Source organism: Odontesthes bonariensis, chromosome 9, assembly GCF_027942865.1.
Source record: "Odontesthes bonariensis isolate fOdoBon6 chromosome 9, fOdoBon6.hap1, whole genome shotgun sequence".
NCBI classification, from domain to species: domain Eukaryota; kingdom Metazoa; phylum Chordata; class Actinopteri; order Atheriniformes; family Atherinopsidae; genus Odontesthes; species Odontesthes bonariensis.
The window spans coordinates 8,720,486-8,832,487 of NC_134514.1; the positions used below are offsets into that span (position 1 = coordinate 8,720,486).

The window sequence follows — 112,002 nt, forward strand, 5'->3', positions numbered from 1 at the left end:
GAGGTCAATAAAAAATGTTTAAATGAAGTATTTAACAACACATGCATTGCTACGAGTTACAGTGTACATGTCCGGGTTGTTCCATTACTGTTGATGAGAAATCATTGATTACTAGCATCTGCTGCTAACTTACAGCTACTCTGCTAAACTTTTTCCTTCCCTGTTCAATAGAGAAAATATCTATTGATTTATTCTAAGATCTACTGGAGGAATAGCTTCATTATGTCTGTGTTTACTGCATTAAAGAACACAACTGATACCCAGTTTTTGATGACAGATAAGGTACGTAAACGCATCGTAACTCTCCACAGCCAGCATGACAGTGTGCCAAACATTCAGAAACTAACCCTTCACTGACGTCCCGTCTCTGCCTTGATGGTTGAACCTCTTCAGTAGCTCTTATGTCTCCGGTTCAAACTGATATAAATCCACGGTGCTGCTGTCAGAGACGATCTGGGAAACTCTCTTCATGCTGCTTTCTTTGTGAGGATGAGCAGAGTCGGGCAGATACATTCGCTCAGTCTCCACCCTGCAAACAGTGTGCTGAAACCAACAGGTGTGTTGACCAAAGCCTGTCTCATACGTCTCAATAAGACAGTTTAAACTGTTAAAAGGGACATAATATGTCACCTTCAAGTGAGACACGAGAGCATGAGCATCATTTCATCACAACCAACCACAACAGCAGATCAGATTGACATAAACAGGAAAAAGTAATTAAAAATGTGGGACTGTGTGCTGAGTATATCTGTATGTTGACAGTGTGGCAGCTCTGCAAACCAAAAACCACTGCTCGGTATAAATAACTTCAAGTAAATTTAACTGTAGCAGTTGTGAGGTTTACAGATAGTTAAATTGAGTAAAAGTTACAAACTGTGCAACTAAAGTTCATACAAAAAGGCTTTCTTTAGTTTTTAACTGTTTTTAAGCTCAGTCGCTGAACACCTCGTACTTAAAAATACAAAATGGAAACAAAGCTTTTCTTTGATGTTTTAATACCAGATGACAGCAGCATTTATAATCAGAAAACTTACAGTAAAAAATAAAACAAAGTGCTTCTATAAAATAAAAAAAAAGGCCTTTCGTTACAGCACAGGATGTAAAATGTTACACAGGTTTGAATGGACGGAGTATAACTGCATCATTGGGTCATTTTCCTCTTAGCAACAAGCACTGAAGCTCATTATTTACACTTTTCCAATTCAGAAATTTGACTTAAAGAGGAGCTGTTTTACCTTCAATGCATCCAAGTCACAAGCTGAGAAAGACAATGCCTCAGTAAGGAAATCAACAACATGAAGAGGGCGACAGTGTCAAGTCTGGGTCCTTCCAGCATAAGACCACGAGCCCTGAAACGCATCACTGACAGAGCCAACTTCTTCTAGTTCAAACACATTAAAAGCTCCATTTAAGACTTTAAATATTTCTTGTTAAAAAAATACCAACTACAGTTCACTCTGGCAAACAATCCAGAGAACAAAGCAGACATGTTATACTGTTGAAAACTGGATCACAAAAATAGAAAGTCGAGGCTTTTCTCTTAGAATTTGCTAAAAACAGAAAAATCTTCTCATGCATCAAATAATTTAGCTCGTCAGTCCTGAGTGAAGGCGGCTGAAACCAAACGATGAGCAGCGGTTTATTCTCCACTGAGACAGCAGATCTGGTGTCATCAACGCTTTTTCACCAGTAATTTATTTCCCCCTTCAATTCATTATATTATGGTTTAAATGCACTCATTTAGGTTTTGTTAAATAACATGCAGAACAGCATGCAATGGTGGCTTGCATGTAAAAACATGTCATACAACAAAGAACTACCGAATATTCGCCTCTCGTTGGCCCGCTGGATTCTGACAGATCATCTCATGCTCAGCATTGGCCAAATATTACTAAAACACATCACCTATGTTTTACTGGGCTTAACCTCCTATTCAGTCGGATTCATTGGAGAAGTGTACGGCTACGTGTTTGAAGACATTTTTGGTTTTCACTGAATTTCAGCCGAGTGCTCTGCAGCCTGGTATCAGAACTGGCAGCTGTTTGCAGCTGGTTTCATTTGACTCCTGGAGTGAAAAGACTGAAAAATCAGGACTCAGGAAACTGAAACGTCTGGACAAAAAGGTGACGCTCCTTTAGCAAAGCAATCAACTTGTGTGTTCTTGTTTCTGGTTTTATTTACAATCAAAAAGGATTCTCTGGCGAATCTGTTATGACATTTTGATCAGAGCATATGCCCCCATATTGTTTTCAACAAACAACCTCTCACATAAGCAGTGGCTAAAACTATCACCTTAAGAAAGCATATATATATATATATACACATATATATATACATATATATATACATATATATATATAAAAACTAAAGTTGGATAAATCCAACACATGCAAGGCTCAAAATGCAAAGCATTAATGCAGGAAAAACCAATGCAGTGCTGCATTGTCACCAGACTCGCTCACTAAAAATGAACGGTCTTAAGGTGGGAAACATCATATTCAATAGAATAAATATGGCTGTGATAACTGCAGCTAAAATGCTTAGCCTACCAAACAGATCAGCTACGATATTCTCAACAGGAACACATACACAGCAAGACTAAGTCATTACCACAAATTCATAACAATACATAACGTTGCATTAGCAGGGCTGCATTTCTTAGACGGTCGTAATTCTGACTTAACTTATAATTTCGTTAAAATTCTCTCTCCAAGATCTGATTTAAGAGTAAATAAATAATCCGACTTCAGATTTGTTTCAACACCACCTCAGTTACGGTCCAAAACCTGGCCTGAAGTGTCCCAAAAACAGGAGACGGGGCGACCTCACTGAACAGAACTTATTATGTGCCTCCAAGGAGAATTAGCCAGAAACCATTGTTATATTTTCTAAATTAATTCCTCAACATTTACAATCATGGGTGAATAAAGGGATTTTGATACTTATCAGTGAAAACAAATCCACAGTTTTATTTTATTGGCACTTACTGCAGCGCGTCCGGCTTCATCTCCAACACCGTGCCGCAAACTGGCGCCGACGCTCTGAGTTTCAGATCTAATAAGATGAGGTTAGTACAGAAAGGATGGTTTCTTTTAAACTTTACAGTTTGGCACAAATTTGAAGAAGCCAAACTAAAAAGCACCCCCAGCCAAAACACATTTCACTTTAATTCAAACAAATACAGACTAATAAAACCGTCTCAAGCCCCGAGTTTACATTCATCCTGTCAGTTCAACAGTTCTTTACCTTAGATCACACACGCTGATACAAAGTTAAAGGAGACCTATGACGCTCACTTCCAGCTCAATATGTTCATTCTGAGGCTCCATTAGAGCAAGTCTGCAAAATTCACAGATGGAATAATTAAATAAAGTAAAAGTTATCCTGCGTCTGGCTGAAAAACTCCCATCTTACAGGCTTCATCCTCCTGACTCGGCCGGCTTTATGTAAAATAATTTTTAATTTATGATCAAAAAAGGAAACTAATTGAATCAAACTGAGCATGTTTGATTCTACAGATGTTGACAGTAGACTGCAAGAACATCAGCAACAACACAGATTACAGAAGGGCAGAATAATGCTCATTATCTCCTTCGTGTTTCACAAAACAGTGGAGTATATTTTCAGTCACAATATGCCCCTAATGATAGATGTAAATATGGAAAATATGCAACAATGTGGTCTGAAGTGGAATTCCACTCGCAGCGTGGATTATTTGTATAATAGAGACCGATGTTTGCATCTATTCCCATAAAAACCAAACTAGGGAAGCTGCCCGACAGTCAAAAAGCTCAGTTTTCTCTTCCTGGCAACAAACTAAACCAACTTCATTCATTAAATCAACATTTCTGCTGGTCATAAAACTGTAACTGTTGTATGTGAATCAGCCTTATGGTTGAAGTTTAGAGAGATGGGGCACATGCTCCGGTTAATCTGATGTTTAGATGTTGACTCCACCCACTCTGCAGCTGCGTCCCGGTGCCATGACGGTGCGGACTGACTCGTCGGTATGATCATGTTTTCCAGGATAATAATATATACTAGAGTATCGGCGACATACAGCCCAGAACATTTTATATAAAAACAAATCAACTTTCAGGCTTTAAATGCATTGAGGTTGAAGCTGTGGACACACTTAAAGAGAAGCTGTACCCGAGTAGATGAACAAACAAAGAAATCTGTAATGAGCCGATGTTAGCTTGTTGCTAAAATAACAACAGGAGCAGTCTGAAGTCTGGGATGACTTCACTTCAGTCTACAGAAACAGGAACAAGCATAATACGTCTCCTTTAAGTCACGGTTTGAAAGTTTTGTCTACGGCATCTGAAAAGCTGACGATGAAAGCTTGTGCATAAAATATGAGTCAGTTTTATCACCGTCCAGATGTCTCCTGCTTCCATAACCACGAGCTTCCACTGCTCCTCCTCTCACAAACTTTTGGTTTTCATTAACTACAATGAAGAGACAGAAAGAGTCAAAGAGAGTAAAGTTGTTTCTTCTTTTCTTCGTGAGGTTCACTTTCTCGGCTGGTGGTGTAGAATGATCAGATGAAATGTTCCTGAACATGGTTCACTGTCCCAACTTCTCAGGCGTTTAATGGCACCTATGAGATTATAGAACTGAAATGGATGGCGAGGCTCGGGATCTGATGCCCAGAGTCTCTCTGCTCGGTCTCTGATCGCAGATCAGTGAAGGTTCGACGGTTCAGTTTTGCAGGAGAGAGGATGAGAGAGGAAGTGGGGAGAAAAATTAAAAGTTTGTTCTCTCTTACTTACCTAAAGATTTCCCGCTGTTCTGTTTCTAGTTGCTTAGTCTTGACACCCCCAAAATGCTCCCCACCCCCTTTTTTAATAATCCTTTCCCCCCATCGGGACAGATAAAGCATTGTTTAATTAAAAGTTCGTCCATTTTTGGGTGTTAAACTCTTGATGGTTAATAGTTCTGTTTATTTAGTCATCATCTCCCCTTTTCTGTGGGTGTGTTTTTCCCCCTTTCCGTCTCTCTGCCCCCCCCCTCTCTCTCAGTCACTCCTCTGTGATGGTGGGCAGGTGAGGAGTAGTGGGTGAACTGGGCGAGCTCAGTAGGTCAGGCCGGACATTGACGCTGGAGATGGACCACACATCGCTCAACTCTGCAGGGGGAGAAAAATGTCAGACGGTTTAGAGTTCACGCCTCACATGTGAAGAGGCATCGTGGGTATCACAGAGGCCAGACTGGGAGGGAGGAAGGAGGAGTTAAGGAGAAACTCAGCTGGGATGGTTGAATACAAACAGATAATTGAGCACAGGTGATATATAAAGAGGTGTAAGAAGAAAATATAAATGGACAGAAAAGACACGAAGGGGACACAGAGTACATCATTCATCCTGTTTCACAATCTTAAAGACAGCGATCTGGATCTACTCCAGAATTAAACGGGTTTTCTTTTACTTTTGTGGCTTGATGAAGCATGATGGAAGTTCACATGTAGCACAATGAATGCTAATTCACAGGTTTCATACACCCTTCTTCTCTTTATACATAGTTTGCAGCTTTTTATGTACAGTTGGGCCTTTTCAACTAAATCACAAGGAGTGGGGAAAACTCTCCCCTAAAGCATCTCCTTCTCTCAGCCAGAAACTAGATATATTGTTTTTGTACAGAGGTAAATGGGATTGTGTCAGACACAAACATCAATTTCTTGTCTTGTAGCTGCATAAATTAAAGGGATAATCCGGAGTAAAATGCACTTTAGATCAATTTACGGGATGTTGGGAGTACATACGTTGAGTTGACATCAAAATCATGTCATTCGGATGTGTTTTGAGAATTTTGATTTGACCGTTTTTAGCCAAAAGTGGTTAGCCTGGAAGTGATGAGGGCATATCGTATCGCCGCTACAAAATGCTATTTTTATACCTCTTCTACAGCTCCAAACAACATAACGTGGTAGTGAGTAGAGGGTCCCTAAAGCCAAAGCGAAGTGTCCCGAGGTCTTCATGTGGTCGGATAGAGAGTCCAGAATGAATTTAATCAAGCCAGTACCTTTCCGGAAATGTTGCTAGTGCAGCTGCCGCTAAAGACAGTGGTGAAGTTGGTTTGATATTGGATATTCGGATATTCGACAGATATTCACAATAAGAAAATAAAGTGTCTTTTTTTTCCAATACCTCCCAAGTCTTGTGACCTAGTGACTCCAAACCAATGCAGAATAGTTCTACTATGTAGTACCAACCACACACAACTTTTTTTTACATCAATTGTATGCAACATCCCGTAAATTGATCTAAAGTGCATTTTACTCCGGATTATCCCTTTAAGCTTGGACCACAAACTGGTTATACGGTGGAGTTTAATTCAATTTTTCTACGAGAAACAGAGAAAATTCTGCAGAGCAAAAAGGGAACACGGATCATACAAGGTTACTGAAGGGCTGACATGGCATGCAAGGTGTCATGGGTTGAAGACCAAGGGGAGGGAGACGAGTGCTCCAGCAGGGGGTTCAGAGTGGAGGGGATTCCAGCGAACACAGATGGCCTCTGAAGAGTCTGACACACACACACCCACAAAAACAACAGAGACACAAACAATACAAGGAAATCACTGCATGCAAAGATGTTTAGCATTAAATAATAACATTTCTCTGCTGATCCGGCACAGCTTAGCAGAGAATCCTTAATTCAAACCTGCTGCTCTGTTGAACCTAACTGGACTGACTGTATTGATCAGCAGGGGAGGAGCTGGTATCGGTGTTGATGAGTAGGACGGGAAGGCGTCGGTGTTGCTCTAACAACCTGGATATTTATTGTTAAATACAGGAACTGCGTATCACTTACAGCTGCTGATTATGGACAAAAGAATCATTCGCTTAGAGGTCCTGAAAAAGATGGAAACTGACTAAATATTTCTTATAAAAGCTGTTTTGTTTTGTTTTTTTTAATCAGGATAGATTCAGGCTACATTTATGTAGTAATGAACGTTTCAGATGCCCAAATATATTTGGTCAAAATAAAGAACATCAAAGAACGATAAAAGATTGTTTCAAATAAAGTTTTTACGTTCACTCAAGGTGCATTTTGCCTTTTTCAGAGAGGAGAGAACTTTTTTTCCTAAATAAGTTGTAAGATGACCAACTGACACTAGCTAAATATATATATATATATATATATATTTTCTTTTTCTCACAGAGATGACTGCAAAGATGACCGTTTTTGGCTTTTTATTTCTACTAAAACTTTGCTCTTTTTATTACAGCGATGCGTAACTGAACTTGTTGTGCCGCACTCTGACAACACAACACAGCCTGGTTTATTCGTGCAAATCCTATATTTTTATTCTATTTTTCCACATCAGTAATGGTCTTGTTTGAATTTACCCGACAATGGAAACGCAGCTTATAATGCAGCTACAAGAGTAAAAGGAAAACATACTCGTACCTGTTCTGAACTTGCTGTACGGTCCGTTCTCGTGAGTCTGACGGCTGCCGGACCAGAAGGGCAGGCCTCTTTCTCTCCACCTGCGACACACAGCAGATGCACAGATCAGAGGAGCGGGGCACAGCCGGGTGTTTCTGTGCCTATCAAAGGGCTTCGAGCCTGCCGTATGTGGCGATGTAAGTGCTTTGATGTGCGTGTGAGGGGTCCAGGTGAGTGATGACCAAAGCCCATAAAAATAAAAGGGACAGAAGAGGGGCTGATGATGAAAGAGAGGATGCAAAAATAACAAATGTTAAAAAAAACAAAGAGGAGGCATCCCCTTGTGTTAAAGAGCTGGCAGGAAGACTTACAGCTGTTCTGAACACATCTTTGTACATTATGCTGTATTAATGTTGTGTAAAACTAAATATTATATAAATAATTAATAAATAAATAAATAAAAGTAGTTATATAAATAATATATAACTACTTTTTCTGGGGAAAAAAACTGTTATAAATCTGAATGATATAATGAGAGTTTTTTTCATCTTTTCCCTCTTTAATGAGACTAAATCCAGCCCAAAGCTACCCAGTGAACTTTCTCTGGAATAAATTAAATTATAATTATTATTTTGGTGTTTTAGGCCTCCACCAACCAATAAATGTCCAGTTTATATCCAAGTCTGTCCAGATAAGTATAAGAAAGTTAACGAAGACATTCACTAAGCTTGTTTACATGATACTAGAAAAAAAAAACTAAATTATCTTTTAAAATGCAACTAAACATGTTTTTCTTGCATGTAAAAAGTTCCACAAAATTACACATTTTAAACCAACAGAAGACACTTTGACAGCTCATTTTCTCTGTAATGCCTCCAGACTTTTCTTCCTGGACTTGCCAACATCACCATGAAATACATCAAATGACACCTGCTTCACAATCTACCATTTTTGACCAAAGGGATGACAAATCATGGTCTTTCTGGCCTCATGAAAGAAAGACCTCCACCTTTAAGGTGAAGAAACGGAGCGTTAGAAGATGATTTGTGAACAATAATGCATGAAAACCTATCCTCAAATCATAAATGTGCCAATGAGCATTCTATGAGTACTTTAATAGTTGGACAGCAAAGATTAGCTTGAACAGAAGGTATCTGACACGATGTGAAAACAATCTACATCTTTGTTTCTGACTTATGAAAGAATAATGGCTGTTAATGCAAAAAACTATGACGTGAATACTGTTGTGTCGCAGTGAAGCTGAGCTTTGTGACGCGTCATTAATTTGTTGTTATGAGCTATTTTAAGACATTTTAGGGAAAATCTTAAAATGAGAAGCACAAAGATTCTTGAGTTATGCCCAAAACTCACCCAGAGTCCATGTGAATCAACCTCCAGGGACCCCCTATTGGGTCCTTTTTGCCTCTTTTACATTTTTAAGAGTAAATATTTTTTGCCTGTGTCAATGCTAATGGCATCAGATTTTTGTATATAGTCTAATTTACCCGTCACATACGGTGATACGTGTGTCTACCCTTTCAATCTGAGCCTTTGGGTTCAAAATGTAATCTTTTGACATTTTTCATGAAATTACATATTTAACCACTAGTTGGCAGCAGAGCTAATGTAGGAGCCCCTCTGGGTTTAAAAAAAAAAACTGTCTGGATGAGTTGATAATGAGTTAAAGGAGTGCTGTGAATGTGCTAGAGAAACTATTTTGTGTGTATGTGTGAGTTTTTGTGTTAATATCTCACAGAAATCCACCACCACCTGCCTCTTTTCTTGTCAAAAATAACGGGTGCTGTTATGACACAAATGGCATAAAAAGTGTAAATAATATTTAAAAAGTGAATAAAGACTTCATAGTTCTGATTAGGGCTGATGGTGATTCCTATTTTTTTTCCACACTTTCAAAGCTTAAATCTTTTAATCTATACAATTATAGAGGGAGTGTTAAAGGTACAAGTCAGTATAACCACACAGGGTTGGATTAGAGGCAGAATTTAACTCACAGATTTACATTTCTGAGTAAAAACCTACTCCAATGACATCGCTTTCTTTGTGGGAGTCTTTTTAACCAAAAAAGGCCCGTTATTAATGATAAAGCTGGATTTTCTGACTTTAAAAGCAAAGAGGTTGAGAGCAGGAGAATACAGAGACCCACACTTTTCACTCTCACTCTTAACTAAAGGACACATCTGCCTTCACTTTCCCCACATTATCAGGCTACAGTTACATCTAAGATTACATATCAGTCAGAAAAGCTCACAGATTATCAGTACGACTCAGCCCTGAAGAGCCTCACCCAGCCAGACGTTTCAAAGAACTGAGGAAGGTAATTACGTCTGTGTGCATGCATGTCTCACCAGTGGAATATGAAAATTGCAAAGATAAGGAAGGCAGACACCACATCAGTAAGAATCCACATCAGACTGTATTCTTCTGGAGTCTAGAAGGAGACAAAGACAGGGTTGATTTTATGAGCTGAAACCAAGGATGCTGAGATTCATCGAGACATGAATAACATTATTTCCCTTGGCTGACAAAAAGGACTCTCCTATGAAACTCTTAATCAGAGTAGGTGTGTAGGTGGCGATAGAGTGTGTGATGAAACTGTATATTCTTAACACACCCACAATACTTGACAACAGTAAATTATCAGTCTGATAAAGAACAATCAAACCTCCCACATGGACAAAGTCCAAAGACAAGATGTCCAGATGACAATGTCCTCACTGGAATAACACTAAGACATTTAAAAACCAAAGTGCATCACAGATCTCTGTCTGTATCTTTAAAAACTCGGGTAAATAAGGTGCAGCCTGTCCGTGGAGACATTTAAAAGTAAATAACAAGATTTTAAAATCAATGCTCTGATGAAAACAGGGAGCAACAGCACGATGATCTGGTCTTTTTTTTTACTTTCCAGTTAGAAGATGAGCGGCAGCATTCTGGATTAAAGAGTCTTCTGAACAAACTGCATCTGGACAGACGTACGATGAGTTACAGTAATCGAGCCGAGACGATATGAAGGCATGGATCAGCCCCTCCGAATCTTTATGGGGGGGATCGGGCTTCACTTCTGCTGTGGTTCTTAACTGATAGAAACTACACCTGACAACTGAAGAGATCTGTTTATCAAACTTAAAAGCTCTGTCAGAATAAATAACAAGGTTTTTTTTTTTGTTTTGTTTTTTTTAACAGTTAATGGACCTAAAATAATCATATCTGGAGTTTCAAAATGTGCGAATACGATCATTTCAGTTAACGGCCACAACAAACTCCTTTTTGAGGATTTTAAGGGTAAATAAACTTGGAAATCGTCGGCGAAACAGCAAAAGGAAGTGCGTTTCTCAAAGATTGAAGCAAGCAGCAGCAGATATAAAGAACTAAATACTGCCGGGTGTCTTCAATGAGACAAACTCCTGTAAAGAAGCATGAAAAATTCATGGTAGAAATGGTTCTAACTGGTAACTACGTAACGAAATTCTCACATCTTCTATAACAAAAAGTTTGAAACACAAAATAAGATGATAACTTTTGCCTTTTTCCCTTTAACTAACCAAAGAAACACCAGTAATGGTTCCCTTAGATCTAACACTTCTTTGTCCAGTGAAACAGAAGAACACAGTAACGATGTATTTAAAATATAATGTGAACTTCAGGACAGCAGCTATCATGATATGTGTAGAACGTGCTCACCATGAGGAAGAGTGGCTTGTTGATGCTGGACAGGATGTTGATGGAGTTGGTGGTTACGGACTGTGCTCCAGCACACCAGGCCAGAGTGTAGAGCCACGGCTGGCTGATCACATACAGGTTGGTACTGATGTTCACCGACTGGTATTTACTGTACAAACAGAGGGGAAAGAGTCAAAGAGTCTCCTGAGACTTAAAAAAAGTGACCACATCCTGACCTGTGAAACAGTGATTTTATTCTGTTATTCAGATATTCAGTTCCCTCTACGTATATACTCCTGTTTTCAGTTGGTCACCGTCAGATCATTTCTTGTAGTAAATTATCTGTATTTCTACGGTGAGTTCTTAGTTTGTTTCTGCCCCGTTGAATAGTGATTAAAGCCTTAAAGATCATCTGCTGGCTTCGCCTCACTCTTCTCTCATTAGCCGCATAGGGACTGATGAGACGCAACCGTCTGCGACAGTGATGTGTTACTTTAGCCGCCACATTCAACAACAAAACAAAACAAAACAAAACAAAACAAAACAAAACAAAACAAAACAAAACAAAACAAAACCCGGTAAAAGTAAGGAGAGAAGAAAAAAACAGGAGGCCACCGTGTTCATGGTCTGCATGATGGTGATATTAATCATGGACGATCACATCGGGCGTCTAACATGGAGGCTGGCAGAGCTCACAGAGAGAGTCAGGAGACGCAGGATGGAGCGCAGGCCGTAGTTCTTGGTTTCATGAAGGAAGGAGAGCAGAGCGCCGCAGACAAAGGAGACCACGTGGAGGTTTAACTTATTAAACACGCCAAGGTTGAGTCCGTGTCGTATGAGGAAACATTTCAGCCTGACAACATGACAAGGGGCGGAGCTACCGACCACCAAACACCTCTGTCAGATGTGTTCCTATGGAAACCAGAACAGACCCAGCTGAGGAGAAGGAGCTAAAATGGTTATAGGAACTGAGGGCGATGGAACCGAGTTCCTGTATGTGCGAATGAGGGGAAAAACGGCCCCGTTCCTGAAAAGGTTATAGGAACTGCAGAAGGTTCCTACAGAGGGACGCGCCTAAAGTCCCCTCCTCCACAATCCCCAACAGTTAATATTTGTACAAATATTACATATACATATATCTAAAAGCCAATATTCAATGTGATTTAAAAAAAGACAGATAATCAACTAGTATCAATGTGACAGTATGTTCTTCATGTAGTTCATTAAAGAGGGAAAAGTATTATTTTTCCTTTATTTAGTTACTATGAAGATGCACAGTTTAAAAAAAAACACTTCTTTTTAACATAATCTGCAGGTAATTATTATCATACAAGCATCCAGCAAATAAGGTGCCATCCAAGTTGAAATGTTTATGTTTGATAAGTTCTTAAAGTTTAGATGAATCAACGATAATAAGAAAAAACGAAGTCAGTGGATTGTGTCTCATTAAAATCTGTCACTTTGTGTGAGTCATTCAACCAGGTTCTTCCTCCCAGAGCTTCTGTTTATGCTCGACCTCCCACTCGTTTCTCAGATCCTTTTCTTGTCGTCTCCCGTGGCTCGTCTCTACCTCCTCCACTGCTTCTCCAAAGTTGTCTCTTTCCTGTCTTTTCTCCCTCGACTAATTTTCCTTTCCTCCACTTGCCTAATTTTGTCCACTAAGCATCTCCCACTTGCTCTTTACTTCCAATCTTTTCACTCCGCTCACTTCCAGTGAGTTACAAACGTAATGCAGACACACAGAGAAGGTAGAAATTGCTCTTTTTTTTAAAGGATGTATATAAATGACCACATAATGGAGTGCTTCAGGGTACTGTGTGTGGGCATTTGTGTTTTTTATCCACTCATACATTTAGTTTTACAAAGCAACTTTTGCAGTGTGAACATAACCGTTTCGTCATTTCTGATTTCAGTTTTTATTGTGATCTTTTTTTTTTTTTTTTACCATAAATGTGTTTTCTGTAGATTTTTTTTTACAAATTGTTACAAGTGAAGCAATCACAACTCTTTAGGCTCAAAACTGCCTGATATATCATAATACTTCATGACTTATTGCATTCCAGTGACTGTTTACCGGATCTGCTGTTGAGACATGGTGCTGTAGTGAAGGTTAAGTCTGATGATGTGGTTGTCTGTCAGCTCCTGAATAGAGGCCTTTTCTCCAGAGGTCTGCTGCAGCTCTGGGTCAACAGCGTGGACCAGCTCCCTGTCTTCAGACGGCAGCCACAGCACCTGTACACACAAAAATCATCAGAAAATCATTCAACCACACAGACACAAGGAACTCAATTAATTAAACACTCAACTATGAAACTAGGAGTGGATAAAACTCAATAAAAGCTGTGATTGTGTTTGTAGAATGATGCTAAACTGCATCACTGAATCTCATCAAAGTCCACAAAAGTCAATAAACAATATTACTTTCTGCACACATCCACCTTGAACAGTACCTGTGAGGAGTTGATGTGGGCCTGTACGACCTGCAGAGTGGTATTGATGTATGAGTGACTGTAAGGATGTCCATGTGGGGGCCTGCGCAGATCAAACAGCACTATTCTGCTGCTGCGGGACGCTACCTCCAGGAACTGGACCAGGGAGGGAACAGACTGGTTTTGGGCCTGGGAGCGATCCATCTCAGACAGGGATGATGCAGTTCCAAACGGATCCCCCTGTAATAAACAAGTGGGTGGAAAGCAGTGATGAAAAAAGGTAAAGGAATTATCAATAAATAGTTTTTTCAGCGAGTTAACTATATTCAAATTTAAAGTTCTAAACATAGAGGGCCTTAAATATTGAATTTTCATAATTTTACACAAACCAAGACAGTACTTTAATCTGTTTTAGCAAAATAAATAACTCAACAATTCAATGTTTGGCCTCCAATCTTCATAAAACTGAAAGTAAGGCAAGTCTGACTGGCTGCTGTGAAGAAGATTTGGGGAATGTTGTGTTGAGTGTGCACGTGTTTGCTGATCGCACCGATAAGAACCAGTCGCCAGCATTCAGCTGCTGCAACTCGGCCCACGTAAACATGGAGGCATCGAGGTGCGATCGATTTGGGAAAACCTCAGCAACATTTGTGGTCCTCCTCAGAGTGGAGTCGTGCATCAGGAAGGGAACGCCATCGTAACTAAAGACAGAGGTGAAAATATTCAGTGAGTGTCAGCGTGAGGATTCAAATTGTGAGGAAAACAATGAGTGATGACAATAAAATGTGAATTAAGTCTGACTGTCATAAGATATTTAACTAATTCATGAACACACAACAAGAAATCTGGGAAACTATCTGCACATTTAATCATATAAGTGATGTATACACAGCTAAATTACACAAGATCTGCCATGTAGCCACAATCATTTATGCAGGACACAAGCACACACTTGATTTTTACACACATGAAAGAACCACTAACCTCACCTGGGTCACAAACAGCATCAGATTAAGCTAACCCGCTAATGCTGGGTCATACCATGCTGCTAATCCCCCTGTGTTCAGGCTGTAAAATAGTGTGATAAAACAAAAGCTATGGGCTAATGGCAGGGCTAAAGGCTAACTGGATTGGCCTGGCAGTAATCACCTTAGCACAGAGAGTCGCACAAAGCCTCTGATCTTTATAATTAACATAAAGACACAGACTTAGCCGCAGTTCACTGGAAATTTACAACTCTTGTTGATAACTTTAGCAGCAAGCAAACAAGTTTAACTACAATTCGAATATAATTAACTTATATATTCAATTCAAGGCCATCACTAATCATAAGTTTGGCTAATGCAGGGTTGCCAACTCAAAGTTATGACACGAAAAACCCCTCTGAGGCTCAGATTCATGCCGTCCACACAAATCTGCCAGCAAATACATCTAATCATGTTATAGCGTGTTTGGATATGTGACCATGGGGTGGGTGTAGACCCTCTATACACACTCTGTTACAGTGAATAATAGAATAACAATATATGAAAAGTTAATACCTGATGGTGACGTCAGTCTCCAGTCCATCTCCTCCGGCTTCCACCGCCTTTTCAAATGACATCACAGTATTTTCTGGAGCAAGCTACAGATACATGCAACAAAAACAGAATCACAAAGAATACACATTCAGCTTATAGTTACAATGTGCACTCCTTCAGAGGACAGAGGTTGATGTCTGAAATATCATTATTAAAATTAGAAGAAGAAACAGACTTTAACCCTCAAAGGTGCTCACGTCAATACCTCTAAATAAAAAAATGTAATCATGGTTTAAATGCTTTGCCACACAGTAACTTAAGTTCTGCGGCTGTATTACAGCTGGAACCTCAACAGGAAGCTTTGGGAAGGTTATATTCAAGAACTGTATGAACAAAACACACAAGTTATTCCTACAATATCTGATCTGACGCTATGTGGCGTCAAAACTTTATTCCAGGAAGGGAAACTATACTGTTGCAGTATATTTTACAACAGATAGTCAGCGTAGAGTTATAATGAAAGGCTGTTGTAGTGGGTTTGCTCAGTCTGCTCCGTCTCTTCTCGTTCTTGTTGCCTTTGTGTTGTGTTTTCAGTTCAGTCCGTCTTCCAGGGGTTTCTGATCTGCAGGTACCAACCCCACCAACCTGCCCAGTGTTCATTTAGTGTCTTAGCTGATTCTTTCTTAACAAGTGGAGAGGGACATGAAAGCGGGATGGCACGCAGTGTGGGACACGTTTCAGGACTTGAACCTCGGCCTGCTGCACCTATGTACATGGAGTGCCCACTAAACCAGTTGAACACCCCTCATTCTTCTCCTGATGTGCCCTCACCATAACTAGTCAAGGCATATTCACACCTTCCCAGAGTCTGATTCTGCTGGAGCATTCTTGTTGTTAAGGTTTTCTTTTCTTCCAATGAAGCTAAGTCAAAGGTCCTGGTCAAAGGAAACTGGTTTGTTTTTGTTCTTCTGTAAAATTCCCTGAGATGGCTTTTTGTTATGAATTAGCAGAATAGTGTATACATATAACAGATTTCACAGTTAGGATTCTCACCATTGGAGCTCCTTTGTGTCCAATGAGAGTTGGGGCAGATCCCAGTGTTCCTGCCTCTTTAATGCACGGTGAGTACATTCCCAGAGGAACCAGGAAGAGCGAGAACAGCACAGACAGGTAGAGACCCAGGACAGCAACCTGACGCACTGAGAAACACAAGAAAAGAAAGAAAGAAATCTACATTGAACACATCTTAAACATGAGTTATAAAGTGTAACAGAAGTTTACTGATGTAAGAATTACGACTTGATAAGGATAATGAACTGTAAATCTTCTCTGAGAGGATCAAAGTGGTGGTCTGCTGCTGAAACCCCAAAAAATATGAGCAGCAGGCAAACAGATGCCCGACTGTGTCGTAGTCAAATCCAAACTCTGGTATTTATTGCAAATATTCCACAAATTTATTGGAATTATAGAGAAAACTGTTCAAGCATAAAATTCAAATCACTTTACCATTTATAAACATGAATAACAATAAATAATAAAGTGGATTTTAAAGTTGGTTTATCACAGGAAAGAGTAGATGACTCAAGGAAGAAGATCATTGATCAAATTCCCTTTGTTTTAGAAAGTTTAAAGCATATTTCACAACAAACCATGAATGTCATTTGTCCTGGGATACACTTTTACATCACAAGAGTAAGTTGTTACAAAGTTAAAGCTCCAGAATTGGATTGTCTTTTATTGGACTGGTTTAAGTTATCTGTAAAATGCTTTGAAAAGACTTTGGTTGTAAATTTGCACAATATAAATAAACTGAATAAAACTGAGAGTTCAGCTAAATTAAGGTAGTATTAAAGAAAATATTTTAAACCGTTTCAGGTAAACTTAATCTCCTTCAACTTCCAGGTGAGAAAATCTGTGAAAAACTTAACTCTCTTACATGGTTATTCAGACATACGTGCTGCTTATTCTGTACGACTGAAACACAGAGTGAAAGAAGTACTGATGAATAAAGTAAATCAGTAAAAGCCCTTTAATCAAGATACATTGGTGTTATTTTCCTCAATATATGCACTAAAAAAAAGAAAATAGGTGCTGCTCTGGTGGAAATGTCAACATGTGCTCTTTGTCATACTCCATAATGTTTCCTCTCACTGAGAATTTCAGCATGACTCAACACAGCCACACCAACGACCAGCATGCACACACACACGCACACAAACCCTCGACCAGCTGTCTTAACAATTTGTGATGGAGTCACTTCAGATGACTCGTGTGTTTTTCTATGTATTCTTTCCTGCTGTATGTGGGTGCTTAGCTTCATACAGTGAAACAGAGCCAAGCTACATCCCAGCACTCTGGTAAACGTTTCTCTCCTGTCAGCCTTTTACAGGAGACCCCTGATATGACTCAGCATCACTGTAGCTGCTGAATCACCACGGCAACAAGGAACAGTACCCATGGAGACTAGATGAGAGGAGAAAGGAGAGGCAGATACTTGGTGGTCAAAGCCATTCGGAGGAGAGTGAAAAAAATCAGAAAGAAACAATGAATTCTGGAAATAAACCCAAACATAACCGAAGGAAACGGCAGCGAAAGGGACGGAGCAACAAGAGAGGTGATCAGAATGACCCAAGAGATGAAAAGGCAAACATTTGACATTTTCCCTTAAGTGGATAGACAAAGAAAAAGAAAACATAGTAGAGCAATAGAGTAATATACAGCTGTATAGTTCATCTAAGAATAAAATGCGTCACATTGTGATGGATCAGTCTGATTCAAATGGGCACAACTCTGTTCTACTCCAACTGAAACTTTAATAGAAAAACCTTCAGCCAGCAGGTAATATAACAATCTAATCTGTCCTCCCAGTACGAGCAATGACAGTCTGCTTGTCATTAATCTCTTTTGTTCTCTCTCCCATCGTTTATTACAGACTTCTAAACTATCCTGAGGAGCCAGGATAAACAGTTTGAGGGTCTAAATTGAGACGACTCAAACAGATCAAATTAAATAACTTTACAGGCATGAAAATTTTAAACAAGTTATAGATTTACACTGGATATCCTGTACATGTTGTAATAATTAAACAAGGACAATAGGATACACGTTGCATGAAGGTGTAATGACTTTTTACAGGATGTGTGTGTATTACATACAAATCCAAATCTTCACCATCATTACCTAGCTCATTATGTAAATAAGTTAAAGGAGTGTATTTCTCGAGTCCTGCTAGTTTTCCTCAGGGCAGTATTTGCAGGTTATGTCTAATCTAATCTATAGAAATGCTGTGACTGGGCAGCTCTAATTACAGTCAAAGTCCCACCACAATCTCAATGTTGCATCAAGCATGACAAAGATAACACTCATCAGCTTGCTTACCTTTCTTGTTCATGCGGAAGAAGTGCAATGCGACAGGCCAGGAGAGAATTGCCATTAGTGAGACAGCACCCAAATGGAGGAAAGGTGCAGTCACCTGAAGATAATGAAACAGAAATGTCAGTCAAAACATGAAACACAACAAAAGAAAGAAAGAAATCTACATTGAACACAAACAAATACATTTGGAAGCTTCTTAAACATGAGTTATAAAGTGTAACAGAAGTTTACTGATGTAAGAATTATGACTTGATAAGGATAATGAACTGTAAATCTTCTCTGAGAGGATCAAAGTGGTGGTCTGCTGCTGAAACCCCAAACATATGAGCGGCAGGCCAACTGATGCCCAACTGGGTCGAAATACACAAGATGCAATGTTTTTCAAATCATAAAAAGGGTAATAAAAGATCTCCTTTGATTGGTTGGTGTGCCAGTTTTAGCTAACCTGCAGGGAGAGGAGGAGAGTCTTCCATTCCTTGCTCCACAGGTCAGACAGGATGGCAGTGGCGGTGACGGAAAATGCCAACGTCACTATGATGCCGGTCTGGAAAGAAATCAAAAACTTCTATAAGGAGGAACAGAAAAACATAAAGCTTCTTTATTCTTTCTTTATATCTGCGAGCGTCTACCTTGTGGCTCCAGTGCAGGTACAGCCTCTGACCCTCAGTCAGCAGACACACCGCCAGGACCTGAAAAAGACGTTAGATACAGTTGGGTCAAGAAATACGTCCGAGCTTATTAGAATATAAATCTAAAATAAAACATATGTTGACATCAAAATGTTCATGAACTGTAATCATAAGAAATATTCTTTAATAAGCCAAACAATATGTATCTTTTAAACTTCACTGTTTACGTGTTTTCTTTAACTTTGGCCTTTTTAAAACTGCATATCACAATAAAATAATTTACTTTTTCAATAAATCTCTCAAATCCTCATGAATTCTGTGACTCAGCAGAGTTAAGAAAACAATATTGTTAAACTTGAAATGTGCTTCATGAGTCTTATTGACTTAATATTTGTCTATTTTGTGTTATTTGATAAGTTTTACGTAACATTTGACAGAAAAGCACACAAGCTTCAACAGTAAATGTCATGCAAAGTGCTGGGATGCCCAATGGATAATCTGTGCTGTGCCCAGTGAAACACACTGGTTCAAGCTCTCTGGTATAGTGAGAAAAATTAAATATAATGACCTAAAAATCTGTTACAACAACACAAAGGTATTCTTAGCACCTCTTGGTTTAAACTAAGAACAAAGAAACAAAAGTATCATCAATTCTCTGAATTTACTAGAGATATGTTTTCATTTTGCTTCTGGATCACATTTTACATTTCCAGGGATCAGATATGTTGATACTTTATCAGCATGTGTACCAATAACAGGGCGATGTATGTGAAGAGAGAAGCAGCAACGGCTAGCAGGACTAGGGACCAGGGGAACCAGAAACCAAGAGTCCCAAAATTGAACCTGGGGACATATGAACAAAACACAAAAACAAAGAAAAAGATATCACATTCAGTTTGCATGATTAAAAGTTTTTTTTTCCTTCATATATTCATTTGTTTATTCTAAATTCCCTTTAAAAGCAAAACAGGAGCATCATGCACAGTGAGAGCTACTGGAGCAATGTTTCCTCTACAATTGTATGAACCTGGCAGCCTGATAGATGAAGGAAAGACCCGCGAGCCAGCCAGCTTGGAATATATTAAGAATAGATTAACTTAGAATAATATCAGGAAAATCCATTAGGAGATGGGAGGATATGATGCATTCAGCATGCATGACTTTAGGCACAGAAAAGAAGAAATAGATGCAGCACAATGTTTATTTAATACTGCCGTTAGCTAGATTTGTTTGGAGAAGGAGAATTCATGTTTAAATCCTAATTTTGTAAATTATTCTGGGTTAGAATCAGTTCCTGATGCCTACTTGGAGCTTTGATCAATTATTACAGACAATGTTAATAAAACTGGAATATATAAACATCATGTGTTTTCCTTTTATGTGTCTCAAAGTCACTATTGGCTGATACATTTTATAAAATGGAGGTTTCGAGAGTTGGATCGTTTTAATAATCTGTAGGATGATCAGATTCACTTATAGTTTCATCACCTTTATAATACACAACAAATCCAGTATGATGACATAAAACAACAATAAAATGTATAATAAACCTACAACATCGATGAACTAACTGAGAATGTGTGCGTGTGCTTGTCAGCATGTGACTGTGAAACACCCACCAGTCAAAGTCATTGTAGTCATTCTGGGCTTCGCTCCAGAAATAGAGAAAAACAAAACTCAGGAAGAAGGTGAGGATCAGGAGGCCAAAGCTGCCACACTCCACCTGAAACACAGACAGTTTTCTTTTTGGTTTCTCTTCTTTAATTGGTCCCTAACAACTCGAGTCTTTTTAGTGTGCTTCTGTAAATGTACTGTAAATTATATGTACACTGAAAGATGCTTTAGAGGCATGTCTAAACTGTTTGGATGCAACACCGTCTGGCAGATTCAGAGGAAGTCAATCATATTACCTTGTGCATATGGAAGTGGTTATTTCTAAAAGCTGACAACGTATATACACATTTATATATATATATATAGATATATATCTATATATATATAGATATATATATATATATATGGAGAGAGAGAGAGAGAGATATGAACATGCTGACACTTTTTCGTAGAAAAGTTGTGACTAACTGTTGGAGTCAGCAGGCTGAACTGAGGAAAACTAGCTGGGGAATCAATACTGTCTGCACAATCAGCAAACCAACCAAATTTGACACTGTTTATAGATGGTGCTGTGTCCGTATGTTTACCTTGCTGCAGCAGCACTCTCCCGGCTGCGCCCGGGCTCTTTGGTATCGTCTCCATTGGCAGCCGTAGAGGCCAGCCAGGCAGGAGACAAAGGGCTGGTGTTCATACCTGTTACAGGCATTATGAGGCAAGCATCAGTCAACAGAGTTCATACTCATACATTTATATTTTCTAGAGGGTATGCACCTACGTCACTGCTCAACCTAGATGACATAGACACGGTCCTTAATATCACCTTAAAGTAAAGATTGTTGGTCTCAATAAGGATGATTGCGACCTTCTAAAGAATTTGTGGACCGTGGACATTATTAACTGGCCAGAAATCTGTTCTCCTGACATTTATACGTAGCTCTTTTGTCAAATTAAAAATCACAAAGCACACCTTGAAAGACTGAAAGTCTGGCCTAGTCGTACCTCACAGCAACATTTGTCAGCAAAATCTAGGTGTCGAGGACCTCAATCAAAATTTTGGTTGTCCACGGGCAGGTTTGTGCTGACCATTTTTATTTTATTCAAACTTGTATTATAGCATGTACTAAATTATAGTGTAGAATCAACTGTGTAGCACATGTTAAATGTGAACAGCTCAGATACCTCATGGCAGTGCTTCCCAACCCTGGTCCTTAAGGTTTAAAGCTGTGCATGTTTTCCACACGATTCAAATGAATGGGTCAGTTCTTCAGCTCTGTTCGGGCTGATGGGAGACCCATTCATTTGAATCTGGTGTCCTGAGCACAGAAACATGGAAAACATGCAGGGCGGTGCGCCTTGAGGACCAGGGTTGGGAGACACTGCTTTAGGGGAACACTTTTAGCCTCTATCCTGTTTTTTAATCATATCTTTTCTCAATTATTCCCTTGATTTATTATTTTTGGAAAGCATTTGACCCATAAACCTGATGATCAGTGTTAAAAAGGCACATTAGAAGTGTGGTTTAATCAGCTTTAATATCATCTGTTAATGTTACTGTAAACCTTTTCCACAATGCAGACACAAAGCATCACTGTTTTTTCCATTAAGTGCAAAAACATTGTAGTTACAAAGAACTCAAATGGAGGATGAAAACTCAAAAATCTAGGTTTGTCTAAATATTGAAGCCTATAAAAATGACTCTCAATAAAAATCGAACATACTGGACACCAAAGGGCTCACTCACTGACTTTTTGTAAATTTGATTAAAGAAAACCTCAACATTTTTCTGAATCTGTTGGTACGATCGACTGCACAACAGCTCTTTCTCATTTTCAATGTGTCTTCTGTGTTTTTTTCCACTCAAAGTAACAGAGTACACTCATGTCCGATGACATCATGTGCATTCCCTTTATAAACACAGCTGACAAATAAATGGGGATAAAAAACACTGAACCATCAAATGCCACCTGTGGTTTCAGCGAATCTTGGTAAGCAATCCGCCCATTTGGTGTTTTCGCCATTAGATAATGAGAGCCCGTTCTAATATGTTGGTCCAAATTTTCCAACGGGTGTTTAACATGATTGACATATGATGATTTCTATCATTTCGATCCTCAAACATTAGATATTTAGAATGTTTAGATGTTAAGGATGAATGCACTTTAGTGGACGAGACGCCATGTTATGCCAATATGATACAACATAACAGAGCTACCAGCTCCCCACACTGTAGGGGGGGAAGGGTCCCAAATCATGATTTAAGATGTGGTAGCAGCCAGACGCAGCCTCCCTGAGTCTATCTTTCAACTTGTGCTGAAAGAGCGAACTTCAAACCATCTATCAGTTTTTAAATTGTGTTGATAGGCCAAGTAAAACCAGACTTAGGATAAATAATCAATGCCATGCTTTTTCCTGAAGAATGCCATCACGTTTGGAGCAGGAAGAAACTGTGAGAACAGGCTATTCTATGTAAAGTGCTCGCTGTGGTTTTCACAGTATAAAAAATAACTTTTTCCTCTTCGGATTTGCTGTTTTTTGTGTGATTTTAGGTCTAAAGTGTTAAATCAGCATGTCAAAATGAGAAGATAACTATAAAGCCACACATGTGAGGTTGTGATGAAAGAAATTACACCAAGCAAGGCAAAGTTTTTAGTTTTTAAAGTGAAATATAAAGGTAAAATCCAAAGTAAAGGCCTATTATACACGTTTTGGAAGGATCTCTTGAAAGCCATTAACAGAAACAGCTTTACAAGGTCAACAAAAGTTCTAAACATCTCAACTCAAACTGTGAGGTTTAGTTATTCTTAACCCTTCATGTAAATATGAGACTTAGAACAGATTTTAATACAGCACTCACATCTAATAAGCTATGAAGCTGAATCCGGATTTAATCAAATGCTATAAAATAAGGGTTTCATAGAAAGATAGCAGTTATGCTCACTGTTCACAAACATATAAAAAATATAGCACTTTAAATGATGCAGTCAGATTTTGAGAGTGTGACTCATCATTATGTTCAGACAGAGTGTAGGCTGGTGGAGCACCGAACTAACAGTTTTCCATAAGTGCTGCTTCCAAAAAAAAAGTAAAGGTCATCCAGAGTACTGAGGACATTTTGTTAAAGTAGATTTAGCTGCTGAGTACTTTGGTTTTCTTTGAAATAGTCTTATGATGCTTTAAAACAAAGAAAATCATATTAAGCCACAGCGTATTACCAACACCAATGTAAACTATCTTTAAGCTCGTGTAAAAATAGCCTCTCTATACATTTCTAAAGGGTATTTAAAATAACAGCGACTTACTGCAGCATTCATTTATAAAGAAAGCTATTAGAATGAGTTTAAAGGTTGTAAATTCACCCTGTAAGTGATGAAAAGGTCAGTTTCATCACTTACGGGCGCCGATGGTGGTGTGTTTTTCTGTACCTTTGCAGCAGCTGCCGCCGCACCACCTTTAACTTCCCCAGCTTCGGTCTGGTCACGGGCGTTCACTCACCCACGGCCCGGCATCACAGAGACAGAGAGAGGGGGAGACGGAGGAAAAGGGGGGAGGAGGGAGGTTGAGGATGGAAGATAACGAGGCTCCACCCTATCTTCACCTAGCAGGGAAGAAGAAAGTTTGAATCACTTTAAAGATGTTTGCAGGAAAATTAAACCCAGCAGGTCAGTGTGAGTCCTGGTTTTATTCCTGTGCCCTGCTTGAAATAACCCGGGAGATAAAAATGCTCTCACAGAAATATGCGCTGACCCATATTTGACGGTCTTTGCTGAAGATGTGTTACTCATAAGAACTACCACCACAAAAACGAACAAATCTGTAATTTACTGACGCTGTTTGCCAGTTAAATTAAATTAAATTAAATTATACTAACAGGCCATAAAGGGAGTCAGTCAGTCAGCTAGTGTGTCTTTCCAATCAACAACAACATCTTGATACTATCCAAACAATCTCCTTTCGCCGCTTGAAACAACCTGAACAGAGCATTATGTGTTGTTGTGTTGAGAGATTTAGAAGAGGTTTTAACATTTTACAAAACAAGACCTTGATCTTGTATGCCTCAAATGATTTGTCACGCTGTACTTAATACTTTGTGAATAAAACCTTTTAATAAAAGACATTGAGCATATTCAGATTTGCAGATATAAGGTGATTCTAATGACAAATACCTGCTTAATCCAATTTGGGGTACTTGTGTGAAATATATTGTATGTATTCTTGATTTATAGCCAAACTAATCAGTGTAGCCTCGAGTCCAATCCTTGATATTTAATGTTCACAAGAAAGAATCAGACCACCTGGAAACATCACATCTGGGACCATAGCTGTCACTAGCACAGAGGTATAAAGCAGATTCATGTTGTTTACTTAAAGCTTTCTGTTTAACAACAAGAGCAGCAGTGTAGTCTGATAATCATTGTTATGCAACAGCTCCAGTAATCCACTTAACCTAACACCACAGTAATTAACCAATCAGCCAACCAGTGAAGCCAGTGATCTGTCACTCGATTAGTCAACAGGTCAAAAGCTTCAGGGTAATAAGCATTCCCTTCCCTTACATCTGAGACAAAAATAAAGATATTCTGTAACAACCTCAGCGATCTCCATAAACCTTTATTTATGTAAAAATTAAATCAATCGCTAATAGTCATTACAGAGTTATCACTTGTGCTCGATAAGGTAATGTTCTTAAATTTAACTTTGACCCGGATCGCAGAGGAAACCCAGAGAAACAGAGCTCCGTTTGATCCTAATGAATTTCAGACCCAGATGAGTGGCCTGAATATACTTGATGTGGGTCAAACAACAGCTTTGAACAGCGAGCCTGAGTTAACCCATTTAGGCCTAAAACGCCTGGAAAAGAATGCCTGTAAAACCTATGGCCGATTTCAGAAAGACCCCCTAAAACCTGAAGTTTTTCTGGAAATTCAGCAATAGTGTCAACACCTACTAAATGATTGATTTCTCAGACTCTGTAGCAAATAGAAACAAAATTCAAAAAGTATTTGAGAGCTTACACCCGTGGCTTTCTTTGGAAATTGAGTTTATTTACATACACCTTCACGAAAATAGAAAATGTAAAAAGTAAAGTGCAGGAACAGCACTATTTTTAATTAAAAAAAACAGTAATAAAATAAAGTAAAAAGTAAAGTGCAGGAACAGCACTATTTTCAAATCAAATAAAATTTAATTTTATATTTAAATTATTTATTTATCTATTTATTTAATCGCCAGTAATCTCTTCGTACTGGCAGCACAAGGGGCCCATACACATTCCAATAAACGTTTCCATCTCCGGCACAGTTACGTGTGACCACCTTGCCATCTTTGCTCGAGCTGGAGTCTGAAGTACCTGGTCACTGTATCTATTCGTCTCGGAAACGAGATGCGCCCAAAGCTCCTCAGTAAAAATATGATTAAATGCCTGCAACGGTGTGGCATCTGCAGGAAAATCGACTTTCACCCCTGGTGTGCGGTTGAAATCTCTCCGTCGATTACGGTGGTAATTGTCACTCTTCCACTCACATTCAAACCCTTCAAAATCATCCTCGTCGTTATCGTCATCTTTAAACATATGTGCTAGCCATAAATCTCCATCAATTGGGTCAGCACGTTCATCAGCATCATCAAAGCGAAGAAACTCTTCACAATCGCTACCGTCTGAACTGTCTTCCCACTGAAAGTCCTCCATGCTTGTTCGATGTAACTTAACTTCAAAACAATGTCACGAGGAACATGACGACACTCTCACGTGTCTGTTATAATGCATTTCATTGGCGCAGAGGTCAATAATTGGTTCAAAACAACCCTTATACAGGAAAAAAAAGACGTGTACGCTTTCCCGGGCCTTAATGGTAGAATAACGCAACAGCGCCCCCGGCTTTTAAAGGTAGAAATGCGGCAACGCTTTCCCGGCCTAAATGGGTTAAGCATGAAAAGGTCAGCTAAATTACTCAAAATGGTTTCCATTACAAAAACTTTATTGACCAGTGAATGAACTGGTTTTGTCATAAATTTTGTGATATAGAGCATTGGTAATCGTTAACCCAACGTGAGGTCATCATTTGCACCGTTGTATAGATGTTAAGGTGGTAGATTGTTAGCACAGTGGTAATGTTAGTCCTAAACACACCATTGTTACATTAATGCATTATGTTGATGTCTGAATGTGCATGTTGTTTGACTCTTAAATAATCAAAAAGTTACAAAAAATTAGTTTTTCTGTAATCACAGTACACTGCTCCACTAAAAAAAACATTCATTTGTAGTTCTTGAAGTTTCAACCATCAACAGTTTATCTGAAGACTGATTAAATCTCCTGACAGCAGCACTGCAACCTCACACCAAACACAAAAACTACATTATAGATTAGTTTGTCTATTCTACACTTTTAAACAAATATCAGTAATCCTATTTTACCCGCCGAGTTAATAAAAAACTTTTATTTTGCTACGTAAAATAAAAAATTTTGTTGAAAAACATTCCAACTAATCAGATTTTATTACATGATCATCTTCTTCAGTTAATTTCTGTTCAGTGTGTCTCTCTTTCTGTCGTTCTCTCTGTAATAGCAAATAGCAACATTTTGTTTTCTAATTTTCTTAAAGGAATTCTTTATGAATTCCCTCATTGCACCTTCTTTTTCTGCAACCTTTTAAAGGTACTTGCCCAGAAAGAGTGAGCATCAGCAGCTGTTAATGTGGACACAGCAGCTGCTTCCACACCAGAGGCTTACACAAAATATAGCCTACCTTTGAATAGAAACTCTCCAGAAATATGTGCTTCACTACTGTGCTGAATCAAAGATGTTTAAAGGGCTTAAAGCGATATGTTTTAGAAGCCAACACACAAACAATCAAATTTGCTCTATCAAGCAAAACAGGTTAAAGGTGCCTTTCACAGTCTCCTTTTCGTGCTCATTAACTCCTAAAGACTCACAGGCCTAAGAGGATTAAGGCTTTAAATTAAGACGTGTAGACGTTCAAAAAACAATATCAGATGGCACACCTCTCTGACTTCCAGTGCGTACTGTTCCCGTTGTGTTCAGGGATTAAGGTCAGATTCTTTCTATAGAAAAATGTAACAGATGCATTGTGTTTTTGTACCAAATTAAAGTCATCCAACTCATTATCTGTTTCTTTTTTCTGTGCCAATGTAAGTGTAGCTTGTATTTACTGTTTTCTGTGACCTGGATTTAAAGTGGGTCAGATGTAGGACAGGTGGTGACATGAAAAGATAAATTACATTCTTTTTTTTCCCTCAGAGCAACTAATAAGCAAGTACGTCTCAAATTTAGGATGAGACAGCTGTGTTCCAAGCAAGCAAATTGGCAAAGATGAAAAAAACAAAACAGATGTTCCTTAACCACTGCATTTCCCCTGTCAGTCTATCATCTTTGTTTCTTAAAACATTTTTTTTCTCTTTGTCTTTTAACATTTACCTGGTGGTAACCGCTGACTCTGCCCACACACATTTCTATTTATACATCTATATATTCAGCACCTCTTTCCTCAAATTCAGTAGCACCTCTTCAACCTTAGCCTGAATAAGGAGAAAGTTCCAGTCCTGTGGAAGACTAAAAAAATCTAATGCAGAGTCTATTGTCAGAGTCGCACCTTTCAGGACCCACTACAGTTTGCTTATCGTCCTATCGTCTTCAGCGAGACCCCTCTCATGTGGACAAAGCCGGCAGCACGGTGAGGATCATGTTCTCTGATTTCTCCAGTGCTTTTTAAATACAATACATCCTGCACTGTTATGTAAGAAGCTGGGGAATACACCTGGTTAAATACACCTGTCTGCATCAAATTTTTCAAACAAACGATGGCGGGACACCTTGAGAACTCATTTTTGCAATTGTATATGCAGTTCATGGAGATGTTACTTAACGGTGCGTCTTGCTGCGTGGGAAACCGAGCTCTCCCATCTTTCTCGCCAGCCCTTCCAGCAGATGTCCATCTTTCACCGTCCCCGACATGTGGCGGTAAATAACGTCCTCTGCTCGGGGGCTGAGGAGCTCGCGGACCTCCTTGTCTCCCCAGTTGGCCATATTAAAAAATGTCTCGAACTTGATGTAGGCTAAAACAGTGTAAAACTTGTCCTCACCTGTCGCTGTTGTTCTGAATCAGCTGTCCATTCTGTCTTTTAAACTCCTCACGTCACGCCCACGTCCGACCCGCGTCGATTGTGTTCACATCAAACTCGGCTCGGCAAAAAGACTAGGGTCCGACGCGGGTCGAAAGGCGAGTCGAGTTGACGCGGCAGCCCGGGTCGGCAGTGTGAACGCAACAGCGGACACGCTAAATTCGCGAATTAAACGCGGGTTATTCGGCAGTGTGAAAGGGGCTACTGTCTCCATCCAGGGTGAAGAGGTGGTTGAGGAATACAGATACTAGGGGTGTGCAAAATAATCGTTATGACGATGCATCACGATTCTAATTTTCGCGATCTACTGCATCGATTCTTGACGCCAAGAATCTTTTTTTTTTTTATTATTATTTATTTATTTATTTATTTTTTATTTTTTGGGGGGGGCTTTTTATGCCTTTAATGATAGGACACATGCAATTGATGCATTTCGCTGCAATGGATATTTGCAATATTTATTTAATTTTTTTATAGTTTTATAAATCCTATGCACTTTTTGTGATGAGTGTGTCCAGTAATAGTAATATTTGTGTCCAGTAATTTTTGTTTTAATGGCAATACCTCCAAAAGTTGTTTCAATAAATACAGTTATGAATTGATTTGCTTTGAGTTATGTATCAATTGAAGACACTATCCAGATCATACACAGCAGTCAGCCACTGGTAATGGCTGTATTTTTTTTTTAGTATGTTCAGTGAAAATATCGCAATGCATCACGATGCATCGCAATAATTCAAGTATCGTGATGCATCGTGATGGTATCGCATCGTGGCATGTGAATCGTGATTCGAATCGAATCGTGACTTCTTTGCCAATACCCACCCCTAACCGATACCTGAGGGTTCACCACCACCGCAGACTGGACTGGAGATGCAACACTGAGAATGTCTACAAGATGGGACTCAACAGACGGTACTTCTTGAGAAAGCCAAGGTTAATTCTCTACAAGTCTGTGGTGGAGAAAACAGTCTGCTCTGCAGCATCAGGGACAGCGTCTCATGGTATAATGAGCTCTGCAGTGTACAGGAGAAGTTATCGTGTCATAAAAGACTACAAGTTTCTCACCTATGTAGCACCACAGTTTGAGGGGTCGTGCAAACCCAAAGCAAACACAGAGAACAGAAGATATAACAGATATAGTACTCTGGGCACCTTACAGTATGAACCAGCTGTGGGAACATTGCCATATGTGTCGCTCTCTGAGGAAGTCTCAGTACCTCCAAACAAGAGTGCACACGGTATGAGTAAGTACAGAAGCTCTTTAAGTAAATACACAAATTCAGGGCACCTGAAAATCATTGACAGAGTAATAAACAACATGGTTGTTGTTATGGTGGCACGTTTTTATATTATATTATATTTACATTCTCATGTTTGAACACAGATAATCATCTAATCAGCAAAATATTCTAGTTATTAACACAAAAGAGAATAATTTGGCTTTCGTTTGCAGAAAACTTGCTTAGAACATTTTTAATCATTTTCTGACATTTTTGCAAAAGAGAATTAATCTTCATTAATTAAGAAAATCATAATTTCATTGATTTCTAGAGGTCTAAAAACAATATTCATTTTACTGTTAATCCAATCAAACTGAAACAATTTTCCCCCCTAATCATGATGTTTAAAATAATCCATCAAAAAAAGCCAACTTTGAAGTTATTTACAGAGAAAAGACTACGAATATAAAACAAGATTAAATCCTATTTAGTCTACAGGGAGAGTCGATGTGCAGTGGAAGCAGAAATATATCTATTAACAACTCTGGATAATTATAAAAAATCTGCTTACTCTAAGCATAGGGACCTGTAATGAGCCAGGAGATCATGAAATGTATGTTTTTCACAACTGTTCCAGTTTCTAAAAGTCTTGTTCTACTTTCCAAAAGGACAGATTGTTGAGAAAGTGTTCAGAGAGAAAAGTCTACTTTGTGAGTGCTGTACTAATTAAACAGTAACTGACTGACTTACTGTTTTATATGGGAAAAACAATACAATGTATGATTAGCTTAAAATGTACTGTGGAGAGTTGAACGAGTTGATTCAAAAGTCTTAAGTTTCCTTTGTCCTAAAACTTGTCTCATCCTTAAAAATAATGGAAGACGTGCCCTCTGTGTTACCGAGCAGAGAATCATGTTTCTCTATTGGTGCTCTGGCTCTAACCAGCATTACACCTGGCCATATAAACGTGAACAGGGAAACCCAAAACCCACACAAAACAGTCAGTAGTGTCATTGTTAGGTATTTTTTTTTGCTGTTTTGTCTGAGTAGTTGAAAGATGATCCGAATGCAAGCTTCCTCTTTTTATATTACAAGCATCTTTCTGGCTTCAAACATCCCACTCAGCAGTTAAAAGCTGCGATGCATCAACCGCAGACCAGACTAACCAGGTTCAGGTTCATAGGAACACTAACTGTCCAGATATTTTATCTTTATGTGATGTAGGACACTGAGGGAGTTGGTAGAGAAAAGGTTGGCAGTCTGTCACGTTTCACTTGGCTGCTCAGCTCCATTACATCTGACAGGATCGCTGACTGCTGCGTATCCCTGCCAAGAATAAAATTATAACCCAACAGCATGCAGTATAACAGGAAATGTGGCACCTATTCACAGGGACCATTCTCTTATTGCATCCTGGGAGCCTGGAGGCTACTGCAGGGCAAGTCTATTGTCAGAGTCGTTCATCGTTGATTACACAGTAAGTAGGGACAGTTGGCAAGAAATCTGGCATTACAATTAAAAACGAACAAATCTATTTTTTTTTTTTTTTATGTATATCATGTCATAAACCAAGGCTTAAATCTATCTTAATTGACATGAATTCATTTAATTAATCACACTGCATCATTTACAACCAAAAATCAGAATAAGTTTGGAGGGTATAAAAAAACTAAAAATGTTTTGATGCCTAAACGTAACCTAATGAGTAGAAGAAGCACATCTAAAAGTGCATCAAAACTGCAATCGAAGCCTGGCTGTTGGTTATGGATCCTCACCGACTTCTCATTGATCTCCTGCTCACCTGCTAACTACTTCAAAATTGGTTTAAGCGATCATGGATGGCTGCTCAATCTGCCAATTTCCCTCGGATAGGAGCCATTTGTCTGTGACCTCTGAAATATGTCGACTACAAGATAAAAGGGATTTAAATCTTGTTGTAGTTTGAGTAAAATGTGGTTAGATTTAAAAAGGGTGGTGGCATTTCTGCATCTTGATATTATGTTTGTTTCTCTGAATAACAGAGCTTTAAGTCTTATTTGTGGATAAGATGATGTATTGGGCTCACGAACAGCGGTCTTCAGAAGTTTGAGGTCATAGAGCAGTATATGTAATATTACATTTGCTGCTGTATTAAGGTTTAAAACATTAAATATTAAACCTTGAATCTTTAAAAATGTTTCCAAGTGACAAACTCAAAAACTGTCAGATTCACTGCCTGTATGCTCAATTTAAATAGCTCTTTGGCAACTTTTGTTTAATCTGCTAAACAAAATAGTAGCAGTAAGACAGATTTGAATCTATAGGGAGTTTATGAAGTGCTCTTTAAATCAGTCAATTAAAGCCTGATGTTCCTGAGCAGCTGCACAGCTGTGGTTTTAAAATGTGAATGAATGTGCACAAGATCAGATTAAACTTTAATGGCCCCTTTAGGGAAATGGAGTATTAGATGTAATGTAAGACGGGTCAGTGCTGAGAATTATGTAAAATAAAACAGCCAGTAGCCCAACTGTTGCAGAAAATAGACACAAAGACTTCCACTCATGCATGGGAAATTACAAAAGGGAAATGTAAATAAAGAACTGAGTTATCGCAGTCTCAAAGTGCAGCTCTTTTTGGTTTAGATTGACAGATCCTGGAGCTAAATGCAATTTGTCCCAGACTTTCAAGGTGAAAAAAGGAACTAAAAACACAGCTGAACGTCAGACGCAAAGTTCTGGAGGCAGCTTTTACGGTTTAAGTTCATCCCATCTTTCAGTGATGCAGCAAAATCCACACAAGAATGAAAAGAAATACTGCAACTGAATGAGGTTAAAGATGTATGTTGTTTATCTCTGATACAGAGAGCCTGTTATCACTGATATGCAGATGATATTCAGTTATATATTTCTTTTAATTTAAACCCAATGATGTTCTTAAGGTACAGACCTTGCTCAGGTGCTTGTTTTGTCAACATCTAGTGTTTAGTCAACTATTGTAGGACGTCCACAGCCAGAAAGTAGTCAAAATACTTAGTATCAATGTTCTGCATGTATAATTTCTGCATCTAAGTTGATAGATTTGTTCAAATAAAATTTTTTGCACAGTTCAGCAGAGCTGGTGTCAGATCGGTCAACGGTCCCAGTGCTCATTTTCTCACAATCACAAACCATAACTTCATATAATTGATGTTCTTTAATATTATTCCTTGGCTCTGTGATAAATAATACATTTGGTCTCTGATGTGACATACTGAGAACAGATTCCTACAGATTATTTCAGGAATCTTATAAGTTTAGTGCAAGCCACACAGTGTGTGACATGGACCACATTATTATTATCATTATTATGTTTGATGTAGGTAAACTGTAGAACAAAGTCAATCAAAATAATGCCTTCTGTATCGTTGCCTATGATGCAGGACTGACTAATCCTGAATTTGACTATTTGGTTTAAAAAACTTTTTAAAAAAGCCATCTTTGCCCCTGCAATATAAGCCTACCATTTTAGATTTTATAGTAAAATTAAGCATTTAGTTACAGCTCGTGTGTGTTAGGCCAAGATGCCTGTTTGCTTACATCCAAACCCCCCTCTCACTGTATCAGGAGCTATGGCGACAGCTCGCCTTGTCCTACTTACAAACTGCCTGAAACCATGGTAACCAAGGCTAGGTCTCAGGACAGTATAAAACTTATTGCCCCTCTTATTTCTCTGGCCTTTCCTCCTTGTCGATCCTTAATGAGGTTGAAGGCTTTTTTCCTTTTTTAAGGTCTGGTTTGAATAAGTGTCGGGTTTCCAGTGTCACCTTCTTATTTAAACTGAAGGTGTTTTTAGTTTTCACCACAATCTCGGCGTCAGAATCTAGATTCCTCAATTCTAACTTTCTCTCTGGGTGGTTAATTAATATGTAATTGTGACATTTGTGGATGGCGATTTGGCCCTTAAAAAAAAAAAAAGATACTTTCTGCATCATGATTAGTTTTGCTGTCCTGATATGTGTATAATGATCTAAATGTTTCAGTCAAGAGTAAAATTAACATAAAATCAACATAATGGCTGAGCATTTCCAACTGCACTGCACCAATAACAGTCTCCAAATCAATTACTCAGAGATTCATATTTCATCAGTAAATAACACACACAGTCTGTTACAAAGATTCATTTCTATATTCACTGATCCTTGAACATACACGAGGCAAAAGTGTGCAGTTAAATCTTTACTTCTTTGAAGGATAAACTGATTATTTTAATGGAAAAAGAACATCTGAAAAGGTAATATTGATCCACAGCGATCAATGCCCAGATCATCAGAATGGGTACACTGCAACACGATGATGCTGATTAACGGAGAAACTGAAAGTAATAATATAAAATAATCATGAAATAAAGAAACCCTCAAAACTAACCGGACGCCAACAACACAAATATGCAACATAACCATCTTGGGAGCCACTGTGTGCATGAATATTTGTGAGTAGATACCACAGACCAACAGAAGAGTGATACTTTAGACATACAGATGGAGAGACTGTACGCATAAAACAATACAGGCCTCTGTATCCACACCAGTCAGCTCACTGCTGCTCACTCATTGTCCAAACACATCACACCATAGTACTCAACAACACATCAACACCAACACTAACAACAGGCGTGAGCTTTTGGCAAAGTTTAAAACAACACTCATTCTTCGTGGAACAAATGAAAACAAAACTAATTCTCAATTCTGGCTATGAAGACTAAAAGAGCATGAAGCACTTCTGACTTTCAGTAACCACCTCATTATAAGCTGCCATGAGTCCGTTTGCCTGATATGGACAACAAAAATACAGTAGTAAGACGATCTAGACTTCTTCTCACAGTAGATCAACATCTTTCCATCAAACTGCTCTTAATGTGTTGTCATCATCACAGACATGAAACAGCCTCAATGAAAAGGAAATTACAGATGATGTTTTAATTACTTTTACTGCTCCAGTGGGAGATAACCCTGCGGGAATATTCATTCCTTGTGATAAAACCAATTTAATTAAGCTGTAAAGAAAATTAGAATAACACATTAACCATCACATAACCATATCAAAACAATAAAGAGATGAATTCAGATTCCGAAACCTGATAAATGATGCATGTCTCATTTTGTTTACTATTCTTTACTGTGTCCTGGGGGAAAAAAACTACAGTCAAAACCATAAAAACTACAACTATAAACTTAGTACATCTATCTATTTGAGATGTTAGACACAAGGATGGGTTCAGAAGGGGTCTGATTTTTATTTCCCTGACAGAATGTAAATGAGATGCCTTCTGGCGAGTCACTCGATTCAACCTACTGTGCTGCAGACATTAGACACAGAAAGACAACTGAAGCTAATCTTGTTATCTTGTGTTGTAGGCATTATTCTTTGAATATTAAATTTCCCCCCAAACCAATACACTCCCAAATCATCCATAAGAAACCACCCTAACAGACTGTTCCACTATCGTTAGAGGCTGAAAGCAGGAAAATGTTCAAAGTCAACATGACCGGACGACCATCTCAATCCTTGTTACCGTCACAAATAAATGTAAAAAAAATGTATTACCATAATAAAACTAATGCTGTCTAAACTGTGTCTAAATGTGCTGCCATTGAACAAAAAAACAATCACAACAAAGTGATGTTTGCTACAGGTGTGGGTGAAAGGTGCGGCTATGTGTATATTCATACGGTTCGAACATACGATACAACTTTAACTTTATTTTTATAGCACATTTAAAAACAACAACTTTTGACCAAAGTGCTTCAGAGGCTCGGCAGGTGATAAAAACTATTTCAAAATTACAATAAATACATGGACAAGCCAAGATGTCTGGGCTCAACTGAAATGAAAGCCAAAGAGAAAAGGTGGATCTTGAGCAAAGACTTTTAAGTAACAACGTTCTGGCCAGGAACCAAAAAAGCTTGGCCACCCTTATTTCTGTGCCTGGATCTGGGAACATCTACAAACATCTGGTTTGATGACCTCAGGGCTCTAACTGGGGCGTGGATATGTAAAAGCTCAGATAAACTAACAGGGTCCACCCCATTTAAAGCCTTAAAAGGAAGCAATAAAATCTATTCTGAAAGGGACGAGGAGCCAGTGAAGTGAAGCTAAAACAGGAGTGATGTGTTCACGCTTTTATGTCCCAAGGAGTCGAGCAGCCATATTCTGGATTAACTGTAACCACCGAACAGCTGTTTGGATTAAGCCCGCACACAAAGAACACAAACAGTCCAACCAAGTCGTCACAAAAGCGCTTTCTCAAAATATGGTTTGACTTTAGTCGGCTGTCTAAACTGATAAAAATTTGTCTTAATCTGCCTGTCAAACTTAAAAGCACGATCAAGAATAGTTGTTTATCTGATCAGGATGACCAAAAACCACCACCTCAGTCTAACTTTCATTGAGACAGAGAAAATTAAGATTCCAGCAGGTTTTGTACAGATTTGTCATCTTTTTTCATTGTTATTAAACATGAATTGCTGTATGTGTCTTGTGGAGGAAAATAATATAAATTATAATGTAAAAGGGAGCGCCCAAACCCTTCAAACAGCAGAATCATGAGCCAGATTACACTGCAAATCCTAAACAAATAATTTCACAAAAACTACGAGACACCTGGATCCTGGTATACAGGAAACTCTTTATATAAAACACTTATAACCACTTAAGCCTGCCTTTTCGCTAGTTTTATTCTATGTGCAATCATTGTAAATAAAGACAAAACATCTTCATTACATGTAGGATATGACACGTAAAGTTCTGTCAGCACCATTCACAACAAAAATAACATGGTGTATTTATTTGTTCAATCTGAGAGCCAGCTTATAGGGCGTGAAACTAATTCAAAAGTAAATGTGGGACCTTATATGTGAGATGTGTAAGATGTGGTGTAACTTCACTCGAATAGCAGTTATCTTAGTAAAGCAGTGACATGTTAGTAAGAATTACACGTTGGTAGTAGAATGTATGAAAGACTACATGATTTGAGTAGCAGTGGTACATCAGTGATGTAACACTCAAAAGCAGCTGTGGAGGGGGGCGTGGTGCATCAGGTGCAGAGGAGAGGTGGAGAGGTGGGAAGAGCTCAGAGGACAGTGGGAGGGGAGATGATTGGCACACCTGTACATCGTCGGCTAATCATTCTCCCCTTTATCAGTAGCGTGCTGGTCCAGGCGGGAGGAGGATGACAGGATCGAGAACGAGAGCCAGAGACGGAGTGACGTACAAACCAAGCACACGGAGGAGCTGGAGTTCACCTGCTGCCGTTCTGGCTAGTAACCTCGATCATTACATAATAAAAACAAGTCTAAGTAAACACGGTCTCTGCTCATGTGTTGGGTGAACCCACAGTGACACGGGAATTGTTACAGCAGCATAATGACAATAATAAAAAAACGACAAGTGGCGTGCCAACGACCATACCAGACAGATCAAACAGGCCAATTCTTTCTAAATTCCACAAAAGCTGAAGATATAAAGATCAGATGACATAATTGCTTCGTATAGCCCTCTGTAACACCTTTCTGATCAATGTCCTCCATATCATAATGCTTTTCACGGCACATTTGTCACTTCGAGCTGGAGAAATTTGTCTGCTTACCTGCCACAGAAAGCAAGATTTTAAATGCCAAACTAAGACAGGATGACATCAGATAACTAAATGTCAGTCGGTAATGTCTGTGAAACTATCCTCCATAGATGCAAAAATGCAGTTATACTATAAGTAATTATCAACATATAAAAGCTGGAGCCTTCAGACACTTTTTAATTACTCTCCTAATTGATGATAAAAACTATCGTATAGGTAATCAAACCTCTTTAGTTTCTATATGTAAGAAATAAAGATTTATAAACTGACCTTAACTGGGTGATAAATCCATAAATATACAGAATGTATCTAATGCACCTCCATTAGAGCTGATCCAATAACAGGACTTTTGAGTAGCCTGTAATCTTGAAATAATTTACTGATATGAAGAGTCCTATAAGTAAACTTCCAGAGGTTAAATTCCCCATATAGCAGGGAACACCATCAATCCTAATGTGCGCAATATTATATAAACCAGATTAAAAGTGAAAGAAATTTAAGCCCAACACTTTGAGAGAGATTGACATTATATGGCAACATTTCAGCTGCTGACACAACTGTCTCTATCCAATTAGATTTTTTCAAAAAGCAGCTAAAATCCTTATAAAATGCAAACTGATTAAATCCATCACATCAACAAACAAGGAAGACTAAAGAACAATTTTACTCATATGTTAGGTTTCATTTTAATTCGTTATATCCAACTTATAACGGCCTAATAGTATTTTGAAAAGAGCTTAATGGAGTCTTTTATTAAACTAGGGTTTACTAGTGGGAACAGCTAAACAAATTGAGCAGTATGCGCCGCAGTGATGTTGTTCAGTATAAAAAAGCTGAGCCACCGGGACGCTATGTATGTCCTGCAGCGACTGAATTTACCTTTAAACGTGCCTTTTAGTTCAGTACGTTCAGTACGTTCAAGCCCGATATTTAGTTTCTAACGTACCTGACGAAAAATAGGCTAAACACAACGTAAAAGACACGAAAATGCCCTACCAAAAGGAAGTTTGTTCTCTGGTCGACTGCCCGTCCACACCGTCAATTTTCTTTCGTCGGTTTATGACGGTTAGTTTTTAAAAACGTTCTGAGTCACGAGCCGTGTCCCGCAGTGGTCTCGTGCAGCAGAGCAACCTCCCAGCTCCGACTGTGTGATGACACTGAGCCGGCTGCGGAGAGGGGGGCGCATGCACGAGGAGTCCGCTAGAGGCTCCAATCAACCTGTTGCCTACGTCACCGCAGCGAGTTCTATTGGTAAAATAACGTTGTTCCTGTAATGTTTACGTAGCACCATCCATTTTCTTTACCTACTTAATCCAATTTAGAGAGGGGGGGTATACCAGCTGTCATTGGGCGAGAGGCGGGGTACACCCTGGACGGGTCGCACAGACAAGCGAGACACACAAACATGCACACTCACGCTCACTCCTATGGAGTATCCGGAAAGAACCCACCCACGCATACACGGGGAGAACATGCAAACTCCACACAGAAGTGCCCCAGCTGGGAATCGAACCTGTGTGCTAACCACCACACCACATGTGGCACACATTCATGTAAATCGCTTACTTTTTCCACCTAAATCCTGATCTCTATTTATGTTAATCACATAGAAAGATAGCAATTTATAGGAGTTATTTTATAATGTTAAAGATAGATGAGTCATGAATATATATATATAAAAATTATAATATTCTGACACACATCACGTCAGGGTATGAACTAAGGACTGTACATTTGATCCTTTGATGAAGCAAAAATGGGACTTATTTCCATTTAAGTATTTCACATAATGTCAAATTAAATAAGAATGGCTATTAGAATCCAAATGTCTATAAATACTTCACTGTGATCACAAATTCTGCTTAATTCTGTTATTTTTTCAGCAGCTGAACAAATAATGCTGATGGAGCTGTATGAGGATTTTAAAAGTGTCATCACCAGAAAAGGTAATAAAGCTGCGATCAATAAAGCGAGAGAAACGGCATGGCTAACAACTGCAGACAGACTAAATGCGTAAGTTATGAAAGTTTCATGCCATTGTCAATTGTTACACATTTATTTTTACTGTCCTCATGTGTTTATGCTCTCCTCTTTGTGTTATAATGCGTTTACATAAAGCATGCTGAATTGTCTCTGTATGAGATGTACAGCACACATATACTGGCCCTGCTCACTTTATTAATAACCCAATAATCAACACATATCATCATACTTTGTGACTATATTATCGTGAGTGTGTGACCCAGATATTATTTTTTCACTGTTACATCTCAACAGGAGCAATCTTAACAGCCAAAAGCGTACCTGGCAGCAAGTGAAGGTAAATAGCCTTTGAAGAAATGTGTTTGTCCAATAAAGAGAGCACCAAACTAGATATGGAATACAAGAAACTGAAAATAAAAAAGATCACGCCAGAGATTATGAAACTGGAGAGGGATGTTAGTATGAATTCAGATAAAGGAGAATTTTGTGTTGTGAACTGTATTTAATTCTGTTTTTTTTCCACAGCTTGAGAAACATGTAATAATAATTAAACAATTCAACACAACTTGAACTCAAACTTGTCATTATTGTACGGTTCATGCAAAGTGTTAGAAATGTGTTTTTACATTTATATTCAGTGGGATGCCATGACCTAACGTGTGGAAAGTTATAAATCATCTCTGTCCATTTAGCCTTCTTACACTTGCTCTGACTTAAACCGCTTCTGTGTCAATGCTAAATTATGAAAAGAGGTCACAACAATAAGGATCAATGGAAATTTGTGACTTCTAAACTCTTCATAGTCACATCCTGCACAACACACCCTAACTCCTGAACATTATCACCTGCTCCAGACCATTACCATCTACAAGCATGTTTTGAATTGAATTGAATTGAATCCCCACCACTGTTTTGATTATGAATTGATTAAAAAAAAGGAGCAGGAGTTTCTTTAGAAACCAGATTAGCCAGAACTATCGAGAAAAGCCTGGCTTTCCGCTAATCCAGCTTCGTGGAACACCCCTCTGGTGTGATCGCACATTAAGGCAGGTTTTATTTTTTTATTTATTTTATTTTTTAATTTAAAAAAAATAAAATTGGGGGGGCTTTTGTGCCTTTAATGGATAGGAAAGTTAAAAAAACAGGAAGCAGGGGGCAGAGAGAGGGGGAACGACACGCAGCACAGAGCCGTCCGATGTGGGACTCAAACCAGGGCCAGCTGCAGCGAGGACTATAGCCTCTGATCATGCTGATGTTAAAAGTGTGTTTGCACAACAAATGTTATGGCAATTTCATTCAAATGGCAGCACATTTAAAATAAAACCAATAAAGGCTATACACTACTTTTGAATTACTTTTTGGATTTTGCGTACAAATACGATTAATCGTGATTAATCAGGGAAATCATGTGATTAATTAGATTAAAATTTTTAATCGTTGCCCAGCCCTAGAATAAACTAAACCGCAGGTATGTTCTTAAAACACTGATCAGCATGTAGAGTCTTTAGATGAAATTCTGCTCATACTTTATCAGCGTCCTGGATAATATCATGTAGACAAAAACTAAAGTTTCTGTACAGATTACAGTGTCGGTGTGTATGTGGGTGTAATTTCCACCCCGGTTCTGTTATGTAACGGTCAAACGCTGCACGATTCAGCGCGAAAACAGAGGCAGAAAACAACATTAAACACATTGTTTTAGATTAGTGGAAGTTCTGCGCTGTGATTGACACGAGTGATCATTCCCCACCGTCACCAGAGAAGAAGACATTTACAGACACGAGGAAACGTCAGGCTACAGCTGGCTTTGCATAACCACTGCCAGGACTGTTCTGATCCCAGTTTCACTTCCACAAACTCATCGGCAGCACAAAGTCTTTGTTTAAAGGCACATTTAAAAAACAATGCAGAGCACAGACACAAGTGTCCAAAAAGAATAAAGATATAAGAGATGAGCACTGCAACAGTTAAGAGGCAGCATATCTGAACACAGAGATCGGTGGAGCCTTTGTTTATAATGCTGTTTGATGCATCAAAACTTCAGTATAAAGCAACACTTTTTATTTCCACTGTCTGTTAATAAGAGGCTTCAACAGAATCATTGTAGAAACAGACAAAGGCAACGCAGAAAAGGTGTAAAAGACTAGAAAATAATCAGATGAACTCTTGGTTTGGTCTAAATCCAACAATTAAAGTACTTCAAAGAAGAAGAAGAAGAAGAAGAAGTTCAGTTAGGAAACATGTTCATAAAGTGAAGAAGAAGAAAAACAGCAGTGCTTCTGGTGCACTTAGAGGAGAAAAGACTCCTAAAATAGTAAAGAATTGAATTAAAGAAGTACTGGGCTAAGTTTATCATCAATGTCTGGAGGTAATTAATTTGTAGTTAAACAAGGAAGTAACTCCTTTTTAAAGCATCTCCTTTGCTTCTGTACAACATCAAACACACGAGGGGAAACTTTTCCTTTTTAAGGTTTAATTTCAGTCTGATACCAGAAACTTTTAACCTTCCTGAAGACATGATTTTGCTCTCTAATCCTGACCAGATTTAAGTCCCACTGTAGTTTGAAGACAAAGGTTTTATTCAGCAGAGACATGTGGAGGCTCTGATGCAAACTCAGGTAAATCCATTCATTCATCTATTTTCTATACCAGCTTAACCCAATTCAGGGTTGTGGGGTAAAGTTACACAAGTCGGCTTATTTCATTCAAAACTCCTGACCTGCACTGAAAGGTGAAAGGTCAGGTTGGGGTTCATTCTACTCGAATTTTGAACCAAATCTTAGTCCAGAAAGAAAATAAGCCAAACTACATTGCTGTCAAAGCCGTTTCCACAGCTAAGAATTCATTTAAATAACAGGTATGAAGGCGCCGTGGCAGAGACGAATGCTACATGCACACACAGAGAAAGCATCAGACTAACTTCTAAAAGGACCTCGAGATAAAAATGTTTTGTCAGCTGCTGTTTCCAAGGTGAAGAGGAGGAAACCTTGAACAAGAGACGGAGCTGCTCCGAGCTGGGTGTGACTGGTCAGAGTATGAATGTAAAGAAAAGAAAAGAAACAGACAGATAAAAGGTTAGAGTGACGGACAGAAAGCACAGATCCATCCAGACTTCGCTCAGATATCAGAGCCGCAGTGGTCGTCCTCTCAACTCTGCTTATGCAACTCCTACGCAGAGCGTTGCCAAGGAGACGCGGCGCCCCGTGAAACACAATGCATTAAATCTGGTGAATAAGGTAAGGGTCGCCAAGGTAACACTACAGCGGCAACCTGTGCAGCAGATGCTTAGTTACCACACTATATGAGTGAGGACAGCCAGAAACTGACATCTGCTCACTCAGTAATCGACACACACACACAGAAAAACCGGAGCATCCCTCACTTCCTGCATCGTTTCATCCCAACCTGTGATCTCCAAACACCTCAGTCACTGCCAGAAATATCACACACAGATTTTTATTGGATAGCTTTTCCAATATTTATACAGGATGTCATTTGATTTCAGGAAGCTGAGCAAAAAAACAGCTCCTAACTTTAACACTTCTGAGCGAAGGAAAGGTTATTCTGTGATGCATGAAGGGAAAATAGAGGTTCACAATTAATCATTTATTGGATTTTAAACCTATAAAGGTACAATCTAAAGGGCCTGCACACTCATCTACTTAATTTTTGGTTCTTTCACCTGCTCCGTATTAGTTAAGTAGAGTAAAAAAGATCTGCTCAGTTGTGTAATTAACAATGTGACACCTGTCCAACAGATTCGATTTGAATCACTTCAGGACTCCAGAGAGCTTCAGCCTGTGTATTTCTAATACAGAAAGACTCAAACTTATCCTGGGCTGAGTCAGAGCGGTGTTGGGGACAAAAGAAAGATACTGGTTTGTGATCGTCTGTCATCTGTGCATCGACAAGCTGACCGTGAAGTCCTGCACAAGATATTCAGCAAAAAGGATCCGTCCATTTTTCTTTTCATCAATGATCTGTCACAGTTCATCTTTCCCGTCTCCCCTCCTATCACTCTGCCAGTAATTTTCCACTCACCTGCCAGCCACTCCCACATAATCAGCCCAGCTACTCTCACCTTTGCCGGATTGTTCTACTGCATCCATCCAAGACTTTCCAGCGTTCATGACCTGCCTGATCTCTTGTTGCCGACCTTGCCTGCCTCCCAGTGAACTTACGAGTGCTCTGCCTCAGCATCTCTTCTCCTGGCCCCGGCTCCTCTGCCTGGCCCCGGATCCTCTGCCTGGCCCCGGCTCCTCTGCCTGGCCCCGGCTCCTCTGCCTGGCTCCGGCTCCTCTGCATCTTCGGCTGGCTCTTCTGGCTCTGGACACCTGGCCTCCCATAAGCCCCTTCCCTTTACTAGGGGCTGCTAAAGAACCGTTTGCCAATTTTCCTCATCTGCTCAAGTTCCTGTTTTGCTGGTATGAAAATAAAAGTCATTACCAACTTTTCCTGGTTTCCAGAGTGCCGTTTTTGGGTCCCAAACACACCCGTTACATTATCTAGTTAACCAGGACAGACTACTATAAGCAACACCACTACTCACCTTATCACCGTAAAAAAAAAAAAAAAACTCTTTCTGCCTTTTACAGCCCATCTAAACAAACACTACTGTAACACCAATGCCATAACAGCTAATCTGCGTGTGAGCCCTGCACACGCACAGCCAAACACCTGAATTTGTTTTCATGTTGAAGACGCCATCAAAAGTCCATGAAAATGTCAAGCAACTCTAACGTAAAACAGTGTGGACATCGAAGTCTAGAACCACTACATCTCAGCCTGCAGCGAGTGGAAACTGAGATCTAAATGTGAGATACACAACATTCCTGCAGCTCTTTGCTCCTCAGCACACCGATCTGTAAACATTTGCTCGTAACTCACAAAAATTAAGGAAAAGAAAATGCATATTTATAAAGAAGCACAATGAACATTTATTAATGTCATCCAAAGAGCCGTTGTCCTGCCTCTGGACGTTTTGACATTCAGCTGAAGCTCCAGTTCTCAGTCGATTACAGAGTCAGCATGTAGTAAACTTTATATCATGCTGCATTAAATGCATCCAATACAGACAACTCTTCCTCTCTCCATCCCTCGTCACTCCTCTGTTTCTTTGCTTTTCAGGTTAAAAAAAAAGGAAAATCCCAACGTTAATAACTCTCTGCACCTCCCTCCATCAATGTCATGCAGAGTGTTAGAGGAGCCCATCAGGATCCCTGCTGGCCACACGAGCATTTAACCCAAACATAAAAGGCTGAATTAAGTTCTGCTTCCACACTGCGGTGTTCATTGTAATATGATGTGAGGCCCAGTTTTTTCGCATTAAACGTCATTAACAGCAAAGTCACAGGTGCAGTTTATTATACGGCCACAAAACAGTGTATTGTGTCCTCATTTTTCACTTCAGACACTCAATGAAGCAGCTAAACCTTTATATTTGTTCGTATTCACAGTTAAAAACATGCATTTGGACTCCGATCAGATGCTCTATTGAGACCAACCGAGTCCAAATACTGTGATTATTTGTACACAGTGTAATAAGCTAGTTAAATCAGTGAAATATATTTTATGAAGAATGATCCCTGGGAGTCAAGGCGAGGAGGGGGTTGAATGATTCATACACTGCAGTAGAGAGTAAATGAAATAGTTTTAAAGGACCAGCACTCAGAGAAGAGCTCAGACTGTATTTAAGCAGAAAGAAACTGGAGGTCGAGACATTGAGGAATCAGGACAGAAACCTGGACGACATATTTATCTACTCATTAAAAGTAACGTCCTCCACTTTCACACTTCGTTTACTGCGTTTCTTGTCTTTCACAGTTAAAAAGGACGTGTTATGGGGGGAAAAAACCCACTTTTTTCTGTTTTTGGGAGCATAAGTTAGTGTTTACTGCTGGCCTGCTGTCAGCAGAGCTGTTTCAGTCGGGCCGCCGTGCCTGAACCAACAGGTGATTTGACCAAAGCTTCTTATACATCTCAGTAAAACCTCAGAAAATGATATCAAATTATTAAAAAAGGAGAACAAAAAGTTATGTCACCTTTAAACTTTCATCAGCACAGAAAAGGTGCTAACTCATGTGTTCATTTCATTCAGTTTTTATTTAACAGACACAAGAACAGTGGACATTATTTTGAGTATCTTCACTCATCAGCTTCGGCATATTTAGAAAATATAAACTAATAGAGAATTTGATGCCAGAAACACATTAAAAAACAAGTAGACTTGGAGTCATGTTTATCGTTGTGCTACATCAGACAGTTTTTCAGAGGAATCTGAGTCCATTCTCGCTGAATCCAAGATTTCCGCAGCTCCGCAGGTTGTTGTCATCTGATTCTCCTCCCCATGATGCTCCGTACATTTTCAATAGGAGACAGATGTGGACAGATGTGGACTGCAGATCAGTCAAACACACTCTGTGTCTGTCTAGCATTGTGTTGCTGAAATAACCACAGACAGCTCAGAAAATAAAGGTAGCAAATGTCTCCTCAAAAATCCAACATCCACCTCTGCATCACACACATGAGGTCGTTCATGTCATGGACACTGATGCACCGCCTTTTGCACCTTTTGTTTTTGGTGATGTAACATAACAGTGAACGTGCCTCTCTCCTGATTATTCATTCATTCAATTATGAATCTATTTTCAGTGTTACTGAAAAGCTTGTTAATATCTTCTACTTGTACTAACACTGGTCAGAGAAGACTCTGAAAATTATTTCCTCTATTCGCTAAATAAAGGTTTAAATGATTGAACCAATTCCAGATTGAAGCTTCTGTTTCCCATCTTTTATAGCAGAGGGTTTTGCATTTTCACTGCCTTTAATTACCATAAAGATGTATAAATTTGTTATCAGACCTTCCTTGTTAACGCAGAGATTTCTGTTGTATGCCTAAATAATAAAACTGATTCTGTTTGCTGTACTAATATAATAAAATACTATAGAACATTAAGTGAATTAACTGTTATCTTCAGACCTATTGACAGAGTTTGATAGTGAAAGAGCTGGAATGAGCTTCCCATTTCAAGATCACAGCATCAAATGAAGAAATTCTGTGAACATATACGGGTTTTAAATGCTTCCCTCTGCATTAATGTGCATAAGTCTGCAGCAACATTACTGAAGCTGTGATATAAACATGTTTACAGCCACACTGTTGATGGATGCTTTCCTTCAGGGGACATAAAGTGAGCTCATATCTCATCACTGACTGTATAATGTTGGGTAACTCCTCAGAAAACTCATGTAAACAAATGTGAGGTGATGGGTGTGTGTGTGTTTGAGAGAATCAGGAGTTTTCTGCAGTACTCTTCCTCTGCAGTGGAGACTGTTATGCAACTCTGAGGAATAAAGAGGAGGGAGGGAGGGGGGCGACTGCTGCACCACAACCAGCACAGACACACACAGAGTGCACTGCATGACAACACTGAAGAATCCATATCCTCACACACTCAAACATAAGGAATTTAAGGAGTCGGAAAACTGAGATCTTGCTGCTTCTTTTAGAGGCCAACACACTCAATCAGGTCGGCAGATTCACACACACACACGCGCACACACACACGCGCACACACACACACACACACACACACACACAGGGGAGGACATAGTAATCAATCACAGCAGAGAGTTGTGGCTCACCTTTGTTGCCTCTCCCTCTTTACAAAAACCACATTCTCCCCCCGAGGACGCTGAGTGAAGCCACAACGTTGAAGCTACGACTATAAGAAATCAAAATGCAAATCATTTAGATTTTCACTTCGTAACTAAAAGCTGATTTCACTCTATGGGATGGTTGGATATTTGGTCAAAATGCTTCTGGTTTGACCCCCTCGGCTACAGCAGAAAATGTATCCATTTTAACCAAGTTAGAGAACTTTTTTTGGTCCAATATTCCTGCAGATTGTTTTATATTTATTTTCATCCATCTGAGTTTAGCTCCATTTTCACTTTGAACATCAAAAAGGTGAACGTAAACGCGTTTAATGTTGCTATTTTCATCGACTTCGGCCCCGTCCGACAACCCTAAACCTGCATTTTGTGGCTGAATGAGAAGAAGTCCTTCCAAGCAAATGATAAAATCTGATGAAAGAGAAGGTCTGAGGAAGCTAAATGTCCAGTAACATAATCACATGATGAATAATCATGTTTGCATTGTAGCTGAAATGTACTGACATTGTTTTTTAGCTTCAAACATCGTTTGTTGTAGCTTCTTAGTCTTGATTTTGAATGCGAGGCTATGAAGTATTTTGCCAGTTTTGACAGAATTGCATCTTTCCTCCCACCTCCATTGGTGCCTTTACTATTTCTGTTTTTTCATCTTTCCATTAAAACCCTTTTACACGTTTTTTGAAGACCTTTTTTTTCCCCATTCAGCCTTTTCTGAATCCTCCAGACTTGCTCCTCGTCCTCATATTTCTTGTTCTCATTTCACTTCACTTCTTTCACCTTCTGTGTTGTTCGTCCTTGTCACTGATGCGTCACACTACGTCACGCCTCCTCCCTCTGCCACCTCAGCGGAAACCAGCCTCATTATTCTCCACGCTGCACCAGCAGAGCTAAACACATGACTGCATGCATCTGTGGAACAAGAAGACCGACTCCTTTTGTATTTGGGGAACCAGAGAAATCTTGTGTCATCGTTTCTGTTAGAGTTGGTTAGAACAGAATTAAACTTACTCAGCTTTAACACGCGTTTGATGACTGATTCTGACTGATTAGAAGCATTAGGATATTAATTAACCCTTTAAAGGCAGAGCTCTAGCAGCAAGTTGATTATCATAAACATATAAATCCAAATCTTGTTCAAAGTCACTAAACAAAAGTTTGAACAAATGTAAAGACTGTAAGACTCATATCAGCATTTTATCATGCATCGTCAGTGAATAACAAACACTCAACTGAATATACAAAAGAAATACAGGAAAAAGAACTTAATATTTAAATGTCCTAAGATTGGCAACACATGTGCAAGAACAATCACACAACCAGTAAAAGCTTCAGCCAGATGTTTCCCCACGTTGGAGAAGCTGTGGACTGATTAATGTCAAACATAGTCCAAAAATCCTGGGTTATAATTTGCTGTTGAATGTCTTTTTCTAAAGGTTTCTAAGGTACAAAACAAAGACAGAGTGGCTCTGAAAAGTGTTAATTATCAACAGAGAGCTGTTTGCGTATCTATCTCAGTTAAAACATCATGCAGATTTAAAGACGTAACGATAAATTATAGAATTTTTCTGCATTATACATCACCTCCTTGGTCCCAGCCATCTGCCGTCTGCTCACATGGTCTCTCGTGTCACCGATATTCAGATGACGCCCAACTGTAAAGGTCATTCTCACCAGATGACCCCACAAATCTCAGCCCAACTAAACCCTCTTTAAGACCGAGCTACGGATCATCCCATCTAGTTATTACATTTAACACAATATCAACATAAAAATATCCTCTTTGAAATCTCCTCCTCTGCGTTTGGTTCTCAATCATGTCCCTTTGGGCTTTGAAACATAAGAAAAAACAGGTTGAATTTTGCTCACTATGCCACCAACTGTTGGTCACACCACAGTCATCCCTCCTCAGCACATTTAAACCCCCTACAGATGGTCCAGAACGGAGCACTGCGTCATTACTCACTGGTGCTGCCTCCATCTAAACTCAGCCACACAGGGGTTGTGCTCCTTCTCAAATACTTACAATTATAAAGGAAATGAGTCTCCTGAACTGATAACTGCTCAGGATTAATTAAAAAAATATTACAAAGAGTTAAACACAATCAATAAAGCTGGCATTAATGATCACTTTAAACAGAAATAAATGTGAACATGTGGAACAAAAAGGTCCTCACGTGTAAAGACACGGGGAAGAATCTGATCAGACGCTTTCTGGTGTTTGTGTCTCTGCCAATCTGCTGATCTGAACTGAACTGTTCAGGGCCAGCAGGCCTGAGTTCACTCAGCTGAAACATTAATGAAAGTTTAACATTATGCAACAACCTGGACTGACTCCACCGCATGACCACTGGGAGCTCAGCACCGCTTCACACGTGGCGATGCAGCCTCACTTCCAGCAGAAGCTCTTTCTCTTCAAGAGTGAGGATGAAAGGGGGGGGGGGGGCTCAGGAAGCTGGCGAACAGTAATTACTGCGTTTAATCAAGGACAAAGAAAAAAAAGCAAAGAGGTTGGATATAAATTCGCAGCCAGACGGATTAAAGCTAATTTCTTGCCCTGAGTCGGACAAAGAGCATTCCGTTTACATAACTGACTTAGAGGAAGGATTTAGAGTAAAAATTGTGTTATAAATAATACAAAAATCCTCATTAAACAGTGAGAATCACTGTTCCCGGCTCCATCCCTGCTTTGGGAGTGGAATTATGTTGTTACATTTTTACATGACTTATTGGTATCTCAGCTGTACCGTATTATTCACACTGAGAGGGTGTGTGAGGATATGTGTGGTATTTTCTCCTGTTATGGCTGTGCAGATTACAGCATGTTTTCTTTCCTCTGGATTAGGAAGGATCGAGGCCTGTTTGGTTCAGTCTACGCAGCAGTTTCCAGAGAAAAACGCACACCAAGTTTCCAGTTTTTGTACAGTTTTATTTGTTCGTTCTTCAGTTGTTTCAAAAATCAAAATGACTTATATAAACAGATAAATTATGGCTCTGATACACTAAAGAGCGAAGACTTCATTTGACCTTCTGATTCTGGACTCTAAAGTCTGGATCCCCCGTTGCTATGAGAACAGTGTCATGACGACTTGGTCACTTCATACAGTAAAATAATTCATTGTGAGGAACTGATTCTGACATCAAGCAGGATTTGTAACACATCATCAGGTCGGTACTGGTCTCCAGAAGAGGCTGAATTATCATGGCTGAATGCTAACAGTCGTTGGCCATCTGAAAATGTGACTGCAGGGGGCGCTGTTTGAGCTGGTTGTTCCTACTAATGTTATTTGGTCTGTAAACCAGCTGGAAAAAAGGCCAAAAGAGCTGACAGTATTAAAAACGCTGTAGTTTTGTTCAGTTTCCAGTTACAGGATCATCATTTCCGGTTAAATTTTAATGAGCTGATGCAGCTAGTGATTTTTTCAGGTACCTTTTTCTCATTTTTTAAAAGACTGAACAATTACACAACCTATGAAAGCACACTAGCTGGGGACAACACAAAATACGGGCATTTAAATCTCATTTAAGTGTCTCATAACTGAGCTCAAATGGATGTTTTAGAGCTTACATACCTTACAAAAATGACAATTCACCCACAAGGTGATTGTGCAACACGTAGGAAAAATGTCTTTGTCAGATTTATGAGACCATGAGATTACCATTAAATGTTAAAAGTGATATTTGATGCTGGTTTAAAGGATATTTTAAAGTACTATTCATGCGCTTTCCATTCACAGACAGCTCTTACATCTGATTGTTTAGTGTTCCTTTCTCGTTCGATGCGTGTTAATCACAACCATAAAACCACATTCAGAGCAGCGCAATCTGAGAGAAAAATCAAATGGAAAACTACAGAATAGCCCTTTAAGTCCAGTCCAGCTCAGTGCTGAGGATTCAGACCAGGACACGCAAACACACAGCTGCAACATTTCCAGGCAGTTTCTATCAGTTTCTGCAGCTTTTAACGCTCTGTATATTTATCTATTAATGAAACCAACCATTCTCTGGTTTTCATCATGATACACCGATTACTTTTGGGTTTAATTTTGTACCTTTTGCAAACTTATGCCGTAAAAATCGTCAGTTGTGCCCCTAAAAACAACCCAATAATAACCTTCTGCTGTCTGAAAACGCTGCAGAGTGTCGTTGGCATCAGACTGGTGCAAAAGTAGTCTTGCGTCTTTGAAACAGTTTAAGGCCAGAGGTACAAAAACACTACGTCAAAACCATTTAAAAAAAGAGGAAGAAGAGAGAACTAAGAGCAGAAAACAAGTGACAGCTTTGAGTGGATGTTCCGGAAATGTTTGGTGGGTATTTACATGACAGGTCTTTGTTCATCTGCGGCACAGCGAACATCTGCGGCTCCAAAACAAACACTCAAATCTTTACATCCAAACTAAAAACATGTGCTGAACTCGTTTCCTGGCATTAATCAGTTGCAATAAAAGGAAAAGTCTGTAAACAAAGGCTTAAACAGGGTATTCTGTTTTATCAATGCGTTTTTTTCCTCCTTTTTGCACGTAAAATATATACCCTATGTTCACGGGGCTCCTCGGGATCGCACGGTCCTTCAGGAGGAAAAACAACATTGTACCATCATAGCATTTATTTGTCTCATTCATCTGGAAATAGGACTAAGATATCATCTCTCCTATCGTACACAACCGTCCTTCATTAAGCATCACTACACGATTCAGCATTTCCACAAGTCATCTATTATTTTTTTGTTTCCATCTTAAAACGTACCGTATAAAAAAAAAGAGTAATCATGCACATTCTCTCCCTCAAAGTGTCCCGACGAGCCCGCAGACACAGAAGTCCCAGAGCCACCGATGGGGCGAGTTTGGCGGCATGAAACCGACTTATTTCACGGAGTATTCGTCCGGTCGCAGAACAGTTCTCCGGGTGTTTATTGTTACTCTGCATTCAGATTTTCTTGTGCAAACTATGCTGACATTTTGAACTTTAAAGGCTACTCTGAGTGTTGCTTTGAAGCTAAAACTCACAAACCGCTGCTCACGTCAACGACTTCATTTCCTTTTGTGGCGCTCCAGAGTTTGAACACTTCGTGTCCGATGTGAAAGATTAAACTCTGAATGGTGAAATAAGAAGAAACGGTCGGGTTTGACCTGATCTGTTGGGATTAACCTGAACACTGGAGAGTTGATGTGAGCTAAACCAACAAGCCTGAACCTCTGATCTGACAGCCAAGTTGCATTGTGGGTAACATAGGCATCAGATTTCAACCTCAAAGACAAATGAAGAACTTTGGCTCTGCTGCATCTATTCCCGCCTTTTTAGCCACCCTGGAGCAGCGTGTGTGTGGTGAGACGTACAGGAAGTGTCAGAACATTCGGCTCTGATCAGAAACGTTTAACCAATATCAGTGCAAAAAGAAACAGTAGTGTTCTTTAACCGTCTTCCATGAATGAGGCTGTACTTAGTCACCTGTTAACCGCAACAACTAAAATGAGTAAAAGCCCCAAAATATCTGTAAGAACTGTTGAATTAAAAACAATAAAACTTGGTCAGCAGAACTGTTCGTACAAATACGATGAAGAAATAAAACCCACAATGCATCGTGCTGCTAAAGCAACAGAATCAGATAAACATCACCAAAGATCTTTCAGACATTATCCAGCTCTGCAAATTTATCTTTGGGAAAATCATCTAAATCCACATGAACTTTACAGCTTAAACCTGCCTGGAATTAGGAAATTTCCTCATTTCATACTCCATACCAGTATGGAAAGCAGCCATTACTGCAGAAATGGGTATAAACAGTGATATAAACAAGCTGTGCTCAGTTTGGGAGTAATTCTGTGTTATAAACTCTATATTCAGTAAGCAATTTTACGACACGCCGTACTGTAAGAGTAAACCTTTAAAAGAGAAAGAGAATACCGCTTCTGTCTCCAAACTCCGTCCATCGATGGCTCCGGGCGCGCCAGTGTTTCCTCATGATAATCAACATCAACGTTTTCAAACTCAGAGCTCACACTGCAGACACGACAAAGTACCAAACTTCTCCCGCTCCACGCCACGACCGGCGGGAAGTACAACTACAATCAACTGAATTAAAATCCAAACGCTCCCTGTGACAAACACACGCGCAGAAAAGGTGATTTCTTTTTTTTAAAAAGTGAAAGGAATTAAAATGAACAAAAGAATGAATGAACAACTCACACCTGAATGACAGGAAGCTAACAGACCCACATACAGCCATGGGGTGACTGAGAGGAAAACACTGATACGAGTCTTTGGGCTCTGGCTATGAGGGCAGCGGTGTCAGCGATGGCGTCGCTCGATCCTTCCTGTCCGAGTCCTGTGGAGTGTTGAAAAAGAAGAACCCGCCCTTCTTTCTTCAGGTGGGGGGAGGGAGGGGTCAGAGCTCAGGGTCAACGTTAAAGGTGACGGGGTGAAGGAGCAAGTTACAAAACACACGAAGAAGAGGAAGAAGGAGGAGGAGGAAGAGAGTGGCTGAAGGCATTTGAAAGATTTTGCAAACCCAGCCGGCAGCCGTCAACACCTTCCCAGGAGGGACGAAGGACACACGGGGAGAGACGGAGGAATAACGAGTGCAAAGACAGCTAGCGGTTGTTCTTGGCGGCCTCCTTGGCTGCCAGGATGAGGGGGGTGAGGCTGGAGAGAGGCTTCGCCATCTTCAGAAACTGATGCTGCGAGAGGGGGAGGAGAGCAGAAGAAGAAAGATCAGGGGAGATAAACGGGGTCGGGGAGGCAGAGAGGGGAAAAAAAAGAGGAATATTTATAAATGTTTTACTGTAAATATCATTGAAACCGAATGTGATCTTTAAACTTCCTATAATTACTTTTGAGTTTTTCATTGTTCTTTAGATTTAAACAGAACATTCATGTTAAGACTCTTTTCTCTGAGCTCTTCGTATTGTTTTTTTCACCAACTGACATTTTATCGGCTGCTGTCTTCTCTGCAGTTCACCTACCTCCACACTGTCCGCTCTCTGGATCTAAAGCGGCGGATCTCTTATTTCATGCGACTGCAGCAGCCCGTTTCTCATCTCTGATCTTTATGATGTGCGGGAGGAGGTAACCTTTAGGATGTCTCATCTAATGCAATGAACCTTTCAGTGATTACTTGCAGAACTGAGAAACCTTCCTGTGCAACAACATAAAGACCCTCTGAGTCATTTAACAGCTACACGACTCAGCTCGCCTCTCCACCTTGTTGGACCAACATGTAGATACAGATGTTAGATATTTAAAACCCTGGACAAGGAAAATGTTTCTGCCATGTGAGACGTGGAACTAAAGACATTTAGATAATTTGAGGTATTTTACAACAGCATTTGTAGTTTATGCAACTTTTTAGAGGAACATATTGTACTTTCAGCTGTTTCAGTGCTCATAGTAAACACAAATTTAATAGCTTACAGATTTAAAATGTACGTACAAATTTAAAATGGGATTTATTCAGAAATTAAATGCTGCAACATCATTATCCTGCGATATTATTACTTTTATCCAAGTAAAGTATCTCATGTTCAGTGGGCCTTAATCTGTTTTCAGGGTAAAAAATAAAAATATTTTTACCTTTTAGTTGTACTTTCTAGCACTTTCTTATGCTTTTTATAACGAATATTCAGTTAAATTTCTTCCTTTTATCACCAGTTTTAGGAATTTACCTTAAAATCTAACTTCTCAAATATTTTTATTTCCCACTTCTAGTCTCCTCAAAGTCCGCGACATTTGTTTTAATGAATAACTTTTGGGTTTTAGGCTTTTTCAGACAAAACTTAATGTTTTAATGGGTCAAATGTGCAGTTCTCTCTATTTAGACTACGTTTAGCTTCATAGTATTTTATGCAACATTTTTAATGATGATCTTCTTTTATGGGGATAAAAGCCCACACGGCCGTACCTGCAGCAGCTCTTTAGCCGACCCTCTCTTCTCCACGTCCATCTCCAGACATCGGTTCAGGAAGTCTCTGAATATTGTCGACAGTTTCTCCGGGTTCTGCAGCTCTGGCGTACCGTTGGTTGCTATGAGATACAGCGCCTACGACACACAAGAGCAGATTTTTGTCTGTTACCAATGAAGCACATAAGAAGGCAAATAAATGCTGAAAGCCACAGATCCTTCACTTTGCTGCCACCCAGTGGCGGTTCTCAGGATGACAGCTGTATCCCCTTCACTGTTTCATGTCTCACCTCAATGTTTAAGCCATTCTCGTGTTGCTGTTGTTTGTCTAGCTTCAGAATCACTCCCACACAGTCTCTTAAAGCTCTTAAAGCAGCCTGGATATTTTTCACTGGCTGTTTGTGCATCTGACACTTCTTTTATACTTTATGAGCTTCTCCTCATTACTCTTAGCTATAACTTGTTTAGTCAGTTTGCTTGGTGACACGACCAGAGGAGCCCTTTGAATAAGTCTCCCTTGTTGGGATTCTTAATGGTGCACAGTCTGTTATAGAGGACACTTTTAGATTGATCAGTGTTGAGTTATGATAAATAAATGGTGTCGTGATCCAACTTGATTGGTTAACTGGGAAAATGCACACAGATTACTGAATTGTTTATTTCTCAACTCAAACAAACAACAACAACAACCAGAAAAGCAACATTTTCAAACTAAATGAAAAAACTACACCTTTGCATTACTGAAAACTCGTAATTTCCTCAGTAATAAAGTTAAATAGAATAAACAGTTCTGTAACTGTATGTTCGGCCTACAGATTGTGCTTCGGCATGCAGTCGTCCTCCTGTTCTCTGACCTGCTGATAGTTTGTCGTGTTGACGCAGCAGCTTTAATTCTGCTCATCTTACACAGCTCCTCTCTCCATTCAGTGTCTGATAGTTTGGAGCCTGAGTATCGCCACATAACAGAGGTATAACCAGCTCATATCACCAGTTCTGTGCCGATCCGCTCGACATCCATCCAAGTAAAGTGACCATACAAGGATAGACGTGTGTGGACTGGTCGTCTTTTCATTTGTTGTGTAGAAAATAAGCAATAAGCAATGAGATGAGATCTCACGTCCATTCACACATTTACCTTTTAGAGCCAAATTAAACTAAATCTAATGTGTTACGCTGATGTTCAATAAAACTTTCTACTTCATCCTGAATTTCAAAATGTCTCCTCAAATATAATACGAACCTCGCCTTTTTCAACACTAAAGTACAGAATAATCTTAAAATAATGTCTTATAATGCTCAGAATAGTTCAGAAGTCTTTGCGTCTCTTCCTCGATCGGTGTCCAGGCAACAAACTCACCCTGAGTGGGTTCTCGTTCAGATACGGCGGCTCGCCCTCCACCATCTCGATCGCCATGATGCCCAGCGACCAGATGTCCACTTTGGGCCCGTAGGCTTTCCGGGTCACGACCTCTGGAGCCATCCAATACGGAGTCCCAACCATGGTGCTGCGTTTACTCTGCTCAGGAGTGATCTGGGCGCAGAATCCAAAATCAGCTGCAGGGGAGGCGAGAGGACAGGATGAGCCGATTATTCTCAATATTTCAATTTTACCTTCATTAGGAGTCCAAAAGCAACATTCATTTACAATCTGTGATAAATCTCAGGGGTTTAGTAGAGTTTTCCATCCGTGTTGGTTCGGTTCAAATGTAGAAATGTATATTCTATCGTTTACACTAAACTTTTACAACATAAAATAATCCCTTCTGCCCTGGGAACGCCTGGGTGGTAACGGATGGATGGATAGAAAAAAAGATGCCCATACCTGATACTTTACATTTAGACAATTTATCTATAAAATCTTTAGAATAAGCAAGATTTGTTAATACAACAGCAGATTAAGTAGCTGTAATAAGGGATAAAGAAAGAGCTATAATACATGAAATAAAGGATTAAAAGAATGAATTGAAGGTAGCTGTGGTGGACTGACTGAGCTTGACGGAGCCGTCCATGCCCAGCAGGATGTTGTCGCTCTTGATGTCTCGATGGATGACCTGGTTTGAGTGGAGGAACTCTAGCGCCTGCAGACACTGGACAGAAAAAAACATGTCAGAATAACATGAAAAATGTCACTTTGCAACCAGAAATTATATCAGAAAGCTGAGCTGGTTATTAAGGATTTTGAACATAGTGGCAGTGATATGATACCATAACCACCCTTAATATAAAAAAACAAGCATTTTAAACATCCCATTAAGGTCTGAGTTGTCTCCAGTAAAACCTTTAGACATCCTGCAGCTCGTGGGAATGAGATGACCTCGCAGTGGGCTTACCTCTCTGCATACAGCAGCTATCTGAGCTTCATCCATGCAGGTTTCTGTCACAACATCAGTCAAAGAACCTCCGGCCAGGTACTCCATCACCACCCAGAGCTCATCCCCCACCAGGTAACTGTGGCAAACAACATATGTGGGCGTATTTACAATGCAATCAGTATTTACATGACACTCAGTGGAGCACTGAGGAAAGAAATTGGCTGAATATACCTTTAAAGTAATTACCACGACTAAAGTTTAGTCCGTTTATTCATTTTACTATCAAACAATAAGTCTATTCAATTTCAGAGGTCAAGTTTGTGCCTTCAAACTGTTTAATTCCTGAGATTAAAACTCCAAATTTGATCAAATTGATCAACTGACTAATTGAAAACTTAATTTACTGATTGTATAAAGTTAAAAAAAGCTCAAATATTCAGTTTGTTTACTTTATATTCTTTGGGTTTGCTGCTTCATGTACAAGCAAATCCCTATAAAGTCAAAGTGAATGAACTGAATAAGAAATAGATGAGTGAACCCGACCTTAAACCACTTCTTCCAGTGATCTACGTTAACGTTTTTCAGTCCCTAAAAGGCGGCTGACAAACACGAACAAACGTGTGAACAGATTTACGTCCGTGGAGGAAAAGTACACAAAAACACACACACGGTAAATCAGTGACACGGAGAAGCTGTTTCCATGGAGATGACAGCATTAACACCAGTTTTCCAAGTTCACTTCAACGTCTCCAAAGACAGACGGGTAACCACGGTAACCAGAAACCTCTTTTATTCTTGTGTCGGCCTTGATCAGCTCAGCGGAGTTTCAAACGTCAGCAGGAATATTTAAGGGGAGCGTTTGGGAGCTGATTGTTCGTCTCTGTTTTAATACGTCGGCGCCGAAGCCGCCTCAGCAGATCACAAACAGGGAAAATGTCGGAGATGAAAGAACAAATACAGATTGGCAACGTTATAACAAGCTGAAGCGATTCTTCGAGAAACTCGAATATAAAAACTCCTCGATGCGAATTATTTGCTTCGATGCTTCGTTTAATTCGCTCAAACGTGTTCAGCTCAGCCCTGTTTACATGTCGCATTTTAATGGAAATCGGTGGGCTTGTTAAGCTTCAAATACAGTTGCTGTTAACTTCGCGTGTGTATCGTGGCTGCTTCGTGCATCCTGCGTTCGGCTGGTGCAGGGGTCGGCAACCTTTACCACTCAAAGAGCCATTTGGACCCGGTATCCACGGCAAAGAAAACACTGGGAGCCGCAGACACGTTTTGACATCTAAAATGAAGATATTGTTTATTTTACCTTTACACTTTGTATAAAGAACTATAGTCTGTTGCTTACGAAATCCATGAAGTTCTACAGAGAAAATGAAATTTTACTTATGTAATGAACACATTTTGAACTCTTAAAAAATGATAATAAAAGAGTTGAAGGTCTCTTTCTCACCACAAATTAGGCATTTGTGCCAGGTAAGCCACTCTCAGAGGTAAATACAAATGAATCTGCCCAGGCATCATTGAATGTTCTATTTTCTTCAGATGTTTTTCTTTTCTTACATTTCTCCATACTTGAAAGTCTCGATAAATGCAACATTTTGGCAGGCATATATTGTATTTTGAGCTACGAAAAATAATTGAAATAATAAAATATGATTTTATTTTAATATTTCAAGATCACAATAATCTTCAGATTTAGAACTACAATAAAAAAAAGAACTAACAAAAATAAAATGGATACTTTTTAATTTATTGTCCCGAGCCACGCGGAGCCGCAGCATAAGGATGAAAGAGCCGCGGGTTGCCGACCCCTGGTAGTGCGTCAGTTTGTGCGTCCTCAGAAATGAACGTATACAAGCTGCAGCTTACTTTGGTATTTTGATGTTCTGTACAGTCAGATTCTTGCTCCATGTTCGGTTTAGGAGCCTCACGTACCATCTGTCGCTGTCGTGATCTTAGGATGGACAAAATGCTAACCTCTTGTATTCCCCCCTGTTTAACGCTTATCAGAAAGATTCTGCGTACGTCCTGTAAATCCCTCCGATAACAGGCGTCCTACACAGGAAGTATGTGAGCGGTTACGTGGAAAACGGAGACGGTTGCTTAGGTGAACGTGAGGTTTCAGAGGTTTCAGAGACACCAAAAACAGAAGTCTGAATGCCCTAATTGAGTCAGACATAAACCATCTTATTCGCTCCCACAGTTGTGTTCAGTTTACCTTCTGTGAGCATAAAATCCAGATGTGTGTGCTCACCTGTCCAGGTAGTTGACTATGTTTGGGTTCTTGTTTTCCCTCATCACCAGAATCTCATTGATGATGAGTTCTTTCTTCGGCTGCTGCTGCAGGTTCATCTGTTTGATGGCAACCTGAGAGAAAGATGAGGTATGAGGAGTGTTGAGGAGGCTGATAAAATCACACTTTGCTTTTCAGTTTCAGCTTTATACCAACCTAAACAAGCTATTTAAACCCTGCAGTCTGAGACATCACTTTATACATTTATATGAATTAGTACACTTTATGTCCCCGTGTTTTCCTCTTTGATGTCAATATCTAATCAAACAATGAATCTTTAGTCTAGAGGAAACAGAAATTATGCTTTCCTGATATAAATAAGTTAAATAGATGGTGGTCAGTCAGTTCAACATTTGCCAAAATATCTCAACAGTTACTGGAGGACCAGTTGTTAAATGTTGTCACGATTATTTAGCTCGTATGATAACATCGTTTTAGTGTTTTTAAAGCGTTACTTTTGTACCAAAATGTGAGTTGAAGGAGAAAAATTGAGGGTGATTGAGGAAACCCACCTCCTGTCCTGTAGCGATGTCTATCGCTGTGTAAACCGTCCCGGAGGCCCTGAAAACAGACGACAAGAAAGCTCAAGCTAAACACCATAAAGAGATTGTTTTTCAGATGAAACTGGGTTTTATTTACTATATAAAATCCCTTTGGGGGAAATAAAGTATTTTTTCTAAATCATTTTCATTGATGAAACATTCAGAGGTTTTCCTGTACTTAAACAGCAAAGTTTTTTTTAAATTGTGCAATATAAGTACATGAAACTGGGCTGTTAAACTGAAATTTTCATGCCTTTCAATCTTTACCCCAAACCACACAGCACCCGACACACATCCATGTATATTAAATCATCTTTAGGATGAAAAATGTTCAGCTTTTAGAATCCTTTTGAAACTAAATCCTTCTGGATTTAGATTGTTCTGACATCTGAAGGAGTAAAAACTCACTATAGAATATGTGTGTGTGTCACTATGAGGCAGGTTACTGCTGTTATTGTAAAGTAAAACACGGCATTGAAATAACTCACAGGGATTGTTAAAATGCAGCACATTGAGTTGATTATAAAAAACATATTTATGCATTTGGCAGACGCTTTTATTCAAAGCGACCTACACTGGTAGGCAGGCAGGGTAAAGGGGTCTGGCCTAAGGACCCCTACTGGAGGTAGCACCTTTCATGCAGGGGATTTGAATCCAGGTCACCCGCATGAAAGGTGGCAATCTTACCACAGAGCAAAAGAAATGAAAGAACAGACAAAAGCCCCGGTACTGGCTTAAACCGGCTGGGTCCGGCCCGAGAGCAACAAATGACACTTTTAGCTCAAGCAGAAGGAATTCAGAAGGTGTGATTCTGGCCGAGAGTCGAAGCAATAGCTCAGAAGGGTTGAGGGCGACGCCGTTGTTTCAGGGCAGAAAAGAGATTTCTATTCTTAAAGAAAAGCCAAGTCTTACTCGGGATTGAGTGTTGACATTTCATAGGGGGGCTAATCATTTTGTCAACTGTAAAAATCAGCTTATTTTCACGGGGAGGACTCCGTTTTATCCTTTCAGCAGATAGCAGTCAGAGAAGATTGACTTCTTTATAATGACTGTAGAAAAATAACTTATCGATTCTTCATGCTGCAAAATAATTCCCTTTTTTCAGATGAATAAAAGTATCATCTCATTTTTAAAAAATATTAGTTTTTGTGGGATTTTAGTAGAAAAGATGAAGCAACATATATACAATAAACTTACTTACCCCTGTCCAATTTTCTCAAAGCGAGTATATTTCTTCTTGGGGTCTCCCACACTAACAATTGTCCCTAAACAGAGGGGGGGGGGGGGGAATAAATCAAAAAGTCATGTAATGACCAAACAAAACAACCAGAAACTTAAAGTATCAGGAGCTTCAAAAGAGCCAAAAAAGAAAAGCAGGCTTTATAACGCACTGCAGAAATGTTTTTATATGTTGATTTTACAGTGATGCTAAATTTGATTGGATAGAAGAGTCAGTTGTCTTTCTATCAATCGGAAGTCTACTCTACATTACATTCCTCACATGTGGGTCAATGCAGCATGCAGACGGGAGAGAGAACAGAGAAGAAGAAGGAGGAACAACTGAGAGAACAGATGGAAAGAAAGGACGAGGCATAAAGATAAGAATCAAGCTGTAGATAGAAAGAAACTGTTAATTTAGGGGGAAGAAAGAGAAAAAAATTAAGGAAAATAAAGAAATAAACACCAACAAAGTCAGACAGACTGACAGAAGCTCTGTCAGCAGTTCAGATATCAGACTCCTCAGAAGGAAAGTGATTAAAGGACCAAAACTGGAGTGACTGTAACCGCAGGAGACAGGAAAGAGAAAACGACCAATCAGACATGAGGATTGGACAAGAGGGGGCGGGGCTGTCAGGTCCTCTATCATAGATTCAGTTTCCTGGTCTTACCAGCAGAGGGCGACCTGAGCACATCTGGACAGGCGTGGGGCATGATTTAAGAAATATACAAGCTTTTATACATACAGGAACACACCAAAACACATATCAGTAGCAGAAGGAAGTTTCACCCTTTTTCTTTTTGTTTTATTTTGGAGAGTTCAGGGACTAAAAAACTATAAAAACACCAGAATTGTTGACTTTTAACATACGCTGAGCAGGGGTTTCCAAACCGGTCGGTTTGAACTATGATTTATCAAAGGAGATATTTCTAAACTTTTTAAAATAGCATAAAAAAGACGAGACATACATTTAAAGAGTCTATGAAAACATTCAGTATACTGTGGAGCACCTTTTTTAGTTAATGTAAAAAGTTTCATTTAGATTTCTTTCCTCTGCTGGACGATAGATGCATCATGTTCTGCTCATGTAGGAGGATGAGCACATACACATCCTAATATTACCTTTAAACTACTGACATCTCATCCAGCTGACCCATGAAAATAAATGTTTGGGACATTTGATGGCTTTGTTGTGATCCTTGTGTTTATATTGTTGTAACAGCTTAATCTCAACAGTCTTTATTTCCTGGTTAGGTGAAGTTTTAATGACAATAATAACTTCCTGTTGTGTTTTGTTTTTCAGAATGAATGTTTAACCTCTTTACAATTTGTTTGTTCAATAAAACTAGTCTTATATCAGTGTTCATATGCAATAACTTTGGAATATTTTCTTCTACAACTGTTCTATGGTTGTCATGTTCTGATATCGTGTCCTGAAACATCTTCCTCATCAACTCTTTTACACACTAAAACACTTCAACACTGCACTTACTGCTCTTTCCATAATTCCAAGCGTCAGACCTTTTTTCTTTTTTTAAATACAGCAGGAACAGCATGTTATCTCACACACTAGTTTTTTTTAAACCATAATAAATCTTAAAGAATAGAGAGAATATGCTGAAATCAGCAGCAACTTGACTGGAGCCTAAAATAAAGCTGAAAGTGATCTCTCTGAGGGAAACTGTGTGCAGACAGAGAGATGAAACAATCTGTCTAAAATTAGCCGGTGGGCCTTTGCTCTGCAGCAGGTAAAATCAGAAGTTTAACTGTTTTCTGCTGGAATCATTTCACGATGAGGTCTCCTCCCCCCGTCAGGTGAACCACCTGCGTTGGCCTTGATCGTGTGAATGACACTTACGTAGTTTCTCCAGGATCTCCTCGTCTGACATCTTCTTCTTCCTGGTTTTGTCTTGTGAGTGGGGCACAGACGGACCAGGGGCGGGGCTTGCGCTGGGAGGGCTGCTGGGAGCCGCCTCTGCAGGCGGGGCGGGGGTGACGGCGGCGGCGGCGGTCGGAGGGGAGATGGGGGAGGTGGCTGCATCTTTGGTCAGAGGAGCAAGGGGTTCTATAACTGAGCGAGTGTATATCTGTAACATAAAAGATGTTAAATATGGGAATTAAAGTGGGACAAAATCAACAATAAAACATCCTTAAACAACAATATTTTGGATTATGACAGTTTCAGTCCTCCGTAAGTAGCAGCTTTCCCGGAAACAAACAGTCTGAGGTGTTCATCTGGCCTCTAAACTCGGATCTAATCTGCCGGGAGGAACCTGTGGGAGGAAAGCCCAATCCACAAAGAGCCACGGGACACATCACTAACATCCCGGTACCAGACGCTCCTGAACATCCTCAGATGTTCTTTCTCCATGACCTGCCTGGCTGATAAGTTTTAATCATGGTGTGATGAATACAACCAACAACAAATGCATGTTCCATTTTTACCAGAAACTTTAAACCAGTAAAACAAAGCTGAATAATAACTAATTATACTAGTAATGTTAGTAAATGTTCCGTTCCAGGTTTTTGACACCAAGTTCAAATATTTAATTTAGAATATTTGAGACATTTTATGAAAAAAACTGACATTCTTCTTCCATTAAATACACATTTTCCCATCTTTTGGGATTTGACAATTAGATTAATTTGTGAGCAGCATGAAAAAACACGTTTATCTACAAACTCAGTAAAAAGTTCGAGCTGAACAATTTAACAGGCTGTGGGAACACTTGTAAAAGTCACCGAAGTGCAACGTAACCATGTAACTGTGAGACGTTCGAGGTCCGTTCAGCTTTCAGAGGATGGAAAGAAAAAAGGAAAAGAGTTGAGTGTGCGTTTGTGTGTGCGTGCATGTGTGTGCGTGCATGTGTGCGATGGTGGGAGTCAGGTGCACTGAAGTCATCACTGTGGAAACTGTAGCGGCGCCATGGAAGCAGCCTCTCAACCGCCAGCCTGTCTGAGAGAAGGGCAACCGTGTGAGTGTGTGTGTGTGTGTGTGTGTGTGTGTGTGTGTGTGTGTGTGTGCGTGTGTGTGCGTGTCTGTCTCTGGAAGGATTGACGGGTATAAAGTTGAGGCGAGCAGTTTATCACCAACATCAGTTTAATGAGGTTTAACAGAATCCTTTCACGTGAAGACTTTCATTAATTTTATATCCATGTTTACGAAAGCCAGTTATTACGTGAAAATAAGAAGTTTTGTGACGTCATTACCTTAGAGGGCACGGTTTATCTCTGAATAGGTCGTGAAAAGGTCGCCCTCCTCCGTAACACCAACAGTAGCTCAGAAACCAAACATGGCTCCGGAGCGTGCTGAACGCGCAGGAGGATATTATATCAGCTGCACTCTGCAGTTTATACTGTTAGATATCATTAGATGCTTCATGCTGGGGCTTCACCTGTTCAGCCTCACGCCCAAAATGTATTAATTATTTCTCTACAATTACAAACTCTGTGTAAAACATCTTGGTGTCACAAAGCTAACGTGAGACGTCGTTAGAGCCCGACCAAACTGGATAACAATAAAGAATTTGACTTTTTTTTTTTGTTCTTATGTGATTACAGTGCAGGCCAGATTAGACATCTATGCTTTAGAGTGTTTTTCAATGAAAAAAAAAGGTCTTAACGTCACTCCCTTTGTTACAGAAGATTAACGAGGGCAGGTTCTGCGACTGTGACCATTGTTCCAACCTGTACAGCAGGAAATCAAGAAGGGACGTAGCCTAGTGTTGTGGATGGGGAGCTAAAATGGACTAAGAAAAGTGTAATTTGAGTTCATCTTCAAAACCCTGCCAGATGGTTCTCCTGACAAGACCAAAGTTATCTGCTGTTCCTGTCGATGTGAACTGTGTCATCATCAGAGTACGGCCAGCTTTAAATATCACTTTATGGCAACAATGCAGACGCTGAGTGTCAGATTATTTTCTTTTGTTTGCGAACATGTGTTCTTCTGTTGTTGCTTTTTGGGTTTTCAGCATATTTTTTGTTCATGATGTTCCAGACAGTATTTATCAGGACAATTTGTTCTGGATTGTTGGAAGAACAAATCTAATTTGCATTTACTAAAGCTAGCATATTTGTCTGCTCTTATATTGATAAGCGTATTAAAAAGATATCGCTTTAAGGTGCATTTAGAACATATAATAAAAGTGAGATTGTTTGTGATTAATCATGAGTTAACTATGGACAAGTGTGCGATTAATTGTGATTAAACTACGTGGATTTTCTGCACATTTTTCAAAGATGTGATGGATAAAGTATTTCCTTTCATTGATACGTTATATTTGCATGATTGTAGAAAATTAAAATATTTTTCTAAGATGGAGATCTGAACGTGTTTGTTTTATGTTAGTTTTCTACATCTTTTTCTTTTAAATCCAACACTTAGTTTTCATGTACAGGTTGTTGCCTGTTAATGAGGGAAGGTTTACAGACTGTTGCAGAAGTTTGAAATATTTCCCATGTGCATCTAATAAACTGCCGCCTGGGTGTTAATTAGTCCTTGAAGAGAAATGGCCAGCTCTGACCTTTCATAAACCCTGCCGTCACATTAGGAGGAAGGGAAAGTGTGAGCACTCCTGAACCGGCCTCCAACAGAACAGAGCGTTTCTTTGAAAAAGCGTTTCTAAATAAAAAACCTGAACTCACCCTGTGATTGTCCAGCGCACACTGAAGTCTTTGTGGTCCTATTAGAGAGTTGAAATGAGGCAGGGGACGGCTCCATTTAAAAATTAATGGCTGTGAGAAATTAACGATAACTGCTGGACATCAGTGGACGACTCATCTGGTGCGCTCAGAGCAGAGCGCCATGTTAAAGTACTTCTGTGTGCTTAAAACCAGCTCAGAACTTCTCTACTTTTACTGAATCTCTGCTATCAAACAAACAGTTTATAGCAAATGAAGCTGAGCGGAGAAGCTAACAGCATTTCTGCACAAACTACTGAGGTGCAATTTGTTCTCACTCCAGTCATTTGATACCGTCTCTCTCCCATCTGCTGTCAAAACAGAAATATATAAAGTTATACCGATCGATCGGTGTAGAAAAGCTGGTTTGGAAACAGATAAGCAGGACGACCCCATGTGACCTCCATCGTGCGTAATATCAGAGTACATTACTGGTAATTAGATGAAAATATAATTATGAACGATGCTCGTTTTACTCGTTCTGTTGGTTAAACTTCAAACAGGGAAGGTGAAGAACAGAAACAGTCGCTCTGTTCCTCAGAACTACTCATTTTTATCCCACAATTTCCCAATGAAATTAATTCTGTTGGGAGTAAAAAGTGTTCGCACAGGGTTTGTCTGCAGCTCGTGCAGCTTTTCGTCTCATTTTAAAAGAAAAACTCACAATAAAACTGACATTTGAACTCGTTTATGTGCAAACTAATGAGACATTTCAACTTCAGCTGAACTTTCTTTTAACGCTGCATTTATTCTCTAAGTTTAAACTCTTCCTTTACAAAAAGATACAAAGCCTTAAATTGTAGAGTGTTCCATCATGATGGATAGTAGTTTGTTGGTAGGTAATTCCATCTTTGTGAATCTTAGTTGTAACCCACAACAGTGAGGACACTCCTTAAAGTATATCAAATAAAAAAAGAGGACCCCTGCCAGTGTAGAAGGATAAAAAAAAAGAGTATATTCTTACTGATTTGGTGTGTTCTGGCCGGGGAGCGACCACCGGCGGGGGCTCGGCCTCGTCTTCGTCTTCATCCTCAGATACGGTTGCTATGGCGGGCGTCTCCGACACAGCCTTGGAGCTCTGCATGTCGTCACAGGGGGAGAGAGGGCGGAGCCTCAGTGACATTATCGTTACATGAGCTTTCATCGATACCAGACCCATCATTGCTTCCTGCCGTCACGGCTGCTTCCTCTATTGCTTTATAATCTCATCCCGCAGACTTTCCCCTGCTCGTCTTTAGCTCTTCTTCTCTTGTTTGATTTCACTCTTAATTTAACCTGGCTCTCCGTCTTTCCACCTTTTTTCCTTTCCTTTCTCTCATCCTGCTCTCCTCATCCCTTCTGGTCCCTGAAAGCTCTGGCCAGGTATGGCTAGTGGTGCCACAAGTCACAAATCCTTCCTCTTCTCTGTCTCTCTGCGATGCTCTGACGCTCGGCCGGCGGCCAAAGCTGCAGAGACAGTGAAATGGTGAACGAAGGAAAAGATGCTGATTCACAATGCAGAGGGGAAGAGCGAGGAGTGCCTCCTTCTCTTTATTCTCACCTCCATAGTTGGTTTTAAAGGCATCTTTTAGATGACATTTACACTGCGGTAAAAAGAATCCAGCATAGCTACCACACAAGTAATTCCACCAGGTAAAAAGTCGACCCTGTAATGTCCAATCCAATAATGCACACATGTATCCTTTTACGATACCACAACATATCACAAACAATATCTCTGGACACAAACTGATTTATTTCTAAATATTTTTGGGGGGTTTCCCCCACACCTCGAGGGTGTTATGTAGTTTTTTGTGCGCGTGGAGCAGCTGCCTTTCACTCCACTAATTTTAGATAAATCAGTTGACCTTTAAGAACAAATTTTTATCTTTTGGGAGAGGAAAAAATAAAGCTGACTAAAGGTGGAACGCACAGTGTGAAGAAAACGTGTTTGTGAACTTTAAAGAAAGCCGACTCGATCTGTTAGACTCGAGGTAAAAATCACAACAATAAATTGGTTAGTAAAAAGCCCATTTTAATAATGCTGTGGATGTAGCTTTAACTTTTCACAGCGGATTCCTCAGTACAGAGTTGCTGCATGTTAGCACACATTGATGCGGTGCTGAGCACCTTCTGTTTGGTGTGAAATACCAAAGAGGAACAGCTATGGCGTTGTAGCTGTGCCACATTCCTGAGCAAAGAAATGGTCACCCATCGTGGGACCAAATCTACAGATTTAAGTTCAGATGATTCTAATCTTAGTTTTTTTAATAAATAAATAACAAAGTTTCACTTTTTTCTTTTTATTTTGTCCATCTGACAGTTATTATTCATTAAAGACATGGTTGGTAATCCTGTTCAGAAACACATTTTGTAATACTGGGTGAAATGGTCCGTGTATCCTGAGAGAAATCTATATACAAGATGTATTTAGAAAAAGGGACGAAAATAATCAGACCTCTGTGGCAGCTGCAGGACTGAGAAAAAGCTGACCGCTGATCTCGGATTGGAGCGCCTACAAAAAAACAATCAGATGCCTCGCTTTCTGCCTACGCCCCCCTCTGTCGGCTCCCTGCTCCGTGTACGCACGCGGTTCTACCGGCTTTGGATGAAGCACTGATGGAATGGGGAGGGGGGGTGGAGCTTAGAGGAGGGGACACTTTCGAATCTTGCTAACTCGCTTGCTAGCTCTCTAGGATTACCTACCATAGCTTTAATGTACAGGGAAAACAATTAATTAGACTTTAAAACCTCATTCTAACACATAAGTGTCAAAATAATAAAATATAACGGGTGGAACTGAAAAGCACAGCTGACCATAAAGCAGAGGAACAGAGCAGAGAAACATCAAACCAGCCAAATTAATGTCAATCATTTCATGATTTTGTATCTTTGTAACTGCGTCAACTACCAGGATCCCTGCTGATTAACACCAGCCACGCAAACACCAACAAATCCAGAGAAACAGCATCACTAAGTGCTGCAACTGATGTGGAAAACACAACATAAATGTGTTATTTAGGCACAAAAAAATGTAAAAAGCTAATAAGAATATATGTTTTCTGTTGACATTTTGATTTCCTGTTTGCTTTTATTAAATAAATACATCTTTAAATTCATGTTATAGCCATTTATATAAATGTTTTGGCCCGTGAGACAAAAAAATTATGCTAATTTATTGTTAATTTTAAAAGATTAAAGAAGAGAGTTTTTTCCTCAACCTACTATGGGTGCTTCTGTTTGTGTTTGCATTCGGTTGGTGGCTACAGGTGAAAAACAGGGTGAGAAACAGGGTGGGTAACAGGGTGGGTAACAGCTGCAGTCTTACCGGTGCGGTGGAGGAGCTGTAGGCTTCTGTGTTTTTATCTGCAGGAGAAAACAAAGAGAAGGAAATGAGGAGCAGCTTTGAATGCGTGGACAATAATCCGTTTGGAAGTCAGTGATATAGAAATCATTGATGATCAATTTGAGGTTTCCATGATGTAAATCTATGCAAAACAAATCTATGTGCGTGCCTGTAAAGCTCATGTATTTCTGGCTGTTGGCCGTTTCTTTTGAGTCGTAGAACTTTAAGACATCGAGGACGGCCTGAGGATTCTTCTTCTGCTCCAGTTTGGTGATGTTGGACGTCTGCAGGAGGCGGGCCCACTGCTCCGGCATGCCCTGCACACACACAGAAAAACAATTTCAACTGTTTTTACCATTTTATTAATTATATCTGTGTGCAATTAATGTTTTTTTTTTTTTTTTTTTTTTAAGTGAAGCAGTGTCAAAGGAAAATTTCCACCCCTTTATGATGAATCACACGTGTAACTAACAAGGAAGTCTTATCATATTTGTACTTTAGTCACAGAACTGGGTCACATCTCCTTGTTTTCTTCTTATCTGTCAGGGTCAGTCCATCACATGTACTCCTCCACTTCCTGTTCCATCACTCCATCCCATCACTGGGTTGAGATCTGATCTTTTTTCTTTATGTTAAACCTTTTTTTCCATCCATCAGAATCACTGCTCACCGCCCTGTTGTTTAATTGCTTTGGTTTATTTTTGGGTTGTGCTGACTCAAATAAAAATGGCAAATGTTACATTTGCATGTAAGATGTGTTGTACAGTTGAGGAGCAGGAGCTCTGGCCCAGATAACAGAAAAGGAAACCACGTGCACGCTCACATACACAGCTTTTAACTCCCAGCTAGAAGAGCTTTGTCAGGCGGATCAAGTGAGTCAGCTGAACAAGGCGTCTTTGTCCAACGTGATTATTCAAAAAGGTTTATTTGCCAAGTATGTATGTGTGTCTCAAGCTCACAGACCAACACACACACATGCACACAACAATGAACGCGGGTCCTTTGGTAAGCAATTAAAGAATGTAAGCATAGCAGTTACCAAACACACACCACAGGCGTACACTGCGGTGGCTTTAGCAGGAGCATTACCACATGGATGACAGCACCACAGATACTCACTGTAAACTCCCCGGTAACAGCATCAAAGCCCACATGGATGGTGTGTTCAAAGTCAGACGGCAGAGAAATCTCTGGACGCTCCCTCTTCTTATAGGCTGAATCAAACAAGAACAAAAAGAAAGAAAGAAAAAAAAAAGACAGATTGATGATTTTCTGACCATCTCAGAACAGCCACACACAACTTAAATTACATTAAGTGCTTTATTTCAGTGTAATTTCATTTTCAGCCAAAGATTTCCTCGTAGGTTAAATGTTTACAAACTATCCAACCCTGAAGGCCACAGAAGCAACTTTTATCAACGAAATTTGATATGGATTACCAGTGCACACCAGTAACCACTCCGGTGAGTTGATTATTTTGAAAACGGACGTTTATTGTGCTTTTACGGACCTTTTTGTACATGCACATGACTTGCCGTTCTGAAGCAGGTTGAGATGAATCAAAATTAGGCAAATACCAGAGACAACAGTAAACATCAAAAAAGGGGTGAGGGGGGTTCTAAAACATTGCAGACGACTCAGAAAAGAGGCTTAATGTTGAAAATACCGCAGTTATCCTTTAAATGGATCATATGAATCTATTGTGAAAGAGATACTAAGAGATCAAAGTGTCATAAATCCAGAGAGAAGCAGCGAAAAGAAGGAAAATCTGAAGCAAGAGGAGAAACAAGTTCAAGACACAAGAGAGATAATTAGAAAAAAGAAAGAAAAACAAATGCAAAATGCAGAAAAATACAGCAAAAGTTTAAAGTAAAAGGAACCGATTTACAGAGAAAGATGACAAAGAGACGCCATCTGTGTGAGATGATCCTCTGGGAAATCAGACCTGCACTGAGATTCACAGACAGCAGAGTCTCCTGGGACGATAAGTGATGCAGAACCACCAGCATGATGTAAAGCATTGTGGGTAATCTGTGCCTGAATCCGTACACCGATGTTGTCCGTAAACAAAAACTTGTACGAGTTTGTTCCACCAGAGTTGAGCTTAAGTTCATTTGGATGTAAGAAAGTTAAAAGCTTCGTTACACAATCAGCAACGACAAGAAGATAAAACGGAATAAATTATGCAAAAGCAACATTTAAAACAAGAATTCAAAGGAGGTTAGTTTGCTTTCTGGTGGGAAGTTGAAAATTAGATAACTGTCAGGAGAAAGACCCGAAACAGCCATTTAAAAGAAAAAATAAATCCATCTTCCATGAAACAAAGACCAGAGTAAAATGAATAATTCACATCTCCACTGGTTGGAGCACTTTATCAACACTGTAACTTTCAGACATCCCGTCTCCTGCGGTGTATGTTCCCGACACATCTCCAGCATCATGACCGGGAAAAGAACTGAAACAGAGTTCCTTACATCCACAACAGCTTCACGCTCTGATTGGTCATCGACGTGAAGGGGACGGAGGATGAAAACTGTCCGCCTCGTTACCTTAGCGACAGTCCTGACGGTATTCGCCTGTTACGATACCGACTGACCGCGCCAAAATGTTACGGGAACGCGATTAAATCCAGAAAAAGAAAAAAAAACGAGTGAACAGGCTTTCACAGACTTTGACGGGTCAGACAATAATTTATGTTTTGGTCCTACGTTTAAAAACGTTCTAAAAGACGCTTTAAATCAGATAAAAGACGCTTTCACTCTGACCAGAAAGAGTCGCAGCAGAAAATGCTAAATGGAGCTTTTAGATAATCACACAATGGTTCACCATCATAATAAATATATGAAACATTGATGTGAGTAGATACTGTAAATATTTAGGATACAGCTGAGGCATCTTTTATATAAAGACCAAAGACGCGATGCCTCATTAAAAGGAAATTCTTGCACTTTTCCACCTCTTTCCCATTTTTCCCCTAATTGACCGATTGACGGGGACAAAACTCTATGAAACCGGATTCTAAGATGAACAAGAACAATCTAAATGACTACATGGTTTGGCCATAAAATGTGTCAAAGTAACAGTGTTGGTTTTTTCACTGACAGGTTCAGATTGTAAGATGTATGACAACTTAAAGAAGACATTATCTCCCATTTTTACACGAGCCGACACGATCTCCGGAGGTATCTTCGTGCAATGTCGGCATCATCATCAATTAGTGCAATTGCTCCTTTTTAACCCATTAATTTACACCTCCATTCAATCTGATCAATTCAACTTTATTAAGGCATGAGGCAGCAATAGTCTGAAAGTTCAGTCCACACAACCAGCTGACAGAAAACTACTGGACTGACAGTTTAGATCCTGAATATGTACATTTCCCTCATCTGCAGCTGGACCATGGAGACAGAATCTCATCACCAGTCATGTGTTCAACGGCCAAGTTGATAAAACACAGTTCAGAATACAACGGCCACTGATAGGCTAATAATTCCTCCGACATATTGGCTCCACTGTCACTCCTTTCTGTGTTTTCAGTTTTTAGCAGCAAACATTGAGAACTGCTGCTTATATGGCCGTTATTTCACTGATGTTTGCTTTAATAACGCTGTGCTGATGCTGCATTCTAGTACAAATGGGAAATCTGAATCTCCAACTTAAGACCAACAACACCAAGTTGAAGTCAGATTTCCTTGTTGGGATAAAAAGAGCAATTTTAGATTTTTTTTTTTTTTTGCTTTGGTTGAATTATATAACTAATAGTGAGAGAAGGAACAAAAGAGTTTTAAATTTTGAGCTACAGGAAATGCAGCATCATCTGAAGTTAAGTTGGTCAGTAATGAGGACAAATGAGCTGGATAACTATGTAAAAGGAACATAAGCATCCCCTGAAAATCTGAAAGGTTCACTAAATGTCACATTTTCGGACATATTGGGGCCAAAACTAAATGTCAGGGTTGGTTTTTTTAAGTTAGCAGTGACTTCAGACACACAAATATACCCTCTAAACACAGAAAATAAGTGTTTTATTCTTAAAATGTCCCCTTTAAATACAGTTTTTTTCTGTTCTCAGTTGTGTCGTCCCTTCCAGTAGCCGTGTTATTTGTGCGGGGCGGTTTGTTATCTTATGCTCACAAAAGAAGTCACATAGATTCTGAGACAGCAGGCTGCCGCTTTACTTCCACATGGCTGAATTTTCAACCATTTCCCATTTCTTATTTCAATGTAGTGGCCACCTCTTTTGATCCATCTGTTTACACCAAAGTAGAGCAGTAATCCTGTCATTTAATCCACTCATTCTGATTATTGTTCATGTGTCATCTCCCACAGCTTTTCAGAGCAAGACTTTTCTCCTTCAGCGAGGCTTCAGACCTCAGGAATCCTTTCCGACTTTATTCTGGAATATCGTGGCATTCTTGTTCAATAGGAGTCCAATTGGAAAGATATTTGTGCTCACACCCAACTGGAAGGGAAAGAGGCTCAGATGGGAAAATCCTGATTTTCTTTTTTTTTTCCAGTGCAAAAAAAGCTTCCTAAACAGACTGAAGAACCTCAGAGAGGGAACAGCGGGTTGAAACATGCTGCAGCTGTGAGAAAATAAGGCCAGACGGGTGTAATCTTTATTATACTGCTCTGATGCACAGAGGGAGGCTGAAAAATGTGGAGGCAGACACACCGAGGAGGTTGCTGACTGCTGAATCTGTTTGTCTGAAAACTTGATTACAAATTCCTCAGCTAAGGACTTTAAAAATAGTTTAAAAATGAAAAAGTGTAACTGAGTAATGGATGATACTGCTGTTAAAGCACTATGATCACCATTTGGTCACCTCATGCAAATACACAGCAACTTTTATTTTGCACTAATGTTTCAACAAGAACAATAATTAAGACAGAAAAGGCTCCAAGTTGAAACCAAGGTGCATTACTATGTTAAAAATGACTCTTCAATAGTTTCAAAGTACTTGGACAAAAAGCAAATATCTTGTGTGAGGTTGAGCTCTGATGGCAGTACGATGATGAGAGGTGGCAAAGAAATCTAATGTCAGTTAATAAGTTTGGAGTTTATGCACATTTTCACTTAAATGGTAAATGAAGTGTACTTATAAAGTGCCTTTCAAGCCACATTCACCCATCCACTCACACACTGTTACAGCACATACTCTCATTCACACAGAGACGCATCTGTTCAGCGTTTAGTCCAAGGACACTTCGACATGCGGTCCAGGGGAGCCTGGAGTCAGATGACTGCTCGTCCTCCTGAGCTACACTCACCCCATAAGCTCCTCAGCACATAAATAATATTACAGCAACACTAGAGAAGTTTGTGAACCTTAAACTATGTGCTTCTGACTCCAGCTGAAGTACACTGAAGGTTAACGGAAGGTTAAGCATCTTCCCGGGCCCGAAGCTGCCCAAAAGCGCCCGGGTGCTGAGACACCACAGTTTACCACTTTGCTTTACGGGGTTCTTGACATTTTTGTGGGCTTCTGATGGCGTCTTTGTTCCCTCTTCACCATGACAAATGTTCACACAAACTCACGTGTATGGCTGTGCGTGTGCAGGGCTCACACAGACATTTACTGTTATGATGCAGGTGTTACACCCCACAACTGTAGGGGGACAGTCCACAGCTGCCTCATGCACATTCAGGACAGGAGATTGGATCGGAGAGTTTTTTAATTGGCTCTGTATGAATTGGACTCATTTGGAATTTAATTAATTGGATTTGACTGGATCATGACTTGAAGAGCCTTGAGATTAAATTTTTGTGATTTGGTGCTATATAAAACTAAAACTGAACTGAACTGAACTGAATTGGTGGTGTGTTTGCAGAGACACAGACCTCTGTTTTGTTTATAGGCTGCACTGAGACACCAGCCAATGACAACCCACAGGTGAGGAAAACAATAAAAACATACCAATCAGCTCAAATTGTGACTCTGTGGTGTCAGCACTCACTTTTACCGCCTCCTCCTGTCAGGATGAAGCGAATCGAACGGTCTTGCTTCTTCTTGTCCTCTGGGTTTGGTGGGAGGGGCTTGGAGCCGTGGTTGAGGGGGGCGGGATCCTTGTTGCAGGAGCCAATCATGGTGCTGGTGTTTCTCATGGGCGGAGCTGGGGGCTTGTCCTCGACCTCCCCATTATCAGACATCTTCAGATAGGCTGCAGCCGACCGCTCCTGCACAAAAACAGACCAATCAGAGGAGACACGGTGAGAGGAAGATGAAGCAAACCAAACAAAGACGCTCAACCAATAAATTATCAACATATTCAAATATTTTAGCAGTTCACAGACACACAGTGACTCCTAAAGAGGATTTATTTCGTGTCACCATCAGTAAATAAGACGCAAACTTCTATTCATTCTGATTAAAATCACCTAGTGGACTTTCACGCAAAAATTCCTTTAACCATATCTCAGATATTGATTGACAAATCAATTTATTTCTGTCCTTATACTACAATTCAAAAACTGCACTCCAATTTTCTTTAGATTTCTTTACATTTTGTACGGCACTTTAAATGCTCTTGAAGTTTGTTCCTGAACTTCACAATTTTTTATTAAATTCTTATATAATTTGATCTATCAAGAGGCTTTTTATGGGTGAATGTAATAAAATAAATTGTAAAATCCTCCAAAATATAAAGGCTTATAAAATAAATCTGAATGTGGGTATAGCAGCAAACAGCTATTTGCTACATAAATATGTAGTTGAGTCACAACAAATTTTAGCAACAAATGAGTGTTGTAATTCATAAAATGTTGGCTATTTTATTCACAATTTTTTTGGTTTTTCTTGCTGGATTTTATTTAATTTCATTGATCTTTTCATCTTTTTTTGCAAACAACTTGATAGATTTGATATGAACACAGATTATTTTTGCATTATCTGAGATTCTGATCCGAGATGTCGGTGCATTACACCATTAAAATATATAAAAACCTTAAAAATAAATAAAGTAAATAAGTAGTTTACATTTCCAAACAGCTTCCATTTGCTCATTGAGAGTCTGTATGTCTATAAACACTAAAATGACTAAATCACAGTGTGATCGTGTGTTTGTACTGAGCTAAATGAGTCTTGGTCAACAGATAACAAACAAAACCACGCTCACACACTTCGTCGTGCTTGTACAACCTGCAGCACACTCACAGCTGAGAGGCAAAAATGGACATTTTAATAACAGGCTTTGTCAACAACACCCCAACTTAAAAATACACACAAACTACAGGCTAACTTGATCTGTTAAATCCTTCAGTGAACACAGACCCATGAGGAGGATCTATGTAGGTCAGAGCTACACCAAATAAATCAACACACACACACACACACACAAATATATAGAAGGAATATTATGATACATAAATACTGAGGTCAGGTTAAGAGAACTATATTAAGAATAATTTAAAGGGGACATACAATGTAAAGAAATTACGTCTAAAAGTACGTCACTCCTTAAATTGACTCCACCTCCTCAGCTAAGCCCCGCCCACTCATATCCACCCTGCTGGACGGATGAAGCCAGCTTCTGGTGGAAATGTTCTGCTGTCGGCTGTACTGAGGAGCATGCATCTTCCATCTAGCAGCAGCCTCAGAGGATATCAGAGCCCAGTGGATAAACTCTATCTGAGGCTAATGTTACAGCAGAGCTAGCTAAAGACTGTTTATGTGCAGCAATCACTTTTCATCCCACTGTTTTAACAACGTGGTCCAGTTCAACGCTGCACTGATGAAACTGAGCCACAACTAGAGAATTGGAACTGATCTGAGAGCCTCCGTATCTGAGAAATAATTCCTCTTGGTTTATTTATCGATTTATGTTTTCCTTTAGCAGCAGCTAACGCTAACAGCTTAGCTACTGAAGATGGCGTACACCGACTTCTAAGGAGTTATTGCTGTTACTTTCTGAAAGATTGAACATCATTGACACCACATTACTTTGTTAACTGAAGCTTTCTAGTCGAACGGTTACGTTCTGTAATTCTGGACACTAAAACAGACATCTCTCCTCATGATGCACTCAACATTGTTCTCCCATTTTTTAGCTCCTTTGGACAGGTTTGGGCACAGGAATTGATCCCATGTGTAGCCTTAATCAGCCACACGATGGGGAAGTCCAGTCAAATAAATTCTTGAGTGGAAATTGATCCAACATTTACGTGGCCTAAATACTGTGTGTACTCTGCGAGGTTGAGCTAAACAGCTCCAGTGACCAGGTGTGCTCTGCATGCTGGAGTATTAGGAACACAGCTGCATGTACTACTGATGGACTGAACTGGATTTATTTTTTGCCATATTCAGATAATCAGCATTGAGTAATTTATTGTAGTGCGCTTAGCTTTCTCAGTGTGGCTGTGGATATATTTTATTCTACAACCGCCACTGGATGTTGAATAAATAAATGAGTGAACTCAGATCGCTTAACTTTTCGTTATAAAACAACTTGAAACACGAAGAAACCGTCTTTTCTGGGGATTCTCAGTGAAAATAAATAAACTACAGGTGTGAAAATAAGCCGGTTTTAGTCCCTTTTTGGGGTGAGGTTCCATCGACACAGGAGCTTTTTATTCCTCAAACTGCAGCAGCATATTCAGACCTGACTGAGCCACAATAATCTGACAACATCACCAAGCATGCAAACTTTTCCACAGCTTCAGGAGACATTACACAGCTGCTTTCACAAGCTTAGAGGCACTGGTCGTGACTAAAACTGGTCGTAATATGTGAAATCAGGCTGAGAGGGCTGTCAGAGATTGTTTGTTCAAAGCAAAGGACCAAAAAGGGTCACTACACAAACTAACTGCTTCGAACTCCGTCCCCTCTCACGGATGGAAGTTTTTCCCCTTTTAAAATCTCATATTTAACCCAACAACCTCCTAATCAAAGGCTGCTCTGTTTACAGAGGCGTGATGGCATCGTGCACATGATGCCTTTCTCCCCTACAGGCAGGTAAAAAGGAGGAAAAAGGAAAGAAAACAGCCCAAAATCAAATTCTTCCGGCAGCAGAAGGATTTGAACATTTTCTTCACAAAACAGGCAAAGCAATAATCAGCATTTTAAGAGATAACAGCAAGCACATTTTTAACATTTTGGCTCCCAGATTGATTTAAAATAACTAAAACTGTTGCCGTTCCCTTCACAGAGCAGCTGGTAGATCTTACCTTAGCAGACAAATGAGCAAAGACACAAAAAAGCCTTCAATGTGAGGAGAAAATGTTGAATCCACTGAGAGTTTCAGTCCAGAGAGACTGAGACTGTGAGACCCTGTCAGCTTTGGACCAAATAGTGATGACAGTGTGATGTCACAAGGTGAGTCAAATGAGGAAGTGGGATGTACAGTAATCACACACACACACACACACACACACACACACACACACAGATTGGAGAGGCAGTAAAGCTTACAGCCATCCCCAAACACCCAGCACAATAAACACACACACACAGAAAGTCACACAAACATAAAGGGAGGGTGTGTGTGTTTACACTCATTACACACACAAACAATCCCCGTTTAAAAGGAAGTGACGGTGTCCTTGCCTTTGTTGTCTGTCCTTCTTCGCTCAAGAGGAGACAGCAGAAGTCTCATATTTCAGACACTGCTGTCAGTTTCAGCAGAGACCCGTTTCCAAACAAACCCACACACTGTCTGCTTTGTGTGACACACACACACACACACACACACACACACACCTTTTACAGAGGGCATAAATCACCTGAATGAGTTTCAGAGGGTTTTCCAGACCGCAGCAAACAGAAACCGTCCTTAAAACAAGTCTTTCTCACCTTAGAGCCTTAAAGGAGAATTCTGGCCATTTTACAAACGTATCCCATCTGTTGGAGACCCAGGAAAGTTTGCCAAAGGGAAAACCGCGAGAAATGTTCATGCCCGCTGCGCAAAGTTGTCCAATTGTGCTGATTTCCATGAAAGCGGGCTCTATCGGGGAAGCTTTTAACCTTTCCTGAGGCTCTGAACGTGTATCAAAATACTTTTGACCGAATTGGCTGTGGTGTCAGTAGCAATACAATTCAACCCAGGGGCTAACCATACCGTTAGCTAGCACAGACATGATACATTTTGAGATTTCAAAAACAGCGCACCTACCTCTCTCAGCTTCCTAATCCACAGGCGTGCGCACAAATTGATCGCCGAAGTCATACATTATAGTATTCCAAAATTGTCTTTTATGGTTACCCCCTGGGTTGAATTGTATTGCTACTGACACCACGGCCAATTCGGTCAAAAGTATTTTGATACACGTTAAGAGCCTCAGGAAAGGTTAAAAGCTTGCCCGATAGAGCCGGCTTTCATGGAAATCAGCGCAATTGGACAACTTTGCGCAGCGGGCATGAACATTTCTCACGGTTTTCCCTTTGGCCAACTTTCCTGGGTCTCCAACATATGAGATATGTTTGTAAAATGGCCGGAATTCTCCTTTAAAGTTTGCCACCTGGACAACATGCCGAGCGTTTTGGTCGCATGATTTTTTGGGTTCTGGAGTCTGTTTGTAAAGAGTTGTAACCACCACACGCAGTCGGGTCAATCTCCCATTCAGAAAATTAGAAACACATCAGACAAAGATCAGAAGCACATGGTGGATGTTTGCTGCAGCGTCCTTTAATGAGTTTTAATCTAAGGATTGGCTTTTAAATAGGTGAAAGAAAGCTTTTCTCATTCCCCTCAAACTATCCGTCTTCCCGGCCCAGAATAAGCACATTACCGTCATAAAAAGAGCGTTCCTTATCCGTCTAAAGCCGAGTCTTTCCCTGTGTTGTGCCGCATGCTTGTGAGGTGCTTGTTTAGTCTGTGCCGTGGAAAGGTCTTCGCTGCACTGGACTGCATCTACGACACGGCTCAGCTTGTGTTGGAGAGTTTTATCCCTCTGCTGAACCAGTTTCCCTCTCAGGGCTTCTCGGGCAGTTTCTCAGACATTCCTCCCTTGTATAGAAAGACAATATTAAACATGCTTATCTTTTGCCGTTCTGTTTGAAGGGGAGTCATTTATTTGCCAACATGACAAAAGTTTGTGTATTCACAGGCTTGAAAAGCTTTCCTTTCACGTTTTTGTTCCAACCCAAATGTGCGTGTGTAGAGCACGGATCAAAGCTTATTTTCTTTTGCATCCTCTCCTGTGATCTTGCTGCTAAGCTTCACCAGGTTGATGCATGCAACGAAAGTCTCTTCTTCTTGGGTTTGGATTTCAACTCTGTGTCTTCACAGCCTCAGATGAAACCAAACTTTACTTTTTATTTGAACCTTTTTATTGTTTCCTTTTTTAAAACAACAAACTATAAATTAAAGGTTATTTCCCCTTTCTGGAATTAAAACTTAAAGGGGAACTGCGGTATTTTCAACATTAAGCCTCTTTTATGAGTCGTCTGCAATGTTTTAGAACCCCCCTCACCGCTTTTTTGATGTTTACTGCTGTCTCTGGTATTTGCCTAATTTTGATTCTTCTCAACCTGCTTCAGAACGGCAAGTCATGCGCATGTTTAGAAAGGTCCGTAAAAGCACAATAAACGTCCGTTTTCAAAATCATCAACTCACCGGAGTGGTTACTGGTGTGCACTGGTAATCCATATCAAATTTCGTGGCGAAAAGTTGCTTCTGTCGTGTTTTATTTGACATTTTGTACTGGATGTTCGTTGATATTACTCCGCCACCGCAAAGAAAATAGTGCGAGCATGAACGAGCCGCCAAATAAAACACGACAGAAGCAACTTTTCACAACGAAATTTGATATGGATTACCAGTGCACATCAGTAACCACTCCGGTGAGTTGATGATTTTGAAAACGGACGTTTATGGTGCTTTTACGGACCTTTTAGGACACGCACCATACTTGCCGTTCTGAAGCAGGTTGAGAAGAATCAAAATTAGGCAAATACCGGAGACAGCAGTAAACATCAAAAAAGCGGTGAGGGGGGTTCTAAAACATTGCAGACGACTCAGAAAAGAGGCTTAATGTTGAAAATACCGCAGTTCCCCTTTAAGTGGATTTGGTTTAAAGTGCAACCAAACACAAGCCAAGAAAACTTGTAAATAAACAAGTAAAATAAATGTACCATTTTTTTTTTTTGTACAATCTTCCCCCACTTTCTCTGACAGTGACACAAAATACCTTCAAATTGACTCCAAAGTAGAAATGAAAATCCTCCATTTGGGGAAAAAGTCTTTGCTTTTGATCACATTTGATCACCAACTATAACAGATCATTTTGTGTAAACGTAACATTGATGAAATTCAGCACTTAAAAAGTTGCCTTTCATGCACAAAGTTAAAGAGAAAATCTTTTATAAAACCCTTTCCATACTTTCTCTGTGGGCTCATTTCAGACTTGTGGACCAAAATCTTTATTCAGTGAGGAGTTTTTCCAGCTAGAGAAGTTATAAATGACCGAGCTGAAGCTACCGATGATGGCTCTGAGCGACCTCCTCCCCTGTTCGTTCATTAGATCTGTGACACGAGTAACGGGTTTGGTACGTAATCACTTCAAACCACCTCATGTTTTAGCTTTTCACAAATAATCACACAAATTTAGATAATAACAAGCATCATTTAGTATTATTTAATGAGCAACAACTCATCGTTGCCACACATAGCAACAAGACACAAAACTTAGAAGAGAGTACAAAAGGTCATGGAGTTAATCCGTTAATCTCTCATCGCTTGTTTAAATCTTATGTTCAGCTGACTCAGCTATTTAAAGTATAACTATTCCTCAGCTTAATGTAGTTTCAGTATGTGCGCATGGCAGAAAAAGAGGGTTAACCAAAGGTTTAACTAAATCAAACACCATATAAAGAGTCTTTGTTTGCTTTGCAGAGCGACAGTGGTCTCACACACGGCATTTTCACTGCAGGGTTTGTTTGAAGACTGTCTGAGAGATGAGAAAATATCACAGTGTCAGAGGACTGAGATGATATCCCGAATTACAAGGCAAACCCTGACAGGACGATTACAGCGTGCCCCACTGAGTCACAAGTTTCCTGAGCTGTCACATCCATTTCTTTTTCATCAGCTATAAAAACCACTCTTCGTCCATCTCACTTCAGACTACTTGATCCAGATCCTGAGGAGCGTGATTCAAAACCTTCCAGTCTGCGCTGTGGGCAAACACTTCGGAGACATAGATATTAGATCACTTTTGTTTTCTAGTCCAGTAATTAATGAGAAGAAAATATCCTTTATCGCAGAGACAGGTGATAATCCTGTGATTTTCACTTGAAGCAAACCCCGTATTACTCAGAGATATTCATGAGAATATTGATTAGCAAAGCTTTTAAACATCATAACAGCTCAATAACAGCTTTTTAACCTGAAACCAAACACGTCAATGCTGTCTGGATCAATGCGGCACGGCTTCACAACTCTGGTCTCAAAGCAGTCGACACATTGAATAAAACTCGTTTACCTGGACCTTCACCTCGGTCCTTCACCTCGGTCCTTCACCTCGGTCCTGCTCTTGGTTATCCATTTATTGCTATATATCAAGGCTTACATTATGGATACATACAAATGTGCGAACACATCTCAAGAGACAGCTGCCATCATGTGTCAGCACTTCCTGGGGAAGCTGTATCAGCCTCTGCAGCCAAGTTTACTGGAAGAAGCCTTCACACACACACAGCCATCCATGCATGCATTACCCCTCTCCTACACATACAGTGTGTATAAAGAATTTAAATGCAAGTCATTGCATGAACACGGCACACGCTGCTGCATCTCCCCCTGCAGTCTTTCCCTTTATTCTTGCTTACAAATGTTTAAAAAAAGCTTTGGGAAACAGCATTGCATATCCTGTTTTTTTCCATCATACCAGACAGAACCGAGCATAAAGTTGTGTTGATCTCTGGAGAAACGTGAGATCCATATAAATGGGTCCAAACTGTCCCAGTTTTATCTCATACTGCTCATTTGTGTCAACAAACATCCTTTTTATGGAATGACTGTGTACATCTTTCATGAAATGATTGTAAATACATCATAACAAATGAAATCTGCAGCGCTGTGTATTTCATCCTCACACACACATAAACATATCCAGTGATAACCAGGCTGCACTCCATCCTCATCAAACCATTTCTACTGTCACCTTGGGCCAATATTTTACATCTAATAAGTCGTCATGGTGAATCAATTAAAGTTTTTTAATCAGTAGTTTGCGTTTCCAACATTGGCAGCAAGGTGGAGGCATCAAATCAATTCAGATCAAATCAAGTTAGCGTCTTTTTCCTCGCGTCTGCATGGGCTTCATTCTCAAGTGCTCCAGTTTCCTCACACAGCCCAAAGACATACATGCATCTTAGGTTAACTGATGACTCTACAGCACAGTGACATTATAAGTCAGCATGTTAACATGGTTTTCTAAACCGGAGACCCCCACAAAATGCAGTTGTCGCTCATTTTAACCCTGCATGTATACGCTTAACTAAACTCAAATGGGCCAAGGAGGTGCTCAAAAGTTTCACCTTCTTGCATCTTTTTGTAAAAAAAAAATAAGGTGTAAGTGTATATTAATTCAGCTGAAATCCAGATAAAGCTGCTCTGATTCACATATTTTTCAGTTTCTTTTGTAAGACGGCGAAACTTTTTGGAAACTGTGACTGAAAAACAATCTATTAAGATTACGTGATAAAGGGGAACTCCGGGGCATTTGAAGCGCATTTCCATTGCTAGAGGTTGTCAAATACTGACAGTAGGACACAGACTGGTGCAAATCTGTGCTCCTTGTGTGGAGATCGCGCTGTTCGCACAGCATGTCATGCTAGCCAAATACGTGGTGGCTAAGGGGCAAGAGCTAAACTCTCCACGTAAAACAACAACTTGCACACTGCAGAAACGTCACACCACTTTATAAACCATCCGACAATAAAGTCACAAGCCTTACCATCAAAACCATATGCATGGTTCTCACATTACTGGCATGGGGACGTTACAAAACAACTTTATAAACAGCATGTCACTTACCGGTTGTCGGTATGCTCGCGCATGTGAAAGCCCAAAAGAGTCAATGGACGATAATCCCATATACAAAACAATTATCTTCTCTAGAAAAACTGCGTTCAAGTATTTAAAACATTACAACAATATTACTGGGCATGTATTGTTGTAATGTTTTAAATACTTGAACGCAGTTTTAAGTAAGTTAAAGCTATACTTCTATGATCTCCCACAGAGAAAGTTTGAGGAAAACAGAATAGTTTCTCGTACATAAACAGCGCTGCCGTGTCAGACATACGTCAGTCGATGATCCTATTCTGCTCCCGTGCACGTATACTGATAAAAGGACGAGGGTACGGTTAAATGGCCAACAATGTTAGCTGTGTGATGGACTGGTGGCCTGTTCAGTATATTTCCTGCCACTCAGCCAATTCCAGCTTAGATTGGCTCAAATACCATCACCATGAACGAGGTAACGTGGATAAAGAAAGGAATCAATAGTTTAAATATCTCTGGACTCATTTTAAAACCGGTAAAATTATTATCTTTTAATAATTAATGGAAATGGTTCAGTTTCCTCACAACAAGAAACTCTTTTAAAAGGCGCACCAGTTTCTTTCCTCAGTCTAAAAAGAACACGCATGTTTGGTTTTATAATGAATAATCTGAAATGTTACAAATAATCTCTTTATGAGAGCTTTGAGAAGGTACTTCTGGAACTTTTATAACACTAAATTATTAAAGCGTTGGATTAAACCGTGTCCACAAACATATGTGGGCAGTAAGGGGTTAAACATTTAGCTGAGCTTGCACACCCAACTAGCCCAGGAGAGCTATGCAACTCCAGGCATGGGAAAGCCACCGCCTGGCTGCTCCTGGAGCATTGTTGCATGCATTGTTATTACAAGTGCTAAACACTGTGCTGCGAGTGTTGAGTGCACACGTGACAATTTCTGAGGAAGGATGGGAAGAGATAAACAGGAAAAAGAGGAAAAAGACCACGTCATCGCGTCATATTCTGAGGACAGCTGTTAAATGGGAGAGAGAGAGACACGGAGATGATGAGACACCAGATTTTGTTTCGTCTGTCTGCAGTCGACTCCAACATCACGTTGCCATGGTGATGAAACAAACCCCAAGGCGCAGACTTCAAATGTATATTTTAACATATTTTACAGACCAGATTTGACAGCATGCATGGACAGAAGTACACGAATAGCACACAACCTCGTCTATTTTCAAGTTCAAATAGACACACTCATCTGAACCACACCCAGCATATAATTTGGGTCTTTGAAGTTACAACCTCTGGAGAACCCCTTGTTTAGGCGGTGCATCCTGTGTGTTCCTCTGTATTCAAGACACCATATCGTTTCGAATATTGTTTGGATTTTATTTCACTGAAAGGATTTTCAAAACATTATTCTGTGTGTGTCAAAACCTGATTGGTCTTATTTGTCTGTGCCATGAAGCACCACACAGACAGGTTAATTTACTACTAATAATACCCACAATGCAGTTAAATCCCACCCAGACACCATCCTGCTGCTACAAAAACTAATTTCAGCACCTAATGCGAAGCAGTCTACAGCTGAAAATGGTCCCAGAGAAACCATTACACCTGACTAATGAAACTTAGTGACCAGCTTTCAAGCTTTATTAAGTATTAAATGACTCCCAGAGACCAAGTCCTTAAAAACAGCATTTTTTTTTATTGGTAAACATCGAAAAAAAAGTTACTGCAGATACCCAGGTGCACCCAGCAGAGACATGGCAGCACTCAAAAGCTGAAATTGTTTTCTGGATGTTCAGTGCAAAGCTCGAGTCTTTTTTGTCAGGTGGTAATCAGTGTGTTTGTGTTTGTGTGGAGAGGAGACAGATGGTAATTTTGAAGACAAGGACGTGGCCAAACATATAATACATGAGGAGAAACAGAGAGAAAGCAAGAGGAGAGGGGGATGGTGCTTTTCTTCTGCATGAAAGGAGGACAAGACAAGCCTGAGTGGGACGTGGAAAGAGACGGAGAGAGGGAGGAAGACGGGGTGTGATAGAATAAAAAGACGACATGGGCAGTGAAAGGAAAAAGTTAAAAAAAAAAAAGAGTGTGCGAGCAAGTAACAGACTGTGTCTTGGCAGGGGGCATACACACACAAACACACACACACACACACACACACAAACACACACGCACACGCACACACACGCACACAGTGTGGAGGTGTTCAGTGCCTTGCCCAAGGGAATATCAGAGTTTAGGTAAAGACAGAGCAAAATCCCCTATTGAATGTCACAAGCCTTCTCATTTTACCCACAATCCATTGTGTTTCAGGGTTGTTCCCAGAGGTCGGCTCAGATTACGATGCTCGTGTTGATCCTCAGTCATCCAGGTAACTTTAAGAGCTTCAACAAGACCAACCTGACTTCTCTTTCTTGGTTTTTGTAGACGCTTCACCTCTCAACAGGTTCTTCAGCTCTCCTGTCGAATGAGAGGTGGAAGTTCTTCAAGAACCGAGAAAAAGAAGTCCATTTGACTTTATTCAAGATCTCAGATTATGTCCTCGGAACAAGACAGCAGAGGGAGAAGTCTTCAGTTTTCAGGCTGACATCTTCAGCGTATGTTAATACGATAAAATCATCTTGGGCAGGGCGATGAGGAAAACACGGCTAAGTGCTAAGGGACAGAAATTAGAAGATCTCTATACCGCCCAGTGCAGGCCTCAGCTAACAAGCCTACTGATTTACATTTAAATGTTACCTTGTGTTAGTTCCACTCAACTGGCTGCTTTCTGCTGAGATGCTGTCTCATTGTGACGTTGGGCTACTGTGGTAAGCTACTTGTATTTGGCTGTACTTTATACACAACACACAGTATTTATATATACACTTTCAGACGTTTTTCATCCTCTTTGCATCTCAGTTTCTCCAGTTTCTTCCATCAAAACAAAGCTAAGTGACTAATACTAAATAAATAATAAATAAATAATGCAGAATGTAAGCATGTCATTTGGCATTAATACTGAAGAAGTAACGAGCAAATTACTTTTGCTTTGAGAATTTTTTGTAATCAAGTTATTTGAGTTACTTGAGGGTTCATTTCTAAGACCTTTTCAGAGCACTTTGGACCCGAACACGACCAAAAACCGTAACAATACAGAGCAAGTTTCTCCTCTAGCGCTTCCCAAACCTTTTAATTCAGTTATTTAAATGCAGCCATGTTAAATGCCATTAATCAAACGGCAGTCGTAACACAAGTGTCAACGATGAATGCATCTTTTCTAGCTCACAGTCTAAATCAGCAGGAAAGCAGCATAGCAGCACAGCCTAGGAGACAGAGGAGACGAAGCCATGATTCACGAGACAGTCACAGGCGTCCGAGTGGCTTCACATGCACATTTACACCCGACTGGAGCATCCAGACCGAGCTGCGTCTTTTAAATAAATCCATTTTAGTTGACTTTCAAGTCACGAGGAAGTGGTTGAAGCTTCCAGGTGATTTTTAGAGCAATGTGGCACCAATTTGAAAACAAGAAAGAAAGAAAATTAAGGAGCCACATGTTCTTTATAAATAGAAAGAACATGGCCACAATTTAATGGCAATTTGTTTTGTGCTCTCCTTAAAATTGTATTCTGACAGAAAGATTATTAAATTAAGACAACAGACATCATAATATTGTCAATGTCTTCTGATGGAACATCTTCTTTTATGGTTTTATCTATAATTACTTTCTCAGCTAGTGAAAATCATCCATTAATAATTCTTGACTTGAATGCACAGGATGCGATCCACTGTCTGCCTGTCTGCCTCTGTGCATGTGTCTGTGTGCAACACATTGATTATGCAGGTCATTTTAAGTGAAGCATCTCATCCCAAACCCCACCCAAACACACACACACACACACACACACACACACACACACACACCTGCTCCACACAACCATCTGTTCGGCCCCGCCTCAGCACTTTGCCTTCGGGGGCCAACTCCAGCCACAGTGTGTGTTTTCAGGGGATCTATGCAAATTAAAAGATCATTAAGATGTTCTCTCCCTGCTCTGCATGCTCGCTAGATCATTTCATCACATTAAACGATTCACGGGCGGCTGCGGCTCAGGAGGTAGAGCGGACTCGAGTGTTATGGGTCGAGTGGAGGCCGGATGTTCGAGGGACAAAGATATCTAAATGTTAAACCTGTCGTCAATCAACCATCCTTTGAGTGGTAGGACGAAACCAAGCAGCAAACGTCAATGTTAGCGTCAAAGCTCTTAGAAAAAAACGTGGGAAAGAAGGTCAAGTGTGCAGGAGAAAAGCTGAGGAAGAAATCCAACTGCAAGGCTGGAGGGACAGGGAGGTCATCAACCATTTCTGACTGATTAAACAAGAAGCAACTGCAAAACTTTACTGGGTCAGGATTATGATCCCAGCTGTGCTCGCTGTCAAGCCGAACAAGCGTCACGGTTTCGTTTCACGTTAGTTTCTGACAGTTTTAGGAGAACAATCAGTGATGTCCCTCTGACAGCAAGAAATAAAAGACACAAGCCCCTTTCACACTGCCAAATAACCCGCGTTTAATCTGCGAATTTAGCGTGTCCGCTGTTGCGTTCACACTGCTGACCCGGGCTGCCGCGTCAACTCGACTCACCTTTCGACCCGCGTCGGACCCTAGTCTTTTTGCCGAGCCGAGTTTGGTGTGAACGCAATTGTCGGACGTGGGCGTGGCGTGAGGAGTTTAAAAGACAGAATGGACAGCCGATTCAGAACAACAGCGACAGGTGAGGACAAGTTTTACTCTGTTTTACATCAAGTTGGAGACATTTTTGAAGATGGCCAACTGGAGAGACAAGGAGGTCCGCGAGCTCCTCAGCCTCCGAGCAGAGGACGTTATTTTCCGCCACATTTCGGGGACGGTGAAAGATGGACCTCTGCTGGAAGGGCTGGCGAGAAAGATGGGAGAGCGCGGTTTCCCACGCAGCAAGACGCAGGTGACCAACAAACTGAAGGCCATGAGGAAAAAGTTCCATGTTGTTAATGACCACAACGGCAGGAGTGGCAGAGGGCGAGAGGACGGGCCATATTTTGACATGTGCCACGCCATCTGGGGAGGAAGCCACTCTGTATTTAACCCTACCTCCGACGCATGGCTTGTGCCTACGTCAGTGTACACGCCCAGCATTTTCTGTGTTTCGTGTGACGCTCTGCCATTAGGCAACGCCCCCTGAACTCGGCTTCAGGCGACACGGGTCACCAACACGCCAAGCGTTCACATTGCTCGACGTGGGTCGGAGGTGCAATTTGGACCCGCTAAGGTAGCGGGTCTCAGTGTGAAAGGGGCTACAGACATCAAATTCTGTTTTTAGACATTAAATCGTGATTTCCTACCTTAAAACGTTTAGATTCTGCAGAATAACTACTTCTTTGGGCTAAACGCAGCACGTGAGATGCTTTCTGTTACCTGGAGGAACTTGGTGCCTCCTCTGTTCAGCTTGCATCCGTCTGTCTGCCGTCTCGTGTTTCCTCTCACTGCTAAACCAGAAACTATTCAAACTGACAGTCCTGCGATATTAAACTGTTCATACAGCCAGGGTCTGATGTCATGTTTCTTGTTAGTGGGCAAAACTTCATAATAAAGCTCAGCTGAGCAAAGCCTGATTTAATATAGAAAAAGAAACAGAAATAAAAGCAGAGCGCTTGGTTTGAAGGGAAATTATCTTGACACGAACCAATCCTCAGGGCAAGAATAAGACTTTAAACCAACAGAGCATGAAAAAAAAAGGTAGAAAGAGAAAATGTGAATTCAAGGTCACTGAGCAACATACAAGACTTTCAGCGTTTTCATGAGATTTTTCAGTCAGACGTACGATGAGAAGTTGAGAAAACAAACAGGAAACAAACGTAAGAATTTGCTCTTTTTATTGATCTCACATGATATTAAATTGAATATGTTTGAGTTCTGGATTTACTTGTTGGAGGATATTTTGACCGTTTTTTTAAGCTTTTCTGCCATCTTCTGAAGCAAAAGGTTTAAACAGTCAAACAATGTCTAAACGTAACGGTGAGTTACAGACTTATATATTCTGTTAAATCGTGGTTTCAGGCATCTCAGTGACTGATATTTGATACTCACAGCAGATCAAGGACATTTAACTAAAGAATAATCACCAACATGGACTCCAGCGTGACACAACACACTGTACATACTGTACACGACAAAATCCAATAAAGGGCTAAGACACTCAAACGTACTTACACATGCAGAGCCTCATATAATCAATACTGACATGGACTACAAGGTAACCACAAGCCCCCCTAGAGGGGGACCTGATGTTCCAGCTCTGTACATCCCTTAAGACAAATTAGAAGAAAAGCTCACTGGCCTTCAGTTTGACCCGAGGAAAGTGTTTAAAGGAAAAACGAATAAAGTGCCTTTAACTCGGTTATCTCATTGCTTTCCTGTCATGTCGCGCAAACGTAAAACAAGTGGCATGTCATGAATCGATCACTAATTTGGATCCTGTTTATTTCAGATTTAAATAATAACAGTAAAGAGGATTTTAGTTGGACTGTATCCTGAGATTGAATTTGTTGTGATTTGGCTCAGAAATCAACGAGGGACATGTGAGACTTGGTTTATGTAAACTGGCAGATTTACTCTGTTTAATGAGTTGGAGTTACAACCACCTGTGATGGCTGCATGCCCACAGGTACAAAAATAAAGGGGTTGAATTAGCATAATTAAACAAATGTTATGTAATCCAGTGGTTCAGCTGGTACAGCAGATTGTCTGATGAAGGCTGATGGTTCAATACAGAGAAAGAGCGTCACATTTTTCACATCTTTGCACATTTATCTTCATAATATCAAGCTGGAAACACATTATTCCTTCTGGCATTTTTGCCCAGATGTTTCTTTTTATAGCAGGTTCATTTGTAGCTGCATTTTGAGAACAAGCTTTCATTGTCTGAGAAATGTCCCGGCAGCTGTAAATTCCTTGAATCCTTGACATTACATCAAAAGGGAAGCGGTGCAAAGTGTTTTCCAGCAACTTGAATAACACCTCGATATGTTGTCCTGATCAAAACACAACAGAAAAGTGTGACGTATGAAGACTATCAAACTAAAGACCTTCTCGGTCAGGTTCTGTGACTACGACTCAGTCTGTGATTGATCCGCTGTCTGTTTTACAGGAAACTGAATGACTGGAGGGGGAAATACAGACAGAAAGGTATAAATTTTACTTTAACTATACAGAAATATGTGTTTGGAGTCATGGACGGTCATAAAAAGATTAATTCACAAATTTAGTTGTGATAAAAAGACATTTTCTTCATTTTTGTGACACACGGACGGTTGATTTTACACATAATCAGAAAATAAACTCTCTGACTGTGAGTCTGACATAATGCTAAAGGTGTGAATCAGAGGCTCTTGCTGGTCAGTGTTGACTCACCGTCTGTGGTGATGGGAACACAGCAAAGGACCTGGCTGGTTTTACAGGAAAAATAGGGGCTGAAGCTGGAAAAGCTTGAAAATACCAGGACAGAGGGGGAAAGGGAGGGGAGGAAGGAAATGGAGATTAGAAATGAGCAAAGCAAAGATGGAAAAAAATTAGACAGAAGATAAAGTAGAGAAGCAGCAAATAATACAAGTGCTTAACATTAGTTAAGAGTGATAATATTTACTTAAATGTTAATTATTTCTGTTGAATTCAGAGCTGCACATTACGAATGTTAATATTTCAAAGCTGACGTGTCCAAATTTGAACATTTGTGACATAAAACAGTGAAACGAATGATCGGCTTTGATTAAAAATGTTCTGTTATCAGTTTCTTCTGATAACTACAAACAGGGAGGAGAATACACATCTATCTGTGCTCCTGCATCAGGACATCCAGGAACATTTCCCACATTTACACACTTTTCACTTGTAGAAGTTGCACAATAAAGCGTTAAGCGTCCCAGCTGCTGCAGAGAAGAGCAGCAAAGAGGTTCAGTGAACAGAGGATCAGAAGGAGAGTGGATCTGTTCAGTCCATACAATCCCCAGTCACCGATCCGTTTAGATCTGAACAACAAGAGAAAACTGTAGGCAAAGATGTAAAGGGGGCAAGACTGAACGGAAGAGGACAATGTGTAGCATTTGATGCGTTCCCAGGGTGCACTGCAGTGCCCGAAGCGGCAAGTAGTCCATCCTCAACACACACAAACACTGGGGTAAAGCAGATAAATCAGCCGTGAGGTCCAATGGATACAGTCATGGGGAATGAGGTTTTTACAGTCCGGTCAATATGAAGCTGCAAGAGTGTGTGGGTGTATTTTCTATAACATTTTACACACGGTTCAGGGCGTGTCCCCTTCATTCTTGCTTTTTGAGGGAGATTTCTTGATAGAAGTAACTCACACGGATGCATTTAAGCTGTCAGTGACAGTGTCGCTGTGTCTTTTTACCGCCGTTTTTCTCTGTGTTTTACTCGTCTCCTCAGCCCTCACGCTGTTTAATCTCTCCAGAGAATTTTCTGCTTACATCTATTCATCATGTGAATGTGTGTGTGTGTGTGTGTGTGTGTAAGTATGTGAGGGAAGCAGTAATTTTCAAAAGATTTTTAAAGAGATTGAATGAAAAGAAGAATGAAGCAGGAATCCAAACAGTCCGAGTTTTCCAACAAAGGAGGCGAGTGTGAAAAGAAGGCCGAGACAAAAAGAGTACAAAAAAAATGGAGAGTAAGGGGAGCAGCAGGGGGAGAGACGCAGTGAAAGAGCAGAAAACAAGATGAGTGAGAGACACACTGGTAAACAGAGGAGGAAGGGGGAAGTGGGAACATAAAGAGTTTTTAATCATACCTGATTCTTACAGCTATGTCTGCGGGACCAGAGTTTAAAAAAGTTAAACTTTTACTTGATTAAAAAAGGAACCTAGTTGAAAAAACAAAGCAGAAAGGCTGGTGAACCCCCCCTGCAAGCCTCAGTGGACATGCATTTTATCCTCCTCACCTCAGCCATCACAGACAATTCCCCCCATGAACCAGGCAGATAGTTTTGGCTGAGAAGCAGAGAGGGTGCAACACCATCCATCTCTGCTCACATCAAACATCTCGTAACCTTTTACTGACGTCTGCTTTCTCAACTTTCAGGCATAAATGCGGAGCTTTGGTGTGTGCTCTGCTACATTACAATAAAATGGAGGGGATGCGTGTGATGTCATCAGAAGTGCGACCACTCTGAGGTTTTCTTTTTACGAAACCTGAGAGCCAGCTGGATCTGCAGGGAACACATTTTCTCTCTCAGATTCTGTACTATACTTTCATTTTGTCCATGTTTACGGTCGTCTTCACAAAACCCTGAATAAAATAAAAATCTCTACACATCCAGAATGTCGACTCTTTTGTCACCTTAATTTCGCTGACAAATCCTTCTTCTTTGATGTCCGACCAATCGGGTTTTGCTTTGCTAATTTTCCAGGTTTGAAAATGAGGTTAATTTAAACATAAACATGAGGAAATTATGGCCAGATATTAATTGGTTATACTCCCAATCCCATGACAAACCACGTAAGCAGCCGTGTTGAACGTTTCGCCACTCAAGGGCTGAGTCTAGGTGGTATACAGACATAGGTGCATCATCTCTAAAGGAGTTCAGCTGCTTTGCTGGAGAAACACATATAATAATATATATATATATATATATATATATATATAAAATAACCGCAAATAATTTTTTTTCTTTTTATGTCCAGATTTTATACAGGGTGGATCCATGTATGGATGTTTGAGCGTGTGAACTGAGTGAAATGTGATTCTTCCAAGGCTAGAATGAGCTCAGCCCAGCCCTGAAAACGCTGACAACACACATAATCCATCAACTTCGGATTACACACACAGCTGGAGGCAGTGGTACTCCCGACTCAAAGTTATTACATGCACGAAACTCACTGTAACGTCTCTGCACTGCACACGCATAAGCTCATTCTCAACTTAAACATTTATAATTAGACAATAAATACGTGTCACTCAGAGTCTGGTGCAATGATGAACATCTGCTTCTTGTATTTTTAGTGTGTCATCGCATGCCTCAGTGAGAAAGTTCGATCTGAGGGGCTGTTCGTTGTAGCAAATGGGTGCACGAGAAGGCAAACTGCTAATTAAACACGCCACACAATTTCAACATGGTTTTCTGGTTTCCCTCATTGTGTAAAGCACGTATCACCACCCCCTTATTGAGCCGTCTTTTGGTGCGGGCATTGATTGCACGGCCTGGCCAGAAGTTGCAACCCGTCTGTGCGGTGTGGTCAAGCGCCATTTTGTTTGTTCAGATGCTGGCGACGTGAGGGCTGCGTGTCAGTTTGGTGTGCAACTGAAACAGAACAGAAAAATCTTTTTAACACAAGTCAATGCACAAAGAGATCTGATCAGGAAGAGTCTAAAGGAGTCAGACCGTGTTTTTAAAGGGGCCAGAGGTTAAACAGACATGATCCGAAACAGAGGAGCAGAAGAAGAGTGAGGCAGGAAACCAACACAGGGACCAGCGTGATGCAGCATAGGTTATTCAGCAGTAAATGTTTGGTTTTCATTTCACGGTTCCAACTCTGCTTCTGCCTCAGAATGATGGCGGCACAGACCAGAAGCCTGCTGCAATGCACAGCATCCCCCCACTGAACGCAGTGTGGGCCCAGCCTGATTGAGGACCCAGGTCTTGATTAAAAGGGGTAAAAATAGGACCAAAACACATAAGGTGCAGCCTTTCAAACATTTCATAAATCTATCTCAGGCAAAATGAGCCAATTTGGATTCAGACTGAGTCCCTCTCCCTTTAGGGAATAATTATGACCAAACAAACGAGCGTTATTCATACTCCGACAGAGAAGAGAGGATGCACACTGTGGCAAAACCATCTTCACAAAGTAAGCTGTTGTTTGCTGCCTCATCAGGGTTAAAAATATCTATATTCTGGAGCTTTGAGGCAGCAAAATGACTCGTTAAGAGATAAGTGTTATCAGTCATTTTATTTATAACTAACAAGACAAAGGTCATAAAAACAAAAATACTCCCACTAACAGTCTAACCTGTTCTCCCATTTTGCGACTGCTGACCTTTTTCTTTCTTTGACGGCTTTTACAGTGTCACCACATCGTCTCTGGGTTAGTTTTCAAGGATTTGAAGTCAGGTGCCATTTATACTAATCTGTTTCTATATCGTTTCTATCGCGGATGCACTGTCCATTTACATTAAAATACTGGAATACGACTTCATAGGTGGAAGGATTCAAAGACGCCGGAGCCCACGTAAGCATTCGCATACGATGCTGATTTTAGCAGTTGTAAACGGGGAGAAACGGGGATCCGCAGTGCTGAGCTCTATACTGCGGACGTACTCCTCCCTGATTCGCTAGGCTGGTATCGTTGGTCATGTGACTTGAGTGCTGGGAAACTAAAAACAAACAGGCGGGCTTCACTTCAGTTACACACTTCCTTTCTATTCGTGTCATCGAGAAGAATATGGAAATCATGGACAACCACGATCAGCATGGGAGCCTGCTCCATGTCCTACTGCTGGTAGTACGCTGTGCACAACAATACGTGGCAAGGAGGCGCCAGATTCAACAAGCTTTTATGATGAGAACCCAGCCACTGCAGCAACGCAAGCCGTACGGAGCGCCGCTTTTGGGTTAGACCGGGAAGAAGCAGCGCATGGTGGGACAATTTCGTGGACCAAGTTGTTGTCGCCAAAGAATAAATAATAAAGAATAAAGCATAATAAATAATAAAGCAAGGGCGATCATGTGATGTGATGGCTGATTAGTCATGTGACTAGCGAATCAGCCGATCCCCGTTTCAGTGTAAATGTAAATAGTTTGCAAGACGCCGACACAAAGAAATGGTGAAATGAATTAATGTAAACAGAGCCTTAGTTTCTCGTGATCGATTTAAAAACTATTGCTGCGTTCAAATTACAGTTAATGATAAATAAACATCACGTAGGAAACAAGAACTTAAATTGCCTTTTTTCCCCCTTTGCTTTAAAACTTTAAAAAGGAGTGATAATATTGCCAAAAATAAGTCCGCTGATGTCTCCAGTTGTCTAAAACTTAGTGATCACGTGACCCTCATCTCACAGCTGAGTGTGTCCATTAACCGTCTCCCACGTTGTAAAAAGCTATGAGGGGAAAATGCTGTAAATCAATGTCCAGAACTGATAAAAAAAAATGCAACTACTTGCAACCATATTATAGAAACAGTTTACTACTCATCTGAACCGTACTTTCTACTCATCATAACAGGATATTTTGTGCTTTCTGTAGGTCTTAATTTGGAAATGACAAATATTCTGAGCTCAAACACGTGCATGAATGATGCATTCAAAAATACATTAAAAATGCATGAACGGACCTCTGAGTAAGAGGACAGTAACTCCACCTCTTTCTCATCTCCTCCCCCTTTCCAAAAACACAAACACAAAGGTGCGCTGAGGGGGCTGCTCCATCTCTGATCTACCAGCTGTCAGACTCCACCCCTGGCAAAGCCATGAATAATGCAGGCCGCAATGCATGCTGGGAGCCATTAAAGGCATGGTCTCATTACAGTCACCTTACAAGATGTGAACACTAGTGTTCCCTCTATTGCACCTAAAGATTGTCCACTGATTTTCTGCTGCATGTTTAACCAGAAATGTCTTTAATGTGGCACCTTATCCAGTTCTCTGCAAGTCTTCAGGCTAATTTACAGACTTCAGACTCTATTTCAACCTCAAGATTCTTTAGATATGACAATCGGGGTCTTTTGGGGGGTCGTTTGCTCAACCTCCTCCCAGAGTGCCAAGGGAGACGAGCGCTGCAGTCCTGACACGCGACTCCAGAGAAGGCATTTCACACTTCAACTGACTTTATCTGCTAAATCTGCCCTGTTCTTTAGACATTAGTAGGTCACACAATAGAACCAGGCTCGATCACTTTTAAGGGCCTTTGAAAAACCTGAAGACGTTTAAAAAGGTACCGGAGGTCTTTCCTGCAAAGCAGCAATAACGCAAATACTTTTTCCACAATGGCTAATGATGAATTAGCTGTTATTGATTATTTATGCTGCAAAATAATGTCCCTTTCTGTCATTAATAAAGTATTAGTCAGTATGAATAGTTATTAATTCACAAATATGTTCAAATGTCGTGTCAAATGCAAATATGACAAATAAAATCCCTCACATAAAAGCCTCTTATTCCCACTAAATCAGAGTGACATAAATTCCAGCAGATCCATTAACCCAGTTTAAATCTGCTAACTTCTTCCAGTAAGTGTCAAATTCTTGAGTCAGCAACATTCACATGCACCTCGGTCACAATGCGGCTGTTTCACTGCTACAGTTCCCCTGTGAAAGGGTCAGGGTCAGCATTACAGCACAGAACTGAGCGGCTGATGGACCTCGCCAGGCCGGCTTACCTGTCAATGTTGCGTCTTGGTTACTTCTATAAAGGGAAGCGCGCAGATTCAACCCGCAACCTGAACAGAAGGAGACAGACAGCTGTTATAACACACCTTTCAGCACGCTGTCACCATCAGAACAACTTCAGCCTCTCAACCTGCTAATAAAAGACCTTTGGTCAGCAGACTGTAGATCAGCTCTCAATGTTGTTATTTATATAGCTTTCTTTTCCGTTGTCAGACATCTGCGCCAGTATTAAACAGACCCGATTTACAGGAAACAAAAGGCTAGCAGACAAGCAATGGCAGCGCTTCCTGGGTTGTTAGCATTTTATGACCCTGAATAAAATCACATCTTTATAGTCTGTAAGTGAGCAGAGTCGAAAACAAAACTGACAAAGACCCTTAAGATGGCCACAGAGAGAACGTATGTAAAGAGACTAATGGATTGAATGAAGGAAAATGTTTAAATAATCATTACAAATCATTTGTACTGGTCATGTTTTCCCCCGCTTAGCTTAAAAGAAATCTGCCTCTCACGACATCAACCAAAAAACATATCACCCCTGTCCTTTTTTACCCCCTTTGTTTTTTAATAAGGAGGGTCCTCACATCCCTTAAGACAAACAGTGCTGTTTTATAAGTGGAGAAGAAGCCATCTGTGAGAGTACAGTGTGTTGGGGAGGGCAAACAGGGGGGGGCAGGAGGCGACTGTCAGCCTGCAGCTGTCCACGCATTCACACCTTACTGCGAGAAAGCACATGCACGCACAGACTGTCCTGCCATCAGCCAGAAGCTTGTGCACATGCAGGTCAAGATTACGGCTTATTAAGGCATCTCTAAACAACAGGTCAAAGGTCAACATGTTGCCACCTTTATGTGTGGCTTGCTTCATGTGCGTGCTGCTACTCCAGCAAGTTAAAGGGGGACGGTGGAAATGTTGACAGAAGTGGTGATTGGATTAAATTCCCTTTAACATATCCTACAATCCCAAATGTCAGAGGTTCATTAGACTCAATTAGACTCAAATCTGATCATCTGCTGCACTGCGGCAGGGCTTGTATGTTTGGTAAGCGTTTCCCAGCAGGTCTAACGATGTCCTTAACCACTTAAATGAGTCAATACCACAACAGAACCGATGCCACTGATGCTGAATTTATTGTACGACCTCAGCCGAGGTTCAGAGGAAACCGAACCGCTGCTATACGGTGGAGGTGGAAAATCACCACCTGTGAGCATAAAAACATCCACACTTCACAGTTTTATGACATTGTTAAAGCACAGCACATAATTTACAACTTAAATCATAAATGGCTCATTTGTGCACATGGATTGTGTATTGTATGCATGACTAATTCATACATGAATGCGTATTGCTTTCTCCGCTGACCAAACTCAATTAAGTGTTTGTTGAATTTATTTCTAATTCAATAAAACCAGAATGTGAGTCGACTGAACGTGTATTAAGAATAATTTTTTAATAATCTGCTGGTAGTAGTCCAATGTTGTCATCAACATTAGCTCCATTGCTAGAGGAAAAGGCCAAATAGGTTTAGCTCCAAATTAGCTTTGTCTGTTCAAGTTAAGACTGAAGCAGCAACAACTACGACAACACGAGGATCAGCACGAAAATCCAACATGTCGCTCTCTAAACCGGCTTTGTTCCACCCGACCTGCCTTCTGCCCTACCTGTGAGGCCAAACGCACTCAAACAAGTCGGACTACCTGTGCATGTAAAGTGTGTGACAGATGCATGATGAGTTATTGTGTTTCATGGCTGCAAGCTTAATTACTCCAACTGAACATGCCGACACCCGATGAAGACTAAAGCAGCTGGTGTTGATGTACACACTCTCTGGAAGTCTACTCAGCCAATAAATATTTAAGAAAAGCTAATAATCACATATGAAAAAGCATTTTCTGTTGATAAACTACAGTTATTTGTCATTTCTCTAGAAAATAAAGCAGAACCTTAGACCTTAGTATCAATAACAGGGATTCTTTTACAGTTCTCGACGTGTCAAATGTCACCAAAGCTGAGACCGGTTTTCTCCTCATTGTGAAAATATTTTCAATAGTAGGCAGAGTGCAAGTAGAGGACAAGCTGACACACTTGACTGACCATATTTAAAACCTGGTGAGTATGTCCGACAGGGAGAAGGGTGTTGTTTCTGTCGCCCTGTTAAAACAGAGGTGAGAACACAGCATGAAACATCCCCCCCGAGGGGAGAGCACAGAAAGAGGGGGGGGGCTGCTACTGGACCGGAGAGCAAACAAGCTATGAAAGGAGATGCATGAAAATAAGGGATGAGAAATTCAGGTTTCTTTTAGAGATGTTGTCCCACCTGCCCGCTCAAGGCGACACTCAGTATGTTTACATGTCGTCAGAAAAGAATGAATCATTGTGTAAGTCTGACCAATACAACACAAGTCACCTCAAATGTCCTCTCAAACCACTTCAAAGACACAGACCAATTCAACCAAATTATAATCCAACTTATTAAAATTCATTCAAAAGAAACGGTTTCAGAACTGAGGAAACAAACAAACAAATTGCATAGAAACATCATGTTAGACTGCCCAAAGATAATGTTGGACCGGATACTGCAGCTGGGGACTGAATCACGAGTCGTGGATACGCTAAACTAGACTCAAATGAGCTCGCCGTTCCCTCACACGCCTCAAAGCGTCCCTTTTTATGTCTTTTTGTAAAACACTAAAGTGTAAGTGTATATTAACGCAGCCAAATTCCCAATAAAGCTGCTTTCATTTGCATATTTTTCTCTTTAAAAAAAGGTTTATGCTTCCAACTGATAACACAAATCTTTTAAACTCCAATAATCTGACATTCAGTGAAGCAACACAACATCTCACATGCAGTGAAATATGAAGACGATTATTTTCATTCAAAGATAGCTGAAAACTGTAATTCCACCTGTTAAGATGAAGATTTCAAACAGCCACGTAATAGCAGTTAAATGTGATGTAAATGGACAGCCTTGCTGTTTATTCTTGTTAAAGACAGGAGGCCCCAGACCGAGTTTATGGCCTAAAGACACATTTTAGCTGCAGTTTCACTTAAAAAACATGAATAAAAACAAGAATTTTTCCTTTTGTTTAATATGGATCCCGAACCTCACACAGAACAATACAGGAGGTCATTCCCACCAGCAGTATTAACATTTTAATTCACCTTGGGGTGGATAAAGTGTGTTTTCATTTAATTAAATTTAATCTTGACAACACAAAACGGTGTTATAGTCACCTTCACATTTTTGTGAGGAGGTGAATCTAAATAAGTCAGGGTAACAAAGACCTTTGTGAAGCCCCTTTGTTGAGAAGACTTTGACAGAACTTAACTTCTAAATTTGATAAGCAACCCCCATGTGGGGTGTCATGTGGCAGCCTCAAATTGGATTTATTTTGTAAATGTTGGTGAACAGTTTCTTTCTTCAAACCATGCAAGATTAGCTGGAAACTGGAAACAGTCAGTTCAAGAGTCCTAAAAATCTTCTTTTAAGGCGCTGGTGGCCTTTATTTGACAGAAGACAGTCGGAGAAACACATGCAGCAAAGGCCTCGGAGTCGTTGAAGAACTACAGTCTCTGTAAATGGACTAAATAAAATTACCTTGGGGCGCCGTACAGCTCAACTAGTTAAGCAGGCGCCCCGGGGTAATTTTAGTTTTACCTTAGTTTTTAATTAAATTACGTTTCAAGGACTGTTGTGTTCCAAGACTTTTCAGTAATGGAGCAGTCAGAGATGCATTTCATGTGTATCCATTAACTAGGAATGAGGGATAAGATCTGGGTAGTGACCCAAAGAACAAGACTGCAGATACGAGCGACTGAAATGAGTTTCCAGAGGCTGGCTGGGCTCAGCTGTACAGATAGGGGGAGGAGTTTGACCAACTCTGAGCCGCTGCTCCTCCACGTTGAAAGGAGTCAGCTGAGGTGGTTCGTCTGTTTAGGATGCCTCCTGGTCGCTTCCCTTTGGAGGTTTTCTGGGCGTGTCCTACTGGGAGGAGACCCCGGGGCAGACGCAGGTCTTACTGGAGGGATTTTATGTCCCCTCTGGCCTGGGAACGCCTCGGGATCCCCCGGGAGGAGCTGGAGAGTGTTGCTGAGGAGAGTGATGTCTGGGATGACAATGGATGGATGGGGGATGAAACTATCACAAAATTAAATTCAGCATGAGACATTCTCAGCTGTGTATCACTCAGCACACTCCAGTCCACCACCAGGTAGCGATAATGCACCTGTAAGCTAGTTTTTAACCACCAATAAAACCCAAAGGTGGTTTGGATTCAGGAAAAATGATGAAGAACCGATATAACAACGTGCAAACTTTGTCGTCAGTTGGAGACACAACAATCTGTTTATAAACCTGAAAAGGTATCACCCTTCAGAAATAACAAACCCGATCAAGATCAATTAATAAATATCAATAAAAATAACATTGTGATGATGGTTTTTTTTCTTTAACATATACGGTAGATTAAAAATTATAACTTATTTTATAACCCTTCCCTGCTCTTTAACTGCCTTTAATCCCATTTTTTAAGGGCTACAGATAAAACATGCCAACTTCCTTCATTTTAGTTTAAAAATATTCCCTGCTGCTTTAAACGGATGGGGAATCAGAGGATCTCTCTGGCAAAAGCAGATGAGAAGGATGCAAAACAAGTGCACGAGAGGAAAAGAGAGACTTGTGATAGGGAGACATGAAGGGGTATTAATAGATAATAGTATTACGGTTGCTTCACCGAGTACGTCAGATAGACTGAAAAGAGGTAAATGAGGAACAAAGGCAACAATGAAGAAAGAGTGAAGAGGAGAAAAAGAAGATAAAGCTTCAACAACAGAGCGTGGGGACGAAGAGCAGGAGGAAAGAATGGAGTGAAAATGAGTAGGAGGGTCTCAAAAAAGATGTGTACAAAACGAGACCCACTGAGGAAGATGAACAGAGGAGGAAAAGAGGGAAGAGAGGAGAAAGGGAGAGAAGAAAAGATTTAGAGGCCATCTGCCTTACAGTCTGGAGGTATTTGGAAGTGTTTTCGCTGGATGATATCTGTAAAAATGATATCATGATGTTGGTATTTGAAAATATCAGGATACACTGCAGGAACTCCCCCTCCCTCCACACAGTGGAAACAGAAACTAACACAGAGTTATTATGTTGTTACACTTTAACCAGATCGAACATAATCTCCTGACGTGTGCATCTTCCAGCTGGCTCTAATAAAGATTAACCTGCTGATATCTGGTCAAAGTGAATGTGTTATCTTCAGGTTGCTTATCGAGTCCAATAAAACAAAAACATTCAAACTGCACTGATCACATGCAAAGAAATCAAAAAGATAATCACCATCCACTGGTGTTGAAAACAAACGGTCCTTATTGATCATGTCTGTCGTTTCAACAATGAATGAATGGGATTATTTTACCTTTAGGGTTCTGCAAGACATCCAAAATGTGAGTTTAGTGCTCAAAGCAGAGCAATGTGTGAAGAAAAGGAATGAAGAGGACCCCAAGCTTTGCAGAAGCTTTGCAAGTATTTCACATAGAAACAATATCAGTCTATCATTGTAGCAATGAATAGAAAGAACTTTACAACTTTGTAGCACTAGGTGTTCTACGGAGGAATATTAAGGTCACTATTAAGGTCACAACACTTTGAGAATACAGTCGAAAGAATAAAGTTGTAATAATTCAAAAGGTTAAAGTCAAATAATTAAGCTTAAATCAAACCAGCATCAGCGAATAGGCATAAAATACCTGGTGAAACTGTACTTCAGACAAGGTTTTATCAACAAGGAAATTCTCTCTCTTTTAGCACATGAACTCAGAGGAATAATAAGTTTAAGTGCTTTAAAGAAATTGCGTCCGTTCATAAAGAGAAACCTCAGAAACTCTGATGCTTTTCTTTAAGCTGAAACAGCTGGAAATAGAAAATGCAACGGTATCCATGGTAACACCTGCGCACAATACTAATATCATCATTATTCTGACTTTATTCTTGAAACACTTTTCATGTCTTTTTCCTTAGTGTGACCCTAATACTCTGGCGTACTGTTCAAATGTTCAGATTTTTCTAACTTTCTACGGATGCTGATGTCACAGCAGCATTTTTAAAGGTGAGCGACACCAACATAATGTGGAAAGGACTGCCGTCACCTCCCTGCTGCCCACACAGCCGAGCTCCATCAGATGAACGAGAACTTTTACATAAAATCTGAAGGGTTGTATGAATTTATCAGTGTCTTTGACCATAAATGCTGTGAAATAATAACTTATTTGTCTTCTCTTGTTGAGCAGTAGAAGGGGAGAGGTTTGAATGGTGTGTTTCTCAACGGTGACTAAACATGTGATATTTAATTCTCTTAAATAAGAAATAGAAAAATCAAGTTGAAGACAAAAGAAGAACCGATGAATCGTTTGGGTTGTGAAAAGATCAGAAAACAACCAAAACACCAACTTAAAGGTGGGGTAGGGGATCTTTTTCTGGAGCATTTTTTCACATATTGCTTGAAATACTCTTCCTACCCCCATTGCAACCAATTAATTAAAAGTTTTGACACAAAAATTAAAAGTTTTAGTGGCCTCTAGAACGAACAATCCAGGAAAAACAGTATCCAATCATACTGAACGGACCGTTAACGATGATTGGATTCTGATGCATCTATCAAACTGCAATCTGCTCCTCCCCCCCCGTGTGCGTACCCTGCTCCGTGAACGAATTACGCGTCCAGAAGCTTGGCAGGAAGCTAAACTAGAGCCAGCTTGGCTAGCACCTAGCATTATTAAACGGTTCATTATGATGTTGAAAGGTATTTTCTTACCTATGAATCCGCCATGAGAAAAAGTTAGCAAAGGTTAGCCAAACCAATCGATGATTGCTGTCAGAACAGCACTCGTGCACCTTCGTGCTCGTGAACAAGCATTGCACGTGCATGTACTCTAGAGGCGTGGCTTCGGGGGGGAAGTCTAAAGAAAAGGGTTGGGACTTTTGACCTGTGTATTTTCAAAATGCAGCTTCGCTGGACTCAAAATCCAGGATCTCCTACCCTACCTTTAATTCCTGTAACTTAAGCGAGTTACATACATGTTGTTTATCAAACAAAAAGTTCCAAACATGATAAAACAAGATTAGATCCCGATTAAATTTAAGTCGGCCTCGGTGATGAGCGTGAGGTATTTTCAGTGGAGCCAGCTGTGCGTCCCTCAGCCCACTCCAGGTGGGAGTAATGCACCTCTGAGCTGGTTCTCAGCCACCAAGAAAACCCAGAAGGGAAAAGGAGAAATAAATAACAGGAGGACCTACCAGCCGACTGAGGAATTTGGTCTTACATTCATAGTTTTTATTCAATTACAAGGGAAGAAAGCGTGTTGTTTCTATGTAACTTTGTAATAAACTCATTATTAGAATCCTTTTGAAACTGACAGCATTAATAAACTCGATATCGTGATCAATAATCCCACCTCTGTTCTCTTTTGTCATGTGATTCCTCCACTTGGATATAGCATTACAGTTAAAAAAAGGTTAATCAGGTCAAAGGTTGTGGAAAAACTGTGCTATGGCTGATTTTCTGACAAATTATTAATAAAAGAAATAACTGAAAGAAGAGTCATTAATAAGGATAATTAGGGGCAAAGATAACTTTTTATTAACTGTAAACTGTGTAGTCTGTTATTAAAGAATGTCTATAGCCTGAAATTTAAAATAAGCCATTTGCTTTATGTTGTGTGGGTCCCGGTGTGGCCAAACATGCTGCGAGCTGCATGTTTATCACATTATTACACTCAGAAACGCTGCAGAAACCCCAGTTAACCAAACAGTGTGACGGGCTCACTTCGGTCACATGATGAAAACACACACTCATGAGTTAATCCCACAAAACACATCTACAGTATGTAATTATGTGATGATGTAATCCACACTGCTTCTCCAGGGGATGCAGGGCAACAGAGTGTGAATGCAATACTTAAGCGCAGAAAAATTCAACAAAACACACACACGCTAACACACAAACACGCAGCTGGTTGATCTCATCGGCTGCCAAGCTGAGCCGTGACAAAAACCAGCCCTGATGCACCGCGTCCACTTTCACTGCTGTCCATTTCTATCTGTTAATCATTGATCTGGATCTCGTGCTCTCATTCTTGTGCTTGTTTGAGTTGAGTGTGTGTTACTGCAAGGTGTGGCTGGTCACAATGAGTGGGTGGTTCCTCCACCATATGGTTTCTGGGCTCCGCACACACGATGAGGTTAGCTCTCATGAGGCAGAACGGGATTAGGGTGGGATGATTGGCTGGTTTTCATGTTCGGGTTCTTTGTGTCTGTTACCAGAAAACTGCAAGAAATTCTACTGTTAATGCATTTTCTGAGTGTTTGATAAACTTATCTTAATGATTTCATGCCTAAAGTTAGCTGTTGATGCCGTTTTACAAATGATTCAATACTAAGAAAAACATTCCTTCATTAATAACCAATGTTGAAGCCTTAAAATATTCATCGAATGGTTCAATCCTTGGAGATTCCACAAATAAAGCAGAAATAATCTGTTTTTATGTTGAAGTAGAACAAACCTGTAATTTAACAAAGTGTGAAAACTTCTGACCAATTAAACAAATCAAATTAAACCAATATTATCAATGAAAAGAGCTCCATCTGTAAAAGCATCGTCCCACCTGTGGCGAAGTTTGCAATAAGACGGTGCTATTCAGGCGGAATAGCATCGTACTTAAACCCACAGTATTAGGACCATCTTTCTGGTCCCGAACCGTACTATCAACAGCTTAGAGATGCATCAAAATCCCTCCTTTTAGCTGTCTTCACATCAACAGAGGAGAGTAAATCGTGCAAAGACAGGGCTGAAAAAATTAATCCAGGATCACAGCTTTCATCTGGATTCAGCCTGTTTCACGGAGAGAAAAGAGTGCGTGTAGTTTTGTGCAGTTGGGGTTCGTCTAGACGGCGTGCTCAGCAGCCTTCCAGGCAGACAGTCTATCCATTATTCTGCTGCTGGCAGGCTTCTGACCGCTCCACAGCCAGGATTACTATTTATGTTGGTATGGTTTGTGAGTGTCCACACTGAAGAGAAAAACTCATGGTAATGAGCACTTTATTTCAGTATTGATTGTAGGAATATGCCCAAATGTCATATGTAATTTACTGCACGATTCCTAAAACTGTTTTGATAGTACAAAAAAAGCCCAAACAGACTGGTAATGCCAGAAAGACCGCCGACTCTGAACCAGTCTGCTCGTAAAGAATCGGCTCAACATCCAGGGAAACATTCACTATCTCGCAGCTACGACCTTGACTGGAAACAGAAGATAACAGCCAGCGTACTTTTGTCCAAGGGTAACAAACCTGCCAAGCAGCACATCCAAAGCTTACCAACTAATGTCAACTTTAGTTGGGTTCATCTGCACAAAAGGTGAAGTCATTTGTCTATTTCTTATCAAAATACATACATGTAAGTGTTAAAACACTTCAAAGTTTCATCAAGAAATCAAAACGTGTAATTATAAGGCCTCAAACAGGCTTGATGTCGTCAAAAAGCTTCTTTAAAGTTTTGAGCAATTAAAGATAACACAGGGAATGAGACTTACATTAATGACTACTCAAATATTACTTGGTTAAGTCCTTTTATTATAAAGAAAAGACAACTTGTCTGAGGTAAAGCAGTTAAATTTAGCATGTGCGTTTCTTCATATTACTCACAAACAAACCTGAAGCGTGAGGTGAGAAGAATATGCTCTCAAACAAACAGTTTTTTTCCTCGTTTTCATCAGAAAATTGAAATAAAACACGTTATTGGAGCGCGTGGAAACTGCATTGTGTCCGTCTGAATGGTTTACAAGAAGCAGCTCGTATTGTTGGTTGGTCAGCGGGTCAAAATAACTCAGAGTCCAAACAAACTGACGCAGGGTTAAAAATATCTTCATGGACAGGTGAGACCGAGACTAAAGACCGGCCAACAGGAGCACACACACACACACACACACACACACACACACACACACACACCAGTCTGTCACCTCCTTAAGAGGCCAAGCCAAAGCCACAGGAACCAAATGGGTCATTAACCCCTCCCTGCCTTCCTTATGCTGTCGAGGTGTCAAAGCAACAACTGGGTGGCCTCGTGCTTCACGTGGGACAATAAAATTACAGAAAAAAAAAAAAAAAAAAAAAAAAGAAAAAGAAGCTTTTTGGCACACCCAGTTTCCATGGTAACCACTGTGTCGCCATCACCCTTAAACCATAACCCAGCGTGAGCTCTTTGCTACTCAGAAATTTCAGTTTCGCTCTTCACGAACAGATGCGATTTGACCCGTTTTCTACGCTCGCCGAGCTGGAAAAAACGGACTTCCCTGTTCGTTTGAGGGGTGATGCCCTTGATGTTAATCTCTTAAATTCTTAAATACACATCAAAGCACAAGGCGGGGTGGATCAGACGTGCACCTTACGCGCCCTTCTTCTAAAGGACCGCTCATTGTTTTGAGGATTCCATCTTTATAATGTGTACACGACACTGCTTCCCAACTTTAAGCGCAAGTCCAGAGGAAAGTCTTAAAATATTTATTTCATCTAATTCAGTCCTGATTTGAATATTTATTCAGAGAAACATTTGAAAAGCTGGAAATAGGTAAGTATCAAAATAGTTTCCCACTAACCTCCTTATTTATCATCCAAGCAGTACAAACATATTATAGATGTAGCAACAAAGCCATTACATTTAACGTGAATAATTGTTTTAATTGCCCAATAAAAGGTGCTCAAGAAATTCATTTACAGGACTATGATAAAAGTTAGGATTCAGCTTTGTGTTAAAATAACTCTTCTCATAGTGTAGAGTGAGATCTTAAATATCATGATAACAGGAAATAATCCAAGTTGTAAAAAATAAAAGGTGTCTCCATTCAAATAGGACTGAAAGTAATGATACATTAAACACACGGAGAAAGCAAATTATATCTTAATGCATGCTGTTTTTATTAAGAAATCTGTCATTACAGAACTGTGCAAAAGTCTTGAGTCACCCCTCGTTTATTTATTTTATTTCCAATAGAACAGGAAACTTGTGCACATACAGGACAAAAGGTAAAAATCGGAGTTTTAACAGCTCTCACAACCTTATAAGTGAATATTTGGTCTGAGCTCCTTTATTCTCCAACTCAGCCTGAACCCTCTCCGATGAGCTTTCTGTCCTTTCTTTAAGGAGTCTTCAGGAATAGTTCTCCAGGCTTCTTGAAGGACATCCCAAAGCTCTTCTTTGGATGTGGGCTGCCTTTTGTTCCGTTCTCTGCCAACATGATCCCACACTGCTTCAGTAATGTTGAGCTCCGGGCTCTGGGGAGGATTCATCCCTCCATCAGACCTGCTGCCACTGATTTTCAGCCCACTTCTTGTGTCCTTTGGCCCAGCTCAGCCTTTTCTCCCTGTTTCCCTTCCTTAAGAACGGCTTCCTGACAGCCACCCTTCCATGGAGCCCATTTCTGATGAGGCTTGGGCCACCAGCAGATGGATCAGCTGAAGGTCCAGATGCATCTCTCAGCTCCTGTGTCAGGTCTTTGCTGGATGTTTTCCTCTTTCTTAAGGACATCACTTTCAGATCCTGTTCATCTGCTGTAGATAGTTCTTTAGGCCTGACACTTCTTCTTTTGTCCTCCACTTGTCCAGTTTCCTCAAATGTTTTAAGGACACACTGCACACCATGCTGAGATATGCCAAGTTTTCAGCTAACAGCTCTTTGGGAATCACCCTGTTGCTGCAGAAATCCTGTTTTCTGTCTGTCACACTGTGTTATCTTTACTGTTTTTCATAGAGGAAACTAAAGAAATGGGAACAAATGATGTGTCTGTGTGACAGACTGCTGGTAACAAAGTGCCTAAAGATACAATTTAAAACAGGTTCTTTGCTAAGTTGTCTGTTATGTGTCGACACAACACTGGTTCATCCCTTGAGTTAGACGTCTTTTTTTATGCATAAATGATACATAGGTAGGTGTCAAGTGGCTTAACGAACAAAAAAATAAAAAACACATTCCTCTGAATGTAGTCAGGTACAAGAAATGGGATGAAAATGGGTTAAAAAGCAGCAAATATCCAAAGAAAAACTTTGAAGGACCTTCAGAAAGCCTGGAGAACTATTGCTCAAGACCACTTTAAAAGATTACAAGAAAGTCTGGCTGCTTGGAAGCAAAATATAAAGAACATCAACGATTAAAGACCTAATCCATAAAACTGAGAGAGGAACTTCTTATAACAGTGAGCAAAGGTTAATGTCTGCCCTGCTAATATATGCACTGAAATATGGAAACAGAAAACAGGGTAACGGACTAAAAGATGAGGCCATGTTTGAGGGCTCAACAAGCAAAACTGGGAGGAGAACCAACCATCAATGCTGAAAGAAAGATCAAATGAATATTGATGCTCTGGCCTGTCTGTAATCAATACAATGCAGCAGAAGGACGTGCTGTCCAGGCAGCCGAAACCACTGAGTGAACTCTCTAGGATCAGGAGAAGTGTACCGATTTCTGCTGAGCCATGTGGAAACAAGAGCCACAGTGCATTTCAGGCAGATAGCTGTGCACAAAGCAGAAAACAAGAGGGAAGTTTACTGCAACCAAAGGTACAGCAGGTGATGCAAAAAGCCCACCGAGAAGTCACCAATGGACACTGCATGTTGGCAGACTTTTAGGCATATTACAGTCCATTTTAACCAGAAAACTCTGGGGATATCAGTGGATTTCTGCATCCAAGCGCAGTGTAGTTGGAAAAGTATATCTAACCTGGACTAAGTGTCAACTTTTGATATTTTCTCACATAAAGAGGTCTTCATTGAATGCTAAAAGTATCTATTTCCTTGGACCACAGTTTAAAAGGCTTCAAATGATTAATGAATCCAGTTGAAGGCATTCAGGGATGGAAAACCGAAAACTGGCTGGATTTCATTCATTCATTCATTCATTCATTTGAACTCGGTCAGCCGTGCCATCAGTTCGCCAGTAAAACTCCCATACCATGCACAGCCAACTGGTGAACTGGGAGGCAACCGGTATAATAAAAAAAAAAAAATCATCACAGCACCCACGCCTCAGACTGTAATAACCCGGCCGTGACTATCTTAAAGTCCGCTAAGTGCATGTTGATGGGCCTGCAGGGTGCTGGCTATAAAATATGGATGCATATCAAAAACGAGGAGATAATAGTGTGCTTCCAGCCAACAGTAACCATTAACCCCTTCCTATTCTCAGGGAAATTAGCCTCTAATTCCCAGCGCACTGAGCCGGGCAGGGAATGCAGACCAACGGCTAATTTAACGGTTTATTTTTTAAAAAATTAAAAAGTCAGAAGGTTAAACTCACCACTTATCTGGTAGAAAATGTAAATCCCAGAGTGCTGTGAGGGAAATTTCCACCAACGGGACACACGGTCTCATGTAATCGGTAAACTCTGCTCCGTCGCCCTCCTCGCTGTGTCTTTTTTAACAGTAAACTTGCCGAGCCCAGGCTATTGTTAGCCAAGCATCGAGAAGCCTGGTGCAAAGAAACGCCCGCCCCCTTACCCGCTACTCCGGACACGCCATTGGTCACTCTTCAGCTGCCGTCCCCTGTGATTGGCTGATATGGATGTCCGCTGATTGGCTGGGGCGGGTCCCAGCTCGCGGGTAGAGAGCGAGTGGTGGTACGTTCACAGCCACAGACAAAAAAATGCAATTAAGTGCGTTGCATTCAAGTGTAACTCGTGCTCAATCCTGCAATTTCAAACAAAAATAATAAATGTATGAAGATATGATTAATCTAGACAACATAGGCAAACTTCCTCGTCTTTTTCTTAAGCAAAAGAAGAGAAAGCAAGTCACAAAAAGAAAAATATACGATGAAAAAGGCAGCTTACTACTATTAGTTCTCATTTCAATATAATTGTTTGTACTGCTGACAATAATAAAATAAAAAATATCCATGAATTATATGAGAAAACAATAAATTATTATCCTACATCCAAATAAAAAGATATACCAAATTTACACCAGTAATTTAATTTCCCTCTGGGATAAATAAAGTATTTTTGAATTTGAATTTGAATTGAATTGAATTGTAACAACTGTATCTGAAGGCTAATAA

The 112,002-nt window shown here is 40.2% G+C and overlaps 2 protein-coding genes across 5 annotated transcripts; both read right to left on the bottom strand.

The window, feature by feature from the left end:
* Positions 1–3,147: 3,147 nt before the first annotated feature.
* LOC142389015 (glycerophosphodiester phosphodiesterase domain-containing protein 5-like) lies at positions 3,148–43,882 on the bottom strand. The gene is made up of 17 exons (XM_075474566.1): positions 43,734–43,882; positions 24,065–24,127; positions 21,230–21,335; positions 20,648–20,751; positions 19,778–19,871; positions 19,029–19,088; positions 18,845–18,943; positions 18,403–18,496; positions 16,078–16,223; positions 15,046–15,128; positions 14,055–14,205; positions 13,526–13,744; positions 13,150–13,307; positions 11,097–11,244; positions 9,761–9,843; positions 7,416–7,495; positions 3,148–5,131 (listed from the first exon to the last, which is right to left on the bottom strand). Exons 1-17 carry the CDS (start codon positions 43,880–43,882, stop codon positions 5,025–5,027), a joined length of 1,944 nt encoding a protein of 647 aa, XP_075330681.1. The 3' UTR covers positions 3,148–5,024.
* A 6,282-nt stretch (positions 43,883–50,164) lies between these two features.
* Positions 50,165–111,368, bottom strand: pak1 (p21 protein (Cdc42/Rac)-activated kinase 1). Of its 4 annotated transcripts, XM_075472978.1 has the most exons (16): positions 111,244–111,368; positions 97,888–97,947; positions 75,484–75,703; positions 70,645–70,739; positions 69,695–69,842; positions 69,508–69,545; positions 67,165–67,278; positions 63,379–63,607; positions 61,503–61,566; positions 60,272–60,320; positions 59,721–59,833; positions 57,476–57,593; positions 57,133–57,232; positions 56,503–56,699; positions 55,146–55,283; positions 50,165–53,925 (listed from the first exon to the last, which is right to left on the bottom strand). In XM_075472978.1, the coding sequence occupies exons 3-16, from the start codon at positions 75,674–75,676 to the stop codon at positions 53,839–53,841; spliced, it is 1,683 nt and encodes a 560-aa protein (XP_075329093.1). In that variant the 5' UTR covers positions 75,677–75,703; positions 97,888–97,947; positions 111,244–111,368; the 3' UTR covers positions 50,165–53,838. The 4 variants fall into 4 exon arrangements, with proteins under 4 accessions (XP_075329093.1, XP_075329095.1, XP_075329096.1 ...); XM_075472980.1 differs by lacking the exon at positions 97,888–97,947; XM_075472981.1 differs by lacking the exons at positions 97,888–97,947; positions 111,244–111,368 and adding an exon at positions 82,943–83,024.
* Positions 111,369–112,002: the final 634 nt, after the last annotated feature.

Excerpts from the sequence above, each read along its gene's own strand:
- LOC142389015 (XM_075474566.1), bottom strand. The coding sequence starts at position 43,882 with ATGCAGAGGAGCCGGAGCCAGGCAGAGGAGCCGGGGCCAGGCAGAGGA. Across the intron at positions 19,872-20,647 it reads GACTACAATGACTTTGACTG|GTTCAATTTTGGGACTCTTG; the intron begins GTGGGTGTTTCA and ends ATATGTCCCCAG. Across the intron at positions 11,245-13,149 it reads ATGTCTCAACAGCAGATCCG|TAAATACCAGTCGGTGAACA; the intron begins GTAAACAGTCAC and ends CTGTTTGTACAG.
- pak1 (XM_075472980.1), bottom strand. The coding sequence starts at position 75,676 with ATGTCTGATAATGGGGAGGTCGAGGACAAGCCCCCAGCTCCGCCCATG. Across the intron at positions 67,279-69,507 it reads ACAGCTCCTCCACCGCACCG|AGCTCCAAGGCTGTGTCGGA; the intron begins GTAAGACTGCAG and ends GACGACATGCAG. Across the intron at positions 63,608-67,164 it reads GGCCAGAACACACCAAATCA|ATATACACTCGCTCAGTTAT; the intron begins GTAAGAATATAC and ends TTTATGTTACAG.